Genomic DNA, 144,179 nt, shown 5'->3' on the forward strand with positions numbered 1-144,179 from the left:
ATTAGCTGTCCCTGCAAACTTGAAAGTACTGACAATTGAACCAAGCTGGCACAAGTTAAGAGACAGAGTGGCAAACAGGTGACGAGGGTGCTCAGTAGATGCATACCCCCACCACACCGTGTTGACATTATTAAAATTGTACAACTCTTTGTTGAAGCTTTATCCTGCTTGGTTATACTTTGTAACTACGAAGCTGAAAAAAAGGAAATCTTTTTAATAAAAGCTTCCTTCTCACAATGGTACAACACCAATCCACACAACCTGCTCTGAAACCATTTTGTGGCAAATTGTACAACAGCAGTTGAGGCAATCCACAACATTCTATGAAAAAAATCAATGTGAGGTGACCGTCCCTTTAAGGGTCACATGACCTGGGAAGGTTGGGGGTTTACACGGTAAGCAGGGGTTTCTGTTCCAGAGCCATCTTGAGAGCTGGCTGCACCTAAGAGGCTGCAAGCCTTGGTATAGCCTTTACCTGTAAATAAACATGTTGTTTTCTTCTTAACTCGTGAACAAGAATCATTGCTTTAGCAATGAGGGTAAAAGTAAGCCTCAAGCTGTAAGCAGTTTACATTGAAGTTGAGACAAAGAACAGTAATTGCAAAATGCTCCTATTTGAACGGATAGTTTCTGTTGACGCCTCCATGGAAGACTGAACACCATTCACAGAGCATTTTGGCCAATACTTTCAGGCTAACAAAATAGAGAAGGTGAAGAGAAAGGTGATTCTCCTGAGTGAGTGTTAGTTTACAATTTGATTTGCAGTTTCACAATCCCAAACATACACAACTCTAAGTCATTCAGTGAGATCACTGAATTGGTAAATTCACATTTTCATCCAAAATTATTGGTCATATTGCACAGAGTTAAGTTTAATTCAAGAGGCAAACTACTGTGATGTACATAACCAAGTTGAAACAAATCCCGGACCACTGCAACTTTGAATGATGTGCTGTGGGACAGATTGGTTTGTGGGATGAATAATGAGGCTATTCAATTAAGTTACTAGCAGAGACAGATATAAATTTTAAGTGAGCACTGGAGATAGTGCTGGCAATGGAGAATGCTGAAATGAGTGCATAAGAGTTACAAAACATGTAAAATGGCGGCACTCACCAGTTAGGGCAGGAGCCTGCAGTCAGTATTGGCACCAACAATGAAGATATAGTAGTAAAGTGGGAGTGAATTCTGCCACAAATGAAACAAGATTGAGAAGACAAGTCAAATGGCAAAAATTGAAGCAGAATATTATTGTTGTTGGAGGCATCACTCCCCTGAATCCTGCAGGTATAAAGAGGCTGAATGTCACAGGAAAGGCCATTTAATGCATCAGTACAAAAGAAAGTCTACCCATTAGTCAATTACGTAGAGCATCACAAGTATATAATGTGGAAGAAGCTAGCACCAGCAATTTAGATTTCACTCCCTGTTTAATGTGAAACTGGACAAGATAGCCCCCATTACTGTAATGCTCTTGGTAAATGGAAAAGCTTTTACGATGCAAGTTGACACCAGGGCATCTGCTACTGTGACAGGTCAACATGTGAGAGGAGCCTTGCTATTGAATTTAAAGAGTAGCATAGCAGAGTTAACAACTTACAAATAAGTAACAGATATAAAAATAATGGGCACAAGAACAGTACCTGTAATCTATGGGCACTTGTCTGCTCAATTCTCAGAAACAACAATACACGTGAAGGTAAAAGCCTTCTGGGTCACAATTGACTTCAGGAAATAAAGTTAACTTGGACCAAGATTTTCCAAGTCTGGGAAGGAGGCCTGCTTGAACTAATGAAGGATGGGGAAGTATTTTCAGTGATGAGTTAGACAAGATAAAAGGCCTGGTAAAGATCTATATGAACCCAAAGGAAAGATCTGGATGATCCTTCATCGAAGCTCTGATGAAGGGTCATCCAGACTTGAAACGTTAGCTCTATTCTCGCTCCACAAATGCTGTCAGACCTGCTGAGATTTTCCAGCATTTTCTGTTTTGGTAATGTTCTGGGGGTCTTGGTTCGTAAGTCACCACAGCAGATGGTGGAATCTGAATTCAATAAAAAATATCTGGAACTAAGAATCTACTGATAACCATGAAACTATTGTCGATGATCAGACAAACACATCTGGTTCACTAATGTCCTTTAGGGAAGGAAATCTGCTGTCCTTACCTGGTCTGCCTACATGTGACTCCAGAGCCACAGTAATGTAGTTGACTCTCAAATGCCCCCTGAAATGGACTAGCAAGCCACTCATTTATTTGTTTCAGTGTTTCAAGAAGGCAGCTCACCACTACCTTTTCAAGGGCAACAAGTGATGGGCAATAAATGCTGGCTAGCCAGCGACACTCATGTCCCATGAATGTGCCTAGAAAGATCATTACAGATAACAGTCCACAACTTCAAGCCATTTCAGAAATGGGTATTGATCAAACCACTTCTTCTACTCATTATGCTCAATCTAACTGAATGAATGATTTAAATAATTGCAATGTATATTGAGGTTTGGGGTGTGGACTGCCTCTTTAAGAATGTGGGCAGGTGACTCCTAGCAATTAGCTCCTCCCAGTGTGGGACCCTACTGTTAGTATATTTTGATCCATTTAGAAAATTGGTGTGAACCTGTAATGCCTCTCCATATGGTTTTGGTGCAGTGTTGTCCCATGAGATGGATGACAGATCTAAAAGGCCAAAAGGGGAATCCTCTCAGAACCATCTCAGGAGCTGGCTGCAGTCACAAGGTTGCAAGTTCCTGTATAGCCTTTACCTGTAAATAAATGTTTTTCCTTTAACTGATGGAAAAGCATTATTATACCCAGTCTCCCAAAGTTAAGGAATCCTATAAAAAAATTCCAGGATTTGAAAGCAGATCCACATCTTCATCAAAATCTAACCAGTGCCGCTTTGGGCCATATCCTGTGTACCAAGTTTCGTTGAAATCCATCCATTAGATTTTGGCACATATTGTTTACAGCCAAACAAACTAAGAAACAGGGCAGAATATTATGTTGAATTTGACTGTTTCTGACAGGGTAATGCAGGCGGAATGGGAAGCATATGGTCCACTTGTCACTATTTCCACATGTCAAATAAAGCACAGGCTGGCTGGTGGGAATACTTGCAATGTAGTCTTATAGGGCAGGGATGCTCCATGTCCAATCGAGCATCTAGGGCAGGAGATGGGTTGGGCTGTGAACCAGAAGTCAGTTCCAGGCACCAATTCTTTCTCTCGCTCCTTAATTATGGCATGCAGCTATGGTCCTATCTGGAAGATTCTTCATCAGCCCTTGTGTCGTTTCCTGATACCTGTCGCAAATAATTCCCAATGTTGATTTCTCTCATGCTGCTAGCAAAAAAAAATGGACTGGGCAATGAAAAACGGCTGTCAAATGGCTTTTTCAAAAAGCTTGAATGCCTTCCTTGAAGTATAGCTCCTCTCTCCAGAGATTTATTAATGTTATTACTTTTTGTTGCAATCTCTCAGCTCACATACTCCCTTCTTTCAGTTCTGACAAAGAGCCAAAGCACTCAAAACATGAACTCTGCTTTCTCTCCTTACAGATGCTGACAAACCTGCTGTGTTTTTCCGGCATTCTGTTCTTGTTTCAGATTCCAGCTTCCACAGTATTTTGCTTATTTTCGTGTTTAATTCACTGCCATTTTTCTTCCAGGCGTGCCTTCTTGAAAAAATACTACTCCTTTCTCTGAAGGGATTTCCTAAAAGTTATATTTTATGTTACATTTATCCAGTATCCTCTAATCTCGCTTCAATAGCTTGTTAATTGTTTTTCTCAGAAGGGCGGGCAGGTGGGCTTCTTCAGGCACCCACTCACTTTCTGTCCTTCTCAAGCAGTCATATTGGACTCAAAACATTGAGCAGGATTTTCCAGCTGCCCTCGCTCCAAACCGGATCAACGGATCTTTGCATGGTCTGCCTCTGCCCACTACAATTCCCATGGCAGATGATGGGAAAATTCACCCATTTGTTTCTCTCTCCACAGATGCTGCCAGACCTGTTGGGTTTTTCTAGCATTTTGTTTTTTATTCTGTTCTTTGGGAGACTGGCAGAATGATGTTGGATTGCTGACCCAATGTCACTGCGCCATAAGAAAGCAAGGAGGTGGAGGCTGCCACAGGGTGACCATTTCTAATGAAATAAGGGACACTTCAATTAGAGATGGTATCACCATAAGATGTGGAGATAACTCCCGCTCATCTTATGAAGAAGCAGCGCTCCGAAAGCTAGTGGCGTTTGCTACCAAATAAACCTGTTGGGCTTTAGCCTGGTGTTGAGACTTCTTACTATGATCACCATAAGAAGTCGTCTCACAACACCTGGTGATTGTCGATCACCAGTCAAAACTGTTCCTTTCCTGTTGGCGAGCACTTCAGCGGTCACGGGCATTCGGCCTCTGATCTTTGGGTAAACGTTCTCCAAAGCATCCTTCACTACATGACAGTGCAGAGTCGCTGAGCAGAAACTGACAGCCAAGTTTCGTACACGAGGATGGTCTCAACTGGGATCTTGGGTTCATGTCACACTATCTGCAACTCCATGACTTGCTGGGCTTGCAACATCTCACTTACTGTCCTCTCTGGAGACAATGCACATCCCTTTAACCTATGCTTAATACTATCTCCACTCACATTGTCTGCACCTTTAAGAATTGTTTAGCTGTAAAGACTCACATTCTAATCAGTATTCGGTAAACCATGTGTGCCTTTAGATGCTGTTTGAGACCAGAACTCTCCACTCACCTGACGAAAGGGCAGAGCCCTGAAAGCTTGTGGGTTTACTATCAAATAAACTTGTTGGATTTTAACCTGTTGTGAGACTTCTTACTGTGTTTACCCCAGTCCAACGCCAGCATCTCCACATCATGAGCACCATAAGAGCCAGAGGAGATGGTTCCTCGGGTCAGTGGAGACGCCCAGAGTCAGAATCCCACAGATTGTCCTCGCACCCCGACAAAGGACATCCCTTAAGGGGCTAACAGGCAAAATAAGAGAGACTAGGCCCTAAAATTCAGCCCATTCCCTCTGCCCACCAGTAAAGTGGCGGAGGGAGACATGAAGGAAAGGCCTTTGACGATAAGTCCAACTTTTTAACAAAGACACACAAATCATCTGGCAAAATGCCAAATACTTCTAAAAGTGTCCGGCTGCCTACCGCACATGCGTATTAACCTCGTCGATAAATTGTGCGCATGTGCTGTAGACAGGAGCACCCCCTGGCGGTTGGTGCTGGTGAAGCGGTTAGGGAGCGGGTTTTGTGAGAGCGGAGCTTGCGCGCGGGATTTCTGGGGGCGTGGCGAGCATGTGGGCAGGGTTTAAGCAGCATCAGTGTTAGGGAGGGGCCTGATTGTTATCTGTGGGGACGGGTCTGAGTGTAGTAGCGGGTGTGCGAGGACGGGATTTGACTAGAATTTACTGGGGCGGGGTCTGAATGTGGTAGCAGCGTTTGAGCGGGCTTTAAGGGGACAGTTTTGTGGGGAGTAGTGTTCGAGAGACTTCTGTGGGGGCGGGGTCAATGTGGGGGTGGGGTTTGACTGGCATTCACGGGGGCGTGGCCTATGCATAAGGGAGCGGGGTCAGTGTGGGGGCGTGGTCTGTAGAGGCGGGGTTTGACTGGCATTGAGAGGTCGGGTTCAGCGCGTTTGGGGGCGGGGTTAGCGTGGGGGGAAGGGTTTGACTGGCATTCACAAGGCGGGGTCTGCACGTCTGGGGGCGGGGTCAGTGTGGAGTCAGGGTTTTTCACGGGGCGGGGTTTGCTCGTTTGAGGGCGGGGTCAGCGTGGGGAAGGATTCGACTGGTATTCACGGGGACGGGATCAGCACGTTTGGAGGTGGGGCTGTCACTCGCGAGATGCTGGCTGTTTCCCGAGTGCGGCATTGTAGGCAGGCCGGAGCGCCGGTGGCGGTTCGCGGTGACGTGGGCCGCTGGCGGGCTGGTTGCTAGGGGCGGAGACGCTGGAGCTAGGCCCCGCCTCTGGGCCGGGGGCTGAGGTGAGGTTGCCCGCCTGGTTACGCTGCCCAAAGAGCAATTCGTAGCGAGCCGCTCGCAGCTCCAAGGATGAGGAGCCGAAGTAATTCCGGGGTGAGGTTGGACTATTACGGGCGGTTGGTGAATAGCACTATCTTGTGTCACCAGGTGGGTATGGGTATCAGATATACCATTCATTCACCTTGTCTTACCTGTTGGAACTACCACAAGCCGAATAATCAATATTGACATATGAAAAGGTCGCATTCTTCATGGAAACACTTGGTGCAACTCAGTTAACTGGCTTTTGAGCACTCCCATGATATTGTCAGTCGCGATTGTGGTTAACGAGCTTTTAGTTTGCAATTGAAGACAGAGACTGTTTTAGAACATCTAGTATGACATTTCGAAACTCCAGTCACGCTGTCTGTCGCAACAGGTGGTTAAATCGTTAGTGATATGAATCTTTGCTGCCTTTATCTGTCTTATTTCCTTTTCCCCATTGGGGTTGGGGAGGGAAAAGTACGGTGACTTGCAATGTAGGCAAACTCACAGCAAGATTGTTCCCACGTTTTGGATGGCATTGGAAATGCTGCATTCATTGCCTGCCCGCGGGGCATTAAAGCCAACCATGTAAAGTGGGACTGGAGTCACACATGGGCCAGTCTGGTTCGCGATGACAGGTTGGGTTTTTATGACAATCCAGCATATTCTTGATATTTTATCTGCTGCCAGCCACAAATCCTAACAGAATTACCATGAATCAATACTATGGTCTCTATCTTCTTGCACACATAGCCCAGTTGCTCTGGCTAGGGCAAATTAAAAATATAATCTCTTTTGTTAATGTTGATTGATGCAGGGAAAATTGGTGGGAGGTAAGTATACCCCTTTATGTAGTATAGTGGGATGTTTAACTTGCATCTGAACCAGTGAAACAAGGCAATATTGGTTTCCATGTAATCTAAAGATGTGGCGATCCTGGCATTGGACTGGGGTACATAAGAAATAGGAGCAGGAGAAGTCTTACAACACCAGTTAAAGTCCAACAGGTTTATTTGATAGCACAAGCTATCAGGTGAGTGGCCATTTCGTCACATGGTGTTGTGAGACTTCTTACTGTGTAATTTAAAGGAAAGCACACATTATTACTTCACTGTTGGACCCTACCATGACATATTGGTCTTGAAAGTTTCACAAAACTCTTTAAGAAAACACCTGCAAAGGCATGCATCATTCTTTTTCAATTGTTTCCAATCATATGTAAACAAAATATTAAAATTACAAGTTTCTAGCAGTATAATAGCACCCTTACTCAGTTGTTTCAATCTCTTTTTTCTTCATCCTCTTTAATGTTTTGATTTATTACCTCTATTGCTTTACTTGTGCTCTCCTTTTCCTAATCTACTAAAGATGAAGTAAGATCAGGCACTATAATGGCAATGAAAATGACTTCAAACAGTGTCCATAAATTACATAACCAACATTCCACCTATCTTTGTATTAATTTATATTAGCCATTGGAAGAACCTCAGCCACTCGTACTTAAACTGTTCCAGTGAACCTTCAATTGCCATGCGAGCCTCTAACTTATTCCAACTATTGATAACTGCTCTGCATTATGAAAAAACCCCTAACATAGAACTTTGTTCTATGCTTAAAAATATTAGATGCATGACCCAATTTCTCTAAGCCTAGCTGATTGAAGTAGCTTGTCCACATGAATGTAGTCTAAGTCTTCATAACTTAAATTTGTCACATTAAATTTCCCCTTCAAGAATAAAAAGCTTTTAACCCTTCTTGTAGCTTACATGCAGCAAGACCCAGAACATATTCAGGCTTGGGCTGGTATGTGGCAAGTAACATATGTGTTGCAAGTGCCAGGCAATGACCATATCCAACAAGAGAGAATTCTAACCATTTCCCCTAGACATTGAACTGATTATGATCAATGGGCTCCCCATTATTAATTGCCTGGGAGTCACCATTGATCAGAAACTGAACTGGACGAGTCATATAAATACTGTGGCTGTGGGAATTCTGTGGTGAGTTACCTATTCACCATCTATAAGGCAAAAGTCAGGATTGCAATGGAATGCTCTCCACTTGTTTGAATGAGTGCACCTCCAACAACATGATAGATTCCCACCAACCAGGGCAAAGCTTAATTGGCACTCTATTGACCATCTTAAACATTCAGTCCCTCTGCCGCCATGCACAGTGGCAACAATGTGTATCATCTGCATGATGCACTGCAGCAACTCACCAGGGCTCCTTAGGCAGCACCTTCAACCTACAATCTCTACAGTACAATGTAATTGTTCTTGGTAGCAATGGTGGAGAATCCCAGGCAGAAACTCTACATCTCAGTTAGCATCATCAGAAGCAGCTGTCTGCCTTAGCCTATCTGTGCTGCAAATACTATGTAACTCAATGTGATTGACTGCTAGTAAAAGAAAGACGTGTTAGTGTTATGTACATGTTTATGTATGAATGATATCTGATTTAGTACATCTCCAGAATATATAAATGCAATGTTGGGTTCAAATGATGTTAGTGAATTGAAGCTTTGTTACACATTCATTCTGCTTTGATGGTCCTGCTTAATGCACCATTTAATCTGTATGTAAATGCAAATCCATGTAAAATTCATTTTTAATTTTAAGAAACAAAATATTGAATTAGAAGAAACAGATTTGTCAACACTTAAAAGGGTTTTCCAGGTGTGATACTAGAGGGAAACACTATATGAGAAACTGTTGGAATAATCAGACTATATGCTCCTTAAGGAGGAACAGCCACATTGATCATATAGCATTTACAAGAATGTTTCCATATTGGAACTCAGACTGCCTGCTGGTCTGCAGTCTAGAAGTGATCATTTTTGCTTCCATTCCCATAACATCCCTGACTTTATAGTTTTGCAAAAGTTGAGCCATCCAGCATTTTGATGTTGCAATATCATAAGATACACATTTTAAATTTTAAAAGATGCATTCTAATGAATTGAATCAAAATAGCATGACAACAGTGTAAAGTAACTTTAGAAAGTCCAACTGACTTCTCTAATGACTGTGTTTAAAGTTTATTTTTAGTGCCATAAGTAGGCTTACATTAACATGGCAATGAAGTTATTGTGAAAATCCCCTAGTTGCCACATTCTGGCACCTGTTCAGGTACAATGAAAGAGAATTTGGCATGGCTAATGCATGTAACCAGCACGTCTTTCAGGCTGTGGGAGAAAACTGGAGCACCTGGAGGAAAGTCATGCAGACATGAGGAGAACATGCAAGCTCCACACCAACAATGAACCAAACTAGGAATTAAACTCAGGCCCCTGGTACTCTGAGGCAGCAGTGCTAACCACTGTACCACCATGCCGCTGTAGTATAGTCTTCAGTAGCAGTACAAAGGCACCAAATTTAGTCCCTGATACCTCCTGCAATCCTATGCTGATAGTGCTGTTATTTTTCACCACAGTTCATCTGAAGTTGGCCAAATGATTGAAAATAAAACTGTAGAATTTAAAATATGAATTGTGTCCTGCACATGTCCAATTTTTATAATCATCTGTGCTAGTTTGAATAACATTATACTACTATCTGATCCTCATAATAGACTGATGGATACTGCTAGATTGAATTAATCACCGTTATGAGTTTCTGTTAATTGTGCCTGTTTACTTCAAGCTGTTTCTTTAAGGTGCTAGGATACTAATAGGTATATGTCTAATTAAAAACTTTTGAATTTTTAGAAATATGCTAATAGTACAACTATTGGATGCCAATATGTTTATTGAATGATTTTCCTTGTAACATTATATCAGTGCTTAAAGGAGCATTGTCTGATATTTGGGAGGGGTTTGGCCTTAATCATACATTGAACTCAATAGAAGAAAAGTTAAGATTCTGCAGTTGCCACTCTCAATGAAGCCCTGGTAGAATAAAAGGTGAGAAAGGATAAATAGAAACCCATATAGGAAGAAAAAATGTAAGTTAATTATCTTGACCTGATCCTTTCCTAGCATGGTTGGATGTTGCTACCAGAAAATCAAAACGTCAAAGAGATAACTGTCTCAATAATCTTTAATTTTACTCTCAAAAGTTGTTTTTGGTTCAGTTATGATTTGTAAAGTTGTTTAAAAATCTTGACGATGAAAATTGCTATGCAGTACAATCACTGGACTAATACTGGGTGGATGTTTCCATTTGTTGGAGAGACTAGAACCAGGGGACACAGTTTGAAAATGTCTACTGTTTAGGACAGATGAGATTTTTTTTCTCTCAAAGGGTTTAGTAGTCTTGGTTCCCCAAAAAGTGTGGAGGCTGGGTCATTTACTTTAATCAAGATTTTGATAAATAAGGGAGTTGAGAGTAATGCAGCACACACAGCAAATTGAAGTTGAGACCACAACCAGATCAGTTATGATCTTACTGAATGACAGAGCAGTTTCTAAGTGCTAAATGGCATACTCACACTTTTATGTCCTATGTTCCTATCTCGCAATAATGCATTTAAAGGCAGCTAGGTAAGTACATGTTACAGAAAGGAATAGAAGAAGATACCAATGGGTTTTGTTGAAGTTAGGTGGAGGAGGTTGTTTGGAACATGAGAATTGGCATTGATCGGTTGGGTTCCATAGTTTGCATCTCTGCTATAAATTCTATGTAATATAACTGGCAAATGATTTTGCATAGATTTTTAAAGTGATTTTCAGTTATTTAACATTGAGTTACTTGCGAATGAAAGACTAGGCACTAATAGAAGATTCCTTATCTTTTGTGGTAAACCCATTTTCTGTATTAATATAACTTTACCAAGTTATGTACCACTCTTAAATATATCAAGGAATGTTTTTAAAGCAATTTTTTAAAAAAATCTCAAAACTCTGCCTTATTGTATCAGTGATATACAGTTCAGCCTGGTGGAAACTTGAAGCCAGCACAGTTTTACACCCAGTTTTCTCTTCATTGCCGTATTTACCCAAAATGAAAATTCCAGGCCTACATATCAGTGTTAGCAGTTGGAGGAAGGATTATAGTTAGACTCAGGGTCACTGTACAATGGAGTGAAAATAAAAGTGAACTTGTGTTCCTGCTGCTAACCAACAGCTAGCAACTTAGCTGTAAACTGCGTAGTTGTATGATGGGTTATTGATGCAGTAACCCACCCTGCAAAAATCAGGTGGTCTTTCAACATTACTTGCAAGGTATAGTTAAGGTAAGCAGGCTTGGACCGTTTTCAAGCAGGCAATATTCAAGGATGTGAGTATAAAATTCACAAGCTCAGAGTAAGATTGGCAATTAGGTCATGCGTTTTCAAAACCAAAATGCATATGTGGTTGGAATTATTTTATGTACCTTTGAAAAGCTATTCAATGAATAGCTGTCAAGAAAGGAAATTGAGCGTTCTAAGAATATATTTGTTTAATTGTTAGGACTCTAGTGAAGTGCATAGACAGTCTGATAGTAGTGTGACAAGGGGCCCATGTGTAGATTATGGAGGTAAAAGACATTTAGTTTGAAGCTGATGACTTTTCCTTATTGCCAGACTTTCCTGTATTCCTGTGTAGCCACTGACATATAAAAACAATTCACTTTGGTGAGTTACCAGAGGAGAGTGAGAATGAGCCATGTAATGATTAGCCCTTTCATTTTTACTCCTACTTTCAGCAAACTTGACAGCAGAATGTGACTCAATTATAAGTAAACATTTTATTACGTTAAAGGTTCTATATATTCGTAAGTTATTTACAATTGAGATTTGCTAATGCTTTCTGTTTTGCAACCTTGTGCTGTTCTATAATGATCTGGTTATTTATGTTTTGGTACATCATGTGCTTATGGAATTAGCATCAAGACAACAGTTTTTGAGGGTGGCAGAATATATTAGTACTATTCAATTGGTGTTAAAAGCAGCATGTAAACATCTGCAATATTTAACTGTTTAGGTAGAGAGTGACACTATGCTGCATTGTGTTACACTAAAAATTAAATACCTCTGTGTTATTAAAGTGCTATTAAACCAACAAATTATTTTATGCTGCTTATGTATATGTATAACCAGTCCCTTTTTGTTGTAGAATACTGTAACAGGATTACTGCCTGCTAGCTCTGAACAGCAGGATGCTTGGGTTCGTGATAATGTGTATAGCATCCTGGCAGTATGGGGCCTGGGAATGGCCTATCGCAAAAATGCTGATCGAGATGAGGATAAAGCAAAAGCTTATGAGCTTGAGCAGGTGAGTGACTGCACATAATTGATATTTCTTGTTATAAAGCGGGTGGGGTGGGAGGAGCAATGCTCTTACTAGCACCTATAAAGTTTAGTTCTTTTCAGGTTTTTGGTAATTATGAGCAGTCATCAAAAGAACATAAATGATGATTGATGGATCAGTAAATTGATCTCCCATGTACAAGGTTCACTTGGATTTTCATCTACCTCCTATCTTGGTGTTAAATATTCTTAATCTGTTAAATTAGAATCTATGCACTTTATTTTATTGCCTCAGCCAAAGCCTTGTTTACTGAAGTGAGTTGGTGTCTCTTTCAGAAGTTAACCATTCTTGAATGTGAGCTAGTTACGCCAAGCTATGTTCAGATGGAAGTTTCCTTGTCTTAATCTGGTTAGTCTTGTATGCTCCAGTTTACTTTTTGTTAAAATCCTGGCCTTCATGTCTTTCAGCCTTTGTGCTTGTATTGGCTGAGTTGTTTTAACCAGTGATCTGCCAGGTTGCCGTATGGATATTATGGTGCTGGGGTTTTCAGGAAGAGGCATCGTCATATAGGGAGAATCACAGTATGGGAAAGGTGACTGAAATATAGCTGTTTAATGGCTTGAGGAATGTCATAGTAGCATGAAACTGCACGTCAGACTGATATAGCCTGCTAAGTAAGGACATCAAGAACATCATGTTGTGCCTTGTGGGAGCCATGAATACATTTTATGGAACTGAATCCAACCGATCAGCAAGATCCTGAGTTCGTCATGGTCTGCGCTGAGTTAGTTGAATTCAGCTATGGTGATGATGAGGGCATTACATTTGTGCTTGGCTTCTCTCAGATAATGACAAGAAAAAATATTCAGGGTTCCTCAGGATGACAATCCAGTGACATCTGCTGGAAAGTGCATTTGTGTGAACACAAAGTGAGGGCCAGGTCTGAGTCAACTGTGGTGCACTGTGCCCAAATAGACTATTGTCAGTCTAGGTCCATGTACAGCTACCTGTACTGAATTTCTGAAAACTTTGTTAATGTACTCTGAACAGTACGCAGGAAATGGAAGAAGCAGATATATGTGCAACAATGTGTAATCCCCCACCATCACCACCAATCACACAATTTATTTTTATCAACCACACGATTTATTTTTACTAGATGCAGTAGCTTACATAAAATAATTTAATGAATAGCCATTGAGTAGGAACACACTATGTAAAATAGGGAAAATACATTTTAAAATGGAGCAAAGTAAGTTTTTTATGTGCTAGAATTTTCTGTGATTATTAAATTTTTTTGAATAATTCTGTCAGAAATCTTGATTATTTTTTTAATATGCTTTCAGTGCTAAACTTTCTCTATAATGGATCTGCTAAAGTAGTTGTAACTTAATCTCTGAACAGTGTCATCTCAGAACAGTTTGAAAATGTCATGTGAAAGCTGAGGTGGTTCCAGCAATGCCAGGAAAGGGCTGCTGGAGGGTCATGGCCTGATAGGAATTGCTGACTTCATGTAAACATGTACTGGTTTTTATTTCATTTTCCAGAGCGTGGTGAAACTGATGCGAGGGTTGCTGCACTGTATGATGAGACAGGTATGAAACCATTTCAGATGTCACATCAGATCCTTTGCTGATAAAGTAATTAGTCACGTTTATCACTTCAGTCTATTGAGTCCTGACATTGATCCTTGGAACGTAACTGGACTGCGTTGCTAACTATTAAACAAAGCACCATGTCATGAAATCTGCTGAGTTTTTGTGTTTGTTTGAAATTCATAGTGTAAAATGATTTAACTGGTAGAAATTTAACACTGAATCTTGATTGGGATTTATGAGCCTTTATGTTGAATTTGAAAGAAAACTTATGGAGTAGTAAGATTTAAGAAATATTGGAGTTACATCATGATCTGGAAAAGGAATAAGGTAGGCTGACTAGTTGGGCATCAGTCATAGAGTCATAGAGGTTTACAGCATGGAAACAGGCCCTTCGGCTCAACTTGTCCATGCCGCCCTTTTTTGCTAAACCCCCTAAGCGAATTCCAATTGCCCACATTTGGCTCATATCCCTCTATACTCATCATACCCATGTAACTATCTAAAAGCTTTTTAAAAGACAAAATTGTACCCGCCTCTACTACTACCTCTGGCAGCTTGTTCCAGACACTTACCACCCTTTGTGTGAAAAGATTGCCCCTCTGGACACTTTTGTATTTCCCCCCTCTCACCTTAAACCTATTTCCTCTAGTTTTAGACTCCCCTACCTTTGGGAAAAGATATTGACTATCTACCTTGTCAATGCCCTTCATTATTTTGTTGACCGCTATAAGACTGCACGCCCCCCCCCCCCCCCCCCGCCTCCTACGCTCCAGAGAGAAAAGTCCCAGTCTATTCAGCCTCTTCTTATAACTCAATCCATCAAATCTCAGTAGCATCCTAGTAAATCTTTTCTGCGCTGTTTCTACTTTAATAATATCCTTTTTATAATAGGGTGACCAGAATTGTACACAGTATTCTAAGTGTGGTCTTACCAATGTCGTGTACAACTTCAACAAGACATCCCAACTCCTGTATTCAATGTCCTGACTGATGAAACCAAACATGCCAAATGTCGTCTTCACCACTCTGTCCACCTGTGACTCCACTTTCAAAGACTTATGAACATGTACCCCCAGATCTCTCTGTTCTGTAACTCTCCCCAACCCCCTACCATTAAGTGAGTAAGTCCTGCCCTCGTTCAGTCTACCAAAATGCATTACCTCACATTTGTCTAAATTAAACTCCATCTGCCATTCGTCAGCCCACTGGCCCAATTGATCAAGATCCCGTTGCAATTAGAGATAACTTTCTTCACTGTCCACTATGCCACCAATCCTGGTGTCATCTGCAAACTTACTAACCATGCCCCCTATATTCTCATCCAAATCAATTTTCTTTCATCTTCTCCTGGAGATGTGCTGTGATATGTCTCTGTGAGCACTGAAGTATTTCATTTGTTCACTCAAGTAGTTACTCTTCATGTCTGAGGCTACTTAGAGGGTAAACAGACCTTTTGACAATAGGGAAACGCTGTTTGGTTCTTAACTGGCATTCGTGCACACATTTGTTTCAGAGTCATTGGGTAGTGATCAGGAGCAGGAAACTTTCTCAGTATTTTCCCCTTACCTAGACTTGAGGGGTAGCAGTCTGCTCCAGAACTTCAAGTGCAAAACCTGGGCAGTTGATTCATCTTGGCGGCTGTACCTGTCAGCTATGCAAATGGGAAACCTTGCCTTATAAAGTTTATGGGGGTCAGTGCAGGATATTAAGGTTGACCAATCTACAGTCTCTTACAGGTGACAATGCTATTATTTTATGTAAATAGATAAATAAAGTTGAAAATTTCAAGCACAGCCAGAGTACAAATGATGCCCTTCATGCAAAGTACAACACTGGAACATGTGCTACAGTGGTTCAAGATAATGAGTGGGGTCACCTGCAGATTGATGCTACTTCCATTTTCCTGCTTTTTCTTGCACAAATGACTGCTTCAGGTAAGGAGAACTAACCAAAATTGTCCGAAACACTAGACTGCTGGACAATTTCCAAATTATTGGCGGTGATCCTGGTTTACTACTTAAAAATTTCTGACTGTTGTAGTTCCTAATAATCTGTATAATTAATGGTTTGGCATTATAGTAGTTGACAAGTGTGAACTTGCATTCTTTTTATGGTTGTTTTTAATTAGTAATAAAAATAGAGTTTTCCAGCATTTTCTACCAGGTCTAGCAGCATCTATAGAGTTAACATTTTGAATAAATCTTCAAAGCTGAAAAGAGGTGAAATCTAAATGTAGATTGGGTGACCACCTCCGTTCAGTTTGCTAGCATGATCCTGACCTTCCTATTGCTTGCCATTTTAACTCACCGTTTAGTTCTCATGCTCTGCTCTTGGCCTGCTGCAATGTTCCAGGGAAACTCAATGCAAATTGGAGGTCATAGGCACTTAGGCACTTTACAGACTTTTGGACTTAACACCGAGTTCAACAACTTCAGACCAAGAAGTCTCTCCTCCATTTTGATTTTTTTTTTAACAATTTTTTCCCCCAACTTCCTCCTCCCACAGGGCAATGTTGTTACTTGTTCTTATGTTTTGCTTCAACTGAACAATGACTCTTGTTCTTCTTTTAACACATTGTGTTATCTTCCATTTATGCCACTATTAGCATTCTTGATATTTTTGTCAAAACTTTCCTGAGCTCTCATTTAACCCATGACCTATTTTGCTTCCCTGCTCTACCCCCCTCTTCAGCAATATAAAATCCACCAAATTTTTATCCCTCTTCAGCTCTGAAGGAAGGTCATACTGACCTTTCTCTCTCCACAGATGCTGCCAGACCTGTTGAATTTTTTTCAGAATCTTCTGTTTTCATTTCAGTTTTTCAGCATCTGCAGTATTTTGATTTTATTCATAGTTTTGATTAATGTTGAGTTCAATTCTAATTAATTCCAATTCTTCACATTGCATCATGCTTATTTCAGTTCACATTTGTGAGTATCAGGCAATGGTACAGTATCATAACGCCCTTTCTCGCTGCTGTATCTGTGTCATTTAATTAAAGAGATGATATTGCCAAATAGGCCTAATGAATGGTCATTAATATGATTGTCATCTGTGATTATTTTCAATCAAACTGGTCTAGAAATTGGTCCAAGCAGTGTTCCAGTTTTCAGGCATCATTCTGACTCCTTACTGAAGGAATGATGTATTTGCTGTAGAGAGCGTGCTGTAAAGATTCGCCTAGCTGATTCCTGGGATAGTGGGATTGCCCCATGAGGAGTGATTGAGGGGACTGGCCTGTAGTTTTTTTTTAGAGTTTAGAAGAATGAGAAGCATTTTATTGAAATTCAACAAAATTCTTACGGGAAGTCAACAGGGTCGATGCAGAAAGGATGTTTCCTTGGTTGGTAGGGGGAATTTCTAGAACCAGGGGACACAGCCTCAGAATAAGAGGAAGGCCATTTCGGTCTGGGATGAGGAGGAATTCCTTCGTTCAGAAGGTGATGAATCTTTGGAATTCTGTATCTCAGATTGCTCATCTAATTGGAAGCTCAATTATTGAGCACATTCAAAACAGAAATTGATAGATTTCAGGAGACTAATGACATGAAGGGAACCGGAAATAATGGTGTTGAGTTAAATGATCAGCCATAATCTTAATTGAATGGTGGAGAAGACTACAGAGGTTGAATGGCCTTTTCCTGTGTTTTCAGGGACAAGATGTGTGTGTTGCCTGTCATGCTAAGTAAGGACAAATAAAAAGCCTCCTCTACTCACACTTGTCCCTTACTGAAAGGCTCTAATGACTCAAATAGGTTGTAAGAGGAATTTTCTGACATGTCCCCTGGAGTGCCCTGTATTTGTTGACTTCACTCAGCCAATACATAGACTGCAAAAGACAGTACATAGTTAAAGAATGGAAAGGAATTTATTTGCTAATGCATGCCTCAGGAGGGAGACTCAGTCAGTGAGGATTGACTGTCCTCTCTGAGCTAATATTGCAAGGTAAAACTATTCTGCACATTTCAATATCTCACTGAGTTGCATCAATCAGACTGGAGAGTTCAATCAAAATATTACACTTTATTACCTTAGCCAATAACATTCTGCTTGTCAACAGGAATAGGAGGTTATTAGCTCCTGCCCATGTAAGTCACTCCCCCTTTATCTAGGAAACCTAACCCACATCATTACTAGTGACCAAGGCCACAGCTGACATCTGTGATTTTTAATTGGTGAAAGGAGTCCCTCTTTAGCTGGAACCAGAGCCTTGTTTATCAGCTTGAGAGCCTGCTCCAGCCTGGGTGCCCATGAACGAATTTACTCCCTTAAATTGCAGGCCTATTAAACTTGCCTTTTGCATATCCAAAATCAGATAAGAGAAATTGCCTTTCTGTGCTCCATTGTAATAAAACAAGTTGGTCTGTCTGCTGCTGTGTTTCCCAATATGGTGCATTCAGAATGAAGTTGGACAAGGCACACAATACATATATGTTTAAGCTTATTATACCTTGGTTAATTTGTGGCTATTCAGGTTAAAATGCCTTTGCATATTTTGTTCCAGGCACATTGTGAATTCTCACAAAAGGCATTTTATAATTACTTTAACCTAGTTATGGGCCTCATACTAAAAATTCTATACTATCCCCCATCATGGGTATTAGACCCTTTCGTTCAATGTATATGCAAAGGGTGTAATGCTTGGCTATCCCATTCCCCTCCCCCACACGGATCAACGCCTCCAGTAAGATTTTTTTGTTTTGCTTTACAACATTGCTTCTTTACATTGCATTGCATCTTGATCAATTGGGCCAATGGACTGACGAATGGTAGATGGAGTTTAATTTAGGTAAATGCAAAGTGATGCATTTTGGTAGATTGAACCAGGGCAGGACTTACTCAATTAATGGTAGGGTGTTGGGGAAAGTTACAGAAAGAGATGTGGGAGTACATATTCATATATCCTTGATAGTGGAGTCACAGGTGGACAGAGTGGTGAAGAAGGCATTCAGCATGCTTGGTTTTATTTGCCAGAACATTGACTACAGGAATTGGGATGTCTTGTTGGAGTTGAACAAGACATTAGTAAGGCCACATTTGGAATGCTGTGTACAGTTCCGGTCACCTTATTAGCAAAAGGATATTATTAAACTAGAAACAGTGCAGAAAAGATTCACTAGGATGCTACCAAGACTTGATGGTTTGAGTTATAAGGTGAGGTTGAATAGACTGGGACTTTTTTCTCTGGAGCATAGAAGGCTGAGGGGTGATCTTATAGTGGTTTATAAAATAATGAGGGGCATAGACAAGGTAGATAGTCAATATCTTTTCCGAAAGATAGGGGAACCTAAAACTGGAAGGCATAGGTTTAAGGTGAGAGGGAAGAGATATAAAAGGGTCCAGAGGTGCAAATTTTTCACACACAGGATGGTGAGTGTCTGGAACAAGCTGCCAGAGGTAGTAGTAGAGGCGGGTACAAATTTATCTTTTAAAAAGCATTAAGATGGGTATGGAGGGATATGGGCCAAATGCGGGCAATTGGGACTAGCTTTGGGGTTTAAAAAAAAGGGCAGCATGGACAAGTTGGGCCAAAGGGCCTGTTTCCATGCTGTAAACCTCTATGACTCTATGCTTCCTTTTGTTCTGGCCTGATGCAGACATGGTGGTCAGTCAACAGTTGTGATTTTTTTCCCCCACAGTTTGAATCTCCAATGCACAGGAAAGATAGGAAGACCATGAATCTCTCTACAGAATGTTCTGGAAAACTGGAGCATGAATCACTATTGGTTCTAATTATTTGGTCTATTGAAACAGTCATTTTGGCAGAAACTTGGGAATTGTTATAATTCTTACAATGAGATTTGTGCCTGTGGACGAAAGAGTGGCAGAACTACTGTTTGAGTTTCATTCTGTCCATCCTCTCAGATGAGGTTGATTGATTGCAATTTCCAAGTCCTGTAGTCTAGGAATTACAGCACAGAAAGGGGAACTTCCTGATGGTGTTACTATTGTTGTAAGTTTTGTTTTGAACCTTAACTTAAGAAAAAACAACCTTTCTCATGGAAAATATTGTAATTGAGTGCACATTGAAAACTCCTATGCTGCAATTCAGATTTACTTGAAGTTACGGCTGACAGATTACAAACTTTTGCTCCAAAGTTGTTAAGAAATTTGCATTTTTTGTGTAATTTCTTGACTTTTGTTATTCTGTGAATGAATTGATGTGAATCTGTTCTGTTGAGTTATCAAGACTCCACAAATCATGTTACTTTCCAGTAAGCAGATATGAAAGTTTTCCTTTGTTTTGTATAGCTATTTTCTTTTGACACATTTCCCTCCTGTGGCTGAGAAAGCATGCCATTGTCACCCAGACTTCTGCTCGTGCTGTATTATTCAAGGCTTAAAACAGCAGCCTGTTGCCGACCTGCCTGTTTTAATTCCTTCCTGTACCTGAGATTGGGAATTCAATGGCATGGGGAATGGAACTTAAGTATTTCTACCTTAGTACACTGTCACAGCCCTAGCATTACAGAGCCAGCAGAAGCTCTGCTTACTTCATTCCAACTATCTGTGGTTTTGTTTAAATGTGTGGTTTTTAAATGTTTTTGACTGATTCAAATCCTTTGATATCTTTAAATGTTTTTCTTGGATGTGGAAATCTATTGATATCATTGATATCTAATTACAAAATTAATAAATTTCTCAGATGTCGCTGATCTATGTTTTTCATGGAAAATTGAAGGAATTAAGGAATTCAGTCTCAAATACTGGTTAAAAATTCTGTGTTTCATATGTAATCAAATTTGAATCAGTGTTATTTATTATTGTAAGCTGTTGTGCCTGACTGAATACATTAATAATAAAAGGCATTCGTTTTCTCCCCCAGGACTTCATATAATTTTTACTTTGGATGAAGTGAATTTTATACAAAATCTTGTGTTTTATACTGAAGTGGCCTACAAAGTTGCAGTGAGTATAACGTTAAAGTAAAAAGTTTATTTACTAGTCACAAGTAGGCCAACATTAAAACTGTAATGAAGTTACTGTGAAAATCCCCTCGTTGCCACATTCCAGCACCTGTTCGGGTACACTGAGGGAGAATTTAGCATGGTCAATGCACCTAAGCAGCATGTTTTTCGGACTGTGGAGGAAACCCTATGCAGACATGGGGAGAATGTGCAGACTCCCCATGGAGAATGACCCAAGCCAGGAATTGAACCCGGGCCCCTGTCACTGTGGGGCAACAGTGCTAACCACTGTGCTATGGTGCCATCCCAGAGTATCCAGGTATCCTGAGTCTTCCAATTTTAATTTACAATGACATTGGATAAGATCATTGTCGTTCTCCTAATCTAAATCATATGGTAGAGATTCAGGTAGAACGTTCTGGATAGCTAATCTCTGCCACTTTGATGTGCTCGCCTTTATATAGTTTTGTTACAAGATACATAGACTCACAGAAGTTGTGTACTGAATCATAATGTGGCAATGAAAGGTTCACCTCCACGATACCACATGTGTGTGCTGTTGTTTCAGAAATCAAGTGGAGTCAGGGCGTTTCCATAGCTTTGGAAATAGTGAAGAAAAAAATTCAACATTGTTGCAGTGCTTTTTTTTTAAACAAGCATAAAATAAGCCTCTGCTAGCTTTGTGGGGCTTTTTCTGTTGATCATTGATCCTTCTATCTCAGTTGTTTGCTGAAAATGTGCTATCTGTGAAACACCCAAAGATGAGCTAGAGTGAATTTAGCTTCCAATAATTTATGGTGGCTCTGGTGGTAACGTCAGCAAATGTACAGAAAAGAATTTAAAATTTCCACTTTCTTCCCTTACAAAATATGGGTGGGGGGTGGTCATTTTAAAAAAAATGTCAAAATAATCAACTTGGAGAATTCTTTTAATATAATCATTTAAGCAAACTGTAGCGATACTGTTGCATTATTATATCAGTTGGTAAGTGCATTGCTTTGGACTTGAGCTGTGCACTCTAGCCAGAGAGGATTAACCATCCTATTTGTTAGTATAAAGATGATTATGTTTGTGGAAGAAGTGCAAATCTAAGTTTGATCTCTGGTCTGTGAGCTAGCTGATCACAGCCAGGATAGGCATGAGCACAAAATGGCTTTTTTAAAAAATTTTCACTTCAGCTGTTGTATGATATGAATACTTGTAGTTTTGTTTTACTTTCTTTCATTATGTTATAGTGTCTTCTCTGCCTTTCACATCCCAGAGATAGAGATAATGAACATACATTCTCTTTTTCTTGCCACGTTTGTCTGGAGAGAGCCTTTGGCCTAGTGGGAGTATTGCTGCCTTTGAGTCAGATGGTTCAAGGTTGGACGCCTGCTCCGTACAAACAATTCTGGGTAGACAATCAGCAGGATATTCGCATCCGGTGGTTGTAGATGGAGCCCTCTTGCCAGATAGGAGTAGTCACCCTGTTTGATAGTATAAAGATGGCTATGGCTACAGAAGAAACTTCCATGTAATGAACAGGCTGTTAATCAGCTTGCAGTTCCTTCTGCTAATTTCCAATATTATTAAAGGAAGGAACACGATGATACAAAAATAGTTGTTGTTTTTGTATCTCTTCCTAATTGTCTCTATCTGCTTCTGGTATGTATGCATGGCCTTTCCTTCTCCTCTTAGACATACTTTTTCTGTCTTTAGTGTTTCTCCCACATGGTGATTATTAAACTTTATGCTGACGTTTATTGCTTTCTTTTTGTGCTAGGATTATGGCATGTGGGAACGTGGTGACAAGACAAACACGGGAATTCCAGAGCTCAATGCCAGTTCTGTAGGTATGGCTAAGGTAAATGATAACTTATATTTTAAGGCGCCTGTTGTGGGGGTGGAGGGGAAAAGCAATGGAACTGGACTGTGTGTGTTGGCATGCTTCTTTTTGACATTTTGAACCTGGACTTGAATCTGACTCAAGCTTGTGCTATGAAAGTCACATTTCTATGTCAACTGCAAAATCCTATTATGACACCGCAGTCCAATTCCCTGTGTGTAGAGATTCTCACAAGAATAGTGTTTCCATTATTCTTGTTCAGAAAAGCCAATTAATGGAGTGGGGGGCAGGAAGAAATACATTAATGCTATTCTTAAGTTTGGGACAAGTCAAAGTTGCTTTAATCTGCCAAAAACATGGAAGGGGGTTAAAATTATATAAACACAATATCCTCCTAGAATATCTTCTCAAAATTGCATTTTAAGCAAAGTCAGAAACTCAAACCATTTTTCCTTCCCACAGGCAGCTCTTGAGGCACTTGATGAATTGGACCTCTTTGGTTCTAAGGGGGGTCCCAAATCAGTTATTCACGTCCTGGCTGATGAAGTACAGCTCTGTCAAGTAAGATCTAAATGAAGATGTTGCAATTATATTTGTATTGTGGTGACACTGCATTCTTGTTTTAAAAAAACGTTCTCAGCCAAATTTGAATTATTTCAAGATTTGCAGATTTATCCATGTAATTCAAAATGTTGCCCTGGCATTTTTGAAGTGCACAAGTTATTTATGTTAACTTAAATTTTATAGCCATCCGTCCAATATACTCTTAAAAATTGTTTGTTTTCCTGTTTCAATGTACTTTGTGGTATAAAAGTCTGTTACACATAAATATCATACTGTTTGACTTTGTGCTACAGGAAATACTGTATATCATTAAAATATTGGAAAACAATTTATGCACAATTCTGCATGCATAAGTATAACTCAAGAGTTTTATATATTAAATTGAGTATGCGGACTGTGCATTTCACAGACTAGTAAGAACTCGTTTATGTGAATAAATCCATTACAGTCCCTGTAGTGTTAATTGTGCCACTAGGTGATACCATTAGGGGCTTTCAGTTTTCTTGTCAGATTTACACTTGCTGTCAGATACAGTAGGAACAATGTATGCCTTTTAAAAAAAACTAATTTTTTCAAAAAAAACTCAGCAGTTTCTGGTATAGGACTTGTAGTTTTGTTTTGTTACTTTTCCACTCACCTGATGAAGGAGCAGTGCTTCGAAAGCTCGTGATACCAAATAAACCTGTTGGACTTTAACCTGATGTTGTGAGACTCCTTACTGTTCCAACTTTTAGGCTTCCATTTTGGTAATTTGCCCACAATTCTCCCATCCATACAGCAGTTAACTGGGTTGCCATTCTCCTTCTCTCCATGATTCCTATAGCCTCCAATCTGAGATTGGAGCTCATCTCAGAGTCAACAAGGATGAAAAGGTTGTGAAGGGTCTGGTTCAGCCTCGTTCAATGAACAGGAAGAGGGACGTAATCAGTGACTAAGGAACTGAGATTCTGCAGGGGACCCAAGACTTCCTTCCCAAGACTTCAGTCTTCCTAATATTTAGTTGGGTGAAATCCCAACTGTTCAAGACCGATCGTCAGACAAACAGCACAACAAATCAGAGACAGTTATGAGAAGGATGGGTAGAGCAGAGTGTCGTCAATGTATGTGTGGAACATTCTGTCACATTTTCAGATGATGTTACTAGAGGCATCATGTTGACACAAGTAGAGGATGCTAAGGAATCTTTGGGAGAGACATTAAAAGTAATTGTGAAGGATTGGGAAGAGAAGCCATTGCAGGTCATTCCCTTAGATCTTAATGGACTTAATTGCAGGCGGTTCTACCCAGCTGAATGACCGAAAAGAGGCACTGGACAGAGAATGGTGTGATCAAACATGTTGAAGGATGAGAAGAGATAGTTTGCCAGGCTCACATCTTATAGGATATGATGTATGGCTTTGATCATAGAATCACAGAATGGTTATAGGAAGGAAGGAAGCCAGATGGCCTGTTATGTTTGTACCAGCTCTGTGCAGGAGCAATGCGTCTACTCCAACTCCTCTGACTATTCACAAAAGCAAAATACTACAGATGCCATACATCTGATATAAAAACAGAGTATTGGAAAGCTCAATGGTTCTGGTCGCGTTTGTGGCGAGAGAACGTTTCAAGTCCAATATGACTCGTTTTTGGAACTGAAGATTTTTCCTGAGGCTCTGCAAATTTCCTTTTTTCAAAAAGTTATCCAATTCCTTTGAGAGCCGCGATTTAATCTGCCAGCACCACACACTCAGGCAGTGCATTCCAATTCCTAATCACTCACTGCATACAAATCTTTTTTGTCATGTAACTGGCGCTTCCACATCCACATGATAGTCAGAGGTTTCCTGAGTTTAATGTCCCATTCAAAAGACAGGACCTTCAGCACTGCAGTCCTCCCTCAACATTGTACTGAAGTCTCAACTTAGATTATGTCCTCAGGTTTCTGGAGTGAGATTTGAACCCATAACCTTACTCCGAGATGAAAGTGCCATCACTGAACTAAGGGAAATAGCGTTACAAATATATCTTGAGGTGTATATATCAGTAAGATTTTAATTCTTTTTCCTTGACTCAAACGTGCTACATTACTTCAGTATGTTTTTCTTATTCATGACAATGAGTCAATGACTATTTGTTTTAGAATGCAGTAAAACCCAGATAGCGACCTCAAATTATGTTCCTGGTTGCCGTTTATAAGCAATGACATAGTTGTTATGTATTTCCTTGCGTAAACTTAATAATTATTTTGTTTCACTATTTTTGCTGATGAAATTATGTGTGCATTTTATTTCAGTTTATTCTACATTCAATGTTACCTAGGGCATCAACTTCCAAAGAGATTGATGCTGGTCTCCTCTCGGTCATCTCCTACCCAGCTTTTGCAGTTGAGAATAGTGAACTAGTAGAGTTAACTAAACAAGAGATCATTACAAAGCTTCAGGTAAGTTTTTTTTTTCCCTCACTTTGTTTTCCTCTTGCTTTAAGACTGATTGCAGTAAGATCCAATTCTAAACATATTAGCAGCTTTCTGATACCATTTTAGATATCAGAAGTAATACCACTAGATAATACCACTGGAACCTGGATGTAGAACCTGCCACGGCAGCTGGTGGAATTTGAAATCAATAAAAAAAATCTGGAATTAAAAATCTACTGATGACCAAGAAACCATTGTCAGAAAAACCAATTTGGTCCACTATTGTCCTTCAGGGAAGGAAATCTGCCATCCTTACCTGGTCTGGCCAAATGTGACTCCAGAGCCAGAGTAATGTGGTTAACTCTCAACTGCCCTCTGAAAAGGTCTAGCAAGCCATTCAGTTGAAGAGCAACTGGAGATGGGCAATAAATGCTGGACAGTCAGGGGCAATAAGAAATTCTCACCTGATGAATTCCACCCAGCGACGCCCACGTCCCACGAATGAATTTTTAAAAATTGGCTGTTCTATCATTGCTTTGGTAATCAGTGTCAATATACTGTTTGATGATGAGGCAGATTTTGGCTCACTATGATATTGTTATTCGTGATGGTATAAGTGGTTAACACTCAGGACTGCAGCTAATTTTTTTTTTGCCCCTTCTGACCTGGCAGATATTTGGGCAAGTTGTAGTAGCATGATCACTACGCTGTCTCAGATGACTAACTTATCGTATGGTCTCAGCATCTTGTATCGTGTTAATCAGTATCTTGTAAAACCACTGAACCAGTAGTGAATTTGAGTGAATGGAACTACAGTTTGAAAGAGTTTCTTCAGCATAAGGATTTGTCCACAATCTTCTGCCTACCTGCAGCAGATCGTTGTTGAAATTGGGACTTGTTGCATTATTGTCATTGCTATGTGCAGGGTGGTTGACCATAGATAATCTCTAGCGGCACATTGGGATATAATATTTTGCCCAGATTAATAAAAAATAGAAGTGCAGTCACTTGGTCTTTTCTGTTTTATGTATTATTTGTTTCATTTTGCTTGTATTACAACTCTTTATTTGTAATTTTTTATTTTGAAAGCCATCTCTTGAAGTGATTGAGTTAAAATGTTCTCCTCACCAAAATGCCTTCAGTTGATTCTCTGTTTTCCAATCCTGCGATCAGAACTGATACAAGAGCTAAGATTAGGAAGTCATGTAGAAAATTTTGGCTGTGAAAACATGCTTACTGATTCCGTGAAATTGAAGTCCAGCTATGAGAATACTGATTTGAGTTAAAGTTATTTGACTTATTCCATATCTGACTCACTTTAGGGCTCATGAACCCAATCGAATTGACTAAATTTGAATTGACTAAATTTCAAATTGACTAAATTTGATTGGGCTTAATTTCTGCTCTCAAAATAAACTTGCTCTCTCTGGTACCAGCTCATGGCTCCCAACCTTCGCATAAGCTGGCCTACCTCTGTCCCTGATGCCTGGCTTCTGCCTTCTCTGGCTACCCCCTGCATGTGCTTGACCCCTGCTCAATGTCCTGCGCAGGCTCTGCTGCCCTGCCCACCTGGCCCCATGCTGCTCTGACCTTCTGTTTCTCCCTCCCTCTAGTCCCAAGTTGCGCCCACTCTCGCCCATGCGTAGGTCCTGATTGGTCTTTTTCTCTGACTACCATTTCCACTTGCTCTGGATTTGCCTTTTTGTTTTTGCTCCTACTCCCCAGTCTGAGATCAATCAAGTCAACATAGAATGGGAATAGGTTTGAAATCTTCTGGTTCTTCATGACTTAATATACACTTGTTGCAGTTATCTTAATTCTTCATTGCTTTCTGCTCAAACTTCAAAACAAATTATTGCAAACTGCTATTATTAAAATTCCCAGTAAATCAACTGTATTAAGAAAGGGATGAATTTTAGACATGCTAAATGGACAGTTGAGTGATGCTGTTAATGATACAGACAGTTTGAATGTCAGTATTACTTATAATCACTTACCTAATTGTTGTTGCACTTGTCTGCATTACAACAGGGTCGTTATGGTTGCTGTCGGTTTCTTAGAGATGGTTACAAAACTCCAAAAGAGGTATAGTGGTTTTTCTTTGAGGTCTTTTATGCTATTCATTTTTCCAACATTCATGCATCGCCTGTAACATTAGCATAATTCATGTTGACATATTTACAAAAGATTGATCAGAATTTAGTGGTCAGCAGGGAAATGACAGCACTTGCCGCTAACCTCAAAGAAAGCTACCCACAAAGATCTAGTGATCCCTGTATCATGTATTTTCCCTCTCCTGGCACTCATTTGAATCTAACGCCAAGTCAAGGGGATTTCAGGCATTAAGCAACAGTGATGTCGTTAAACAGGGTAAACAACCAGTCACATTGAAGAATCCTCACAGGCAGAAAACCAGGAAGTACTCCTTCTCTGTTTATAAACATTACAAAGTGTGAAATAAAGATTGAGCCATACACAGCAGAAGTTTAAGTGTCATTTAAAAATTACATTAACAATGGAGTTTTTAATTGTACTCGAACATTTCATATGTATTAAATATATATTATGTAAAGTTACAGCGGGCATAGGATAGTTAAAGCAGGATAGATTTCTGTTATTGAGTCTTCATTTTAGATTTGTACATTTTGTCCTTATTTTTACGATCTTTCAATTTTTATATTTCTATGGTTGAATTACAAAATATGATTAGAGTTGTTTAGACATGCATGCCTCAGCTGTGTCAGATGAGAAGGTAGGAGCTATAAAATAGTGCCATCAATGACGGAATGATTCCATTATGTGACAGGTTTACATGGGAAGTTTCCATTACGAAGCTAAAAGTGCAATGTGCATTTTGATGGAAGATTTTTAACATGAATCAATTGATACATCTGTAATAAAAAGCAATTTGCGTTCATAGGTTGTTTCCCAAGTGGGCCAGTAACTATTCCAAACTCATTGACAATGCTCTTTATTGGCTACAAGGAGACAAGTACAAAGGGCCCAAGAAAATGTTGTCCTCCTGTAACAAGTTGAAATAACTAACTCCCATCCAACACTCTCCTTCCATAGTTCAGTTAAGATCAGGGGATTCTTATTCATGGAGTCACTGATGTGAACCTCCAATTTACCAATCTGATGCATTCCAGGGATTGCCCTGCCCAAGGCCACCTTGAAAAACAGCTGGCTCCCACTTGCTGATACAGCAGTTCGCCTCATTCATTGTGGATCATCACTATTTGGGTAGAATTATTTTGGTTTCACTAACTTAGCTGAAAGTATTTGCCTTGATTTGTTTTCAGGATCCTAACAGGCTTTATTATGAACCTGCAGAGCTGAAATTTTTTGAGAACCTAGAATGTGAATGGCCTTTGTTCTGGACATACATGATACTTGATGGCTTGTTCAGTAAGAATATGCAGCAGGTAAAACAAAATATGAAGTAAATTAACTTGAAATGTGTAAATCAAAATATGATGTACTCTAAGGTGGTAAGTTATATTTGCATTACCTAAACTGTTTTTATATTAATTCCAAGATATGTGGATGATTTGTCAGCTCATGTGGTGCAGAAAAAGTATTTTATAATTGGGATATCTTGTTTCCCAGAAACCGTCTGCCTTTATTCTGAGGTAGCACTCTCATCTTTGAGTCAGCATCCATTCCAGAATCTAGAATTCCAGAGTGCAGAATCTAGACTAACATACTAACATTCATTGGTGTATTGAGGTTTTGTTGTATTGTTAGAGGTGCATATCTTTCAAACAAGATTCAAATGGAGGTCCATCTACCTTCACAGTTGGACATAACATATCTTATGACAAGAAGTATCCTGGTATCTCAGCTGTAACATCTCCCTCCTCCAAAACAGAGTATCTCATTGTTGTTTGCTGCATGCATATTGGCAAGTGTGTTTTGTGATGTTACAACACTGTTCGTTCTTCAAAACAACTTTATTAGATGTGAAAATGTTTTAAAACACCCTGGGACCAAAAGTGGTGCTATACAAATGCAAGTTGTTTATCTATTTCTCGATGTACCTTACAAATCTTTAAGAAGCAACCCATTCAACAAAGGCATGGTTGCCAATGTTGCCAACTTGCCTGCAATAACTGAAGGTGGGCCCAAAACAGTTGATGTTAGCTTTGTCTTGGATAGATTGAAAAATTTAAAGGTACACTGTTAAAGTATTATCACAAGGTTTTTTTCTTGTTGAAGTTATTAAATGCAGTAAAACTACCAATTACTTGCATTGTCTAATTGGCATACATGTAACATTATTGTATGCTCGTGCTATTCATGAACCTATATTAAACATGTTAATGGGTTGACAATGCATTCAAACATTCGCTTAATTTCACATTTGTGTTAAGAACCTGGGCCAGCCCCGGCCATTCCCCACCCCTCCCCCTGATGAGAGGCAGGCTTGCCCCGATTGCTGGCCTGCCCCCCAGTCCTGAGTGATCCCCATGCAAAGTGGCTTTGGGGGTTTTGCCCATTAATAGACCCTGCCCCCTTGCCATTGCCTAATGCCTGGTGGACAGAGCCAAGGTGCCCCATTGGCATGGGTGTTTTGCCCTTGAGCAGTGCTGGGATACAAGCTGGCACTGCCACAGTGCCCATGTCTAGCGGGCACCACTTCCCCCACTTCCTAGCTCCCTTCGCTCTGGCGGGGTCTCCTGCTAGTTCCTCAAAGATGGTGAGCTCCTCTAAACCCCACTGAAGTGAAATACTCCTGGCAGGGTGGGAGATGCTATTGGACGTGGCAAGTTTTGTGCCGGGCTCAATAATGACATTTAAAATACATTTGAAACACGTTTTTAAAGAAAGGTTTAAATCACTTACCCCTCTTCCCACTGATTTCCAGCACAATCCTGACTGTGACCGTTTTCCAGCTGTGGGAAATGCACGTGTATCTGGAACGCAAGCACAAATCCCACAAAATGGCCGACATATGATTCTGCCATCCTGACACACCAAAAAACATGCATATCGAGATGGGAGAATCGCCCTCCATATCCCAATGCCCTTTCATGAGGAAATGGATTATTGTAGTATTAATTACAGGCAGTGAAACAGTGTGATATGTTGGTGGGGTGGGGGAGTTACTTAGGTTGTTATTATTTGTGAGGGATAGAAGCAGTTAAGTGGTTTGGGCAAATGAAAATTGTGTGTGTAGTGAACGTTGAGAATGAAATTTAAAATACAAGAATTATGCCATGAATGGAAATAAGCCTAATGCTGCAGATCAGCAGAGGGATTTGGAAACAGATTCATAAGACATCAAAAGAAGCACCCTAGTAAGATGAGATAAAACAAAAGGAATTAAATTCTGGATTTTACAAGATGTATAGAATATAAAAGCCAATATCAAATGATGAGTTGACATAAAAGTTTAGTAAGACCTCCTTTAGAGTACTGTATATAATATTGGACCCCACACTTAAAGGAGCGGTATTAGATTTAAGAGAGGGTGCAACACAGATTCGCTGTCATTCAGACTTCTGTGAGAAGATAGAAATAAAATGAAGACTAACTTGGAAATTTAATTTTTCCACCTTATTCTTTTGTTACTCTCTGATCTGATAATTAGTGCAATGCAGATTAGAGTGATAGTGAAATATTAACATTATAAATGGTGGATACAGCACTATAGTTAAAAACATAATTGATGATCAAGAACAAGGGGCAATCAATGTAAAAATACATGAAGACCAATTGAACAATTTTTGCAAATATTTATCATACAATCTCCTGTCAGTGAATATTTATGACTTGAAAAAGAATGAGACTTGTTCTTTGTGTCTTTTTTCCCATTGAAGGTTGAAGAATACAGGGAAGCCCTGGATGGAATTCTTGTTAAGCAAGAGGGTGGAATACGTTTATTACCTGAGCTTTATAGTGTTCCAGCTGATAAGGTAATTTAAAAATACTTCCTAATGGGGGAAGGATACCTAATTAGAAAATAGGAACAGGCGTAGGTCATTCAGCCTGTTGAGCCTCAATACCAGCCTCTACCTCAACACCATTTTCCTGTGCTATCTTCATGTCCCTTCGTGTCATTAGTCACTGGAAATCTATTGATCTCTCTTTTGAATATACCCAATGATTGAGCTACCACAGCTTTCTGAGGTAGAGAATTCCAAAGGTTCACCAACTCAGTGAAGAAATTCCTCCTCATTTCAACTAAGGTATGGATTTAGTTTGAGTGGAGCTAAGAAACAGCAAGAAGAAGCAAACATTGGTGGAGTTGTTTATGGCCACAAAATTGTAGTGTTAATATTGGGCATGGTATAAATCAGGAAATTAAAAATGCATGTAATGTGGGTAATAGAGTAATAATGGTCAACTCCAGCAATGTTTGCTTCTTCTTGCTGTTTCTTAGCTCCACTCAAACTGATTTCACATCTTGATCCTTCGAACTAAGATCCTCTCTTCCTAATGTACTTATCTTGTCCTGGGGATTGGGAGCAATTTAGAACCTGACAAAAGAGATATAATGCAACCTAACTTTTCCTGTTAAACATGGTTGATTTACCTTTGGGTGTTTTTGTCTTAGATGAATGTATATTTGTTGTAGACTGGGTAGTATTTCTTTAAATACCAGCCACTTCCTGTATACCATTACCTTTTTTAGTGTATTTTCCAATCCACCATAGCCAGCTAGCCCCTCATACCATCATAATTTCTTTTCTTCAGATTTAAGACCCTACTTTCAGATTGAAAGCATTAAAATTTGATACAAAATTCTGTCATATTATGGTCTCTATTTCCCAAAGGCTTCTTTACAAGAGTGTTGTTAGATCTTTTTCATTGCACAATACTAAATCCAAAACAGCTAGATCCCTAGTTGAATGTACTCTTCCAGAAATCCATCTCATACGCACTCCAGAAGTTTCTCCTCCAGAGCATCAATGTCTGTTTATATTGAAGTTGACAATTATTACTCTATTACCCACATTACATGCATTTCTAATTTCCTGATTTATACCTTATCCAACATTAGCACTACAACACCACCAATGTTTGCTTCCTTTTGCTGTATCTTAGCTCCACTCAAACTGATTCCACATGTTGATCCTTTGAACCAAGATCTTCTTACAAATGTACTTATCCCCTATTAAGAGTATTACTCCACCCCCTTTTCATTTTCCTTGTCCTCCTTAAATGCCAAATATCCTTGGATATTTGGTTTCCAATCTTGGTCACCCTCTTGCCTTATCTCTAACCGTAATTAAATCATATTACATTAAACTTTACATTAGTTTGTCCATTCAAATCGACATTTTTGCAAATGTTACATCTATTTAGATAGAGTGCCTTTAATTCTGCTTTTTTAACATTCTCTATTCTGCTCTTATTTGGTGCTTGCCTATGCTTCATCTGTCTTCTGATTTTGCTTTTTCCTTTTCTATTTCCTTTCACCAGTTTTGCTTCCCTCGAATCTGAGTGCCCTCTCGGGTTTTCACCCCTCTGAAAATCAAGTTTAATCACTTCTAAAAAATGAGATTACATTAAATCAGGCAATGTTAAGAATGTCTTTGTTCCCAAGTAACTTTTAGAAGTATGTTTGTCACCAATTACTTACCTACTGTCACAATGTTGTTGACTAGAGTAGCCATCTAATGTACATTCTTTTCTTGTTGTTAATATGCCAAGCCCCTGAAAGCACATTAACTAGGTGTTGGAAATGCAATGTAGAAATACCAGTCCAATCCCTTGCATTGTGCATTGGACATTTGTTTTGTCTAATTATTACATGCTTTCATTGGCTCGTCTATCTGTAATGTATAACTGTCTTTTGTCTGTCTCATGCTAGAAATAAACCCTACTCTTATTGGTGACTTTGTAACACTGCAGTTCTGTCTTTCCCAACTATTCGGTCTGTACTGCAGAGAAATTCTTCTGTTCCAACAAACTGTTTCGCTAGCAATGGCCAATTTAAGCATTTTGAGAGACAGATTAATTTGGCACACCTCTTGTAGATGAATAGAACATTGTGAGCTCAGAGTCTTGGTCAGTCAATGTTCTGTCTCCTTTCAATAAACTCTTAATAGTCTAAGATCCTTGTTCCACACAGCTAACCATACGATCCTAATCTAGAGTGATTGCATCCAGCATACCGTTTTCCCATCGTCCTACCAGAAAACCAAACACCAAGCAATTCTCATATACAATATTACATTGAATATTTTGATACTTCTGTTGTATCAAAAATAAATTGTAATAACAAAAACATTTTATTTTGTTACTGTGCATGCTACTTCTGACCACACAAGTTTGTACATGCACTTTTTAGAAGTTTCTATTGGCACCCAGGACTAAGAGTTTAAGGTGTAGAAAGCTGGAACTTGATTTACTTGAGTGAAGCTGATTTTTTTTTTTAACTCCTTCATATCAGCCTCTAATGTGCATGTCCCAACCTTTTATTCCGTTCTCTGTAAAATGGTTAGAAAGATAATCAACATGCATTTTATTTTGGTTTGCCATATGTGATAATGCTTCAATGTGATTGTCTGCTTATCTTGCATGCTGATATCGCTATTGTTGGATGCCTGGAGATAACCTTCAGTGGCAACAGACTAAAATTAATGTCAGGAAAAGGATAGGGCAGTCCACATCCCAGAGATTGAGAAATCATTTTGGGCAGTTTCACTGAGGCCAGCAGATAGACTGACTGCGAAATCTGGATCCATGTTTGTTATCTATTGTATAGTGCATACAGTTTTATAATGGGAACTGTCATTTTCTTATCTCAATGTTACATTCACCTACATGTAAATTACTTTGAACAGACGTGTACGCTTCTTAGTTTTACATTTCCTTACCTTGAGAATTTTATTTTATATTTCTGACTATTTGATATATTTTACTGTCTTGCTTCTTGCTCTTTCTGCCACTGAAATGTCCTATGCTCTCAATGTTTCCGCACAGATACAAACATTATGGTACTCACAGGTAATTGAGAACATTAACCATAGAATGAAGCAATTGGGAAACAAATCATGTGAGTTAGGGGTATGGCAAAGTCATTTAATGGACTTTGTTTTAGAGGAAATGAAGTCCCATGTGTTTCATGTATCTATTGTTTCTTGGACTTTGAAAGTAAGTTAGTCAATAAACTATTATATCTTGATTCCAATGGATTTTCTAACAATGTGGCCAATAGTTGCCAGGCCAATGGATTCTAGTCTTTCTATTTCAATCTGATGTTGTTTGAATTATATTTTGAGATTAATGTTTTCTTTACAAAGCTGTACCACCATGGCAATTTCTATAAAGTTAGTGGATAATGCAAAAGTGGTAACTGTCACATTCATTTTGTTTTCCAGACGGATGAAGAGTGCAAAAATCCACATACTGTCAATAGAATTCCGATGGGCAAGCTACCACATATGTGGGGGCAATCCTTATACATCCTAGGATGCCTAGTGGCAGAGGTAATTATCACAATCTAAAAGAATGCTTTATTTAAAAGCAATCATTTCTTGACTTTGGGGATAATTTTCCTGTTCCGCCTGCTGCGGGAATTGTAGCGGGCAAGGGCTGAACCATGGGAAGGTCTGTTGACCTTGGGCAGGATTTTCAGATTTCGGGGCAAGCGTGGCCAGGAAATCCCACCTTTTGTGTTGTAAGGTTATTATGGGGTCAATCTTACCAAAATGCCAAACGAGTGTGAAAATAGGAGAAATTTGCATTTTTTTTAGACAACTTTAAAGTCAAATCTTACCATACTTTGGCAAACAAATCTTGGCAAACTTGAAATGTGGGGGCCAGTTTCACCACCACATTTGTGGTCTGTTGGATCATTATATTAGGGTGAACCAATTGGATCCAGACAATTGATTCCACAAAAACAAATGCCAGTGTTGGGAGAATTTTTATGCACGCTGAACTGTTCTGGTGTTTTGCAAATATAGATTTGTAAGTTTCACTCTTTTAGATTTTAATTTATTTTCTCTAGTCAACCTGCTATAGGTAAGTTTCTTTTTCCTTTTATCATCATTTTAATTTTAAATCATCCATTTCACTTCAGTTGCTGATAATTGTGTTCTAGTTAGATTGCTCTCGCACACAAGCTGCTCTCTCATACTTACAATTCCTGTTCCTTTAATCTCCTAGCCTTTCTGACTTTGGTTTCTACTCCTATTAGTTTACCTTCTACTTTTGTTTTCCTTCCCTGAAACAAAGTCCATTAAATTACTTTATTGTTCCCCATCCTCTCACACTTGATTTGTTGCCCAATTGCTCCACTCCCTGGCTCATTTCCCCAATTATCTGTGAGTACCATTACATTTGAAGCTATTTCAAAACATCGAGCCTCTGGTTAGTTTATTCTTAGCCACACAATTTGGACTGGGAGCTCTCGAATTACGTAATTGCATGCATGATCCTTTTTATTACGACCTTGTGATGAGACATGAATACTTAATCTGGATGTGTGTTTGTATTGTATGCTAAAGATGACCTGGGACAAATCCAATTGCATAGGTTGGGGGTGTGTAGAGTACTTTTAAGCAGAATGTAATGGAAAATACCAGTTCTGATAAGATTTTGAGTAAATGAACAAGTAATGTTTCTTGAAATTTAGCGATGTGAAGTTGTTAGCTGCATAGTTGTATATTATTTAAGGTGTCTACAGTAAAAAAAATTTCTTAACTATTAGGCCAATTTTGTCACCCCAACTACTGGCTCACCTGTGATCAACAAGTCAACACAGATTGAAGGTCATGATTAAAGACTTTCAAAATTGTACACCTTAGCTACACACTACCTGTACCTTTAAAAAAAGAGAGAAGAATGTTGCCCTTGACTGAAATTTTCAACCTATGTTTTACAACAAATCCAGGGATTCCTTGCTGCTGGTGAAATTGATCCATTGAACAGAAGATTTGCGACTGTTCCCAGACCAGATGTTGTAGTACAAGGTATATTTTTGAATTAGAATTAGATTCTGCTTTTATCATTGTTATAACAGTATTCTAATTTGGACTAAATGTTTGGGCAAGTTAATATGACCAAAAATACCAACAAACTGATTTAATCCAGTATAGGTTAATTAAATTATGCATTCATCAACAATGATGACCAATGCTTCTACTTCAAATACACATATGAAACATTTGTAGACAGATGAATTCTGAAATTTATTTTCCCAATTATATTGTGAACATTGTACATAACAGCGCTGGCTTGCAAGACACATGGGCTCTTTGACATTGAGTGTGGCAAATCCCTTGTGCTGTGAAACCATTACGTTGCACATTTGAGGGAGATAAATAGCCAGGTGCAGCTTTGGCCAGGAACAGCTTCCTTAGGAGAGAACTGGGGAGCATGCAGCAGAACTAGGGAGGGGAGGAGGGTTAAGATCAACTATTTATTTCAGCCTGTTGCAAAAATACTTTGGTATTTTCCTGCTAATCTTATGTAAGGTTGTGTGACCCCAAGCACCACTGCCTCTGGCTCCCTAACCCACCCTTTCACTGCTAACTTTCCAGCTTGTGGCCTCTGTCTGGAAAGGTAGGAAACAATTTAGTAGAGAACAGGAGTTTAAGAATCTACTGTAAGGTAATCTGAATCAAACTTGTTATTCAGTAGGCTTTTTTTAACCTCGTCTGATTTTCTATTTTGGAAACCAAGGCTGCCAAAGTTAATTCAGCAGTGAGTATGTGTTTGCTCTGATGTATGTCATTGTAGCAGATTTGCCACAATCTGAATTTTGTGGGAAGGAATTCTGGAAGAAAAGAGAGGTAAAATGTGTTTGTAAAGATTTTCTGTGTCTTGTGGCACTTGGGTGTCATGTGGCTCCAGATTCAAGAAGTTTGGCCACCCTTGGTAGATGAGTTTGCCCATGTTATTTCCAAAAATGATTTAAAAATAGGTCTGTACAAGTAAATGAAAAATTGAAGTGTACAGTGTTTGACATTTGGTATTTGCTAATACTTGATTGCAATGCAAGTGAAACTAGTTTGAGCAGATCTCTATCGCATTTCTTTAATTTTTTGATCTGGTTAGTGATGCAATGTGGAAGGCAGGTGGAAATAAGAGATACACACTAGTTAGGTTCACCCCATTTGACACTAAGGCTGGTATTTTACCATTTTTTGTCTAAGTGATGGGCAGGCTTGAAACTGTGAGAGCTTCAGGTCTGTCTTTGGGTGTATTTTATGCCCCTCCCCATACACACACTCCCTGCAAAATTCTGAGCGAGCTTGTTGCTCACTGCAGCTTTTGGGCACATTTAAGCCCTGCCCACAGACTTCTGCAGAGGGAGATAATGTGCATATGCAGCCCTCTAATGCTGCACATGCAGATTAGCTGTAGCAGGATTCTGACAGACAAAGAGAGCTATCAGACCCCTGCTACTGCAGGCAGCCTGAAGCAGATCCCCCTTCCTGCAATTGCTAGAGTCCATGGCCATAGATGTAGCTCCCTGCCACCCAGACTGATCGCGGAACCCTTCCCTTCCCCACCGATTACTGCAGTGTGGCAATGGGCCCCATTGGCCCTGCCCCCTCGCATTGCCTTTGGGCATTGCCCAAGTGTCAGGGTGGCACTGCCAGTCAAACACAGCCTAAGGGGCACCCCTCCTTGATGTTGAACTCTCCGGGGGCCTTCAGTGGCCTCGGGTTCCACTGGCGAGGGCGGGTCAACTGCTCCCAGTTCATGGAGAGCATGTCTGTTCCTCGCTGGCGAGAACATTTCCTGGTGCAGCCATAAAGGCAGGCGAGCCTGGACATTGGGTGCTGGGCTCATTAATGATATGTAAATACTTCTTTAAATAAATTTAAATACATTAACCTGCCTCTTGCCCATTTCTGGCAAGAGGCTGGCCACTCTGGAGTCTGGCACTCCTAAAGTGGCACCAGTTGCGAAAACCTGTGCTAATCGCTTTGCATCCTACTTTATGACCACGTTTCACCCGAAAATGGGCGCAACGCAATGGTAAAATCCCAGCCTAGGAAATGGGTAAGTCCATTGGACAAAGCAAAAGCTGACAACCCTGGCAAAATCCTGGCAATGTGTCAAATACTTGTGCACTAGAGCTAGTTGCTGTTCTAGTGAAGCTGTTTTTGTACAGCCAAGACAGTTTGGAAGATGGCAGAGGTACGTGCCATCCATAAAACCAGAACATGTTCGGCCCTGCCAACTACTGCACTATTTTCATCCTCTCGATCACTGGTAAAGTGGTATTAATAATCCAGTCAAGCAGTGCCTTTTCACAAATGTTCATTTTGGGTTTTGCCAGTACTAGTCTGTATTTTATCACAACTTTGATCCAAGTGTGAACCCAAAAACTGCGTGTTGAAGGGGAGATGAAAGTAACTGCGGTTAATACCATAATAAAAAGTCTGACAACACCAGGTTTTAGTCCAACCGATTTATTTGATAGTAAACTCACAAGCTTTCGAGGGGACTCCCTCTTCGTCAGGTGAATGGAGAGTTCTGGCCTCGGACAGAGCACATAAAGCACAGACAGTTTAGAGATTACTGATTAGAATGCAAATCTTTACACCTAACCTGCTGTTCAAGTCCTGAAGTGGCTGACAATGTGTGTGGAAGGAGCACACATCTCTTTAACCTGTGATCAGTGCTCCTTCCACACACATTGTCAGCCACTTTAGGACTTGAACAGCAGATTAGGTGTAAAGATTCGCATTCTAATCAGTAATCTCTAAACTGTCTGTGCTTTATGTGCTCTGTCCGAGGCCAGAACTCTCCATTCACCTGACGAAGAGGGAGTCCCCTCGAAAGCTTGTGAGTTTACTATCAAATAAATCGGTTGGACTAAAACCTGGTGTTGTCAGACTTTTTACTGTGTTTACCCCAGTCCAACGCCGGCACATCCACATCGTTAATACCATGACAGACTTTGAACGTGGTACACAGGAACCCTAGAAAAACTGAAGTCAATAGGCATCAAGAGGAAAACTGTCTAATGGCTGGAGTCATGGGTGGCACCATAGCACAGTGGTTAGCACTGCTGTCGCACAACGCCAGGGACCTGGGTTTGATTCCTGGCTTGGGATCACTGCCTGTGGGGAGTTTGCCTGTTCTCCCTGTGTCTGCATGCGGTTCCTCCGAGTGCGGTTTCCTCCCACATTCTGAAAGACGTGCTAGTTAATTGCATTGATCCGAACAGGTGGCGGACTGTGGCGACGAGAGGAATTTCACAGTAACTGCATTGTTAATGTAAGCCTTACCTGTGACTAATAAATAAGCTTTACTTTACTCATCCCTAACACAAACAAAGTTGGTAGTGATTATTGAAGATCAGTCAAGATGGCTGACTGTGCAGATGATCATTGGGGAAATTGATTTAATTTGATTTATTATTATCACATGTATTGGGATACAGTGAAAAGTATTGTTTCTTGTGTGCTATACAAACAAAACTCCCAGAGTACATAGGGGAGAAGGAAAAGAGAGAGTGCAGAATATAGTGTTACAGTCACAGCTAGGGAGCAGCAAAAGATCAGCTTAATATATGGTAGGTCCATTCAAAAGTCCGATAGCAACAGAGAAGCAGCTGTTCTTTAGACAGTTGGTTCGTGATCTCAGACTTTATCGTTTTCCTGATAGAAGAAGGTGGAAGAGAGTATGTCCAGGGTGTGTAGGGTCCTTGACTTTGCTGGCTGCTTTTCCCAGGCAGGAGGAAGCGCAGACAGAGTCAATGGATGGGATGCTGGTCTGTTTGATTACCTGTGCCCAACCATTTGCAGCTATGATATTAATGACTTTCCTTCTGTCTTTGGTTCAGGGGCACAAATGATGATTTCTCTAAAATTCGTAACTCCTCTAATAGTTAAGTAACCTGTATCAGGTTACATTAGGGACTGAATGATATATAGTTGGGCTGACAAGTGGCAGTTAAACTCATATGACGTAAGTGTCAAATAATATCCACCTGTGGACGAAGCTAAGCCCAATCAGCTTCCCTGAACCTTCATTGGCTACGCCATTAATTAAGTCCCTTGATACAAACTTGGCTCACAGGTGAAAAAAATTACTTTTTTTTCCCATTTCAAACATCTTTCTGTTTAATTTCAGTGGCAATATTGGCAGAAACAGTAGGAATAAAGGAAATTCTGAAGAAGCAAGGTATCAACGTACAAACTATAGCAGAGGTTTTTCCAATCAGAGTGCAGCCGGCTCGTATTCTTTCTCGTATCTATGCAAGACTTGGTGAGAAAATCTCTTCTTATTTAGTGTTACCATGAGATTATTTAATAGACTGAGGTGGAATTTTAGCTGTTTTCTGGACATTAATCTTTCCTGTACTGCACTAATGATGAATTAATGAGGAAAAATATTAATGGGCAATCCAATATTTTGCAATCATAAATGTTGATACTGAGTAAAGTACACGAGCCCATTTCAGTTGCAAAGTGTCAGAATTGAATCAACAAAGTATAGCACAGAAATTGCAAAACAAGACTGCTTATTCTTTGCCCAGTAACATGCCCTTGCACAAGGACCAGGAAAACAGCATGTATACTATAGACATTTTTTATTTTTGTATTTATTTACATATATCAAATATATATTTATTTAAATCCTAAAATTAATATAAAAGTACGACATGGGCAGAAAGAAAAGATCATCAGACCCAACCAATCAAACATTTTGCAACCACATATACCACCCAGGTATCCTCCGGCTATGTTGAGCCCAAGAATAACAGGCTGCTGTGGTCCCTGTGCACCCCACACTGGCAAGATGTCAGGGAGAGGGCCTGTTCTTGCTTTGAACAGATGCATCACAACTCGACACAGGACTTCTGCCCTTCAAGAGCAAACCTGGGCAGAATTCTTCCATTTTCAGGTTAAGTGCTGTGGTGGGGGCTGGAACATGGTCTGTTTCCCATTGTGGTACCTGGCAGGAAAACATACTAGATATCCAAGCCCTGACTTCGTTAATTATGCACCTGGATGTTTCATGCCAAATTCAGTGGCAGAACAGATCTGGATGGCACATCAACAGCCATTGTGAACAGGTACCACATGGAAGAAGTGTCCAACATCACTGACCCTCTATTGAAGAAAGAAGGTGGACTTCCTGAAAATGAGGATAGACCTCCGGGAGCACTCTTGTGGGCAGAGGGTGGACCTCTTGAGAACGAAGATAGATTTGCAGGAACATTCTGAGGCTGGAAGAGGGACCTCCTCCAGAACATCTAATCTGGATCTAGGGTGGCAAGCGGTCTCCCCCCTGAACCCTGGAGGCAGTTCCAGGTGTTGTTCAGATGATTCCTGACATCTGTATAACATGTAGTCTTTTACACCAAGGTGTTTTCTGTTGGTATCAAGGAGAATCTGGCATGGGCAGCCAGACCTTCATCTGCATCCCATTAAATGAAGTTCATGTTGGTCTCCGGCAGGTTTACCAACCCACCATGGCAGGCACCAGCGAAAGACCTTGCTATCAATTCAAACTGGTGTGAAACTGATTTTTGGGCTTTCTGCTATGTTCTCCCATCTACCTGTCATCAGACACACTGATGGGGCCTTAGGAGAATTCTGTCCCTGCCCCGTCTCAGGGAGCAGCCAGCCATTCAGAAGGTGCCATCTCTCCAGTACTGGCAAAGTCACTCAGAGTGGTGGCCATTGCTGTTTTGTAATAAGACTTGAAGGAAGGCACACTTTTATCTTGGAGCCAGGACTACAGGTAAGTCTGGGGTTCTCGTTGGGTTGTTGTCCTCTGCAGCTTCTCTGGAGCTTTTATATTCTTCATTTGGGGACATAACATCCTGGGTTTGAGGATTAGTCACTTTGTTCTTTATGACATAACTTACCCACAGATCCAATTCTGTCCACAGGTCGCAATAAGAGACTGAAGTTGAGCGGTCGTCCTTATCGGCACATGGGTATTCTTGGTACATCCAAATTGTATTTTGTTCGGGATGAAATCTTTGTTTTCACACCTCAGGTAAGGGCAGATTCACTTCTGAAAAAAAATTCCATTCAATTTCTTTTAATGAATAATATATTTCCTTCTTTAGGTTCACAGCATAGTACTTCATAGTCCAAAGTTCTCAGCACTTAGATGGCAGCAGATTACAAATTTAGTCAGAACATAGAAGTAGGAATAGACCATTTGGTCCCTGTTCTGCTGCTCAACGAGATTATGATGGATCGTTGCGTTTGTTTCACATCTCTTAATGCCTTCATTAAAAGAAATCTGGCAGTCTCAAATTTAAAATAACTGTTGGCCCAACGTTGACTGCTGTTTATGGAAGATAGTCCAAGACTTCTACCATGCCTTTTCAATGTAGAAGTATTTCCTAATTTCATCCTTGAAAGGGCTGACGCGAATGTTTAAGTTATGTCCCCTAGTTTTTGATTCCCAAAGAGCAGAAATAGTTTCCCTCCATCTACCCTATCTTGTCAGCTTAATACCTTAAAAACTTTGATAAATCGCCAGGATCTTCTCAATTCCAGCAAGTAGAATCTTAGTATGTGTAATCTTTTCTTGTGATTCAATTTACCCCACAGGTATCATTCTGGTAAATCTACGTTGCACTCCCTCCAAGGCCAGTATATTCTTCCTTGGGTATGTGGGGGGGTGGTGGGGGTGAGATTCTCCCCAAAAAATACTAAGTATCAAATTCATATAAAAACTGAAGTAAATCATGCTTTTTTTCAGCGGGAATTTCAAAATGATACTCCCACACTCTTGTGAATAGCAGAGTGCACTCGTGTAAATCACTCCACAAATCTGGGGTGGGACCTGCTCCCACTGGAGAGGCTGGCAGCATAACGCTGAGTGGGACGCTGCTCATATGCTGATCTGTCAGTGCCAAAATCAGCACGTGCAGTAGCCCCACGCTGCTGGCCTCCTGATTGCTGGCCAGCCCCGTGACCCCCACATCGCCAGCTATGTTAAACAACACCACCCCACCCCCACCGCCTGATTGCTGATGGCCCTGATCTCGCGATTTCCACTCCCCCACCCACCAGCATCTCCAAGCCTCTTCCCCTACCCTGATGGCCAGCCCGCTTTCTGGCCTTCCTCACTCTGTCACTAAGCCCTAGTGAAGAGTGAAGCAGGACTCCCCATTCCCACTGATTGCCCCACCCTCTTGGTACTACCTGATGCCTGGTGGTCAGTGCCAAGGTGGCCCTTAGGCATTGACAGTTTGGCCTTTGGGCAGTGCTGGGGCTCAGGCTGGCACTTCCAGACTGGCAGTGCCCAGGGGGCACCCTCCCAGCACCCAGCCCTCTGGGGATATTTGATGCCTCTCCCCCCACTCCCCCATGGGGGGGCTGCAGAGGGGTTTGGAACTGGGGAGGGAATCAAGACTTGGGGGATGGCTCACAACTGCTGGGGGTTGGGGGGGTGGCGGTTAGGGATAGATTTTGGCGGGCCATGGGGGGGGCTTGTGGGGGTGGGGACAAAGTTGGCCTGGACACATTCGGGGGTGCCCCTTCACTCGAGTGGGATTGGGCCACTAGCTCCTTGCTAGTGGGGGGCTAGAGTAAACCCTCTGGGGAACCACTCCTGGTGGTGAGAGGGAGATGCTTGCAGGCCTGGAGATTTCAGCTTCGGGTCTGCTAATGATATTTAAAATATATTAAAATTAGAATTTATTTGCCTATCTTTCCTGTTGCATCTTTCTCAATTAATGAAGCAACTCGTTCAATTTTCCACTCTGAAAGGGGATTCTTCAGATAGATTTCATACTTGTGTTTCTGCTGGAGAAAGACAGAATAGCCCACTGTAATATTTCAAATTTCACATAGCACGTTAAGTAAGTTGATCATTCTCATTCCTCTAATAAATTAGGATGCTACTCCTTATCCTACCTATCTCTGATCATTCTGTGATGTGGATTAACACAATAGCATGCTGTCCAAGCTGGAACTTGAGTACCCTTGCATGTTGTTTTCCTTTTGTATACGTCCAATCATTTTTAAAAAATCTGTTTACAGTTTATTGATAAGCAGCAATTCTACCTGGCCCTTGATAATCGAATGGTTGTTGACATGCTTCGAACGGAGTTGTCATTCTTGTGTCGTTGCTGGCGAAAGACTGGACGACCCACTGTGACATTTCCAATATCACAGAACATGCTCAGTAAGTCAAGTACTTTGATTTCTATAAAACAATGCAACTTATAATGTAACTTTTCTTTAAATCCCCAAATGTTTAATCTTGATAGCACTGAGCTCAGCTAGTATGAAGTTGCTCAGACATTAGCAGTGCTCTGGCATCTCACATGCACCAGCGGTTTGTACTTCATATTTCAAACAACCAATATGTGCTGACCAGCTATTCAAGTATGGATAGCATCCTAGCCAATCCTGTTTTGTTCAAATCTGCCATTTACATGCATGTACTTTCTAACAAAGATGCACTAGATCATGGTCAGAAGTAGGAAACAGGTTACTAATTTATAATATACTACGTATGCCTGTAATCTGTGTACTTAGTTGGCGTTTCCTGTGTTTCACCTTTCTTTGTCATAGTTCAAGTCTCTCATTCAAATTTTTGTGCGGCATTTCAAAATGTAAATGAAAAAAACAATCACGTATGATTCTCCCAGAACTATAAAAATCCATTGGGAGAATGTCTATAGCTTTTTAATTGACCACTTTATTAACTCATGAAATGGTTGCTTACTTAGAAATTGTAGTTCGTAAATTTTGAAGAGACACATACTTGTATAATCAGAAGAATAATGCATTTATTTGCTGGTATAATGTTACTGTGCTTGTAAAATGGCAAATTTTCTGACTTAATGGCCAGGACTCTCTGACCTCAACTGTGGCTGGGATTCTCTAGTCCCACTACTGTGAGTGAAGATTTGGTTGAGTGCCAAATTCTCTCTTCTGGCTGACGGGATTGGAGAATTCTGGCCAATGTAAGTAAGAACATGTATTTGTTTATTAAATGTAACATATCAAGGTCACATGATATGACAGATTAAGAGTTATCTTGTGCTGTATGCTTTTGAGCTTAACCTTAAATTGACAAATGACAATTAACCTTAAATTGACAATTTGTAATGATTCTTACTGAAAGAGCAAATTAACTCTGCAAATTGGAAAACTGGGACCTTCAGACTTCAGTTAGGTCAATTTGTAAAGTACAGAGTTGTTTGTAATACAAAGTTAACAGCAGTTAAGTTTTCTAAATTGTGAAATTCTGGGCTTGATGTTATCATTGCGTCATGTCCGTTTTCAGGCATAAAAACTGGGTAAAGTTGGGCATGAGGCCATTAGCATGATCCTCACCCATGTCCACGCAGATGCCCACTTTACCAAGGCCTGAAAATAGCCGCAATTTGAACTGGGTGCAATGGCGATTTAAATGAATTTGCATCCGTTTGAGAGGCCTGGTAATTCTCGGTGGTGGTGCTGGGGAAGGGGGGACCGCTGCCACTCTGTAGGCGACCAGTGGGCGGAGGGGCCGGTCAGGATTGGTCTGGGTACCAGGGTGGGTGGGCAAATAAGGGAGAGAAGTCCTGTTGTGAGGATGGGGCAGTGTCTGTGGGGGGCCATTGCTCTTGCCTTTTGCTCCCGGGCCAGTTTTACTGCTTTTTGAGGCCCTTGAGCGATGTGACAGGGGTGCGTTTTTCAAATTTTTTTGTTTCACTGCGCATGTGCAGTTCGAAGCTTCGATTGGAGCTGCAGCAATTTGGGCACGATAAGCCCTGTTCACAGTGCAATTGAGACTTGTGAATTTTTTTTCAGGCTAAGTGCCTGTGGGGACACCTGAGAGCAGGTTTCCAAGTCGGATCTGAATTGTGCTCAGATCCAGCACTTAGAATCAATATGGTAAAATCGGGCCCTCTATTTACTTAAGGTTCTACTTCGGGCTGTGAAAGAGATACATTCAACTAATTTCATTATTCATTAATGGATAGAAACACTGGGCAGTGTTTAATGTTCCGCAGAGACAGATGTTCTTGTTATCGAGCTGCAAGGTGGAAGGTGGTGATGCCATCACTTCCCTGACCCTCCAGGTTAAGTTCTGGACAGAAGGAGGTGAGGATGGTCTCCCTACTCAGAAACCAATTGACCTCATATGGTCACTTAAAGGCCTGTTTCCGACTGGGTTTGATTATCTTTCTAGATTCTGCATTGAGAAAATTTAAAGGCGTTGATGGCAATGATTGAGAAGGAAACCTGAAACATTCAAATGTGCATGTCCTAACATATACCAGGCATCACATACAAAACATAAACATCGATGGACAATATTTTCCTAAGTTAACAGCTGTTGGGTTGAATTTGTAAAATGCTGCCTGTAGCTTGTAGAGAGTCGAACAACAGGCAGATCTTGAGCTTCCAGGCCGGATGAGATAATGAGAGAGAGAGAATCCATTCTGGGTCATGTCTCTTCTGTTTCTGTCATTGGCCTGGAGAAAAGCAGTTTCTTAAGGCACCAGAAACGTTAGTTGGCTCATAACATGATCTCCTCTCACCAACTAACCAATTATCCAAACACGGACATTGAGATGATTCTGGGTCCATGGATTAAACATGATTAGTTCATGGCTGGAAAAGCTCTCCTGTCCACCTAGTGTTCGTTGTTCAAAGTACATCTGATGGCTTTTTCCTCATCCAGTTGTTTGGTCTTCATATTTCCAGACCTTTACGTTCAGTAACAATTGTGTAATAACCAATTTATTTTGAGCAATGCAGTTCTACTAGTTGAAAAATGAGATGGAATTTTGTTTTTGACAAAATTGAATGTAAAGTATAACTCTGATCCCATATATATGACTTTGTTGAATTTAACTTTGCAGTTGACTATGGAACCAATATTCATCCAAATATTTTATCAACATTAAAAAAACTTCAAGATGGATATTTTGGAGGAGCCAGGTACGCAATAAGACATCAATGTGTAGCTGAATCATTGCACATTCTCCAGCAGAAGCCATTGAATAATTGAGGAAGAGAGATATGACTAATCATTTATATACAATTACTAGAAAAAAATGTATTTGGTAATGGCTTGTCTTGATTGAGATCTGCCAATTTGACAGCGATTGAGAAGGAAAATGGAAACCTTCAAATGTGCACATCCTAACATATATCACACGTTGCATATAAAACATAGACATTGATAACATATGGGCTTTTTAATAATCATCCTTGTTCTGTAATGAGTGAGATCTTAAACAACAATTTACTGCAAACACTCCTGTGGTATAAAACAACTTTCTGTTGATTGTAATTTTTTTCTTCCAACTTTTCCCCCTCTTTGATTTGATTCTTGTTCAGATTCAGTTCCATGGACACTGATTTCCTTGCATACCTTAGCTAAGTGGGATTTGTACACTCGAGTTGACTTATGAGTGTTGACTGACCTTTCTACTATAATACAAGGGCTTCATAGCTGAGCTAGCTGCTGTCCTTTGATCTTGTTTGTGTCCATATTTTCTCCAGTGGCTACTAGAAATTTGGATTTTGGTTGATCTTTCTCTCTCTTAGTAGAGGATATTGAGCAATTATGCCCAATTCTTTGACAGATCAGCTAACTGGAAATTGAACTTCTTACCAACTGAGTTACTGGGGAAGTCTAGTTTCAATTTATAAAAGTGGTAAAATGTTCCCTCTTGATGTTGGACATATTTGATATTAATAATGGTATAGATGACACAATCCAATTTATAACTTGGTTGGCAAATTATACATTGCTGTAGATGGCAGATGAAGGTTGTGATTTAATTGATTGCATTCTCGGTCTTGTATTTCCTTTTTTGTCAAAGAACTGCAATTTTCTTTGGATCAGGAGATCAGTATCCCCCACTATTCAACTATTTTTGGCATTACACTTAATGTTTGGTATTTTTAATTTTTGTTAAATTTCCTATTAAAGAGCAGCCACAAAGCTGGATTTTTTTTACTCATTCGTGGGACATGGGCATCACTGGCTGGCCAGCATGTATTGCCCATTCCTAGTTGCCCTTGAGAAGGACGTGGTGAGCTGCCTTCTTGCATCGCTGCAGTCCATGTTCTGTGGATTGACCCACAATGTTGTAAAATCCCTCTAATTTGCTCTATCTTAAATGTTGAACTGCGAAGGTAGGAATTCTTTAGTGTTTAACGTAAATATTATTTCCTTTTCCATTGGCAAGACAGACAACAAGATCAGTCAGTCCAATCCATTCATCTTAACATTTCGGTTATTGCTCAGGAATTAGCAGATAATTTTCACCATCTACCAAAACCATAAACCAGGCTGAAACACTCTTTCCCCCTCATGATTTTAGGACCCTGTTGCAGATTACGAATCTGATTTGGCATTTAGTTCTCGAGGGGTGATTGTGCATTGATCGGGTGCTCCATTTGTTGATCTGCTGATCTGTACACCAAGCAAATGTTCTGCTACCTTCAATTTCCATATAGTTCAAAAGGAGGGCATTTGGCCTGCCGAGTTTGCACCGACACCCCAAAAGAGCAAATTGACCCTGGTGTGGCTGAAAGCACATAACGCAAATTTGTATTGTGCATGAATTTCCAACCACCACCTTTCATGGCATAGTTCAGAAAATTACTCCTATAAAATTTCCCCGAGCCCCATGATTAAGTGTACTTGTTGTAGGTCCTCTTGCTCAACTTGAATTAAGATTGCGGAAAACTACTTTTTTATTTGCAGAGTTCAGACAGGCAATTTGTCATCATTACTGGTAACTTCGTGCTGCACACATCTCAGTTTTATGGATTTAGGACCTGATGGTAAGACACTTGCTGAATGGCTTGCATCGCACACTACAGTAGAAACAATGGAGCATCTGCATGAATTTCAGCTTTTAGATCTCGGTAAGGATGAGGGTCTACACAATTGCCATTTATTTAACAATACAGATTTGAGCACAAACTGACATTGGTTTCTCAATAATTAGATGTTTGTAAGCGTTTTGTAATTAAGCTATTTTCAGTCAACCACAGTATTGTGACTGAGTGTGCTGCTGGATAATCCAATAAATTTTAGCCATGCTTTTAAAGTAAGAGCATTCGATTTCAAATACGTACAATTTTTACTTAAATTATAGAGTACTTCTATATTTGAAACTAATGTAAATGTAATGTCTTAAAGGAAGCATTAATTACTGTTTGACTGTAGGGTTGTTGCTTGTTTAGAGTATTGTTCCATTTAGTTGAACTATGCTCTTGATGTTTGCAATATTTTCATTTTGAAGGAAGATATGGAAGGGGGAATGAAAGGAAACTGCCTTTCCGTATTTCAGAGTGATATTATGATACAAAGGAAGGCGTTTGGACACTTTTTTGCATTGCACTGAAACATTATATTCTAGGAAAATATCAGTTTTGGCTGAATTGTGCCCACTTGCTACATTGTGCAGCTTTTCCCAAAATAATACTTAGACACTCTGTTTTTGCTTGCTTTTCAAATTTTATCTGTATTTCTTCAGCATCCAGTGACTCCAGCTGATACAGAACTTGAGAGCTGCTGAAACTCCTCTAATAATTTGCTCATTTAGCCATTCTCCATATGGAAATCAAGATTGTGACTATTTTCAGACAGATCTATCAGTGGAGCAGTGCAGCCTAGACTACCTAATGATCACACACAAACTTTCCATCTCTTCAGCCTATTGATGACAGTTGTACAGTCCTTGCTACTACCATGTCATTACAACACTGATTCTGTTTTCATGCAATTTTTATGCACGTTTAGCAAGGTTTTCTGTTTTCTGAACAGTGATCAGAAACAGGAAACATGGCCATTTTCCTTCCTAGCCCAGTTGCATCTAACTTCAGGTCAAACTTGAGATATTCCTGACCTGTCTGATTAAAATGGTTTGTATTTAACTGAAATTTAATTGTAGGAGAGAAGTGATTTAGTTAGCAATAGCACAAAGATGATAAGCTTCAAACATTTAACTGGTATTCAACTTTCTAGTGATATTTATGTATTAAACAAAAGTTTTGGAGAAAGCAGTTCTAAACTCCCAAAATGAGTAGATTTTATTTTAGTTGGAGGTTAAAGTATTAGAAATGTGAAACAAGAAACCAATTTACCTGCAGTTTCCCAACTCTGCTTTTAATTGAGGCAGAATGAAGGAGGGGAGTTGTGGTTGGACTAGGGGTGTGGTTGTGGTTGGAGTGGTAGGAGGTGGTGACCAAACGATTCACAGTTTGTAGAAACTGTCTTATGAAGGCAAAGTGCCTCCAGTTTTACAGGGTTTCTATTTCTAACCCTATAGCCCCTGCAAAACAAGGCAAGAAAGGCTGGATCTCTCAGGTAGGTACATTTGCAGCACTGCTTATGGGCAAGGAAGAGCAGGAGTGTTTTTTCCAGGCCTAATAAGCTTACCTGTAAGCCTCCTCCACCTTAATTCAGCACCACCTCTCCCCACCAACCCTGTCACGTCATTACTGATTTCTCCTATTCTAATCTTCTCACCACAACTCTCTTCTTATATGCATTCCCAATCCCTATTTCATCTCTTTCCCCCACTTCTCCATTTTCCCCCTTACCTCTCCAATAATATTCAAACAGCTAGTGATCAACCGTGATCCTTCAAACCACATGTTATGTTGCCCCCCACCACTTGCCTACATTCCAGAAAAGGAATCTTTATCCTAAAAAAAACACATGGTATAGTTAAAATTTGTTGTTGAAGAATGGGCAGAATATGAAAAGTACGATGGAAATTATTTTGAACTGAATGTCAGTCATTCCATTTTATATTGTGAAATGAACCACTCATTATCTCACTTACTATTGGGCCAGTTGGAATCAAGATTTATTTTGTGGTCTGTGAAAATCCTCATCATCATTACATTAAGGTGATTCTGGATTCTATTGGTGATTGGCATTCGCATTTCTGATTTTGCTTTATCGCCTATTACGTTATTCCAAATTTTTGGCTATGCTTTTAAAAAAGGGCATATGAAATGGAGAAAATCATTTTGCTTTCTGTTATATTAGAAGTTAAGTGCATGGATATATTGAGTCATTTAAGCTTGTCTTGCTCTTGGCTATTTACGCTATTAAGTTGTCCATTTTTAATAACATGAAAGTGATAAAGTTATAAATAACATACTACATCAATTTCATTTGCTGTGTTCCATTTTGATGGAATTTCTGTAGTTCAAGATGTTTCTGGCTTATTGAGAAACTGAAGAGCATGTCAAGCTGTCACTGTCTTGCAGTGTGAATTTTGCAGCTGCCTTCTGTCCTTTGCTGCCCCTCATTCTCTAGCACAAATGAATCAGGATACACTTAATTTCTGTTAAGATATGAATTTGATGTTGATATTTCCAACTGGATCTGCTGGTTTTAAAGGTTAACTTGTCAGCTATTTTGATGCTTTCAGTACTCTGAGCAGATTAACTTCTAGCTATCAGTATCAGAATTTGAGAATGCCAAGCTTGAAGCCTTTGTGATTTCCCCCTCTTGTCGTCCTTATCTAATACTTCATCTTTTGTAAATTCTACTATACGTGAACTTAAAAATTTTTGTATCTGTTTTTATCCGTGCATTGACTGGGGCAGAGGAGAGGTAGGTGGTGACACATTAGTTTGTCACATTTAATACCAGACAGCAACCTAGTGTTCAAAACATGTGTTGTGTTTTGTTTTGTTTTATTGTTTCCAGTATAGTACTCTCCTCAATTCTCCTGAAGGCATTGACTCATGCAATTCAATTCCCTAAGTATTAATATTTAGCTGGCCCTCACTTCAGTGGACGTTAGTCATTTGTCATCATTGGCAGATTAAGGGAAGCATCACAAATCCAAATCTGTACAGCCCTCACCTGACATCAATGCATTCCCACTTTCTAGAATGTGTTACTGCACAATTAATAAGCATGGGATCCCCTGCCTGCCATAGGAGCAGAGACATATTGTCATTCCTGTATTGCTGTCTAGCTTGAGATAAGTTTGTTTAATAGATCAGCATTTTTATTTAACTTTTTGCATTATAAGAAAATTTAATTATGATCAGAAAATTATTTTGTCTAATGAGCATTATTAGATTTGGAAACAAAGCCTATTGCTACATATGAGACATTCTAGGTAAACTTATTCAATTGACAGGCATTTACACAAGGCCACCTGCAACTGTATCAGTGTTACTAAGGAACGTGGACCTTTTGAACAGTGAATTCAGAGTTGGACCTCAGATGCACCTCACCAGTACTCATGTGATGATTAAATCTGGAGCTCCTGATCCTGTTTAAACTGAAGAAAGTCTTTGCCATCTTCCACAGCATGCAAGTTCATCTGGTTTGCATGAAACCATCGTAGAGATGTGCAGCTGTATACAGAATACAGTAAAACACCTTTAAGTCTACTCGAACTTAGATCCAAATCAATTTTATGCATTGACATAGGACCTCAGTAAACATTTGGGGTGCGATTTTCCAGCTGTGCTCGCCCCAAGACTGGAAAATGCTGCACAAGGTCAATAGACCTTTGCATGTTCCTGTCCTGCCAGCTACAGTTCCCATGGTGGGCAGGATGGGAAAATTCCACCCTTGGTTGAGAACAAGAGGCTAAATGGATGTAGACTGAGATGAAGCACTCATAGAAATAGTTGCTTCTGTGCTATAGGGCAGGAAGGCATTGTCATTGTTGCTACAACCTGTTGAAAAGGATATATAGTCTGTTTCTTTACCCGATTGTCTTTGGAAAGCAGGAAATCTTTATGTAAGTGATTTTCTTAGGTTAAATGGGTGAGATTAGAGTCCATTCTGAACAGTACATAATCTGTGCAAAGTGTAAATTGACAAACAGGTCTTATTCTTGTTTTTTTTCATTGGCTGATTCAACTTGGTAATACAACCGAAAATATAGCCAATGTGTTGACTGCAATGTGAACTTTTCATGGCTGCTGCAGAATGCTCATTTTATGTGCATGCATTTGCAAAGCTCAAAGCCTCTTTCTCACTGCCTGTATGGAAGTGCTTGTGTCTTGCTTGACATCGATCAGGATTTGTACCCATTAAGTACGAGTGTCTTCGTTGCCACAGTGGAAAGCCGGGATGAGTTAACCGTGTACTTAAACCAACTGCTGGAGAGCAAGCCGTCACAAACTGAATTGCTGCCGACTACACAGAAAAAGGGTCTGCAACGTTTCCGTGCTATTGCACATGCTACCCGGGACCTCCTGTCTCTGGCAAACAAAGCAAAAGGACTTGACGTTCAAAGTTAGTTTGATATCATTGATTTTTTTTTTCTGGAAAATTTGCTATGATTTTGAGCACTTTTAAGAGGTAATCCAACTTTAAATCTTTGGACAGATGAGTAGCATGCCCATTTGATGAGTCAAGTGATTGTTTCTTCCACAAACAAGGAGAAAGGATCCCATTTGTTTCCTCTCTTTAAAATAAAGACCTCTTTAAAAAATAATTATAACTTGTAACAACGTATTTTTGATGCTGTACGAATGATGATTTTCTCATTTTTACAATTGAGAAATTATTTTGTTGCCATCAATTAAGAAACTGATGAGGGGGAATTTTAAAATTGTGTGTTAATTCAATTGAAATTGCATATTTTGCAGAAGTACCCAGGACTATTGATGATCTGTATTAATGCTAAGACAACTCCATTGATTGGATTCCTGGTTCCTTTCTTCCTCTCCACCTTCTTTCCTTGGCTCATTTGCTGTTTGAACAAGAAAGAGATAATATGCTTTAAAGAAGTACTGATGTTTATTACTGTAGCTCACAACTTTACCCTTTACTTTTATTGTCAGTTTTAAAGCAATCCTTATCACTTTTTAAAAATAGAGGTTATGAGCTGTGTCTTGCAATTTTTATGAATAATATTTTTCATCTAACTATTTTTCAACTTTTTTTAGAAGTCTTCTGTCTGCCCTTGTCTGATTCATCTAACCCATCAATCTTGCAAAGGAATCCTCACCCTCTGCTACCTTTGCCTGCTTTTCTCTCTCTTGGCAAGGAAAATGAAAAAAAGTCAAAGCCAAAACATTCATACTAAATTCAATGAATTAATAGTGCAGATGAATATGAATATGTTTGATTTAATAACAGTTATGGAGTCATGGTTGCAATGATCAAAGTTGGGAATGAAATATTCCAGGATATAATGAATATATTATGGATATAATGAAATATTCTCTTTCAGAAGAGATAAGCAAAATGAGAAAAGGAGGAGAAGTAGCACGGGTAACAAAAGATGGGAGAAACAAAGTGAAGAGAAAAGATTTTAACTCACAAACAAAGTGGAATGTGTGGTGCTGTGAAACAGCAAAGAGCAGAAATGTTGGTGGTAGTCGTTTCGGGCTCCCTAACAATTGTAGCCTAGGGTAGAGTGTACATCAGGATATTAGAAGCGCACATATTTGGGGTAATGCAATTATCACAGGGAATTTAAATTCGTATTTAGACAAGGCATATTAAATTAGCAGTAAAAATTGTGGCAAAGTTGTTCATGGAATATATGCAAGATATCATTCAGAATCAGCATATTGAGTAATGAAGTAGGGAGCAGGTTATCTTGAATCTAATATTGTGCATTGAGACCCCTTTGATTGGGGTTCTGTCGTGATCCTTTTTAACTTTGCTGGCCTGGTTTCTGCCCCTTTTGGCTTGTGGCTTCTCCTGAACCGCTTCAGCCCTCATGGCTTTCAGTATTTGGGCTGATGGCAGTTTTTCTTAATATGACGTACTCAATCTTGTGCCCCATGTTCCCAGTGAAACTTATTGCTTAGCTTGTGAGGATGTAACTAATAAGACAGATAATGAAAAATCGGTGGACATGGTATATTTGAATTTCAGAAATTATTCAATGTGCTGTCATGCTTCCAAGGCCTTGCCCACCCAGTGTAAAATTGCTGTGTGGCTGGAGCAGGCAGAAACTTGGACAGAATTCTATACCTTCAATTTCACATTTTTCCCATCCCTGCCTAAGTACAAGCCAGAGGTGGTGCATCAAATTCTGGCCATATAAATTTATTAGGGGCTGGCAGGTTAGAAACTGATCATTTTTCCCATGGTTGGGGAATCTAGAACATGGGATTACACATTCAGAGTAAAGGTTTAGAACTGAGGTGAGGAAAAGGTTTTGTAAATCTGTACCTCGGAAAGTTGTGTATCCTCAGCCATTGAATATATTCAAAACATGTTGATAGATTTTTGGGTGATAAGGAAATTGAGGGAAATGGGGAAGATGGAGTTGAAGTAGAAGATCAGTTGTCTTGCTGAATAATGGAGTCAAAGGCCTATTCCAGCTACCATGTTCTTTGTCTTGCTCTCACTCACTCTGACTTGTTCTCAATCTCTTTCTATTCAAGTCTGTTTTGATCTCTCTCTCTCTCTCTCTCTCTCTCTCTCTTCCCCCCCGCCCCCATCTGTCTGTGTCCCTCGTGCTGCCCCCCCACACTGCTTCTGGCTCTTCACTCTGATTATCCTGCAGCTAAACTTATAACAATCAAATTTTTAAAAGTTAAGATACATAAATGTAAGTTGCTCAGTGAATGCCTCATCTCTTTGCCGCAGCACTTACTCAAGGCTACGTAAGTACCTGAGACTTTACTTCCAATCCAATCAGAGACCAGGAAGCCTGTCTCTCGTAAGTAAATGTAACAATAGCTGTGACCAGGGAAGCAACTAGAAAGGTGTGTGAATATATTCACCTACCCTCACTGGAGATGTGTCTCAGTTGAATAATTCACACCTTCTTCATGTTCCAATCAAAACTATTTTCTGGCTGGTTTTCATAGGATGAAGGGCAGTTATTTAGCCCCTTGCATCTTTTCTGCTTTTCAGTGGGTTGACCTGTGTCCTAATGATGTCCACAGACCTTAGGTCCATTTCTCTTGATGCATTTGGCTAGCAAAAGTTTATTGATTTCAGATTTCAAATTACCATTTGAGCTAGCACTACTTTTTATGGATGAGAGTGTTTCACACATCTATCACTCTTTGCAAATTGAACCTTTCTACTGAATGGTCTGATGCTGATTTTAAGGTTCAAGTTAGATTAGTCGCCAGGACTGGATGGGATGTACCCCAGGCTACTGTGGGAGGTCAGGGAGGAGATTGCTGAGCCTTTGGCGGTGATCTTTGCATCATCAGTGGAGATGGGAGAGGTTCCGGAGGATTGCTGATGTTGTTCCTTTATTCAAGAAAGGGAGTAGAGATAGCCCTGGAAATTATAGACCAGTGAGTCTAACCTCAGTGGTTGGTAAGTTGATGGAGAAGATCCTGAGAGGCAGGATTTATAAACATTTGGAGAGGTATAATATGATTATGAATAGTCAGCATGGCTTACAAGCCTGATGGAATTTTTTGAAGATGTGACTAAACACATTGATGAAGGAAGAGCACTGTAGTATATATGGATTTCAGCAAGACATTTGATAAGGTATCTCATGCAAGGTTTATTGAGAAAGTGAGGGGGCATGGGATCCAAGGGGACATTGCTTTGTGGATCCAGAACTGGCTTGCCCACAGAAGGCAAAGAGTGGTAAAGGTGGGTCACATTCTGCACGGAGGTCGATCACCAGTGGAGTGCCCCGGGGATCTGTTCTAGGACCCTTATTCTGTATGATTTTTATAAATGACCTAGATGAGGAAGTGGAGAGATGGGTTGGTAAGTTTGCTGATGACACAAAGGTTGGAGGTATTGTGGATAGTGTGGAGGGATGTCAGAAGTTGCAGCGAGACATTGATAGGATGCAAGACTGGGCAGAGAAGTGGCAGATGGACTTCAACCCAGAAAGGTGTGAAGTGGTTCATTTTGGCAGGTCAAATAGGATGGCAGAGTATAATATTAATGGTAGGACTCTTGGCAGCCTGGAAGATCAGAAGGATCTTGGGGTCCAAGTTCATAGGACGCTCAAAGCAGCTGCGCAGGTTGAAGCTGTGGTTAAGAAGGTGTACGGTGTACCGGCCTTCATCAGTCGAGGAATTGAGTTTAGGAGTCGAGAGATAATGTTGCAGCTATGTAGGACCCTGGTCAGACCTCACTTGGAGTACTGTGCTCAGTTCTGGTTGCTTCATTACAGGAAGGATGTGGAAGCCATAGAAAGGGTGCAGAGGAGATTTACAAGGATGTTGCCTGGATTGGGGAGCATGCCTTATGAGGATAGGTTGAGGGAGCTTGGCCTTTTCTCCTTGGAGAGACGAAGGATGAGGGGTGACCTGATATTTATAAGATGTTGAAAGGTATTGATTGAGTGGATAGTCAGAGGCTTTTTCCCAGGGCTGAAATGGTTGCCACAAGAGGACACAGGTTTAAGGTGCTGGGAAGTAGGTACAGAGGAGATGTCAGGGGTAAGTTTTTCACTGAGAATGGTGGGTGCGTGGAATGGGCTGCCAGCAACGGTGGTGGAGATGGATTCGAGAGGGTCTTTAAGAGACTTTTAGATAAGTACATGGAATTTAGTAAGATAGAGGGTTATAGGTAAGCCTAGTAATCTCTAAGTTCAGCACAACTTTGTGGGCTGAAGAGCCTGTATTGTGCTGTAGTTTTTCAATGTTTCTATGTTATCCCCTTGCCCTGTATTTCACTGTCAGTTGAAAATGCTTCCTTCTATTTACACAAACAATTTTCTCAAAATCCTAAATTAAGTTGTCCCTTAGCTTTCTATATTTAGGAAAAGCACGTCTATGTAATCTTTCCATGGAGTCCTGGTAACATTCTGGAGAATTCACATTCGTTCCTTCCAAGACTAATATATACTTGCTAAGTTGAGTTGCTCAGACTATATACAACTCTAGATGTATCTAGCCAAGGCTTTTTGACAGTAGAAGAACCTCCTCACATATATTTTCTAGACATTTATTACAACTAATATCCATTTACCTTTTAAGTATCTTATTGTACCTACTATCAATACTAAATGTATCAGGTCCAATTTGAAGTCCGAGTGTTACACACCTTCACTTAAATGGCTTATTTCTGATTTTCTGCTGTAAATCAGTGGATTATTTCAGTTAACGTTGAGTTGAGCAGGACATCTAGTGTATTACTGTTATTTTTGTTGGACTTTTGGACATGATTCAAAGGGTTCCAGTTGAAGAGTTGCAAATGCAAGAAATGTACAAGAAGGTGTGAAGTAAACATGCAGGGCTCTGGGGAAAGAACAGAGGAGTGGAATAATTGGACAGCTCTTTCAGAGAACTGACACAGGTGACGATGGGCAAATGATCTCCTATGTTGTAAGATTCTATATAAGCATATTCAGTGTAGTCTGGACAATAATGGTATGTTGCGTGTTAAAGCTGAAATCTAGGGCAATGGGTTCTTAATGACTAAATACTTGTTCTAACTAGTTCAAGTAATATTTTAAACGTAAAATAATTAATTTATTTATTTTCTATTGTAGATCTTTCTCTTTATCTACCCAGCAGCTTGTTAACTATCCCTCGTTCAGCAGTAGATCATTCAGACCTACCAAAAGTCGACCAAGAGGTAATAACTTTTTATTTTTACTTTTCATTTAATTGTTACATAGGCCAGGATTTTAAGGCCCTGCCATGATGGTTCCCCTAGCAGATGCGACAAGCCATTTAAATTGTGGTTGACTTTGCTAAGACAGCAATAGAACACTAGGTGGCTAGCGTCCCTGCTTCTGAACCAAAAGCTCCGGGTTCGAGTCCCACCAAAGGACTTGATGGCCAAGGAAGATGTGTTCATAATGTGGCCAATAGATTGGCTATCAACCTGCAAAATCATTCCAACACATGCAGGTGGCGATAGTGGGAGAGAATCCTGGTCAATTATGTTTGATACGGAACGGTTTGCCTCAAGCTATAAGCCTCTGGCAACAGGGTAGCAACCTGTTCCAAGAGAAGCTAGCCATGTAAACAGATTAAAGTTTGCCTTTTGCACCTTGAGGCATGAGCAAAGAAGCAACAGCGAACAAACATTGCTGTTTATCGGGGATGAAATTGTGAGAGGTTATAATGAGGCCCAACATGCTGATCAGCTGCAGAGCAAACCGGAAATGTTAGAATGTTGGATTAAAAAGTTGGAGATGTTGCTTAATGTAGAGGAATACAAAGTTGAATAAACCAGAGAAGGAAAATAATGCAAGTACAACATAAATGGGAACAACCTCTAAGAAATGTCACCAGACGGATCTGGGCATTTTACTAGAAAACACCTGCAAAACATCACAACATTGTGCAGCAGTAGTGATTACAAACAGGATGTATTCAGGAACAGAGTAAAAATCTCTATGGTAATTCGTTTGTACAAAGCATTGCTTCAACCCATCCTGTTCATGATGTACATTTCTGAATATTGTAGCACATAGAAGACATCCATGAGGGGAGTACAGAAAGTGGAGTTATGTCGATAAATGGAGTACTATACAGAACAGTATGAATATTGTGTATCTTCATATCAGAGGGTAACAATAAATAAACTAGATTCATGAGTAATATTTTGATATTATTTTAAGCTTTAAGGCAAGGGTAAATGGATTCAAGCTTAGTTGTTACAATAAAATATAATGAGGGCAATTCTCCCAGCCCGCTGCGCAGTTCTAGCAGGACTGAAGACTCCAGGCCTATTAATGTCTCCACATCCCCTCGCCAGAAGTGTTTCACTCTAGCGGGGTTTACAACAGCTCCCCACTAGCTGGCTTTGGCAGCTTAGCAAAACCAACCTTGCCCTCTGGCCCCCTGGCCCAACTGCCCATTGGACAGTGCTAAGGGGTTGGAGCTTTTACATTAACGTGTAATGGAACTTGACCTTGCAATATTTTCCACTGTCATCACTAAATGCACCTAACGTGAATGGGAGCAGTACCCATGATCCTGCTAACACTCTGTAGGGATTGCTCAGGAAAGGAGGGATGCTAGCTGGCTGGCTGGGTGCGGGGGGGGGAGGAGGGCAGTGGCCAGCTTACTTGAGGGATTGGGACTGCGAGGAGTGGGGGTGGGGTTGCTGGAGTTCAAGGTGCAGCTGGAAGAGTGTTTCGGGGCTGGCCCGGAAATGGTCGGGAGCCAATGATTGGGTCACGGGGAGGGTGGCACGAGAGCATGTGAGGATTGTAGGGCTGGCCAGCAATTGGGAGGCCATCAGTGCAGGGCCACTGTGCGTGCACTGATCTTGGCACTGACAGATTGGTGCATGTGCCGTGGCCCACGGATTGCGCTATTTCAACCTCCTCAGTGGGAATAGGCCCTGCCCTGAAATTTAATAATATTCACTCTGGTGGCTTCTGCATTGCACTGAGTGTGGGAGATTCTTCTCTAAATACCCACGGGAAAAAAACAGAGTGAATTACTCTAGTTTTTGTGCGAATTGGCAACTTAAATTTTTTTGGGAGAATTCTGCCCATTATACTGGATTTTGTGATTAACAGTGAAACAACAGCACTTGTCATTAACCTCGAAGAAACTGACCACAATGATACTTTGGTCTGTGACATAGATTTCTCTTTCCCGAAAGCAGTTTAAATTAGCATCAAGGTAAGGGAATCCCCATGAGTCCAGCAGCAGTGATGTCAATTACATTGAAGTGTTCTCACAGACAGCAAACCTGGAAGTTAAAGGCACTTGTTATCATCACCTTTTTAATTTACTTTTTTTCAGGTAGTGAAATAAAATATGATTGGATCAAGATTGAAGCCAAACTTTGATTTGACTTATTTTTGTCACATGTAGTGGAATACAGTGAAAAATGTTGTTTCTTGCGTGCTACAAAGACAAAGCGTCCCGGTCATAGTGTACGTAGGGGAGAAGGAAAAGAGAGGCTGTAGAATATAGTGTTGAAGTTACAACTAGGTTGTAGAGAATGATTAGCTTAATATATGGCAGGTCCATTCAAAAGTCTGAAGACAGCAGGGAAGAAGCTGTTCTTCAGTTGGTTAGTACATGATCTCAAACTTTTATATCTTTTTCCCAATGAAGATGGTGGAACAGAGTACATCCAGGGTGTGTGGTGTCCTTGATTGTGCTGGCTGCTTTTCTGAGGTAGCAGGAAGTATTGACAGAGTCAATGGTTGGGAGACTCATTTGCATGATGGATTGGACTACGTTCACAGCCCTTTGTAATTTCTTGCGGTCTTGGTCAGAGCAGGAGCCATACCAAGTTGTGATACATCCAGAAAGGCTGCTCTCAGTGTTGCATCTGTAGAAGTTTTGGTTTGATTTATTATTGTCACATGTTTTAGCATGCAGTGAAAAGTATTTTCTTGCGCACTGTATACAGCATACCATTCGTAGAGAAGGAAACAAGAGTGCAGAATGTAGTGTTACCGTTATAGCTATGGTGTAGAGAGAGATCAACTTAATGCAGAGTAGATCTATTCAAAAGTCTGATGGCAACAGGGAAGAAGCTGTTCTTGAATTGGTTGGTATGTGACCTCAGACTTTTTATCTTTTTCCCGATAGAAGAAGGTGGAAGAGAGAATGTCCAGGATGCGTGGGCTCCTTGATTATGCTGGCTGCTTTGCCGAGGCTGTAAGAAGTGTAGACAGAGTCAATGGATGGGAAGCTGGTTTGCATGATGGATTGGGCTACATTCACAACCTTTTGTAGTTTCTTGTGGTCTTGGGCAGAGCAGGAACCATACCAAGCTGTGATACAAGCAGAGAGAATGCTTTCTATGACATTTATCAACTACATTGATGAGAGTCATAGTTGACATTCAAATTTCCTTGGTCTTCTGAGAAAGCAGAGGTATTGAGGCTTTCTTAAGTATAGTGTCAGCATGGGGGTACCAGGACAGGTTGTTCTGGACACCAAAAGACTTGAAGCTCTTGACCATTTTGATTTTGGCCCTGTTGATGTAGACAGGGGCATGTCCTTTCTGAAGTCAATGACTATCTTCTTCATTTTACTGACATTGATTATTGTCATTGCACCATTCCACCATTTTGAAACACTTAAAAAAAAGTTTGAAAATGAGAATATTTTTAAATAATGGAGAAATTTGATATTTTACAAGAATAAAATTGGCTTTTCAAGTTCAGTGAGGATGCTTAGCAGGAATTATAAACATACTACATAATTTAAAAACCTACGGGCCAGTGAGGGTGTTTAGCTGTAATTATAACACATGTTCTATCATTTAAATCCTTGCGATGCCTCATCCATTAAGGTGTAATTTTTTTCCAGGGGTTTTGTAGTGAGATTAATATCATAAAAGTATAGATTTTTGTCAGTTTATTGATTGCTTAGGGATTGCACTTTGGAGGGAGTTCACCTCTGGACGATTTCAACAGCAAACCCTCTGGCGAAACACAATTGCTGATAACAACTTTTAAATTCCTAAAGTTGCTGTTAGTTTCAGTAAAGTCAGCAAATGCTGACTTTTACCTTCATTACTAACTTCACATTGTTGCTCACAAATAAGGAGAAAAATTAAATGTAATCTGATGTTCATGACCTAGAAAACTTGTGTAATTTATAAGACTATTACAAGAATGATGTAGACCAAGAACGCAATTTATATTAATGGGGTTTTTTAATCGATGTACACACCTGTCCGTTTTAAACGTGGGTGTTTTAAGTGGTGGAACTGTACTTTCATTATCAAAAGCATGACAAAAATGACCCAAGCAATTAAAGGCTAATGAGACCAGTAACAGATCAAATAACAATCAATTCTAACAGACCATCCTGTTGGAAGAGTACTTGCACTCGGTGTTCCCACTGACCTAAGTTTAGATAATTAAATCCTGTGCAAACAAAATACAAGATAAATAATTAAGTTGATAAATTTGTCTTGCAGTTATGGAATTGAGGTGGTGCATATCTTTATGAAATGAGGACGAGACCCATAACTCCGAACTGAGGAAGACTGTTGCATGGTTGTTGTAAAGATTGTGGGATAATTGCTGTAATGGGGATAGGAGAGCTGATTTAGGGTGAAATGCACTGGCAGATAGGAGCAATGGTGGTGGCTATCTCTGGTTGTCTTCTTCCTTCTACTCTTGCTGCTTCTCCTGTACTTATTGAATTTCAGGTGTTTATAAATTCCTGTACCCCAGAATTACTAAAATGAAAACACCTACAAGAAGCTACATCTATAGACAAGGACAGGAGACCTGGTCAAGCAGTGCAACATCTGCCAGGAAAAGCAGAAGGTTGCACAAACAGCCTCATTGACCTTTTGGAATGGCTGGCAAGTCCCTGAGTGCAAATATATGCAGACTTTGCAGGACCATTTATGGGTTCTATGTTCTTAATTCTGATTTGGAATTCTAATTCAAATGGATCCATGTGCACCAGATGGCCCCTATTACTTCTTGCAACACCACGGAAAGAGTCAGCAATCTTTCTACACACATGGTTATACCTGACATCCTCGTAATGGACAACAGGACTTTGTTTACCAAAAGGGAATTCCAAACTTCGTGAACATAAATTGAATGAGGCATATCCGCATGGCACAACATTCCCTGTTTTCAAATAGCCTGGCTGTGAGCAGTCCAGGTATTAAAAAAACAAGCTTGCGTGTTTCATACTCAATTACAGGACAGCACTGTACATGACAATGGGAATAACCCTGGCAGAGCTATTGATGGGCCGATGCCTTCAGACCAGGCTTAGCCTCGCTTTCCTGAACCTTGGCTGCAAAATTAAAGAAAAACAAGGAGCCCAAAAATGTGGCCATGATGGACACAAATATGACAGGACCTTCAAACCAGAAAACACGGGATTTTGGAGACAGCTCCCCACGGGATCCCAGGAGTTGGCTTGTCAAAAGTAGGACCAATGTCATACATGGTAAAGACTATAAAAGAACATGCCGATCACCTCCACCATTGGGAACTCTCCACAGGGGCAACTGCTGCACTGGAGACACTACCGTTAGCACCTTTATATGCTGGTATGCAGATAGAAACTCCACCCAAGAGAGGTATACGAGGATTCAGCCTAAGCGGAAGAGTTGCATTCGGAGATCATCACCGGGGACGATCCCCTATATTGACCCTTCGACACAAGAAGAGATGTTCTTCCACAAGGAAGAGACATTTGCCCACTAGGTATACGCCTCCCCGATCAGACCATGTGAACAACAGAAATGAGATCACGGACTAAATGATAAAAATGGCCCATCACCATAGGAGTGAGGGGGAACCCTTGAACTCTTTGGGGAGAGGAGTGATAACCCCCATGAGTTCCATGAAGAATTGCTAATTGATCTCCCTGCGGGGGCATTGAATACAAGTCCCTTTGGTAACAGGCAGTGGCCTGCCCAGGTGTAACTCATCACCTGACTGTAAGTAAACACCAGGAAGGGTCTGCAGAATTGTTGTCCCAGTTGGAAATTGTGTATGTCTGCCACAAAATAGTGGCTTTACTTTGTGTTTAAAAGTAAATACCATTCCTTTCCAGTTGGGCTTCCTGAGTCATAATACTTGTGTGATGTTAGTGTGTCTTTAAGAAGTTAAAAAAGAATGCACTCTGCAGCAAAGCCTCAGGTGATGCCATTGTGGGAAGAAAAGGAAAATGTGTACAAATCAGGTGACAAGGTTTTTTTTAGTTTTAGTTCTGGGCTGCTGTATTAGAAGCATAGCTGAAAGAAGTCTCCCTCTCCTGTTTTGATTTTGAAAATTTTACCAGTTGACTGAAAGCACAGCTTATTGCTATCCTGCAGTAAAGAATTGGTGTTTTGGAGAGCTGATATCACTACAAACTGCTCTGAGTTTTCAGGATAATTTGAAATCAGCATTCAACCCAGGGAACTGGATGCCAGTATCATGTGAGCTTTAGCTTGTGCAGTGATAAATCTGTGAAAGGGTTTTTAGGGTTTTGGTTTTAATTGGAACACATTAGAGATATTCATTAGGAGTTATACATTATAGTGATTGGTTTGTTTATTGCTTGTAATTGATGAGTGTTCTTGCTAATTTTCTTACGATACACGTTAACTATATTCGTAATTAAACTTGCTTTGATAAAAGCTCCTGAGTGGGTCTTTGGAATTACACCTGAAGTGAAACATCTCATGGTTATCCAAGGCAAATTCAAAATGCAAAACTTATAGTTCAGGCGGGCATCACAAAACACTTTAGACTTTCTGACCTGAACCATAACATTTGGCAGTTGCAATTGTAGGTGGTGGGGAAGAATTTCACGAGGGCATTCCAGAGGTAGGGGAAAAGTCAGAAGCAGAGGGTCTCTGTCCAGTACCTCATGGCTACACAGAGGATATCTTTTTCTGTATATGTATTATCACTTCATCCTTCCTACCATCTGCTTCACCCTGACAGGAAAGTCATGCCAATTTCCACACTCACATCCTAGTGGATGTAATTGATAGAATATGCTCTTGATTTGCCCAAACTTCATGAGGCTCCTTCCTGCTTTACACATGGTTCATGAACTTGTAGGGTAAAATCATGAATAGTGAGAAATGGTGAATTCCAGGCAAGTAAGTTACTAGTTTTCAAATTAAAGGCAAAATACTGTGGATGCTAGAATGTGAAACAAAAGCAGAAAATGGTGGGAAATCTCAATAGATGTGACAGCATCTATGGAGAGAGAATAGAGCCAATGTTTCAAGTCAGGATGACCCTTCAGACCACATTCATGTTTTCTTTGTTGCACTTTGCAAAAACTGGGAAATAACCAGAAAAATGCAATAAAGAAAATTTGAATATGCTCTGCTGAACAGTCATCCAAACTTAAAGTATTGGCTCTTTTCTCTCTCCACAAATTCTGTCAGACCTGCTGAGGTTTTCCGGCATTTTCTGTTTTTGTTTCATTTTAATTATCTACATATATTTAGCCCCTGTGATTTTTTTTTCTTGTATCTGAAATGACTTGTTTTTTTCTCAGTGGATGCTGACTGACCTGTTGAGTATGTGTCTCCAGTTTTTGGTCCATGGAGAGATGAAATGTGACCAAGCATCATTTGGTCTGATTGCAAAGCAGTTGCCTTGCTAGAAATGTGCAAATTTGTAGACATTGAAGACAGAGTTGAGCTTAGCTCTGAATGATTTAGTAGCCGTTGACACTGATTGTCCAGACTAAAACAAATATGGTCACAAGTGAGGTACTGAAAGATTTCCAGAACCTATGAAATAGCAGAAGACTGAAAACTGAATTTTCACAGAGAATTTTACATCTGAAGCTGTACCACCACAACAAACTGTAGAAATTTATAGCTATCAGTATCTAGCTTGTGCTGCATCTGACCCGAGATGCGCAGTAAGATGGTGTAAAAGAAGTTTTACTTGCATTGTGGTGCCTTCCTCTTGCATTTAATCTGTTATTGTTAGACTTGTGGTCAATGTCACTCTATTCTCCCTGATTCAAAGAACAATCGGTCTAAGTGTTCATTAAATATAAAGAGAGAAATTACTTTAGCCTTTACCTCACCTAAAATGGACTCTAGATAAAGAACATTTTCCCCCAAAGCTCTGTTTCCTCCATGAGTTCAAAAAATTATTTCAGTAGAATAAAGAATTCAGATTATACATTAAGATGAACTGAAAGTAATTTTGCTCAAACCATCTATTAAAGCCTGCGCTGAGTGACTGTATAGTTACTTTTCGAATAAGGTCCTAGTTGCACATATGCTTTCTTTTTATAACAGCTGGCATTAATTTATATTAAGTACGTGGATGGCACAATGCCACATGGGGAGGCTGAATACATTACCCATTCCTTTTTGCCTTTGATACCTCACAGTGAAATAAAAATCAGCCACGTAGTGACAAACAAAACAGATAGGGGTGCCGGTTCTCTTCGAACGGTATTTAAGAACTATTTGCATTTTTCTATGGTAAGCCATAATTTATAAGATTAACATTCATGCATTTTGACTGTACCTATGCTAATGGAAAGCTCAGCTGATGTTTTGTGACTTAAAAGTTCAGAAATATAATTTTGGACTTGTTCTTATCCTGTATCAGATTCCAACACACACTGCAAGAAAAGATTTGCCTCACACTGACTCTGATGAAATAGATTGCAAAGCCTTGATTGAACAGTTGAAGATGTGCTCAACCTTGCAAGAACAGTTTGAGCTAATCCACGTAATCTATATGGTGAAGTAAGATTTTTCTACATTTCAGTAGGTACATAGCTCAATATTATTGAGGTAATGATTGATATGTGGTTTGATTTTGTATTTTTCTGCTCCTCTTTCCAAACCTCCTCGTTCTATGTGTAGGGGTATAGATTGGGATACAGATATGTCTGAAAGTCCTCGCACTACCATTCGTCACCTCCTCATAGAGCTGTACACAAAAGTTGGGATTGCTCAGCAATGGGGACTAATTCGTTATATTTCTGGTATGCTCCGGAAAAAGATTGAAGAACTTGATGAGGTAGTTAATCTAATACTTCAACATTAAACTGCACAGTGCTTAACATGATGGTTCCATGTATCTTAATTTTAACATTTTTCCCAATCTGAAATCTGCTGGTGTCCTTGGCATTGGCATATTTTATTAACCTTATTGTTAGTGTGCTGAGTGTTTTGTATTTATTTTGTTTTGGAATGTCTGTGTACATTAACTAAAAGTGATAGAATTGGAGTACAGCCACTTGATGTACAATTCTGAGAATTTGTGAAGCTCCAATTTCATTACAACATGGAATTGAGCCTTTATGATTATTTAGGTAATGTTTTCAGCTGTTTCCAGTTGTGCTATATCTTACCACCTCTCCCTTTGAAAGTAATGATTGATTCTAGGCAGCAGTCTTCATTTATTAGCAATGCTTTGACATGTTGATACATGATGAAATGTCTCATGTATCAACCCGGACAATGAATATTAGCTAGTTATTTGATTGTGTACAGTATCGCATCTGAGCCTTATCCAAAGTGGATAAGGATAACAAATCACTGAATAATCAGGCATGGTATACTATGGTTGAGTTCCTGAACATATGAGAGTCCCACTGCTATCCCGGCTGAGATCAATTTAATACTGATCAGCGATTTATATGATCATGTCGTTTGTTATAAAGGATGAATAATGCAATATTTCACTGAACTGTTGAAACATTGTCTTCGTCAGTAACCGAAATATCTGCTTCTAACTGGTTACTGTGTTTTCTTAGTGTATAAAGTTACGTCCTAAAACTGCATTATGATGGTGTCTCTCACAGGCCTGCACAACACTCTTGTCAAATCAAAAGCATCTGACTGTTGGCCTTCCTCCTGAACCTCGCGAGAGAACAATTTCAGCGTGAGTACTTGACTGAAGATTGGTCGTCAGGTCACATTAGGTTGAAACAGTAATGACATTAATTTATGATTTTCCTTTCTCATTAGACCCTTGCCACTTAATGAACTTACAAAACTGATTGAAGAAGCTAGTGAACGGAATGAGAGTCTAGTCATCCTCACGCAGGTTGGTTCATAAAATCCTGTTAACAAGTTCAATTTAAAATGCTGTGCATATTTTAAGCTTTAATAGCCATTTAATGCTTCTCCACTGACAATTATCAGTGGATTATATCAGTCATTGTTTAGTTTGACAATATGTCCTGTTAACTGACACCAAAACATAATTCAAAAAGTTCAGATTGAATAGTACGCGAAGATGATACTATACAAATATGAAGATTGTTCTGCTGCTTAATGTTGACACCATCGGTGCATTTATTGCTAATGATGCCTCATCGGATACACTGGTGTTTGGAATCACTGATTAATTTTAAGCCTGTCTTGACATTGCAGATCTCATCAAATGGGGCCAGCTTGGAGTATTACCTTACAAGGGAGGGAAATTAGAAATGCCTCATTTGTGTTAGGGCAGGAAATTTGAGATGGGGGAGGGTGAGATTAACAATTTTCTAATTTTCTCATGTAATTAGTGGGTTATTGGGAGTTACTTTGTATAGATAGTACTAAGACCATGGAATCTTCAATATGTACACGATTAGCCAGAACTGGCAGACAGGACCTCTAGAGGGTAATATACATTTTATAATGCACAGTTTTTTTTTACTTCCTTGGTCCATTTGTGTGATTGTTGCCTCAATTTAAAAATTTTACAAATTGCTGTTCTATAGTGCAAAAAAAATGTTACTTTTTGGGTTGTATTCCATTACATAAAGTATTCACGTAGTAAGATGAGAGAAGTTTGGATTGCTCTCCTTTGAGCAGAAAAGGTTAAAGAGAGATTTAATATTAGTATTCAAAATCATGAAAGGTTTTGATAATATAAATAAGAATAAACTTTCCAATAACAACAGGACACAGATGCAAAATAATTTAGGCAGAAGATTCAAAGGTGACATGAGAATTTTTAAAAGATCTCAGTGAATTATATTGATCTGGAAGATATTGTTGGAATAGATGGCCACATTTTCAGAAGGGAATTAGATAATACTTGAAAGATAGAAGACTTCAGGATCATGAGGGAATGCAGAGGTGAGGGACTAATTGAATTGCTCTTTCAAAGATTCAGCACGAACATACTGGTTTGAGTGGCCTCCTATTCTGTAAGATTCTATGGATTCAGAATTTATTGTGTACATTGTATCAGTTGTTTCATTTTACATTTATGATCCTTTCTGTTTTTGGCAGGAAATTGTGGTTTACCTAGCAATGTACATAAAAACAGAACCCAGTTTGTTTGCTGAAATGTTCCGACTGCGCATTGGACTAATTATTCAGGTTATGGCAACTGAGTTGGCCAATTCTCTCATGTGTACAGGTAATGCATTTCAAAACCATCATCAAACTCTCTCTGTAAGGACGGCAAAACAAAATTATCTGAAAATATACACATTCAAATCCTGAATTGCTGTGTTCAGAACCAGTCTGAATAAAAATAACAGTGGAACAGAGTCTGGGATAAATTTGTGGATGTTTCATCAACTGTGGACAGCCTTCCTAATAGTCTAATTAAATAATGTTGTCTCATTGCTATATCAGGAAGGTTTGTGTGTTTATTTTTAAGCTCGCTCTCTTTATAGGAGTGGATGTATTTCTACAAATATTCCTCCTTCCTCCAAAATCAGATTGGACTAAGTCTTGAAAGGCACCTTCCTGTAGTATCACATTCTATATTTAAGGAAATGTTGTTCCTAGTATACACATTCTTGTTTCTGTATGGAATCCTGTCAATAATGGAGGACAATTGTCTTTTTTTTTATCTTCCCAGTCCACTTGTTGACAGCATAACTACCCTCGCACTGAGAACAGCTCGAAGCTGATTATCATTTGCAGAGGTTGCTCTGCATCTTGTTAGCCAACCCCAGACTTGATTGCCCAGGGTCGCTAAAGTTTCTGCCTCCACTGGTGGAGATCTACACCAGCGGGGATCATGCATGGTCCCCACCAATGGGGACCAGGTGTGATTGCCTCGCTGGTGGGACCAGAGGCCATTGAGGTCCTCCAAGAGATTGGGGGCAGGAGGTTGTCCCCTAGGCAGTGCCAACCTGGCACACTGGGCAGTGCCAAGAGGGCAGGGCCTAATGGGGACAGAGCCAGTCCAGGAGGCCAGGGAGGGAATGGGGGAATTCTATATGGGGTGGGGGTGCTGATGGGACTAGTGGTGGTGAGTTGGGGAACAGTAGGGGGGGGGGGGAGGGTGGTCGGAGATTGGAGGATGCCATCGGGTGGGGCTGATTGGGGTGGCACTTGTCAACTGATGTCGCAGTGTAATGGTGCATGTATGCTGGCCCCCTCTGCAGTCCGATGCTAGCCTCTTGGCTGGGGTTAGGCCCCGCTATTACTCCCAGTCCCCAAATGGCGTAGTTCCCCGACAGACCCTGTGATGCTCAGAATGCCGTAAATTCATTCAACTAAGCTAGCCCAAAAAATGGGTTGGAATATTCGCATATTCCTGCCGTTCCCATTGCTTTTCTAATCTTTCTGACAAGGCTGACAGGTTCACATTTCCCACATGTACCCATTCTGCTAAATTATTGCTTACTCACTTAATTGAACTAAATTCTGAACTAAAGAACTCTTTATGCCCTAATCACTATTTACTTTCCTACCTATGTTTGTGTCATCATCAAATTTAGCAACCATACATCTGGCCTCTTCATTCAAATCATTTATATATATTATAAATGTTGAGAACCTAGCACTTACCCCTGTGGAACTCTTATTGCCAAACCAAAATAATCTAGTTATCTCTACTCTGTGTTTCAAAGCAATCCTCTATTCATGGTAACATGTTAACCTCTACACCACAAAGTCTTATTTTGTGCAGTAGCCTTTGATGTGCCAGAACCCAGAGGGTGGTTGTAGAGGGTTGCCTTTCAAACTGGAGGCCTGTGACCAAAGGTGTGCCTCAGGGATCGGTGCTGGGTCCACTGTTATTTGTCATTTATGTTAATAATTTGGATGAGAATATACGAGGCATGGTTAGTAAGTTTGCAGATGACACTAAGACAGGTGGCATAGTGGACAGTGAAGAAGGTTATCTCCAATTGCAAAGGGATCTTGATCAATTGGACCAGTGGGTTAATGAATGACAGGTGGAGTTTAATTTAGACAAATGCCAGGTAATGCATTGTGGTAGATTGAACCAGGGCAGGACTGATTTAGTTAATGGTAGGATGTTGGGGAGAGTTACAGAACAAAGAGATCTAGGGATACATGCTCATAGCTCCTTGAAAGTGGAATCACAGGTGGACAGAGTGGTGAAGAAGGCATTGGCATGTTTGGTTTCATCAGTCAGAACACTGAATAGAGGAGTTGGGATGTTTTGTTGAAGTTGTACAAGACATTGGTAAGGCCACACTTGGAATACTGCGTACAGTTCTGTTCACCCTATTATAGAAAGAGTGCCGAAAAGATTTACTAGGACGCTACCGGGACTTGATTGTTTGAGTTATAAGGGGAGGGTGGGTTGACTGGGACTTTTTTCTCTGCAGCGTAGGAGGCTGAGGTTTATAAAAACAATAAGGGGCACAGATCAACTAGATAGTCAATATCTTTTCCCAAAGGTAGAGGAGTCTAAAACTCGAGGGCATAAGTTTAAGGTAAAAGGGGAGAGATATGAAAGTGCCCAGAGGGGCAATTCCTTCACACAGAGGGTGGTGAGTGTCTGGAACAAGCTGCCAGAGGTAGGAGTAGAGGTGGGTATAATTTTGTGTTTTAAAAAGCATTGAGAAAGTTACATGGGTAAGATGGGTATAGAGAGATATGAGCCAAATGCAGGCAATTGGGATTGGTTAGGGGCTTTAAAAAAAGGGCAACATGGACAAGTTGGAGCGAAGAGCCTGTTTCCATGCTGTAAACTTCTATGACTCTATGTAGCATCTTATTAAATGATTATTGAAAATCCAAGTATACAACATCTAGAGGTTTCTCTTTATCCACAATACTTGTTACTTCCTCAAAGAACTCTAATAAATTAGTCAAACATAATTCCCCTTTAACAAAACCATGTTGCCTGATTGCATCAAGATTTTCTAAATGCACAGCTGTAACTTCAAAATGTTACTGGACACATTTTGTCACCCTCACCTGAAATGCAAGTTTCATTTGTTTCAGTGCTGGAGGACCTACTATTGGCTCTCAGCTTCTTAAATGGATAACAAACCCACTTTCTGGCTGTTAATTTGACAATTCAGGAAATGTCACTGGCAAGTAACTGCTCTACACATGATACAGGGGTGATCCCTATTTGATGCTAACAGCAGGGATCTTGATCTAAAAGATAAAGTCCTGCCTTCAGTTTTTGCTATATATAGCTGTAACTTCTCTCTTTCTGACGTTCAAGAGTTTAAATTTCTCATAGTTTGTATTCTTTTATACTCAAGATTGATCGTAGCCTTTCTGTCTCTTGCCTTTTTTCTGCATATGTTTTTTGTGATATGATCAGAATCACATCTCCAATGTAGTGTGTTGTAAAGGCTCAACATTACCGCCAAAGTCTTGCGCTCGTATGTTTTTTCACGATTATAGCATTATGTTTGCTTTTCTAATTACATTAACCTTCAGTATATTTACTCCTTTAAACTTTGACTTTTTTAGGTGAAGCAGCAACTGAACACTTAATTTCTATGAGACCTTCTGATTTGAAGACACTTTTACACCATATTCTGAGCGGAAAGGAATTTCAAGTTGAGGAGATAAATGGTTGTGTTTTTAATCTCATTATTTTAAAGAACTATGTGCATGATTATAATGCTGAAGGCAGAAAGACAGACCAAAAGTGATATTTAATGCCTTGCAATATGATCTGTCAACATAGGATACTTTTAAAGTGGCTTATGGTCTGATTTGACTTTTCCTTCATTGCAAACATAGATTGAGTTATGAAGAGGACGAAGCATAAGTTTGATTTGGTTAAGTGTCAGAATTTTCTGTGCTCATCTACATCCAAATGTGAACAATATGTAAGCTCCATTGTTTGACATTTTAAAATATAAAAGTAGAAGTGCAATCGTTGCCTTTGTAAAGCCTTACTGAAGTTTTGTGTGAGACAATAGCTGGTTTTGATCCCCTCACATTGGATAAATATTGAGAATCTGAAATGGATTTCAGGGAGGGCCACATAGCAGGCTGGTAGAGATCTGGGCCATTTCATTGAGGAAAAGTACAGGTTTCCATGGAATATATTAAAGAATTCAGTACTATTAAGGGTTTACACTCTGTCTATTTGAATAAGTTACTTGAGCTAGAGGGCAAATTGCAATTTGTTTCTGCACACCGGTGTCACTTCATATTTATGAGGTCAGTGCTGGAGAAGCCCTTCAGTGAATTCTACCCTGCAGTAAAGTTTCAACAGGATAGAAATGGTGGAGGAATGGGGGCAGGATTGGTGAGGCTACCTTGGACAGTGGAATGGTGTCACCACTGACTAAGTCAGTGAGAAAAGATAGACCTACATTGATCATATTCTGAGATTACCTCACACGAGGATCCTAAGGCAGAAACAGAAGTGAAAGCCATGGGGAAACTTCTGGTGGTCAAACACAAGGACCTACAGATCACAGTAACAATAGGTGCAGATGAAAGCAGGAAGTAACTGCACAAGACAAAATTCAATGGTGTTGATTGATTACCTTCTTACACAGCTTTCCTTTCAGGAAAGCATTTTTTTATTGTTTCATGGGATATGAGTTTTGTAGGCTAGGCCAGCATTTTCAACGCCCATTCCTAATTGTCTTTGAGAAAGTGGTGCTGAGCTGCCGCCTTTTACAGCTGCAGTCCATTTGTAGGTACACACAGACTGTGATCAGGAAGGGTGTTCTAGGATTTTGACTCAGTCATTGTGAAAGAATGATGATATAGTTCCAAACCAGGATGGTGTTTGGCTTGGAGGGAACTTGTAGGTGGTTGTCTTCCCATGCATCTGATGCCCTTGGCCTTCTAAGTGGCGAGGTCATGCGTTTGGAAGATGTGTCAGAGGAACTTTGGTGAGTTACTGCAGCGTATCTTGTAGATGGTGCACACTGTGCATTGAAGTGAAGGGAGTGGATGTTGAAGCTGATGGTTGGAATGCCAGTCAAGCAGGCTGTTCTTTCCTGATGGTGTCGAGCTTTGTGTGTTATTGGATTCCAGGCAAGTGCGGTGTATTCCATCACACTCTTGACTTGTGCTCTGTAGATGGTGGGCAGGCTTTGGAGAGTTGGGTGTTATGTTACTCTCCACCGAATCCCAGCCTCTGACCTGCTTTTATAGCCACAGTATTTATATGGCTAGTCCAGTTCAGTCTTTGGTCAATGGTAACCCCCAAGATGTTGATAATGGTGGATTCATCAATGGTAATGCCAATGAATATCAAGGGAAGATGGTTGGATTCTCTCTTGTTGGAGGTGGTCATTACCTGACACTTATCTGGCACAAATGTTACTTACTATTTATCAGCCCAAATTAAAAATTCAATTCTAGATGGAATAGCAATCCCCACAGCTGGAATAGTTGGTTGTGATTTGATAGATGATAGGAGAAGCTGCATTTCAGTTTACATGATCACATCTACTGTTGATTCTTAAATTATGTGTGAAGATGAAAGGTTATAGGTGTTTGTAACCTAGTAGGAACCATTAAGAATATTCAACTACTTCCTCCTTGTATAAAATTATGAAGATAAGTAAATGTCCAGGCAATGAAAATAAATCTTGGAAGGTAGAGGGATCAGGTAGCTGGTATAACTTGTACATGATTTTGAGCTGAATGAGTTAAATTGTGTTCTTGTTCCTATTTTACATGTAGAATTAAATGTTGCAGTGCCACTAATATGGGGTATAATTTCCAGGGATATGATTCTGTCTGATGTATTTAGGAAGAATTACTTTGACCTAATTTGCATAATGTTAACCCAACAGGGCAGCACGGTGGCAGAGTGGTTAGCACTGCTGTCTCATAGTGCTAGGGATCCGGTTCTCATTCCTGGCTTGGGTCACTGTCTGTGCGGAGAGTGCATGTTCTCCCCGTGTCTGCGTGTGTTCCCTTGGCGTGCTCTAATTTCCTCTTTGTCTGAAAGACTTGCTGGTTAGTTGGATTAGCCATGTTAAATTCTCCCTCAGTGTACCCGAATAGGCACAGGAGTGTGACAACTAGGGAATTTTCACAGTAACTTCATTGTGGTGTTAATGTAAGTCTATCTGTGACACTAACAAATGAACTTTAAAACTTTAGTTAGATTAAAGGAAATTTAGAAATTACTGACTATGCCAGTACTTTGAGAATTTTAGGGCAATTTAAATTCTCTTAAATGTCTATCAATTATTTTGTTTCGAGGAGCAATTTCATTCGAGTCAAATCATCCTCTACTTTTCAACAGTCACCTTTACCTTGTATTGGAAATATAGTAAAATGCAAGCTATGTAGACAAATATTTTGTTCCATTGTTTGTGTTTCACCTTAAATATGCGTCAGTGAGACTCATGAAAACTTTTTCCAGCCTTACCCTTTTCACTACCATTCTGTTTGAAGTGATGTCGCAATCTCTTTTCGGGTGCATCTGCTATCCAATTTGTTCCATATATGTAGCTGTTCGAGCTGTAATCATCCTGCTTGTCTTTCCATAGATCGTCATTCTGCCATAAAATATATTTCTATTCAAGACTTGGATCACACTGGAGCAACAAAAAGTGAGAGAGCTGGAATTAGCAAATTGAAGACTGAAATGAAGCAGGTGAGTAGCCCTGCATATTTGTGGAAATATTTCTAATTGTTGTTAATGAATAAAGATGATATGTTGTCCAGTGTCAAATAAATCTGGTTTTGTCCTAGTATGTGTTCAATTAGCTGATGGCAATCGCAGTGTGCTGCATTGGCATCCTTGGGTTGAAAAAGGTTTACAACTTTGCCAGAAGCCGTTTTTGCCCATACTTCTTCAAACCAAGCAAGGAAAGCTTCCAATTTACTGCTGGTAATTACTGAGGCCAAGCAGAACCTGTGGAATCATACTTGGCATGGGTCATTGGCCCAGATTTTGTGGCCCAGCCTTCAGCACTCGCTGTTATTGTGGATGAAATTGGACAGCGACTTGTTGAGTTAAAAATGGAAATCGTTCTGCCAGGAAATACATTTCTGTTTGTGATGTGGATCACTCTGGAGTGACAAAAATCGTTCCTGTATTCTGCTAGTGTCTGTCACAAGTTTCACTACAATATTTTGCAGAGAAACTCAGTATTAAAATACATAGCGTTGCGCTGCTAGTTATCCACAAAACTTGCTAGAAAAATGTTACTACTTATTCATTCAAGTGTAAATGAACTTTTAACAGTGATTAAGTTGTATTTGCTCTCTGACACAAAGAACAGCACAGGAAACAGGCCCTTCGGCCCAACGAGCCTATGCCACCATTTTAACGTTATGAGTCCCCCCTCCACCCATGACCCTTGTCTATGCTTATGGACACCGAAAATTTATTTTAACAGGTTGGAGTCTTATTTTTCAGATTTTGTTTATTATTGGAGTTATAAAATTTCTTTTAAAACCATTTCAGTCTATTTTTAAATCTCTCTCTTTTAATCCCATTCTCCTTTATTTCATTTTTTTTTTACATTTCACTTGCTGTTCCCGATTTTATATTGACTCATCGGTGGAATTTTAACTTAGCAATGCGCTTGGAACAAGGTAACCCAGTAGGAGCATGAGGGGTATCCAGAAGTATCTGCAGCACATTTGTTAGTGGCTTTTTAAGCTGGCCATTGCTTTTGACGTCTGGATTTCCGAACAAATCAACTCGAGCAGGTGGAGTGATGGCCTGGATGAGTCTATTTCAGCTGAACTGCTTAAAGTGACAGTTGATGGATGAATGATGATGGAGGTTGTGAAACAGAGGAAGCAATTGAACAAATGGATTCCCAATGTGGCATGGGTGCATTGAGTTCATAAGTATCTCCCTAGATCTGATGCTGTGTTATGTAATGGCCTGCAGGCCATTACATAGCACAGCATCTCTGCTGGTCGGAGAAAGGAGCCACCTTAGAAAGCAAGAAGACATAAGTGTAGATTACTGAGATTAGAAGTTGAAGTGTGGTGCCAGCTTCTGGACACAGTGTTGAAATTGCTTTAATGACTAATGAAAGATGAGTACAGTTGCACAATCAACTATATCCTGATGCGCATATCACCCATCACTCTCACTCTGCCCTCCCAAGCCTACTCCTGTATTTCTGTTGCAACCATCTTTCTTTGCTCAGATACCACTTCACAGCCCCGTCTAATCCACCATTGACACACGCCCTCCTCTTGGTACATATTAAACCTATCCCTCATTGTGACCCTCCAGAAATGTTGCTCATCCACCTACTCAACACATTCTGATACTGAATGATGGGTCTGTTCTATTCTTCCTTGCAGAGAAAAAGAAAAAAAGAATATCAGAGAGGGGTGCTGGAGGTGAGCTGAGTCTTTGTGCCTGCCCATTTTAGATAGAGAGTTAAGGGCCTCCCACCTGTCCGGTGATTAAATTAAATATCACAACCACATACAACTCTCGCTCTTGAAGTCAGCAGCCAGTAAAATATGCAGATGATATCCCATGCAGAATTATCACTTAACACCTTCTTAACAGTTCTAATGTATATCATTAAGATCCCACAGGACCATCACTGATCTGCAGAAGGTGATGCAGGAGGAGGATGAAGACTCTTCAGAGAAGGTCACTCACTCTAAGGGCACACACCCTAGAAGCCATGAAGGTTATGCACCAGCTCAAATATACACACCTACATGGGACTGGATAGTTGGGTTTTCACCAGGCACCTCACACTAGTGAGCAAGAGTAGCTGATGCAGGTAGAGAGGGCAGTGGAGTCCATGTTGCAGGGCATAGGATGATCCAAGCTCTGCTCATGGAGTACAAATATTGTATCTTGGGGAACATTGAAGCAGAGGACAATTCTGGAGCAGTAGCAACAAAAATGTAAGGTAGCCTGGCAGAACAGAACCTTTCCAGCTGCATCGTGTGCGCTTGCAGAGAGATTGAAGTAATCTGTCATAAATAGGAGTGCTGCGACTTTGTGATGGTGTCTTTGTCTAGGAAAAGTCCAGGTGAAACAAATTTTAGCAGAGCTCTTGTGAGCTCAAAAACCTAGAGGAGATCCATCAAGCACATCTTTGCAGTGAGAGCAAGGATCTGAACAGCCTACATCTACTGCTGAAGCCAAATGCTGAGAGGAAAAAAAACAAGGATGCATAGCTGAACAACGTTCATTTTCTGTTTAATTCCTGAGTTATATAAAAGTGATTTATTAATGCATTTTCCCATCTTATTTTTTCGCTGCCTGCAAATGGCCGTGACTTTTGAGATGAATGGTAAGATTAGACTTTAATGAATAGCTGTGGTTTCAGCTGCAGAGGAGAATGGAGAGTTCAGGGGATTCAGCACGTGGCTGCCAGATGGGCACAATGGTGCATCCTGACTAGCCATTATGAGGCCATTCCAGGAGTAAAGCAGTTGGTACAGTGATCATATAATTGTATTTCTCCTCCTCTAAAGAGGCATTATGCAATGTGCCTTGTTTCTCCTGCAAGGGATATTTGCAGGGTTTTGTAGTTGGCAGCTCACAAATGCATCACGCAGGTCACCAGTGTCATGTTTGCCAAAGCAGGCACTTTGCCATGGATGAGGCCAGTCAGAATGAAAGGGCGCAGGCAGCTCTAATCCTCATTCTGCACTTCATGTGTAAAACATAGCACGTTGTGATCATTCTTGAGAGTATGCTAGTGCATATTGATGAACATCAGATCTGCCAGGCACATATTCAGTATCCCAGTTGTTTGCTCATTGCGTAATAATAATATTTGTTATCTGGCTTTGAATGTAGCAATCTTGGGCCTCATTGCTTGAAGTCCTCAAAGGTATATTCAACTATGTTTGAAGTAAAAAGCCTTAGGCGAGATACTTTGGCCTCGCCCTGGTATGTTCTTTAGCAGCGGAAGGTGACTCGCTGTTGGCGGCTGTAGGATCTTGTGGTCCCGCCACACTCAAGGGGATTTCCCATTGATTCCACACCGTGCTGCCAGGATACCCATAGCCATCAACGGGAGCAGAAAATCCTGCTGACTTGAAAAGCCAAAGATCTTGCCCCTTGTCTTACTGGAAATTAGTCAGTAAATCAGTTCTGAGATGTGAAGAACTCAGGGAATGTAATGGGAGGACACATATCATGACGGTTCGCTGGGCGTTTTGAACGTATAATATTTTTGTGGTTTTGACATGTTGCAGCTCAATGGAATGAAGCTCTTAAGGTTGATGAATATTCTTAAATGATCTGGCATTGCCAAATATGTGCATTTGCCCCTCACCCATGGGAAGCTAGTTCAAGTCTCAAATATGAACATTGGCATCATTGGTGGCAGAGTGTACACGAGTCTACCCAGGCCACACAAAATGAGTTATCTATGTAGACTATTGACAGAAAATTCCTGCAAATATTTCTTGCACATCACGAAGGAACCTGAAGTGGATCTTGTATATCACAGAATCGCAGAAAAAGGAGGCCGTTAACCCATTGTGTCTGCACTGGCTGTAAAATGGAAATCAGATGCACAAACCTCCAAAGTAATGAAAGCAATCTGCAATGTAGTGAAAATCAACTCAGAAGTAATATAACTCATCTCCAAAGTAGTGAATTCAATCTCAACATCAGCCTTGGTTGTGAACTCTGATCTCCAGGGCATTACTGGATTACTGGACCAATCATGATATCTGTGCACATTCCCCCCCAAAATTAATGTACTTGAAACTATGCCTGTAGGCTTTTAATATTGTTATACATACTTTTCTAAATCTGGAATACCTTGAATAAAACTTCCACAAAAGAAACTTAATTGAGAGAAGAAATTGCATGCAATTTTCCACATGTCATTTCTAACAGAGAAAGAATCGAGGTAATATGTAGGAAGAGAGTGATTTATGCAAGGGAAACAGAATACTGGGTACTTTATTTTTATTTACATGAAGGAGAGAGTAAGAGTACCACACATGGATGTACAAGCTAGAGAGCTACAGACCAGTGAGTCTCACATCTGTGATTGCGAAATTATTGGAGAAGATTCTGAAGGAGAGAATCTATCTCCATTTGGAGAGGCAAGGTTTGGTCAGGGAGAGCCAGCATGGTTTTGTAAGTAGGAGGTCATGCCCAACAAATTTTGAATTTTTTGAGCATGTAACGAAGTGTATGGATAAGGATAGTGTGGTTAATGTAGTTTACATGGATTTCAGCAAAACCTTTGACAAAGTCCCACATGGGAGACTTATTAAGAAGGCTAATGCACATGGGATTCAGGATGATCTGATAAGGTGGATTCATAATTGGCTTAGCAGTAGGAGACAGAGGGTGGGAGAGATTCCTGCTTTAGTGACTGGAAGCCAGTGACCAATGACATACCACAGGGATCTGTGCAGGGCCCCCTGTTATTCGTCGTTTATATAAATGAGATAAATGACTATAAACGGGAGGGCGGGGGTAGGATCAGTAAGTTTGCTGATGACTCAGAGATTGGCTGGGTGATTAACAGTGAGGTTGAGTGTCTTGGGTTACAGGAAGACATAGACAAGATGGTCAAATGGGTGGATAGAATGGTAGATGGAATTTAACCCTGAAAGTGTGAGGTGATGCACTGGAAGGAGTAATTTGAAAAGAAGAATACTAAGAAAGGTCTGACACTGGGAAGTTCTGAAGAACAAAGGGACATTGACGTGTTTGTTCATAGATCTCTGAAGGTGGAAAGGCAGGTAAAAGGGTGGTGAAAAATGCATATGGCATACTCGCCGTTATCAATCAGTGTTGATTACAAAAACAGAGGTCATGATGGAATTGTATAGAACTTTGGTGAGGCCACAGCTGGAGTACTGTGTGCAGTTCTGGTCGCCACATTATAGGAAGAACATGACACACTGGAGGGGGTGCAGAGGAGATTTACCAGGATGCTGCCTGGGATGGAACATTTAAATTATGAAGAGAGGTTGGATAGGCTTGGGTTTCGTTGGAGCAAAGACTGAGGGGTGACCAGATTGAGGTGCTCAAGATTGAGAGGCACGGACATGGCAGATTGGAAGCAGCTGTTCTCTTTTGAAGGGTCAGTTACGAGGGGACACAAGTTAAAAGTGAGAGGTGGGAGGTTTAGGGGTGACTTGAGGGAAAACTTTCTTAGAGGGTGGTGACGGTCTGGAATGCAGTGCCTGGGAGGATGGTGGTGGCGGGATGCCTCATGAGAAAATGGCTGAGGCATTGAACAGTATTTTGTGTCGGTCTTCACAGTGGAAGACACAAATAACATGTCATCAATTTTTGGCAGGAAGGCTATGGCAGGTGAGAACCTAGAAACTATCATTATCACGGAAGAGGTAGTGTTGGGCAAGTTAATGGGGCTAAAGGTAGACAAGTGTCCTGGTCCTGGCCCTGCATCCCAGGGTACTAAAAGAGATGGCGGGAGAAATAGCGAATGCATGAGAGGTAATTGTGGTTCCCGCAGATTGGAAAACAGCAAATGTGACACCATTGTTTAAAAAAGGAAGTAGACAAAAGGCCAGTTAGCTTAACTTCTATAGTAGGGAAAATGCTTGAATCTTGAATGCTTGAAAATACTTGCAAGGAAGAAATAGTGAGACATCTGTATATAAATTGTCTCATTGATAAGACGCAGCATGGGTTCATGAAGGGCAAGGCCCAAATTTGACTAATTTGGAGGAATTCTTTGAGAACATTACATGTGCAGTGGACAGTGGGGAACCTGTGAATGTGGTGTATCTGGATTTCTGAAAGCATTTGACAAGGTACTGCACCAAAGACTGCCACATGAGATAAAGGTGCAGTGTTATGGGTGATGTATTAGCATGAATAGAGGATTGGTTAACTAACAGAAAGCAAAGAGTGGGGGTAAATGGGTGTTTTTCTGATTGGCGATCAGTGACTAGTGGTGTGCCTCAGGGATCAGTGTTAGGACCATAATTGTTTATGATTTATATAGATGATTTGGAGTTGGAGACCAAGTGTAGTGTGTCAAAATTTGCAGATGACACTAAGATGGGTGGAAGAGCAAAGTGCGTTGGACGCTGAAAGTATGCAAAGTGATATAGGTAATCTAAATGAGTGGGCGAGTGTCTGGCAGATGGAGTATAATGTTGGTAAATGTGAGGTCATCCATTTTGGTAGGAATAACAGAAAAATGGACTATTATTTAAATGGTAAAAATTGTGGTATGCTGCTGTGCAGAGGGACCTGGGTTGCTTGTGCAGGAATCTCAAGGAGTTGTTTTACAGGTGCAGCAGGTACTTAAGAAGACAAATGGAATTTTGTCCTTCATTGCTAGAGAGATAGAGTTTAAAAACAGGGACATTATGTTGCAGCTGTATAGAGTGCTGGTGAGGCAACACCTGGAATACTGTGTACAGTTTTGGTTTCCTTACTTGAGAAAGGATATACTGGCACCGGAGATGGTGCAGAGCAGATTCACTAGATTGATTCAGGAGTTGAGAGGTTTGGCTTCTGAAGAGAGACTGAGTAGACTGGGGCTATACTTATTGGAATTCAGAAGAACAAGGGGAGATCTTATAAAAACATACAAGATTTATGAAGGGAATAGATAAGCTAGAAGCAGGGAAGTTGTTTCCACTGGCGGTGAAACTAGAACTAGGAGGCATAGCCTCAAAATAAGGGGAAGCAGATTTAGGACTGAGATGAGGAGGAACTTCTTCACATAAAGGGTTGTGAATCTGTGGAATTCCCTGCCCAATGAAGCAGTTGAGGCTACCTCATTGAATGCTTTTAAGGAAAGGATAGATAAATTTTTGAACAGTGAAGGAATTAAGGGTTATGGTGAGCGGGCGTGTAAGTGGAGCTAAGTCCACAAAAAGAGCAGCCATGATCTTATTGAATAGCAGAGCAGGCTAGAGGAGCCAGATGGCCTACTTCTGCTCCTAGTTCTTATGTTCCTATATCCTTTTAAAAAGTACCTAGATGAGTACTTGGCAGGCTATTACATTCAAGGCTGTGGGCCAAGTGCTGGCAAGTGGGATTAAGTGAGCAGGCCAGGGCATTTCATGCGTCAGTGAAGACTGGATGGGCCGAAGGATCTCTTCTGCACTGCAGTATTCTGTGATTCTATTACACTTTATAGTAAGTTGCAATAGGGGAGCATATCCCATATATATGATTTGGAGTTGGAGACCGAGTGTCGTATGTCAAAATTCACAGATGACACTAAAATGGATGGAAGAGCAAAATGCAGCGGATGCTGAAAATATGCAAAGTGATACAAATAATCTAAATGAGTAGGCGAGTGTCTGGCAGATGGAGTACAATGTTGGTAAATGTGAGGTCATCCATTTTGGTAGGAATAATAAGTCTGCCATTTTATAGATGTCACCATAGAGATATTGTGTCTTTAAAGTGTCTCACTCAAATGTTTTCATTTAATGTCACTAATACATCTGGTATTTTTTTCCCTGTTTGTAGATGGATTCACGCAGATCTTCTGCTGGTGTAACCAATAAGGAGGTGACGTCTGTAGCTGGAACTTTCACAATTTTTCATCTGTTCTTTATTTTCCTAAATACCTAATTACTTCTCCACAGAGCATTAAACACTGTGCATTGCTTTGAAGGTGCAAATTAACCTCAATGTTTTCAATTTAAACAACATTGCATCACAAATACATTGTACTCTTACAGATGTGTAATTGTTGTTGCATGCTATGATGAATTGCAGTTTTATCTGATGATTGCACGTATGCCGAAAAGATACGTTTAATCTTTCTCCCTCCTTTTTAACTTAATTTTCTTCCTTCTCCTTAAGTATCACTATTTGTTTGACAAAAGAACAAGCAAATCATTTACTTTTACATCTTTCCCAAACTTCTCCATCATCCTTAAATTCTTTCTTTGTGAGAGGATAGCTGGTCTTTTCTCAGCACCTTTTCACAGATCCACATTTAAGCACAGTGAGGAATGGAATCTGAGCCTAACTACAGTTCCTTAAACTGTATTATTTTTAGTGTGCTTCTAGTGATGTTGAAAAGCATTGACCAAACTACTTTTGATTTGTACACAATTGCGAACTTTTAATTGAAGTTTATTTTTGGCAGTATTGGTTTGATGGTACTATTTTCATCTCTGAAGCAACAGTATTTTATGGATTCAAACCTACTGTAAAGATTTAAGTACTGGCGCAATGTTAGAGATGCTGTATTTTGGAACCAGTAATTTGAGACACAGTCTTCCTGTTTATGTTGATGTAAAAGATCCATAGCGCCACTTGAAGAGCAGGGGAGTTTTCCTGACGTCCTGCCCAACATTTATCCCTCAACTGGCAGCACAAAACAAAATTTTCCCATTCCACCCACCACAGGAATCGTAGTAAGTGGGACATGGACTATGCAAAGATCTGGTTGGATTTTCTGGCTTTGGACTGAGCTGGCTGGAAAATCCAGCCTATTAACTGGGACAGAGTTTCCCCCAGTTGTTTAAGAACTCCAAAGTCAGGTTCAAAAGGTTAAAAGCCCACATAGAAGCAAACTGTTGCCAAGCGGAGCTCATCCCGGAATTAGTCAATTGTGGTTAGAGGGAGGGCTTGTGTAGTTAGAGGGCCAATAAAAGGCCCTCCAGCACAGAAGAAGCATCAAGCTGCTTTGTTAGGTTTCTGAGAGAGCTCTTAGCAGTTGTGGAAGGGGGTGTTCTTCCAGAGGGTGGCCAGCAACTGCATTTGAAGCCAGGCAGGTGAAGAGGACCCCATAATCTGCCTGGACTGCTGCCCCAACCTGGTCAGCCTCTAACAATAGGCTTTTATAGGCCTTTAAAGTGCCTCAGTTGGCTACTCACTGCTTGTGAGCAGGTAACTGCCAGATTTCCTACTGATCTTATCACGGGAAAATGTTCCAGAGACAGAATGGTGCTGGCAAATCAGCACACAGTCCAAAGGCACGGATTTCTGTCCCTGTCCACTTTGGTGCTTGCCCCATCGCACCTCAAAGATCCAGGCCCCCCGGTCTTTTAATTTATTGCTATTTATGGAACTTTGGTGTGTATAACTTGGCTGCTGTGTTTACCTATATTTAAAAAGTACTTTCAGAAGTACTACATTTCAAAACTAACTAAATTGGCTGTGAAGTGTTTTGGATTACCTCAAAGATGCAAAAAGGTGCTTTATGAATGTAAGCTAATTTTCCTATTTTTTGTCTCGGTAAGCTCAGTAAATTAATCCATCAAAGTCTCTTTTCACAACTTGATCCTTGAGGTAAACTGTTTCCATCGAAGGATACGAAAATAGTGTTGAAAATCTGAAATAGAAAATACTAAATATGGAGAAAAGATTGTTTAGCCTTTAAAAAAGAAAATAAAGGTTAATGTTTCAAATGGAGCCTTACGTAAGAATTCGGGTAGAAACCCACTCAGTAGGAGGTTTACAGGGATATCTGTTCTAATAGCACGTTTAACCATGATTATTAATATTGCATCATGATTCAAAAATAACTGACCACTTTCCTCACGTTTCATACCTTCAATATTTGAAATCACTAGCTTTCAATTTGCTTTGACAGGCCAGAAAACAACAAAATTGTATTATGTCTTGTGGCATTTTCTTTAATCTAACCATGTATTATTTCCCACTCTTGTAGACGGGAACCCTGTTGGCACAGCAGGAGCTGGATGAAACACACGAGGTGATGACTAGTTAGCAAAATTGCATAAAATATATTTGTACTTTTGGTAATTGATTTGTCACTCATTTGTGTCTTCCTAATTTATGTCAGAATCATTGTGTATTAACCAAACTGAGTTAGCCTTCAATATCTTCATGACTTTCCTCAATAAAAAGAAAAGGAATAGACGAGATGCCATGATAGAATTTGGGGCTGAAATTAGCCAGTTAAACAAATGAGGTCTGCTGCCCATAAGCATTCCAATGCAAAGTGAGTTTATATGGTTTCTATAGAGTAGATCTTAATTCTACTGGAGTAAGTGGGCTGTATGTTATACTGGGAGAGATTCAAGTTATGCCAACACAGCATATGCTTTTGTAGGAACAGAGTTAGATGTTATCTTTCTTCAATCAAGCTTGTTTGCCCTCAGCCACTGGAAAAACTAATCCATCTGAGGCCCAGGTTATTTCCACATCCTGGACTTCATGAATATTTATTCCTGCAATGACAATTGATTTTCTATTTTATCTCCATTATTATGAGAAATTACGGATGGCACAGTGGTTAGCACTACTGTCTCAGCGCCAGGAACCCGGGTTCAGTTCCAGCCTCGGGTCATTGTCTGTGTGGAGTTTGCTCATTCTCCGTGTCCACATGGGTTTCCTCCGGGTACTCCAGTTTCCTCCCACAGTCCAAAGATACGTGGATTGGCTATGCTAAATTGACCCTAATGACAGGGAGTTGAGCAGGGTAAAGGTGTGGGGTTATGGGAACCGGGCCTAGGTGGGATTGTGATCAGTACAGACTCTAAGTGCCAAATAGTCTCCTCCTGTACTCTAAAGATTCTATGGACCATTTTATCTTATCTAGATCTGAACACTGTAGCTTTTTTCCAATGTGTGGTGAATACACAGAGCAGTGGTTATGATCAGAATCACTAGGTTCAATTTGATTTAAGATGAAAAAATGAATAGGCTATGCTAGCCATTTTGGTGGTTTAGTTTGCTTTGCTTGATTTTTAAACAGGTTACCTACCCTTAAACAGCAGGGCACCCTTCTAAAGTCCAAAAGCAGGACTTTACTGCAGCTCCCTCTGCTTTTTTGAGCTTCTTGCAGTACTTTTGCATGCCTTTTTTTGTGTCTGTCCTTTTTTAACAGATATGTTGCATCTCAAAAGTGTGCTCTCATTCCAATTCCCTTCTCACAGTTTGACTGAAAGGAAGGATTTTCCATCACCCAGGCAAGCAAGCAAATTGCTAATTGCTTTATCTTTGGAAGATTCGACTTCCACTATTTGAAGCGTGGCACGATGCTGTCGAAAATCATTAAGAATGCACATTGTTTTTACAATCCTATCATTACAAAACAGGTCTCCAAATTATTTCTGTAGATAAATTAACCCTTAAACATCCAAAGATTTGGTTCGGCGTCAATGCTTTTTGTCCACAGCTACTTCCTGGGCTTCTTTTAGTTAAGTTCCTATTGTGTTTGTAAGTGACTATATGGATTATGCTTTGAGTGTTTAAATTTTATCAGCACCTCTTGGATATCATTTAACAACAAAATTAGACATCCTAGCTAGCACTGAACTAAAAGTAAAAACTGCAGATGCTGGAATCTGAAAGAAAAACAGAAAATACTGTGAAATGTCAGCAGGTTTGACCTAATCTGTGGGGAGAGAGATTGGAGCCAATGTTTCGAGTCTAGATGACACTTTGCATAAAATATTCATATGACTTATTAATAGATTAATGTACAGGGATTGTAATGCATAATAAAACCTGCCATTAATAAACTTAATTGCCATAGGTGGTGACTGACATCATGATCCAGTTAGATTTGCCTTCTGCTTGTGGTTATGGAGCACAGTCTAACTTATGTGTGATGATCAAAACTTGAAACTAAGCAATTTAGTTAAGAAATTATGCTTTGCTATGTCTTAAAGTACATTGGAACATTCACTGTAAGCTGATAAATGACTTGTATATTACAGCTAGCAAGTAACCAATTCCCTCATCTGACTGAGCGTTTGACACAAATTCCAATGGAAGATAGTGATGTTGTTGACTCACGCCATGGACAGTGGTTGCGGCGCAGGCGCATTGATGGGGCACTCAACAGAGTCCCTGTTGGCTTTTATCAGCGAGTTTGGAACATTTTACAAAAGGTCAGTACGCTAAGCAGTGCTTCAGTAAAACACTTTTTTGAATTAATCTTTGAAATATGGAAATCTATTATAAAGAATCTGGTCTGTGCTTTGCAGTGTCAAGGATTGTCTTTTGAAAATAACATTCTCCGATCATCTACAACTGAAGAGGTAAACCACATCTATCTTTTTTGACCTTTAGTAGTTTAGTTTGCCTCACAACAACCTGTTCTAGTGCCAAGTTTACTGTATTATAATTGTAACTGAGATCACCTATCTAAGACTAACTAAATTTGCCAATTTAATATAAAAACAAACAGACCCAGCAGACTAATGGGGAAGAGAAAGGCATTGTTAGTGTTTCAAGATGATGAATTTCATCAGAATTGGAATAAGTTTGAGATGTTAGTGTTTTTTACTCCACAAAATCAAATCATGATAAGGAAAGCTGGAGGCAATCTTTACATACTTTTGTGAATATTTATACACACACTTACAAATTACACCAAGCGCCTCCTAACTGTGCAACCAGTTTAAATGCCTACTTAGAAGGGCACAAATTAATCCCCAGTTAATACTTGCCACTTGCATACAATTAACCACAATTAATATGAAAGTAATAATAGGCTTTAAACAAGTACAGAGGCAGGGAAATAAGGAAAAAAAGAAAGGAAAGGAAGGATAGAAAGATAGGAGAGCTTAAACGATAAGGGATGATGTTGGGAGACAAAAGGAGATTAGACCACATCAAGCATTATTTTGCTGAATGCTCCCTCAGGACAAGCCAATCCTCAAACAGGCTTTGGGGCCAGAAATTTCTCCTCCCCTCAGTTCTAAAAGGTTTATTCCTTATCCTCGAACTATAACACCGAGCTCTGGATTCCCCCACCATTTGGAACATTCTTTTTGAATCTACACTGTCTAACCCTGTTAGAATTTTATAAGCTTCCATGAGATCCCCTCATTCTTCTAAACTCTACTAAATATAATCCTAACCAACTTAGCCTCTCCTCGTATGACAGACCTACCATTCCTAGGAATCCGCCTGATAAATCTTCGCTGTACTCCCTCTATAGCAAGGACATACTTCTTCAGATAAGGACACCAAACTGCACACACTACTCCTGTATGGTCTCACCAATGCCCTATACAATTGCAGCAACATCCCTATTGCTATTCTTAAATCTTCCTGCTATTAAGGCCAATATACCATTTGCCTTCCTTATCGTTTGCTGTACCTGCGCGCTTACTTTCAGCGACTAATGCACAAGGACTCCAAACTCTCGTTGAATATCCACCTCTGTCAATTTTCACCCGTTCAAATAATAATCCATTGTCTTATTATTGCCATCAAAGTATGCTACTTTTGTTACCTACAGCAATATGGGGACTGGCATATTTCTGAATTGTAATGAGTATGTACTTCCTGTACGTCACAATGGAGGCTTAAACATTTTATTTAGTGCCTGAAAAAGAGGGGCTGCACAAGCAAATCAACCTATCTATGTAGAAAAGTCATCACAATGTCAACAAAGTCACTGGGAAGCAGCATACCTCATTATGACTCTCTCTTCATTCAACATCCATGTGCACTTCCAGCAGCTGTCACTAGACAAGAATTTGATTTTTTCCCCTCCTTGGCCTAATCACACCAAAGCCAGTTGTTAATGTTTATAATTACAGTAACTGAAAGCTAATAGCAAATTGGGATTGCAATCAGGGCTTTGTTGTTTGTATCATTTAGTTAAACATTTCATTTGTCAATTGAAATGTCCATTATAGAATTATAAGATGTTACAGCACAAAATGAGGCCATTCAGCCCCTCATTAGTTCTGTTCACTTTCCCATTCATTCTCTGTTTAATTTTGTTTTGTAATTTGTAATAAAATCTATTTTTTTAAACCATGAGATGGGGGTAATATTAAGACTCAATTTTAAGTACTTTCCAAGTCCCACTATCGATTTGGGATTTCCAGTATCAAAGTAGAAACCATATATTAGAGGCCAAGTTATCATTCCCAGTGCTATAGCACTCTTATCTCATCTGTAAAGTTAACTTTCACTTAACATTTTCAGTGTGACTGTGACAAAGGTAAACTATTCCTCCTGGTCTTTCTTGATCTTTTTGCACCTCCAACGCCTCTCCATTGTTGATCAGCTAGATGGGACTGCCCCTCATCTGGTTTCATTCTTATCTATCAAATAGTAGCCAGAGTATTACTGACAATGGCTTCTCTTCCTGTTCCCACACCATTACCTCTGATATCTTCCAAGGATATATTCCTGGCCCCACCTACTTCTCATCTGCATGATACCTCCTGGCATCAACATCCGAAAATAACACTTTCACTCTCGTGCAAATGACACCCAGATGTAGTTCACCACTACCTTTCTTGCCTCCTTCACTGTTGCTAAATAATCAGACTGCTTAGTTGCCTTTGTCCTTGTTTCAAACTGTATTCCTTAGCTACTGAGCCCATCTCTCATCTTGGTAACAGTCTGAGACCAAACCAGTCTATTCGAAACTTGCTGTCATGTTTGAGCTCGAGATGAATTTCTGTTCATGGGGAAAAGGCAGGGAAGTGAAGTTAGAATGAGATGGAGATCAGCTGTGATCATATAGAATGGTGGAGCAGGCTTGAAGGGTTGAGTTGCCTGCTCTTGCTCCTAATTCCTATGTTCCAACATTTAAGATGGCCTACTTCCACCTCCATAACATCACCCAACTTTACCTGTCACAGCTCATCTGCTGCTGAAACCCTGATTCATGTTTCATTATCTCTAGATTTGACTCCAGTGTACTCTTGACTAGTTTCCTTATTCCACACTCTAAACCTGAGGACATCCAGAATTCTACTGTCAGTGTCCTAACACTGATATTTATGCCAGCTGTGTGTTGTTGCACACAGCTCTGAAACTAAATTGTAGTCTATGAAACTAAACTATATTCAGTCAAGGTAGATATTTGGCCTTCTCCATTCAAATTGCTTGTGCAGATGAGAGTCAATTTAAAGTAAAAACCATTAACATACATGTTTGCTTTCAAACTAGATAGCCATGCATAGAATTATTGATTGTCCATTAAAATTATCCTTAAATTCATTTTGTTACATTTAAACTCTTTTTTTTAACCAATTTTCTCCTATTCTACTTCAGTTGTTTTATATTTGAAATGTCTATGCATTTTCAGGAACTTACAAGTGCATTGGTGGTGTGTGGATGTGATTGGGTGGGTGGGCATGTGGTTGTGCTTGTGGGCATGTGGTTAGATGGTAGGTGTGTTGAGCTGAGCAAAGGGACAACATGATTGAGTTGTAATACTGTTCTTAATTGACATTCATTTGGAGATTAAGCCATTCCTTATTTTTGCCCTCTGTGCCTCTATTCAGGGATCCTGAATGCCTTTTAACCACTTTCTGAATCTGCCCTGCCACTTTTATAATTTGTGTACTTATACCCCAAATTTCTGTTGCTGCACCAATTATATTTCTTTAGCTTATATTGCCTCTCCTCATTCTACCTAACTAAAATGTGGCTCTGCATTAAACTTCATGTGACATATATCTGTTCATTCCATAAATCTGTCTGTGACCTCTTGAAGTAGATCATTGTCCTTTCCACAGTACACAATTCATCCAGGTTTTGTTGCTCGCAGTTGTTAAATTGTGTACTGTACACACAAGGTTATGACTATATATCAAGAAAAGCAGTGGTCCTAGTAAGGACCACTGCAGAACGCCACTATATACCTTCCTCTAGTCTGAAAAACAACCATTACTACTACTCATAGAATCCCTACTGCGCAGAAGGAGGCCATTCGGCCCCTCGAGTCTGCACTGACCACAATCCTACCCAAGGCCTATTCCCGTAACACCATATATTTACCCTGTTAATCCCCTGACACTAGGGTCAATTTAGCATGGCCAATCAACCTACCCCACACATCTTTGGACTGTGAGAGGAAGCCAGAGCACCCGGAGGAAACCTGCACAGACACAGGACGAATGCGCAAATTCCAGACAGACAGCAATTGGGGGCAATCGAACCTGGCCCCTGGTGCTGTGAGACAGCACTGCTAACCACTGTGCCACCATATTGCCCCAAAGTTATTGGCAAAGGGATACTCAGCCAACTGCATATTTATGCTGCTACTATCCTTTCTATTCCATGGACTTTAACTTTGCTGATAAGCCCATTGTGTGACACTTGATCAAATCCACAGCATATCAATCACATTACCCTCCATTGCCTCATCAAAAACAAACTGACATTTCTCGATGCTAGATACTGAGAGTGACATCTTGATTTACTTGATCTGCAATTCTTTTTTTCTTTCTAAACAGATGACCCCTGGTGAAATAAAATTTGCTGTTCAGGTGGAGACTTTCCTGAACAGTGTGCCACAGCCAGAGTATCGGCAGCTTCTTGTAGAAACGATTCTCGTCCTCACCATGCTGGCTGATACAGATGTACAAATTATTGGTGAAATAATTCGCGTTGATTACATTGCACACATGGCAAATAACTTATTTTATGAGGAGCAGGTGATTATTTTTTCATGCATGAGAATTTTTATTTATTTTTGTCTAGTTCCTCTATCTTCTTCCCTGGCTAGAAAATTTGGAGGTAACCTACAAAAGCCAGTCTATATTCAATTATTGGAATCACCTTACGTTGCCTGTTCTTTCTGTGTGTGCTTTTTTTTCTGTTCCCCATTAATCCCCAAACACTACAGCTTCAAAAATTTGTCAACACAAAAATTTGGAGAACCTCTGTTCAAAGCTTGCCATTGGGTGACCTGACTGTCAGTGGAACAACTAAAGCCCTGAAACGAGCAATTAATTCATACTTAAGACATTCATCCCACCACCACCCAGGATTTAAATGGCAGCACACAGGTCTGCAGCAAGTGGACAAGTGGTTTCCCTGTATGGGTTGGTGAAGGTCAGCAGGATCCCTTCTTAACAAGCACCCTTGGCTCATAAAAAGGTCCCTTTAAGATGTAACCTACCCAACCCCACAGGTTCTTCCATCTTGCTGGCAACCCCCGCCACCCATCCTACCCACACTTATTCCTTTCCAGGGATCCAGTGGTCGTCCCAGAACTGGCCATCATATTGGATTGGCTGGCAGATCTTTGAGGTAGGACTTCTGTTCCTGACACGCAGAAGTTTCACCTGACCATTAAATGCTGCAGGGCAGATTTTCTTCTCCTGGGCAGGTTCCCTTCTGACATTTTAGCTGATAGAGGTGAAGATTCCAGATTACCGTTTATAAAGATGTGGCACTAATTGGATTTTCCATTCTTTTCAATAGATAGCCCTGGGTGCTAATGATATGATGCTGGAGAAGGATCATGCCAGTGGGATTTGCAAGTTATTATATGACAGTGCCCCAAGCGGTCGCTTTGGCTCCATGACCTATCTTTTAAAGGCTGTAGCCATATATGTGGATGAATTCTTACCAGCCACTGGGTGTGCTATGCAGTAAACTAATCATCAAGTTTATTGATGTAATCTAAACCTAAACACGACAGTGGTGTTGCTATGTGCAACATTGAAATTGGACATTACCGTGCACTAATGATCCAAAAACTGTGAAGTCCATGTTGAATCATTTTTTAGTTGCCAAGGAGAAATGACTAAATGAAATCCTTAAATCAATTAAATTTTCACATAAAGGGAAGCATGACCTAGTGTACATTTTTATACGCTGCTGTTAAGTATGGACCTATTTTCTTTCAGTAGGAATTGGAGAAGATCTGGAATGTTTTTATATAAATCATTTTAATATACCAGCAAATACAGCAAAATTGTATAATTAAACAAGGCAAAATGTTACACATGGCTAAAAGCATGTTATTTATTGTAGGCTCTTGAGCAAGAAAGCCATTTATTGCAGTTCATGGTTTAAGTACATAACCCTGTATAAACTCCTTAAAAGAAAACACCAATTCTAAACATATTGTGAAACTTTTAGAGAAATTTGTATTTTGTATACAAACAATATTAACTTATATTAACAATATTAACCTATAAAAGTAAAATAATAGGTTCAATGATGCACTATTCCCACTATTCTAATGTCTCCTATGTTGCATGACATCTAACACACACATTAATATTACGCAATTTGTATAGGTTTGCCAAAGCTAACTTCAGGATTCAATTTTTTAAAAATTCTTTCATCCCTTAGCAAAATTGTGGAGATCAGGTGTTCAGTTTGTGTTTCCTTTCATATATTTTTTAAAAAATTTACACTTTGACAATAATGACCAGGGTAATGTTGCTGCCTTATCTTGACTAATAATCTAAAAGAAACTTAGTTTTAGAAGTTAAGTACATTTTTAAAAAATCATAAAGCAGAGAAGAAATATTTATCTAATTTGACAATATGCTTGTTATTTTGGCAACCTGCTTAACGATTTTAGTTGAGCTGTTTAACATACTAATATGCCTTTATCGTTTGAACACAAGGATAGTCAAGCCTGATGAATTTTAGAATGATTTGTGATTGCAATCATTATGCTGCTCGATTATAGAAAAGTTGTATGTATAATGCAACAAAGTATAGAGACTGGTACTTTAAGGCTTAAATGAACATTGGGAAAAGGATGTAAAATAGCTGGGAAACAGAGTCTGTTTTAAATGATGCTTATGAAGATGACATCAGATTATTATTATTATTGCCTTCAAAACTGTATCAGATACAAGTTAGAAGAGATCAATTATTCTTCACTTGGTATACTTTAATACTTTTCCCAGCTTCATCAAAAATCTGACTGTTTGGTTCATAAAAACTTATTAAAACTAGGAATTCAATATGAAGTTGTTTAGAAATTTGTTTGTTATGCTAACATGTTCTATTTTATCTGAAAAATTGTGTGTGCACTTACACAGAAGGCGGTTTTGTTGCTCTTTCATAATTTTTAGTTGCTTTTCTTTAAAAAGCATATCCAACTTTCCCACATTTCCAAGTTTGAACCTCTCTAATCATTGTTCTGCCATGACCTCAGCACTGAAAGTCACAATATGAATTTTGTGACTATTGTACACTCTCTTTACCTGTTTATCTAGATGAACCTTTTACACGGTCACATCATCTGCCTCCAAAGTATCACTTCTGTAGTTTATAGCTGCGTGGGACTGTCTTCATCTAGTTTTGGTCTTGTCTCTCATTATATTCCAAAAATCCCTGGTAATTGTTTTTTTTTCTGGTTGTGGACCATTACTTCTAGAGTCCCTAAAGTTCTACCTTTCACCTTCACCAACTTCTCATCCACGTAATGCTGCTGAACAACATCTTGCTGTTATGACCCTTGACCTGGTCCCTGGGTTTTTGGTAAGATTTGGCAAGGAACCAAGTTATGCTTTGTTTAAAGTTGACCAAGTCTGACATTCAAGGCAATTAGTAATATAATAAAGCTACAAAGGTTTTGAACAAGAAAAAATAAACTTTACTATACAAGGTCAGAAAAATGAAGCAATTTACAATATCTATCTTATATTCTAGATAAAGGGGGGGCCGTTTAGAACGGCGTTGAGGAGGAACTTCTTCACTCAAAGGGTGGTGAATCTCTGGCATTCTCTGCCCGTTGAAGTGGTGGAGGCTGCCTTGCTAAATATATTTAAGACGCGGGTTGATAGGTTTTTGATAGGCAAGGGGATTAAGGGTTATGGGGAGAGGGCGGGAATGTGGAACTGAGACACGACAGATCAGCCATGATCTTATTGAATGGTGGGTCAGGCTCGAAGGGCTGGATGGCCTCCTCCTGCTCCTATTTCTTATGTTCTAACATTCAGGGTTTTTATGATATACATGTGAATGAACAGACAAACTGGTTAAACACTCCACACTGACAAACGTGACCAAGACAGAGCCCAAGGATTTCATACTAACACATGCAGATGTCAGTAACAGAGTCAATGGTGGAATTTTACCAGCATGCCAGCCCCGATTCCAGGGGCATGCTTGGCTCAGAGAACGGCATTCTCCGTAGGCCTCGGCGGCATCGTGTAAAACTTGGACAAACGTGCCAGTAAAATTCTGCCCCATGAATCTCACTAAAAATCTGTCTTTCAAATGAGGAATTCCAGTCTTCACCTTCAAAGATCTAAGCTCAGAATTATCTCCAAAAGAACATTACTGCTCCAAAAGGGGTAGTTTTGCCCTCGTGAGCAAACCTTTGGTTGTCGTCTTCACTTAAAATCTGCTTCCAGTAGCCCTTTTCCTGATTGGAACCCATTCCTCTGCTTCCCTCCTTTTAAGAGAACTGGGACTTCTTCCTGTCCCTGTCCCCTCGTGGGGATTCTTCTTTTGGGACTTCTCTCTGCCCCTCTCCATTTCAGACATCTCCCTTTCCCTATCTGAGACTCTCCTAATGGATCGCTGCTCCTGGTTACTTCATCCTGATCTTTGTAATCTCTTTTACCCCTTCTTATGTGCAGGCAAGCTGACTTGTCCTGGGCCTGAAGAACTTAAACTGCATAACTGGGCATGCACAAAGCTTGATGCGTTCAAGTTGAAGTTCCAGACTTCCACTCTCAATTCTAAGTATAGTTTTCATAACAATCTGAAAACTTAGGATTAGGTGTTGCTTTCTGTACATCTCAGTAAGGATATATTGGCCTTGTGGGGTATGCAGATCTACCAGAATGATAAGTAAATTAAATAATGCGGACAGATAACATAGACTAGGCTTAGGTTCCCTTGTGTCTGGAAGATTAAAGGTGTGATTGTTATATTTAAAGTGAATAAAGGAACCAAAAGGATAGCCAGAGAGAAACAATTTTCTCAGGTGTGGGAATCCAAAACCAAGGACAAACCTTAAAATTAGACCTAGACTGTTCAGGGCTGATGTCAGGAAGCAATTCTTTGCATAAAGGAGAGTGGAAATCTGAAAATGATTCCTTCTAAAAGCTAAAGGATAGGTTCTTTGAACATGTGAAAACTAAGATCATTCAAGCTCAGTCATTTTCATCATTCTCTGAATCTTTTCCAAGTCCACTATTCATCCATGAGGGAGCTAAAACTGGGTATGGTATTCCAGATGCAGTCAGACCAGTGATTGAAAGTGGAAGATAATTTTCTATTTTTTAGTATGGTTGCTATTCCAGCTGATGTTACTACTGATGGGTGGAACTCAGTTTGATAGATCCTAACTTTTCTTTGTTTAGAAACTTGAAAGCTGGGCAACACGACAGCTCAGTGACTATCACTGTTTGCTATGCAGACACATGGATTTGGGTTAGTGTCTGTGGGAGTTTGCGCATTCTCCCCGTGCTTGCGTGGGTTTTCTCCAGGTGCTCTGCTTTCCTCCCACACCCCAAAGATGTGCTATTAGGCTGATTTGGAGGTAATAAATTGTCCCTAAATTAGTTTTCCCTCAATGTGGAATGCCATAAGCATAGATAAGGGTCATGGATGGAGGGGGGACTGGTAATGTTAAAATGGCGGTGCGGGCTCGTTGGGCCGAAGGACCTGTTTCCCGGGCTTTTTTTCTTGTTCTTTGAAAGATGGTTTTGAACAGAGTCACAGGAGGCAGCTGATTTAGCAAAAGAAAAAAATTATTAAACAAGAATTGATGGACTATGATACACTGCACACAAATTTGTAAGGATAACACAAGTTACAAAATCTATCTTATGTTCTAATACTCTGAGCAAGTATACAGTCCTTTTAAACCAATAGATCAAATGTGGTCAGACACCCCACACACTGAAACCAAGTGGCAGATGACACCAGCACAGTTCCAAAGATTTCTCAGCAACTCCCCCCAGGTGCTTGTCACACTGAGCCAACTTGACTCACTGGAACTCTGAGATTAGAAGTTGGAAAGCCTTCTGTGAAAAACAAAGATATGCCTTGGAATGAAACTTTCTCTCAATGTCTTCACCAAGGATCCACCTCCAAGGTTTCAACTTCTTATTCCAGTATTCCTGGATTGCCATGTGCATTTAAGTTTGCACACAATCTCTCATGACTTTGTAGCGGTTTGATACAACTGAGTGTCTTGTTAGGCCATTTCAGAGGGCAGTTAAAAGTCAAACACAATGTTGTGGGTGCATGTGGACCAGATCAGATAAATTCCACAATAAGTGACAAAGTTGTCACCTTCCTTGGATTAGGATGAAGCTTCAGCTGGTGGTTTCCCATGTTAAGCCTAATCTTGCTTGTAGCCAACTCTTGAAAGACTTCATCCTCAGCAGCAATTGGATGATTTTCTCTCACTATCACTTCATTAACCTGTTACACATCACTTCAGAGTCTGATGTCACCGTTTGATTTAGGCATGACCACAACAGGGCCCACACAGTGTTGGCCATTCCATGGGCTCTGTGATGTTCTGGTCTGTCAGTTTCTGAATCTTTGCCTGAACTTTCCTTCACAGACCAAAAGTGTTTCCATATGCAGGCTCAGCTGCAGGCTTCACATTCTCGCCAGTGGTTAATCTCACTCAGCAGTTGTGTAACTTCCCAACTGCTTGAAACTCTAATCAAATCTCCTCCTCAAACTTTGCATAAAAGTTCACAGAATTCACTCTCAATCCCATTGTAGCAGCCCCAAGGCTTGGCCAGTTCCTCTGCTCAGAAAAAGCTCACCATAGTTCTCAATCACTACAAGCTCTTGCCTCTACATTCCAATCCCCTGTTCTCTCATCCACAAAGAAGCACCCAACAATTCAAAATGGGATTTCAGATGTTTAACAGTACAGCTTTTAATTCAGATGTGCACTTGATTCTTTTTGTCTTCAGTTCCTCCCACAGTGCCCTGTCAATGACGTTACTGTCGGTGCCTGAACCTACAATAACGCTGACTTTGACATCACCGACAATCACTGGAACTTTTTCGATGGACAGATCGTGATTGATATTCATGTCCCCACTCTCTCCATCTTCTTCAGTTTGTTTCACAGGTGTTCTACTTTCATCTTTATATTGTTTTTCATGCTTCTCTCTCTCTTCAGTTTTGCTTATAGAGTCATAGAGGTTTACATCATGGTAGCGGGCCCTTTGGCCCAACTTGTCCATACCACCCTTTGTTTTTAAACCCCTAAACTAGTCCCAACTGCTTGCATTTGGCCTGTATCCCTCTGCACCCATCTTACCTATATAACTGTCTAAATACTTTTTAAAAGACAAAATTATACTCACCTCAACTACAACCTCTGGCAACTTGTTCCAGACACCATTCTCTGTGTGGAAAAAATTGCCCCTCTGGACCCTTTTGTATCTCTCCCCTCTCACCTTAAACCTGTGACCTCTAGTTTTAGACTTCCTGACCTTTGGGGAAAAAATATTGACTATCTAGCTGGTCTATGCCCCTCATTACTTTATAGGCCCCTATAAGATAATCCCTCAGCCTTCTATGCTCCAGAGAAAAAAATCCCAGTCTATCCAACCTCTCTTTATCACTCAAGCCATCAAGCAGCATCCTAGTAAATCTTTTCTGCACTCTTTCTAGTTTGATGATAATCTTTCTATAATAGGGTGACCAGAACTGTACAGTTTTCCAAGTGTGGCCTTACCAATGTCTTGTACAAATTCAACAAGGTGTCCCAACTCCTGTGTTCAGTGTTCTGACCAATAAAACCGAATGGTTTCTTCACACTCGGTCGACTTGTGACTCCACTTTCAAGGAGGTATGAATCTGTGCCCCTAGATCTCTTTGATCTGTAACTTTCCCCAACGCCCTACCATTAACTAAGTAAGTCCTGCCCTGGTTCAATCTACCAAAATGCATCTAAACTAAACTCCTCCTGCCATTCGTCAGCCCGCTGGTCCAATTGATCAAGATCCCGTTGCAATCCGAGATAACCGCCTTCACTGCCCACTATGTCATTAATCTTGGTGTCATTTGCAAACTTACTAACCATGCCTTCTTTATTCTCATCCAAATCATTAATATAAATGACAAATAACAGTGGACCCAGCACTGATCCTGTAGATACACTGCTTGTCACAGACCTCCGGTTTGAAAAACAACTTTTAGCAACCACCCTCTGGCTTCTGCACTTTTTGGCAAAATGGTCTTTGCCCCCACATTTTCTACATTTCGTTGTCAGTACAGTAAGCTCTTTTCCATAGTGCCCCAAGTTGCCACATCAAAAACACTGGGTGTGATTCTCCCATCCCACTGCACTAATTTTTTGGTGGGTCAGGCCAGGAGAATTGTGTGTTGGCCAATTTGCAGGATTCGCTCAGATGTTCCAGATGCGCACATATTTCCCTATGCCAGATATCCGGCACAGTCGGGACTATGCTGGAAACCAACTGGAACAGCGGGTAAGTCATTTGAATGTGTTTTAAATCTTATTTAAATGTGATTATTGGGCCCGGGATTAAATTCCCCAGACACGATAGCATTTCCTGCCACGCCAGTACAATTTCATCCTAGCAGGGTTCAGACTAGCTCCCAATCTTTGGGGAACTAGCGACCCAACTCTGCTGGTGTGAAGGGGGGACAGTTGGGGCCTCCCAGAGAGTTGGGTGGTGGGTGGGTGAGTTTTTTTCAATGATGCCCTCAGCTTGGAGAAATGAGAGAAACTGTCTGCAAGTGGAGAGCTCCAAGTATGTAACAACTTTTCAGAACAATGCCTAGCCATGTACAAAAAACTCCTGTCCAACAGAAAACTCCTGGAGATGGCAAGTAAAGGGCAGAAATATAAAAAATAGACATCCATACCTGGCAGTCTATGGTAGGCCTAAGTAGGCTACTTCCTTTAGTTAGTGCACTAAGTTAATTCAGTTAGCATATCTGCTTCAGCAGGAGTGAAAATGAATATTCATTTCTTTTAGTTCTTTATTTATACTGTATTTCACATGTATGTAATATGCAGAATGATGAATCATTGAATAGGAAAAAGGGCTCTGGCAGAAAATAACTGATTAATGAATAAATAGCTAGGTTTTTGCTGGATTTATACAAGCAAAAAAAGTTAGATTTATTATTAAATAAAATAACTAAAGTGATCATCTGTTTGCATTTGTTTTTGCTTTGTTTAAATTTTATTTAAAAAATAATTTTTTATGAAAAATTTTTTAAATAATAGATACCCTATTGCAAACTGTGATTAAGTGTATTCCTGGAAGTTTCATGTAATCCTGTAGGATTCTATGACTTGTCCCACGCTGCAGCTATCAATTGGCCAACACATCCATCCCTGTGAGACACTGCTCACCTACACCAATAAGAAAGCAAAAAGCTTCATTATTCAATTGGATGATGACATTTAGACAAAGAACCTTATTTCCATTTCGATTTTTTTTATGTCTGGGAGCGAGAAAAGTTCAAAGAAACCGACGTTTCAATGTCCTCCTGATATTCCTCCAGGGCTGCGCACAACCATGGCCTGGAGATTGGTCTTCAACTCCTAGAGACTCCAGGCCAACAGCTAACTGAAACAGAGGCGAATAATAAATAGGACTTTCGGGCTTCCGGATACGTATAATCCACTGATCTTGCGGTAACTTCTTCTATACCTATTGAAGTTATTTCTCCTTCAAACTACTTTATTAATTGATGTTGTTGAAGGTGAAGGTGTGCTACATCAGTCACAGAGATCCACCCGGATCCTTTTGCAGATTGCACGATGCCGGGTGGTCGGAGGACGGATTTCTGGGTTGTACGGTGCCGTGTGGTCGGGGGACGGATTTCTGGGTTGCACGGTGCCGGGTGGTCGGGGGACGGGTTTTTGTGTTGCACGGTGCCGGGTTGGTTGGGGGACGGATTTTTGTGTTGCACGGTGCCGGGTTGGTCGGGGGACGGATTCTTGTGTTGCACGGTGCCGGGTGGTCGGGGGACGGATTTTTGTGTTGCACGGTGCCGGGTGGTCGGAGGACGGATTTTTTGGGTTGCACGGTGCCGGGTGGTCGGGGGACGGATTTTTGTGTTGCACGGTGCCGGGTGGTCGGAGGACGGATTTTTTGGGTTGCACGGTGCCGGGTGGTCGGGGGTAGGTTTTTGTGTTGGACATGGAGCCTGAGGGGGACACTGTCAGTAAAGTATCGTACATCTACACTCCCGGCTACATCGAGACATGTGACTCCCTTGCCAAGATCACTAGCCGGGTAAGGCGGAAAGCTGCAGCCTCGTTGAAAGAATCAGTAGAAACCAACTCCTGGAGGCGCGATCCTCATTGCCGCCCTTCATCACCCCCACCCCCACCCATAACGACACCAGTGTCGCGGTTTTAAACACTGCAGACATTTTTACTCAGTAATGGGATGTGGGCATCGATGGCTACACAGTAAAAAGCCTGACAACACCAGGTTTAAGTCCAACCGACTTATTTGATAGTAAACTCACAAGCTTTCGAGGTTAAGCTCTCCATTCACCTGAAGAATAGTTTAACCTCGAAAGCTTGTGAGTTTACTATCAAATAAATCGGTTGGACTTAAACCAGGTGTTGTCAGACATTTTACTATGTTTACCCCAGTCCAATGCTGGCATATCCACATCATCGATGGCTAACCAGCATTTGTTGTCCATCACTGCCCTCCAGAAGGTGCTGGTGAGTTGCCTTCTTGAACCACTGCAGTCCTTGAGGGGTAGGTACACCCACATGTTGTTAGAGAGGGAGGTCTAGGATTTCACCCAGTGACAGTGAAGAAACAGCGATATATTTCCAAGTCAGGAAGGTTTGGAGTGGAACTTGCAGGTTGTAGTGTGTCAGCTGTCCTTGTTCTTCTGGACGGCAGTGGTTGTGGGTTTAGAAAGTGTTGTCTAAAGAACCTTGCTGAGTTGCTGCAGTGCATCTTGTAGATGGTACACATCGTTGCCACAGTTTGTTTTGCAGTAAAGGGATTGAATATTTGTGGAAGGGGTAGCAATCAAATGGGCTGTCTTGTCCTGGATGGTGTTAATCTTCCTGAGTATTGTTGAAGCTGCACATATCCAGGCAATGGAAAGTATTCCATTATGCTCTTGACTGAGGCTTGTAGATGGTAGACAGACATTTGGGGAATAAGGAGATGAGATTCTCGCTGCAGGATTCTTGGTGTTTAACCTGCTCTGGTGACCACGGTATTTATCTGACTAGTTCAGTTTCTGGTCAATGGTAACCCCAGGATGTTGATGTGTGACCTGAGAGGGAGATCTGTGGTTTGTGCTTCCACTGCACCAAAGGGAAGTGAAATGTCACAGTAGGTTGGAGGTATGGCACAAGGCAGGACAACTTTAACTCACTGATGTAGACCTGTTCAGCAGCATCTCTTTGTGCCTCCAAATTTTTCTCCTCTCTTGGCACATGCTTATGCTCTTCTCCCAGTGAACTATTTCCTTTCGGGGCCTTACCATTTTCAAGGTCCACCCCTCTCCCAGTAAGACTATTTCGTGGAGAACATTGCAGACCACCACAATACGAGACCATACTAGGGGACATGACCAAACTAGTCCAGGCACAGGAATCACATTTTCTAGCACTTGATGACTTGTTGAGAAGTGGTCCTGTTGAGCAGGTGGCTTTGGTTGATTCATACCTGTACTTCTGTCCTGGGCTCCTATAGAGCCTATCTCTGCAATGGATTTCCCTTGTTCTCGAGGAGTCACAGTGTTTGGGGTGATGCAATAAAGATCTGAGGCAGTCTGGACTTGAAGAGGGTGAAGCAATCATGCAGCTGCCAGGAAAGTGAACATCCACGTGCGGCAAGCTCACAAAACAGTTCAACACTGAGAGGGTGAAAACCTTTCCTGTTGTTGAATTTGATGGCCACAGAGGTGGCGTCAGTGGAATCCTGCACCTGTTGAAATCCAGCAATGGAGGCAAAACCCAATGCCCTTTATTTGTACATGGCCATGCTTGCAATAATTGAATGTGCTGTCCAGCTCTGGTAAAGAAGGCATCGGTGAGAGGTGGTGATGTACTTCTGTTTTTGAACTAACACTGATCTTAGGAAAGAACCAGAAGTAAAGGAATTCAAGGCCATAATGGCTTTGACAGCCACTGGCATGTTGACCAGTGCTGTGAGGGCACCGATGTCTGTGACCATCTGCCTGGCAAGCCACAGTGTTGGATCCTTTGTTAAGGGTTTGGTTTCATTGCTTTCCTGTCCTTTATTTGTCTCCTGTGCACTCTTAATGCCTGTGTTTCTGCCCATCCAGCAATGGCACTGTGCCTGAAATCTTACTATTGTGTCCTCCTCGTTGCAAGTTGGATCCTCCCTCTGGACTAGTGGTTGTCCAAGTGTTTTTGACAGCCTCACTCCTGCTCTTCTGTTGGGGGTCAATGGGAATGTAGAACTTGAAACACAAACCGATCAACCATGATCTTTTCAAATGTTGGAGCAGGCTCAAGGGGCCAAATGGCCTAATTGTCCTATTTTGTATATTGGTAAATGTTTGAGACACCTTACACTTCCAAGGTAACCTGAGGTAGACTGGACACTTTACGGGATTGAAAATGGTAGCCTTAAGTCCATGCATGAGTTTGCATGATATACAGTGAGCAATGATCTGATCCAGATAGCCACTGTCTGTAGGGTGGCTTTGATGTGTATTATTTCACCATTTAGCTTGCAAGGTGAGTAAATGGTTCGGGCCCTTTTTGTTTTACAAGGTTGCCTATCAAGCTAATTGGAAATTTCCAAGGTTAGCCCACTCAAGGTACAGTTTCGTTAGCCCTTTTGTAGTGTATTGTTGATCTTCAGTTCATGTCCCCTAACTAATCCCTATGTTTTTACTTCTAGGCCAGTATGGTTCATTCTTTGATTGCCTCTTATGGATTGCTGAAATACATGAGGTACAGCTATTTTGTTTATCAGAATTAACTGTTTAGGTATGAAGTTCATGCTTACCTTTGCTGCCGCTGAGCAGAAACGGTTGCATGTACCCACTCTATCAGTCATCGTAGATGCAGTTTCTCCCACTGCTGACAATACTGTGTGCCTGTTACCGCCTCTGCTTGCCACTCCTTTACTGCCTCTTTCTCTCACTGCTCACTGCACCTCTCCCAAGCTCATCACCTCACGCAGCACCCCCTTCTGAACCCTGACTACCCATTTTCCAGCTCTTGCTTACCAACTGTTCTGGGTGCTCACCAGCAAGGGCTCAGGATAAGGCAGTGAGGGGTTGAGAGAGGGGCAGTGAGTTGAGGTGGACAACTGATGCAAAACGCCAATGTCAGTGATGGGAGAAACTGCATGTGCCCCAGCAGATGGAGTGATTGCTGAGTGGAAAAATGTTCCTGTTTGGTAGGAGGAGGTACAGAGTTAAAATATTCCCAGCTCCATCCACTTGCCTTTTCTTCATATTGTTTAATACACTTGGCAAGCAAAAATCTATCACTCTCCATTTTAAAAATATTAATTGAGCCAGCATCTTTGTTCCAAACCATCACCCTTTGAGTAGAGAAGCTCTAGAACAGCCTAATATTGTTTTTTGACATTATCTAGACTGCCCAGTGTTTCTCTGTATCTACCCTAAGAATTTCTTTCAAAACTCTAATCAAGTCACTCCTTAACTTTCTATATTCCAGGAATTATAAACCTGGTTTATGTAATATTGCGTAATTTAACCCATGGGGTCTTGATACATTTCTCTTTCCAAGAACTGTACGTAATACTAAATGTAATCTAACCAGGACATTGTTTGCTGGATATTTTGTGCAGTAATCCAAAATCACAGATGTGGCAAAACTTTGCTCCATTATCCCCATCTGAACTCTACTTCCAGGGTGGTCTTTTGTGCTGATTTTAAAATTTAAATATGTGAAAAGAGAAGAAATGTACATATTCCTTTGAAGTTAACAAAAATTGCTTATTCATTTTAGTGGAAGTTTTGTTACTATGAAGAGGAAATTGACATAAATCAAAGCTTATTTTTCACTTCACTCAAATCAGATCAAGTTGAGATCGGGCACTGACTTGTTATTCAGCTTCCCGGTTCCTCAGTTTTCTGTAAGGCAGTGACAGAAGCTGTGTTGTGTTTCCTAGATGCTGGTTGTTCTCTGTTATACAAATTGTGATGGACACAAGAAGACCCTGTGGTCCATCCAGTCTGCCCCACATAATTATGACACTTTGCATAATACAATAAATATACTCTTCACTCCAACCAAAGCCATGTGATCTCTTGAGAGAGGAAAACAAATAAATAAAAACACAAGCCAATTGCGGATGAGTGGGTGTAAAATCCTGGGGGATTTCCCTTCGTCCTCTCCACTTCCCTCAAAGTGATTAAAACTAGACCAGGCAAATCCTTTGGTTCTGATAATTCCTTGCAGTCTGGCTTTTTGAGGAGACTTTTACCCCAGCTACTGTTTGAATGAAGACAGTGAATCAGTGTTCATCACACAAGCCTCTTCCAGATGTCCTCTATCCTCTAGGAAAAGTATGGCCTTCTGACATATAGATCTGACCACTTAAAATTAAAATCATGACCCCCCTCGTCCTCCCAAATCAATTTAATTAGAACAAATCATCAGCTGTAATGCAGTGTAGTCCCTTCATCACCTGTTTAACATGGATTAGGTCACCCCTAAGTCTACCCTTCTCTAACTTAGCATCCAAATTTTTAAAATCTAACTTGATAACTTCTAAATTGAGAATTAGTCCTACAGTTTTCCTTTGTATGCTTTCCGATATGACCCACCATGGGAGGAGACCAAACTGGACAGGACATGCCAACTGATGCCTGCTCAAAGTTTGCTTTATCTTGTAATCACTTGTCTTATCAATAAGCTGCAACACCCTATTTGCTCTCCCCATTGTTTTGCAGTGTTGCTTCTGAACCTTCAGAGATCAAAAGCAAAACACTGCAAATCTGAAATAAACCAATGGGTCTGGCAGCATTTGTGGAGACAGAAATAGAGGTTACATTTCAGGTCTGTGATTTTTCATCTGAACCTTTAGAAGCCTGTGTATAAAAACAGCCGGGTCTGTCTCTATCTCAATCTTCTTGAATGTTTTTCCCTGAAGGGTATAGGTCTGTTGAGCATTCACATGCAAGACATTACATTTATTCGCGTTAAATATAATTTGCCAAACATGAGCCCAATCTGAGATTTCAAAACTTTTCCAGGAAACTAAGAGGGAAATTGAGAAAGGAAACTGAACCTACCAGTTTCTAAGGAAACTGAAATTGATATTAGGAACCAAAATTTCACTGGACACAGCCATCAGAGCTCAGAAGGTGATTCCAATGGTGCAGTGCAGGGCAGGCTGAATAAGATAGAGGCCAGATCCAGAAGGGGCAAATGTGCAGTTGCTGTTACTGAAGATAACATTGATGAATCAACACCATCCAGAACCCTGAGGAGGTTGTGTAGGTGAGTACCATTTTTTGGTGGAGACCATATCCATGGAATTTGGGTTGGTTGCATGCAGTTGTCAGCTGGGGACCAATCAGAGAAGAAATGGAACTGAAATTCTTCTTGCGAAAGACAGAGGGTGGGATTCTCCCAAAAAAAAATTCTAAATGTTGAATTCGCATAAAAACTGGAGTAACTCCTGCTGTTTTTTAGTGGGATTTTCAAAATGAATTTTCTACACTCTGTGCACTGCAGAGTGCGCTAGCGTGAATATCATTAAAAATCAGTGGACGAGGCCTATTCCCGCAGGAGAGGTCGGCAGCGTAATGCCGAGTGGGCCACTGCTCAAGCACCAGTCTGTCACAGCGGAGATTGGCACATGTGCAGCAGCCCCCACTGCCGATCTCCCGATCACTGGCCAGCTCGATTGTCAGCCAACCCTGCCCCAATTGCTGGCCATGCGATCCTTGGGCATTGCTAAGTGGCCAGGTTGGCAGTGTCAAGCTGGCAATGCTGGAGGCACCCACCGTACCCCTATCTCCTGGAGGGCAGTCGTCTCGATGGCTCCCCCTTCATTCCAGCAGGATCGGGCTAATGAGGAGCTGTTTCAAACTTCGCTGGAATCTACAGGCCTGAAGACTTCAGTCCCAAGTTCCCTATTAATATTTAAATCATTTATGCAGCTTCTTGCTGATTTCTGACGTGGAGCTAATGATGTCAGAGACGCGCAGAGGCCGTGCTGCATAGCGAGAAGCCCGCTACGTGACCTCCGCTTGAGTCTCCTGGCCCCTAAAGCAGTGCAATGCGCTGGGAGAATTATCCCTACGATTTTGAAGGACTTTATGCCAGGAATTGATGACATGGGTTGAGTGGAATACAGAACCAATTTGCAAGATCTGTCTTAGTTGTATCTATCATTTAACATGTAAATTAAAATCAATTGCAATTTCTCAATTCATGCTTAACTTCTGATAATTTTGGTTTTTGGAATGTATATGTAGATACCTAAAATAGTATTTAGTGCTTGGTTTGTTTGACTTGTGTATAGCAAAAGTTCATTAGATTTAAGCTGCGGAGTCTTATTGTTTCATCCTTTCATTAGATAACTGGGATTTTGTATTTCTTCAAAAAAATTCCTAGTCTCAACTAAGATTCTAACAATTCCCCAACACCTCAAGATCCACTTAAAGCATCATCTGTAGTCCTGACACTCAGATCTTAGTTTCTTCTGCAGATTTGTAGATCATGCTCTCAACACTTACATTTACATCATTAATAGTAATTGGCAACAGTGCCAATGCCAACCCCTGCAAGACACTATTGGTATCCAGTTTCCAAACAACTCTATCTATAACTACTTCCTGCCAATTTCCTTGCAGTCAGTTCTCCATCCAGGATGATATATTGTCACTAATACCTCAATCTTATGAGAAACTTCTTGTTTGGAACGTTGTCAAATGATTTCTTGAAATCTGAGCATCCCTCATCCAACATCTTAGTGACTTCTTCAAATAATAGAGGTTGAGAGACATGACCTTTTTTGAAAATTTAATAATAACAAATTTACTGGAGTTCTGTGAGGATGTGTCTAGGGCAGTGGATAGAGGAGAGCCGGTGGATGTGGTCTTTCTAGATTTTCAGAAAGCGTTTGACAAAGTGCCTCACAAGAGGTTATTGCAGAAGGTCGAGGGACATGGAGTTGGGGGTAAGGTGTTAGCGTGGATAGAAGATTGGTTGTCAAATAGGAGGCAGAGAGTGGGGGTCAACGGGTGCTATTCGGATTGGCGGATGGTGACTAGTGGAGTGCCCCAGGGGTCGGTGCTGGGGCCTCAGCTTTTTACCATTTATATAGATGATCTGGAGGAGGGAACGGAGTGTAGAGTGTCGAAATTTGCTGATGACACCAAGATTGGGGGAACGGCAAATTGTGCGGAGGGTGTGGAGAGTCTGCAGAAGGATCTAGATAGGCTGGGCGAATGGGCCAGGAAATGGCAAATGGAATTTAATGTTGGCAAGTGTGAGGTGGTCCACTTTGGTAGGAAAAATGGTAGGAAGGACTATTACTTACGAGGCGAAAAACTGCAGCAGGCGACGGTGCAGAGGGACCTCGGGGTCCTTGTGCATGAGTCGCAAAAACCCAGCTTGCAGGTGCAGCAGGTGGTCAGGAAGGCGAATGGGATGCTGGCCTTCATAGCGAAGGGGATTGAATATAAAAGTAGGGAGGTCTTGCTGCAGCTGTATAGGGCATTGGTGAGGCCGCAACTGGAGTACTGTGTGCATTTTTGGGCGCCGCACCTGCGCAAAGATATTTTGGCCTTGGAGGGAGTGCAGAGGAGGTTTACTAGGCTGATACCGGAGTTGAGGGGGTTGAGCTATGAGGAGAGGCTGAATAAACTGGGCTTGTACTCGTTAGAGTTTAGAAGAATGAGAGGAGATCTCATTGAGACGTATAAGATGATGAATGGGATGGATAGGATAGAGGTGGAAAGACTCTTCCCGCTCAAAAAAGACAATAGGACTAGGGGGCACAGCCTCAAGATAAAAGGGGGGCGGTTTAGAACAGAGTTGAGGAGGAACTTCTTCACTCAAAGGGTGGTGAATCTCTGGAATTCTCTGCCCGTTGAAGTGGTGGAGGCTGCCTCGCTAAATATTTTTAAGACACGGGTTGATGGGTTTTTGATAGGAGAGGGGATTAAGGGTTATGGGGAGAGGGCGGGAAAGTGGAACTGAGCCACGACAGATCAGCCATGATCTTATTGAATGGCGGGGCAGGCTCGAAGGGCCAGATGGCCTACTCCTGCTCCTATTTCTTATGTTCTTATGTTCTTATGAAAACATGTTGGATGTCTGTAATATGTTTCTCTCCAAGTAATTATATGTTGCATCCTGAATGATTCATTCAAACGTTATTCCTGTCAAAGTAATGGCCTTGTATTTTGCCTATTTCTACCTTTTCTCATTCTTTTAAAGATAACGTTAGCCTCTTTTCGTTCTTTGGGAAGCATTCCAGGATGCAGTGAGCTGGTATAAATATGGGCAGTGGGCTTACATAGCACTCATCCCATGTTGCTGTGGCTCCTCTGGTGGATACCAGCTGACTCAGCTGCTCTTATCCATTCTCAAGTTCTTAATCTAAAATAATATGCTTATCTAATCTTATAATACCAATTTTATTAGTGTTATCTTTTCATTTGAAGAGCAGAACATCATCTTAATGAGTGAAGACCGATGCAAGATACGCCATTTATATTTCCACTATACTCAGAGTATCAACTATCCTTGAGCATCCTTTGGTGGCTCGATAGTCTTTTGTGTAACTGAAAGGCTTTTCCCATTACTCCCACAATTGTCTACAATACATGCCCCAAGTATTTTCTTTAGCTGTTCCTTGTACTTTGTTTAGTTGAGTATTAGATGTCTTTAGTTTGAAGAACATTTTTGTTTGCATCTTATTTGTCCTTGTACTTAATAGTCAATCGTCTTGCTTTTTTCTTGTCACATTCCATTCTTTTGAGTTGATGTACATTTTGCCTTACATGTTTTTATCGTATTCTTAAAAACTTTCCAATTGGATTCAAAGTTAGTTTCATCTCCGCCCAGAAGAATTGGCCAATTAACTTCCTGCAAATAGTCTGCCATATTAACGAAGTTTGCCCTTCTGATACAAATTGTAGATTCTCATTTCATTTAATAATAGAATCAAAGGTATTGATATGTTTTTTCATGCATTGGTCTGTATTTCATGTGTAATTCTAGGCAGCAATCATTGACAGGGCATATACATTTGTTTCCAGCAGATTATTTAATGTATTCATTTGTAAGCCATGGGCGTCGTTGGCTGGACAGCATTTATTGCCCATCCCTAGTTGCCCTTAGGTCAGTTAAGAGTCAATCACATTGCTGTGGCTCTGGAGTCACATGTAGGCCAGACCAGGTAAGGACAGCAGATTTCCTTCCTGAAAGGACATTAGTGAACCAGATGGGTTTTTCCAACAATCGACAAGGGTTTCATGGTCATCAGATTCTTAATTCCAGATTTTTTTAATTGAATTTGAATTCCACCATCTGTTGTAGCAGGATTTGATCCTGGGTTCCCAGGACATTAGCTGAGTTTCTGGATTAATAATCTAGCAATGATACCACTAGGCCATCACCTCACCATAATCTAGGATCAGCAGTAAGAGCCTTAACTTTAGAACATAGAACATTAGAGCACAGTACAGGCCCTTTGGCCTTCGAAGTTGCGCTGACCAGTGAAACCAATCCAAAGCCCATCTAACCTACACTATTCCAATATCATCCATATGTTTATCTAATGACCATTTAAATGCCCTTACTGTTGGTGAGTTCACTACTGTTGCAGGCAGGGCATTCCATGCCCTTACTACTCTCTGAGTAAAGAACCTACCTCTGACATCTGTCCTGTATCTATCACCCCTCAATTTAAAGCTATGCCCCCTTGTGCTAGCCATCTCCATCTGAGTAAAAAGGCTCTCACTGTTCACCCTATCTAATCCTCTGATCATCTTGTATGCCTCTATTAAGTCACCTCTTAACCTTCTTCTCTCTAATGAAAACAGCCTCAAGTCCCTCAGCCTTTCCTCATAAGACCTTCCCACCATAGCAGCCAACATCCTGGTAAATCTCCTCTGCACCCTTTCCAATTCTTCCAAATCTTTCTTATAATGCGGCGACCAGAACTGTACACAATACTCCAAGTGCGTCCCCGGCTTGCGGGCACTGATACCAATTGCAGGCCTTATTGAGATCAACGGCTTGGGGGCATGGACCTTCCTGGTTTCTGTAGCTCTTTAGCCCACCAGTAATTGAGTTAAGTACAGGTACCTAGTACTGGTTAAGTACTAGGTACAGAGGAGATGTCAGGGGTAAGTTAGATACAGAGGGTGGTGAGTGAGTGGAATCGGCTGCTGTCGGTGGTGGTGGAAGCAAACTCTTTGGGGTCTTTTAAGATACTTCTGGATGAGTACATGGGATTTAATGGGATTGAGGGTTATAGATAGGCCTGGTAGGTAGGGATGTGATCGGTGTAACTTATGGGCCGAAGGGCCTGTTTGTGCTGCAGTGTTCTATGTTCTGTGTAGGTAGTTAGTTCAGTCTGGTAGCTAGCTTTAGTATTTACATATAGACTTTAATGGTCTGCGCTGATTTATTTGAAAAACATAAATAACTCAATAATTTATTAGGCATTTGGTTTTGTATCATCATCTAGCCAGTTGACTATTAATTATACTGCATCTTAAAAGTATTGAGTGTCTATTAAGGATGACACATGGGTGTAAGCAGTCCAGACAAACTTTGAGCTGAAGAATAAACCCCAGCAGCTACTTCATATTTAAGCAAAGAATTAGATTCTGGCATTTTATTTCCAGAGGGTATAAAATCCTAAAGTTGATGCTTTTATTGTTTGCAACAGAGTAGTCAAACCCCGAGTAGCTTCTATGGAAGAAATGGCAATGTTCCATACAGATGCCTACTTGGAACATTTACGGAAAGTGAGTGAGGATGGTGATGATGATGATCCTGAGTCTGCAGAGTATGGACTAGGTGAGCAGTCTGACTGTCTCTTTTGAATGTTTTTGCTTTTCCTTTATAATTTTAATCTTCTGACAGATTGTCACCATTAAGAACCTTGAGCTATAATAAGTCAGATGTAAAGTACTTTGCAGTCTGCTCTAATCCCAATGGTGCATCAATGTGACTTGTGCATTTTCGTCCTAGCCATATCTGTGGCCTCTTGAGTAATCCTGCTAACCAAACAAAAGAATAGTGCTGAATTAATGCACATGATGGTGATGATCAAGGAAAGTAAGATCAGGCTTGTGCTTTACCTTTATGATCGATTTGAGATTACTGAATTCCTGCCCTGGAAACTTGTCATTGGCAGAGAGGAAACATTTGATTGCCATGGTCCCAGTTGGATACTAAACCAGGACAAAAGAGCAAAATTAATGAAATATTGCATTGGTTTATGTTATAGCACCTCCACTTTTCCTGTGGGTTTCCTTGACTATTCTTCAATTTCCACAAAGTGCAGATTGAACAGTGTGACCTATCCCCAAAACTCCACCTAAGTTGTTCTGAAACGAATTTCTGTCGGATTCTTCTAACTGGTCTTCCTTCTCTTCATCGCTGCTTAGCAACTTCCCACTCAATGCAACTGAGCTCAGGAACTTGGGATGTTGGAAGAGTGATCACAGGGGTACAGTTTGTACCACATTGTGTTAGTATTCTGCTGTGCTTCTTGATTTATCAGTAATTCTGTTACTTTGATACTACAATCATTTGAGGTGTATAGCAGTGCAATTTTATGGTGGCACCAGTTATTTTAATACCCTGAATTTTCATTTGTTTCTTTAGATCTGTTTTGTCTCTGGTGATTATATGGCTGGTAGTAATGGAGAATTGGGGGTTATGTTGCTTAACATGGCTGAAAGGGACAGACTCAATGATTTTTTTTCAGCTTTTCTGATGTCTTATAAAGGTATTTCATGTTCTAGTTGCTCCACGGGTTTTTTTTCCTTCTGATTAAGTCCCTATGTTTTAAAAGCTGAATTCAGATAAATCCAAGCTTTCTGCCAAGGTATGTACTGCTTGTATCCAGCTTTCTGGAAACTGTAGATACGTTAAGAATAATTTCATTTCTTCATCCCACAATGCATAATTCAATCAAGAAAGTAAAACATGCTGATTGAAAATGCAATTCATACAAGTAATGGGATTTAAATATGGAGGTGTGTGAAATATGTTTAAAAGTGAATGGAAAGTAGTCTAATATGCAGCGTTTTTATCCATTGGGTATAAATAATTTTCATTCATTGGGCAGGTTGCAGGTAGAATCTGCATTTGATTCTTCATGTTGCTTTCTTAAATACTAGCGAATGGAGTTTTTGAATCAGCTCGATGTGCTAGGTCCACATAATGTTAATTTTTTTTTGTCACTTCCTAATATCTATATGTAATCTGTGTATGACTTTTACTTGGAAACAAATAGCTAACCAAACATTCATTTCCAAATCCTTCACGTTTCAGAAAATCTATTTATATGTTATTGCTCGGAATCTTATAGATAACATTGTTTCATTTTGCAATGATCATGGGTTTAAGGTTTATGCAATTTTTGTACATTGTTACTATCTGAATAATGGTTGATGGTGTACACTCCCAGTGGTTAACTGATTTAGGTAGACATTTGATATCAATGCATTCATCTGATCGGAACGAATTTAGGAGCTGGAGAAGACCATTTAAAATAACTTTTGAGAAACAACTCTGGCAAGCTGTCGTCAAACCGTTATATCATCCTCCTTAGTTGTGCACTGCTCGTTGCAATACTAATTAAAATTCCATATTATAATTGTAGATTTAGAAGATGTATGCATAGAATGGGAGAATATTCCTATCAGCTTGCCAGATACAAATGTGTTACTGCCACAGGCCACTAGATGGCATTAATTGCCAATCTTTGGAAAGAACCAGGTTGCATGCTTCATTGCTGTAAGTACTAGTTAAAGATAGTATTAATGGAGACAGTAGCTTCCAAGGTTATCTCATTTCAGGTGAATTTCAGAGCATAGATTTAAAGAAAAAAATTGGCAGAAAGAAATTCATTTATTTAAGCTTTGCGCCACTTCTGTGGAGAAACTATGACTAGGCTGACATTCATGATTCCAAGGCTGGCTTTATGATTGCTGGTCCAGAGTGACACAGATTCCTAATTGTTAGCTGATACGTCTCCGAGAAATAATGAATATCGTTGAGGAAGATTACTTGAAACACCCAATAACCTTAATGCCTTGTATTCTTCTTCATTAGAGTGGCACCTGACCTTCCTTGGTGTCTCTGTAAAGTTTTATGATTAAGATGCCTGTTGAGCATGAAACATGATGCTGCCTTGTCTAATGTAGTCGTATACCAAAGCATTTTATTGTTCGTTCACTGATTTTTTTTCTTATGTGTGAACTGCCAAAATTTATTCACATACTGGAAACTACATATATTAATACACAGCCCTGTTTTTTGCAGACAGAAAGAACCTGTACACACTTTGCATCTGTTTCAGCTAAACAAAATAAGAGAAGGTGATTTGCTGGTTCATTCAGGGCAATGCCTTGACTAATTAGGGTCAAGCTGCCTGATTTAAATTTCAAACAATGCTTGGCAGTTAGCTATCAGTTACTGTCAACTGCTGCATTTTTTATGGCAACAGCTCTATCAATCAAGGTCCACTGTTTATCAGTCAGCACATTCTCCTCTCACAGTGTAAATTTGTTGTCTCCCTTGGATTTATATTGTTGCAAAACATTCTGATGAGTAATTTGACAAAAAAAGTCCTTTCAACAATACTCAAGTTCTTTCCTACCAAATAACAATGCAATAAAGCTTTACAAAATACAATGGATGCGTTTGGGCGAGGGGTTGGTGGGGAAAGGGCAGAGGAATGGGACTAAATGCATAGTTGTTTCAGAGCACCACAGTCTGATGGGCTGAATGTTTTCTGTGCTGTACTATTAATGATTTAATGGGAATATTAGTAAAGAGTTTTCCCGTGAAAACACAATAGCCTCCGAACATTCTATATTCATTCTGTAATGTAAGTTGACTTTCTTCTTGAATGGTAAGTCAAAATGAAAAATAACTCTTTCAAAGTACTCACTCACACATTGCAATGTTTATTATAAAAGCACTAAAATAACAAACGAGTACATCCTACATAGTCATCTACAAAATGTAGCCTGGCTCTTTCATTCAGATTGCAACCAGACTAGCCCCTAGGTATGAAACATTGGAAGATGTTACTTCATCATAAATGTATTAAAATTTACACACAAGTGAAAGTACAGGCTTACAGTGTATGTTTTATATGGTCATGATCAATAAGTGAGCAAAGAACAGATTGCATTGGCAATCTTTGATGCAATTCAACCCCTCCCATTCTGGGCCACCACACTATTTTCAGTTTCTTTGGAGATTTGATACTCAAGGAGTTAATCTTGTTTTACAGCAATACCTGGGACCAGTCTGAGTCTCAGAAAAACACCTCTTCATGGTTTCCTCGTAGTAATGAATTTGTGAAAAGCTCTGATTCTCCTGTCTGCTTGTGTCATTGCTGGAGCTGCCAAGCTATTCCCTGTTGCTAGGTGTTACACAGCCTCTCACTGTGCCTTGCAATACTCTATAGATAAGGATTAGCGTCAGTCAGGTTGTCTGAAAGCTGGGACCATTCCAGCAAAGAGGAATTTGAGCTCACAGAACACTCATTATCTTTCACTTAAACCTGATCTAACAAAGGACCTTCTGTGGAACTGTTAGCAGCCAATATTGGAAAAAGACAAAAGCCAACCAGGCTGGTGTTTCCCACCCTAAAATCCCCCATTCTCTGGCTGCCAGTTGACTTTGGAAGAGGGGAACAAAAGCATTTCTGTTGCTTTTTATACAGCAGGATTCAGATCATCTGTAGAAACGAAGGCTTCATGCTCTGATGTTGAATGAAATACGCAAGGGATGGTACAAAGTTTGGTCTCTCTACTTGGATGTAAATTTGCAATTTGTTGAAATCCTTCCTATTTCAGAATATACAATTTAAACTGTAACGTTTCTTTGCTGTTCCATGATGATGTAAACCATTCTGTACTGAAATATGGTTAAGTGTCCTGCTGTGCAACTGTTAACAAAGAGATACCCACAGATAAAGTGACCCAATCTCCCCATCGCTTACTGTCTCTTTCTATGTACTGCCTGAGATTCATATGGGTTTTAAGAAGGACAATTTTTTTAAAAAGCTTAATCAGAACAACCTATAAATTATTTTGGTCCTCAGTATGTGGTGTGGACTGGCCCAAGTAAAGTCTTTAAAAGGAGGGAGGCTTGCATTTTGGCAAAATACTACATTGAAATTAAGGCTTATGTTTTGAAACTAAAGAAAGTCAATTATCTCAAGCTGAGCTGCATTTTGAGCTCTTTAATATAAAGTAACTTCGTGCACTCTGCATGACAACTGGAATTTACTCCAAAGTGATGTGGGTTTGACTTGTACTCTGATTTTTATTTCTTTCCCACGGGTTCCCCCTCAGGAGAGGGGAAATAGAAGGATTAGCTGCTTGAAGGAAAATTAGTTACGCTGGGATGGGAGGCTAAAGTGTTGTGATGTGTCATCAGTGGTTAAATGATGAGCAGGAGAATGTTGTATAAGGATGAACTGAAAATGGGAGTGGAGTTGATTTTATACAGTGAATAGCAAAACTATACAGAATATGGTTCAATTTATCAGACTGTGTTGGATTAGCTAATCTCAGCACCGGCAATGGTAGAGGTGCCATAGTTGGCTTCAGTTAGTTTCAACAACCATGGGTTATGAAAGGGAAAATAAATTAGAGCTCATTATCCTATTCTCCAGCCTTTTGGCTAAGATTGAGCATCAGATAAAGCCCAAGATCAAGGTCCATGCTGTTTCTTGTCAGCCTGTATGTCTCTCATGTGAGGACCATGAATTAAATTAATTTTGAATTAGTTTTTGGACCAAGCAAGGTGATGGATCAAGGGCTTGCCCTGTCCACTCTGCACATTAAGAAAGGAAAATGTGTGTATGTAGATGTTGGTTGAAGACCAGATTGAACTGAGTTGTGATTTGTCCTGTAGATAAACAGCCGAGCATTTTCAAAACTCATGCATGAGTACTGATTGTTTGACTGCAGTACTTTAGCACAAGCAGTACCTGTGGAGTCACATTCCAACAAGGACTCAGCACCCACCAGAAAGGAAGGAAATGGTGGCTGAATATCAGGGAAAATTAACTAAAAAGAAAATTAGAAAAATAACTTTGTTCCATGATGAGGCCCCAAATGTCTGGGTTGCCCATAGTTCAGGATTCTGTCTGCTCTTGGCTAGGCCTATCTGTTCTTTCAGTTTGATTATCTGTTTCCATTTCTGTAATTTTCAGGTTATGACTGCCCTACAGCAGAGGGAGTGTTTGATTATGCTGCGGCAGTAGCTGGGGCCACTCTTACAGCTGCACAGTGCCTGATGGACAAAAAATATCAGGTGGCAATAAATTGGCCTGGGGGATGGCATCATGCAAAGAAGTGAGTGTTTGGAAAATCATTTCTTTACCCAGCAAGATAAAATCAAAAAATTACGTATTTCAAAATAGCATTGTTCAATTTATTAGTTGAATTGTCTTTTGTGTCGTTTAATCTATCCATTAAGTTTTTAATTGAGAACTTAGCCTTTTCTTAAAGCCTGGGCATAGACTTGATAATTTGCTCAAAAGTTTTGCTGCTGTCTGTTGAATTTAGATTGTTCACTCTGAACATGTTCGGTGTACCTAATTTCCCAGGATTCATCAGTTTTCAGCTGTAATAATATTCCTTGCTGCCTGGTATTTTCTTCCCTGTAGCTTTTCGTGAAATAATCTTGAAACACACAGGCTGAATTTCAAAAGCTGTAATAAAATTTAAAAGCTCCTGCATGTGAAAGAGAAAATGACACTGATGACACGCACGTTTTAGGTTTGTGTTCTCTAAGCTTATATTAAATTAAAGGAGGTGGACATATAGATGAGGTGAAGAGATATGTGTTGTTAGGGTGCTGGACCTGAACCCCAATGTATTTTATGAAGCCAGATTAGACCCCAAAGTTTTTTCTGTTTGACATAAATGTGAGGAAAGGATGCTTTGCTCCAGAAGTAATTCCACTGACTAGTTTGGGGATCTTTCATAGTCAAAAAACTTTATTTAATACCATAGTTCAAATATAATTCTAACAAAGCTTAACTATTAACTGTTGAACAATATTTAAAAAGAAACTGAAACAACTTTAATTTCTAACATCACTGTTTCAGTGACAAATAAGCAACGTACAGTTCCACTTTAAATACAGTTATTGCCCATAAATATACTTGCTATAATGAGTGCAGATAGTCTTGAAGCTTTCAGAGAAAGAGAGAATGTTTCAGCAGCTTGCAGAAAACCTGTGTCTTCAAGGAATTCCCAGGCAGAACTGAAAAGCTGTTTTGTCAGCTACAGAGCTAGCTCCTCCCATTAACCACACAATCACATGACCTGCACACCTAAGCCTGCAAGGTTCTAGCAGAGAAATAGAAACAAGAGGTTTCTATGGTTTACCACGCAATAGTGTAGGTAAAAGCATGCATTCAGATTGAAGAGGAAAAAGAAGCATATGTAAGAATGAGAAAACAAGGTTCAGTTGGGTCATTTGAGGGTTACAAGGTAGCTAGGAATGAGTTAAAAGGGCTTGAGAGAGCTAGGAGGAGGCATGAGAAATCCTTGGTGGGTTGGATAAAGGAAAACCCCAAGGCTTTTTACTCTTATGTGAGAAATAAAAGAATGACCAGGATGAGGCTAGGGCCAGTCGAGGATAGTAGTGGGAACTTGTGCATGGAATCAGAAGAGATTGGTGAGGCGTTGAATGAATACTTTTCTTCAGTGTTCACTAAAGAGAGAGGCCATGTTTTTGAGGATGAGAGTGTGATACAGGCTGGTAGGATGGAGGAGGTAAATGTTCTGAGGGAACATGTATTAGCAATTTTGAAAAACCTGGGGGTTGATAAGTCCCTTGGGCCAGATGGGATACATCATAGGATACTTTGGGAGGTAAGGGATGAGATTGTGGAGCCTTTAGCTTTGATCTTTGGGTCCTCACTGTCCACGGGGATTGTGTCAGAGGACTGGAGAGTGGTGAATGTTGCTCCTCTCTTTGTATAAACAGTTATGGTTTAATATTCTTGAACTGGGGAAATGTTTGGAATTTTTTTTAGGTCTGTATGTTGAATTCTACTTTATAATACAGCCTTAAGAACATTTAATATAGATACCTTTGTACCATGGTTGATTGGTGTAGCATTGAACTGGATCACTGAGGGATGGGATCTGAATCTGGACCTGTGATTTTTCTCATTTAATAGAGGGAAAGTAGAAAATACATTGTGGTTTTTAGCTTGCTAAATAATTACACTGGCAGAAATTTGTGAGCAGGTAGTTTCCTACCCTGACTGGCAGTTTGTGCATGACACAAGAGCCCTAAAAAAAGAGAGAAAATAATGACAGGGATAGGAGAATAGAAGTAAACAAGTATTGAGATAAATATCACAGATCACAGAATTTGTTTTGCAACATAGAAGAAGTCTGTTCATCCCATTGTGCCTGCTCTGGCTGACAGGTTGGCATCTAGCCAAATCCCATTGTCCAACTCCTGGTCCATAGCCTTCTGTGTTATGGCACTTCATACCCAAGTATTTTTAAATGTTATTTTCCAGGGTTGAGGTTGGTAAAGTATTCAGTAATTATACTTTGGTAACTGTTCAAAAGCACTGTGATTATTGGGATATTGAGTTTTTCCAAATGTTAATCTTATTGTCAAGAATTATTATCCTTTGGTACAGCTGGACTGTATAGAGTGGCAGCTAATTTGGATTGTATTCAAAATCAGTCATATCAGAAGAACTTAAAATCAATATGATTATGTTTGATGATAGCAGTATTTCAAGTCACTTTGGTTTTCTTAAAATAAACTTCACTCTTCACTTCTCTGTAATAGGCTTGAAAATGTAAGTACCAGTCATTCTGAACTTGCCACCAACTGATTTATATATTTTTGTCAATCAATTAACCCTTGTCTCCACATAATGAAAAAAATAGAATTACAATTAAGCACGGCAATGCCTTCACACAGTACCAATATTTTAAAACTGTTCTATACAATCTTAATTTAACTACCTTCAGAACTAATCTCCCTCATATCTGTTCAGCAATTCCTTATGGATTTTAAAAGCTATAAAAGTCCAGTAATTCTTTTACCACACAGTGCCTTTAATTTCTCTTGAGATGTCTTCTGAGGGTAACAACAACTAGCTTTTCAGATCTGGCTGCTTTTGCACTGCTTACTGAGAATTGCCCAGCAATTCCTGCTGTCTGCTGAGATCTAATAGGTTTCTAATAGACTCATAAGCTTCAGTATATCCTTAAATACATTATTTTCCTTTAATCTCGCTACTGTCTCCTACAGTCTCATTAGAAATGCTGTCTCGCAGAATTGATTAACTTTATTTCTTTAGCTTTTAGAATTTTAAAAGAGAAGTAAACTCATTCTGTCAATACTTTACCTTTGACATCTTTCTTTTACACCCTGCATCTCTTCTCCTTTGAACCATTCAAACCTTCTATGCTGTAAATATCCTTATTAAATTACTTTATGGTAAACATCTGTTTGACATATTTCTAAACTTATTACCATATCAAAGCCACAATTTAGATTCTCACAATCACACTGCCCCTAGTTTAATCACCACTCTCATACCCCAGCAGTTAAAAAATGATAAGAATATTACCAAAAGAAAAATATTACAAGTTCTTGAATTTTTCTGATACTCGGCGCACTTGGGATTGTTCAATAATTGCTGTCCAGTTGCAGAATCACTATGTTATGTGTTTTTCAAGCATAGGGTGGTTGTGTAAGGTTGATAGTCTGCTGTTATGAGCAACCGAAGAGTTGGGACGTATGGCTACGAAGCTGGCATCATACCAGCACTGTAATCCATACACCACATTACTCATTTGTGTGGTAATCAAAAACATCTTTTTGGCTTGGCGTCACCATCCTGTTAATGGAAATTACCATTTGTGTTGCTATTGCAAAGAAGCAATGTAAAATGTCTAGCTTCACCTTTTGCTCAAAATTTTGAGACGTCTTGCCCTTCAGGGTAATTTGAGGTAGGTTGGGTACATTTCAGGACCGAGAATGGTGGCCTTGGGTCCATTTGCGATTTTGTGCAATATACAGAGAGCACTGATTTGATTGGGGCTGTCATTATCCCTATTTAGGTTTGCATAATGAGCAAATGTCTCAGGCCCAATTTGAGGTCGCCAATCAAGCCAGTCTTGTAGTGTGTGGAGCTATAGGGAATCCAAAGCATATATTGACCAGTGAAGGTAGGCATTGTTATAGGCCGGTTAGTTTAACATCTGTAGTTGGAAAAATGCTTGAATCCGTCATCAAAGAAATAGTGAGGCACCTAGAAAAGAATCGTTTGATAGAGCAGACGCAGCACAGATTCGTTAAGGGGAAGTCGTGTTTGACAAATTTATTGGATTTCTATGAGGATGTGACTAGTGCGGTAGACAGAGGGGAACCCGGTGGATGTGGTGTTTCTCGATTTTCAAAAGGCGTTTGATAAGGTGCCGCACAAAAGGTTGCTTCAGAAGGTTGGGGGTAAGGTGTTAGCGTGGATAGAGGATTGGTTGTCTAATAGGAGGCAGAGAGTTGGTATCAATGGGTGCTATTCTGATTGGCGGTTGGTGACTAGAGGAGTGCCGCAGGGATCGGTGCTGGGCCCTCATCTATTTACCATTTATATAGATGATCTGAAGGAGGGGGCTGAGTGTAGGGTAACAAAATTTGCTGATGACACGAAGATGAGTGGAAAAGCAACTTGTGCGGAGGGTGTGGAAAGTCTGCAGAGGATCTGGATAGGCTGAGCGAGTGGGCGAGGACCTGGCAGATGGAGTACAATGTTAGCAAGTGTGAGGTTATCCACTTTGGCAGGAATAATAGTAGGAGGGATTACTATTTAAAGGGCGAAAAGCTACATCATGCTACGGTGCAGAGGGACCTGGGGGTCCTTGTGCATGAGTCGCAAAAACCCAGTCTGCAGGTGCAGCAGGTGATCAAGAAGGCGAATGAGATGCTGGCCTTTATAGCGAGGGGGGTGGAATATAAAAGTAGGGAGGTCTTGCTGCAACTGTACAGGGCACTGGTGAGGCCGCAGCTGGAGTACTGTGTGCAGTTTTGGTTGCCGCACTTGCGCAAGGATATTTTGGCCTTAGAGGGAGTGCAGAGGAGGTTCACTAGGCTGATACCGGAGATGAGGGGGTTGGACTATGAAGAGAGACTGAATAGACTGGGTCTGTACTCGTTGGAGTTTAGAAGGATGAGGGGGGGATCTTATAGAGACGTATAAGATAATGAAAGGGATGGATAGGGTAGAGGTAGAGATTCTTCCCGCTCAGAAAGGACAGCAGGACTAGAGGGCACAGCCTCAAGCTAAGGGGGGGGTGCAGTTTAGAACGGAGTTGAGGAGGAACTTCTTCTCTCAAAGGTGGTGAATCTCTGGAGTTCTCTGCCTGTTGAAGTGGTGGAGGCTACCTCGCTAAATATATTTTAGTCACGGGTTGATAGGTTTTTGATAGGCAAGGGAATTAAGGGTTATGGGGAGAAATTGGGAAAGTGGAACTGATTCACTTCAGATCAGCCATGATCTTATTGAATGGTGGGGCAGGCTCGAAGGGTTAGATGGCCTACTCCTGCTCCTATTTCTTATGTTCTAATGGTAAATGCGATAGCAGAGTTCTCACCAACATATCAAGGAATGAGAGGTGGCCAGGCCACTCCATTTCAAAGGAGAATTTGAATGTGGACTGGAGCCCATTTAAGGTGTATCAGGAAATTCATACGTGCAGCTTTAAATACAGTAAACTTATCATCTACATCTCCAAAATCTTGCCATTGACACCTACAACCCATTAATAAATTTTAGTTTGAAGTTGGTTATTACCACCTGGAGAAAAACCATCTTGTTCTCATTATCTATTTGTTTTTTTCTTAAAGAGATGAAGCATCAGGGTTTTGTTATCTGAATGATGCTGTGCTTGGCATATTAAAACTGCGGAAGAAGTATGATCGAGTTTTATATATAGACCTGGATCTACACCATGGTGATGGTAAGATTTAATATTTCAATTCATCTTGGTTACAATATCATGACAAAAGTTATAAAGAAACCACATTACTGATGGTAAGTTAAAGGATATTCTGTGTTATAAGGGCACAAGCATTACTATACATGCATTCTGTTTGTCTGCTTTGAAACTGAAGCTTTGTGTAATCCCGTATGTTTTCGAAGGCTGGAGAATTTAATTCCTGTACCGTGCTGGGGTCAGTTAGAGGTGAATTGCTTTTCATCAGATATTGAGGCGAATTAAAGTGGCAGGAAATGAATGACTTGTAAGTATGGCAAAGCGTGATACGTGACACAAGACAGATATATCACAAAAACCTTTAGAGTAAGATCATATGAATAGGAGTGTAAGCATGCCATTTGATCCCTTAAAACTGCTCTGCCATTCAGTAAGATTATGGTTAATCTAATTGTGGCCTTAATTTGACTTCTGCTGACGACCCACACCCCACCCCACCCTTCTGAAAAATTCTAGAGTCATCAATAGATCAAAAAACTAATTTAGCCTCTGGGGAATTGATTTTCTAAGAATAACAACGCTCTGAAAGAAGAAATTCCTCTTCACCATCTTAATAAGGGAGACCCCTTATTTTGAAACTGTGCCTCTTAGTTCTAGATTTTGAGGGGAAACGTTTTCTCAGTACCTCCTCTCAACCCCTCTCAGAATCTTAAATGCCTCAAGAAGATTGCTTCTCATTCTTCTAAACTGTAATTATCTATTAGCTCTTGTACGCAAAACTTCTTGTCTGTAAAGTTTGACTTCCTCTTGCCTTGTATTCATCACATGTTCTGCATTAACATTTTCCTTTGCACTTTTCTATATTTACATTTGGAATAGATTTCTGTGTCTGTCACTGTGATTATATTATCTGATCACTAGGTTCCCATAAAATACACAGCACTTAAATCTCAAATTATTTCCTCAGTAACTGAAATTTCTAATATCTAAAATAAGAGTTTAAGTAATGTAAATTTAAAATATTTTTTATTTCATTATGACATTATTACATTATCTAATGAATTATCTTTTAATTTCTTTACATTATCTAATGAATTATCTTTTAATTTCTTTACTGAACTTTATACTTGCTTGCTCCAAATGTCTGGGTTTAGACTTATTGACCCGGACTTTGTCATTTCAATGCCCCAAGTGATTGAGTTGCTTACTGCTATTGAGGGCCGCAGTGATACTTCCAGTGCATCCACTTAACATTTTGAATCTGAAAGTTATGGTGCACCTGAATAGGCTCTGGGAGAGCTATGCTGATGACCCTGCTGGGACTAGTCAGCGTGTAAACTTGTACTGATTGCACTGAACTTAGCCCAGTATTTGTACTGATTTATTTACGGCTGCTCCTAGCAGGCGTAGAGCCTGCTCAGAAACTCAACTCTTTAAATAAACAGGAATGTTAAAACACACGAGCATTTCTGACACCACCCCTACCTCCCCATGTCAGTTGTTCACCACCCACCCCCTGCAAAACCCCTGCCCCCTCAGCTGCTCTCCATTCCTCTGCCGTGTACCCTATATCCAAGGTTCCTCTCCACTGCAGCTTTTCAGCCCCATCTGTGTCGGAGAAGATCCAGGAGTGCAGGGGCAGTTGGGTGTGGCAGTGGGGTTGGAGGGCAGCTACAAGTTATCCATTCTTGATTTGATCTATCATTTAAATCACATGGTTGTCACTCTGCTAGGATAAAGATAGCCCTCAAAGGTAAGCACATAGTTTTTATCACAGTTAGTAATGTATATCTCTGCTTTGCCGCTGACTGAGAGATCCAGGCCAATTATTTTGTTCATTGCTGTAACTGAGGTGAAATTGAGTTACGTGGTATGAATGTATACAGATTAATTAGAATCTGTACTACACTCAAATGTACTGATGAATATTTTCCTTTAGCTTATAGCATTTATTGATTATATATTTAATTTTTTTAATAATGTGACAGTGTTTTAGATAGACACCTGTAGATAGAGGTGTAGTTTCATTAGTTCCATGAGCTTAAATAGTATAGCAAACCGAGGGAGCAAAAAGACTAAACATTGTGGCCATTCTGAAAAATTGAGAATGTTGAGAGCATACATTATCTCACCTACGTTTTATTGGTGGTTAGCCAAGCCATCATTGATAGCTTGCCCCCGGGGAATATTGTGGGTAGATAGCGGCCGGAGAGAGCAGAGATAGACAGGGCAAGACAGGGAGAAGAGCAAAACCCACAAGTAGAGAGAGTGAGCTTCTTTCTCAAAACAAAGTGCAATCTTAAAGCTTGTTAAAAAGAAAATGTCTCAAACTGATGTGACATTTGAGGAGCAGTATTCTGGGTAGACTCCATTTGAATCTAATCTCCATTCCTAGAACCTTTGAATGTTTAGATTTAATGCCTTGTCAATTGCATTTAATTTAGTAGCATTTTAACAGAAATTAATCTAACAAGTTCTTCCAAGCCAAATATTAAAAAAAAGTGTAAATGTGGCAGTGATTATTACAAAGAATGAGAAAGAAGGGAGAAGCTTAAAATATGAATGGAGGGAGAGAGGTAGATATGCAAAATGAATTTATTCTTTGCTTTGAATGTGCAACGTAGACTATTGAGTTTAGACAGTCTGATTGAAACATTAGTTTAGTCAAGTAGAAGCATGACATGTTTAAAAATATAAATGTACTTGTAATGCATGCTGGAATTTTCGCAATAGACCCAATTGTATTGTTTTTTGTTCCAATTTCCCCATTACCCCATTCCTGACTCTAGTTTGATCCATGAAGACATCAGAAGAATTGTATTAGAAACCTGCAACGTTCGCTGTTGCATTTTCTCAAAAGATAACTTTAAAACTCACAGAGGAATTGAGATTTTTTTGAAGTGTACTGCCCGGCTTTCCAATGACCTGGGTGGACATCTGTCAGTTTGAAATAAGTTAGATGTTTTAATACTTTAGAGATAAAAATGAGATGGTGTCATAATTTATTGCAATTGGATACATTTATCATGAATTCTGAAATGTACCTGTTGAAATTAGTAGAACTGCTGCTCTTAATCCTGATAAATTGAATAACTAGTTTTAAACCAATGAGAAAGGGAGTTGAAGGATTCAGTTGAGGGGAAATGTATAAATTACAAGAGAAACATCAAGGCCATGGGCTAATGTGGCAATCTGGCTAAAGGTAAGTGTGTGAGAGGAAGCGACAAAAACGTTTATGTTGACAGTGATCAAGATTGAATCAAGTAAAATGCTAAAATTTAAAACTCCTTATTTAAATTCATGAAGTATCTGTAACCCAATAGATTAAATAGTGACACAAATAGAAATTAATGGGTTTGATCTAATAGCCATTACAGACACATTTATGGTTCTGTGGTGACCTCGGTTCGGAATTAAATGCTCTGGTGTGGTGAATATTTTGAAAAGCAGACAAATGGGAAAGAGGGAGGTAGGATAGTCATTTTAACAATGAATACATAGGGATATTAATGAGGAAATATCTTGGCTGGGAAGAGCAGGAAGTAGAATCAGTATTGGCAGAGATAAGAAATGAGGAGCAGTAAACAATAATTACAATAGCTTAGGGGTCCTGTAACAGTATGGACAAAGTATTAATGAAGAATTAACTTGTAGCAAAGCTAACATACTAATAGGGTGTGGATTTGAATCTTCAAATAAACTGGATAAATCAAACTGATGGAAGTAATTTGGAGGCTGAGTTCAGGGAATGCATTCGGGACATTTTGTAGAACAGAGGGTGGAACTATTCAAGTAGCTGTATTAGATCTAGTCTTATGCAATGAGACAGGTTTCATTAGTAACCTCATACTAAGGGATCTTCTGATGAAGAGTGATGATAATATGATTGAATTGCACTTTGCGTTTGAGAATGATGTGCACAAGAACAAGTCCAAAAATGGTGTTAAACTCAAGTAAAGTCAATTACATAGATATGAGGGACGATTTTGTTGGGTGGTTTGGAAAATTAGATTAAACTTTAGATAAGCAATGGTGAACATTTAAAGAAATAATTCATAATTCTCAACAAATATATATTCCATTGAGAAATATAAGTAATACATGAAAAATGACTGATCTGACAAACTAAAAAAGTGAAAATTGGTATTAGCTTGAAAAGAGCTTTATTGCCCAGAAGTGTAGTAAACCTGAAGATTGGGCAAGGACCAAAAAGCAATAACAGATAACACAGATTGATAAAGGAGAATATAGAAATGCGAGTAAGCTAGCAAGAACTATACAAACGAATCGTTAGAGCTTCTATATGTTGTTACAATTTTGAGATTTGTGGGATTATATTTTGGAACTGTAGCTTTAAATTTAGGGTAAATGAAAGGGGTTATGTGACTGGTTCTACAGTCTGCCAGGCATAATCTGGGTAGTTTGGATGTAAAAGATCAAAGAAAGGCTTAGATTGTTGAACTGAGGAGAAGGTGTGAGATATTTATGCTTAGAGACAATAGCAGCAATCTTGTTCACATAGAGTATAGTCTAGAGTATCTCAAAATCCACAAAGCTGTTGAATGCATTGGGTTACTACTCCATAATTATGGTGAGTGCTGATAGCTTTGTTTATTACTCTTATACAAAAACGTTGATTTGTCTGTTAATCTGCCCTTTAATCTGTGGTTTAAAAATAATGTTGTGAATTTTGCAAGACCCTGTCACAATCCATTAATACTCTGGACACAGTCATAAGCTAATACCAGTTGTACTACTTGGTGTATCTTGATATATGTCTTGAAACATTAGAAAATGTCCATGTGCAAAAACGGAACTATTGGGGCACAATGTGATATTTAAATGTTCTCCCTTTCTATGAAATTAATGTGATTATGTCCTTTATGGACAAATGGAATGTTTATAGTCCTTTGTTATAATACTTGATTTTGTTGGTTAAACTTCCTTTTTAATCTTGAAGAATTGTCTCTTCTTGTCTTTGTTTTGTTACACAGCACAAATTCTTGTGTAGGTTAGTAAGTCAGTGACTTTCCCCCAAATTTTCATGAATGCCAATTTTTAAATTGGCAATCAGGGGTGCTGGGCAATTCCCTGAAGTCACTACTGTGCTGATTGTTCTTCTCTGTCAGAGAAAGATCTGGCCTCCCTCAGCACATCCTCATTTGGCTACAATATGTAGGTTACTTTGATCAAAAGCCGGAAAGGATCCATAGGCCTACAACTCATTAGTGCTACACATTATGACAATATGTTAACAGTCATTTTTGAGACAGTTTGAAAAGGTTAGTCTGCATTTACGAAATTGAGCAGCCTTTTCTTAAAGTTGATGGGGCTTATTGACTTTATTGATCCAGTCAGTGGTGTTCTTTGTCTTTTTTTTGTCTGCAGGTGTAGAAGATGCATTCAGTTTTACATCAAAAGTAATGACTGTATCTTTTCACAAGTATTCACCTGGATTCTTCCCAGGTAGGTCTGCTGTCACTTCAGTCCTTCTTCTGGAATGCAGTATTGATACAGAATTTTCCTTTTTATGATTTCTTATGGTTATTTCCCAAGGGACAGGTGATGTGACAGATATTGGAATGGGAAAAGGAAGGTATTATGCTGTGAATGTCCCTTTACAAGATGGCATTCAAGATGAACTGTATTATCAAATATGTGAAAGGTAGGAACTGCTATAAAATTCAGTCAAGTCCTGATTAATGCAAAATTACTTTTTTATAAAACGTGCTTGAATTGGGGTTTCCCTATATTTCATCTACAGCATTTAAGTGGGTTTTCTGCCTGTAACTCACCCTACACACAAATGAATTCCTGATACCTTCTGCATTGATGCAGGGCACACATGAACTTTTAGGCTAGACGTCTTCTAGCAAGGGAAGAAGGTTCATAAGGCAATTTCCTTCAGCTGATATGCAATTTCCAGATAACTATCAGTGTAATTTAGGCAAAGGCAACCTATGACTTCTGAGGTTTTGTCAGTAGATGTTGATTTCTGAACAGTTGTGTGCTGCACACTCCTGATCACTTGAAACTGCATTGAAACTGCCCGGTCCCATTCGGTCTGTCATTATTATAGTCAGTTGACAGGGAAGACTTTAAAATGTTACTAATCTAAGCAGGATTTCAACTTTGTTGCAGAGGTATATAGACAATGTACTGACACTGCATGAACCTCTATCCCACTCATTAAGTCTTTATTACTTAATCAGTGCAATGATCAGGATCATTTCAAAGGCAGATCAATCAGATAATTTCTTCATTGACTTGAAATGAGTAGGTTTGTCATTGATTTAGCAAGACAAAATAGTTTATAACATCACATAGTATCCTAGCTACTTAGATTCATTAGTTCCCTACCTTTGACAAAATTCAGGTCTTGCTCTGGTCTGGAACTAAATCAGCTTTCTTTTATTCAAGTCCAGCTTTGCTAAAATATGATTGTGAAGACCAAGATATTGAATGATCAATTTTCAAATGTATGATGTGGTGACAGTGCAGGCAGGAGACTTCCATTGCAAGCACTCCTTTACATCAAAATATTGTTACATCCGGGATGGGAGGAGTGCACGGTTGATTGAGCCCCACCACTTCACAGGTTGTACCATTCACATAACTATTTAATTCACTCACCAAGATAGCCAGTCGTTTACCTTTGATATTATTAGACCCAGAATAAAAGAGATTTTAACCAGGCTTCTTTCAATAAACTCAATGATTGATTTATTATTAAACAAAACCACTTTTTAAACAAATTGCAAGAACTGCAACACACAATTTGTAATCTGGCAGTGTAACTATCATTTCTAAGATAGCACACACACAAACAAAGGACAGATCAATCTTTGGGTTCTCCCCCTCATCTCAGCCTCTCAGATTTCGAAATAGAAACAAGTTCCACTGAGATGAGGATTGCTACCTGGAAACAGATAAGCCATGCTATCTTTCAGGTATGGCATGGAGACTAGGAGTTAGGTATCTTTGCCCTTCTTGTTTTATTCCCAACTGAGATTATAAAAATAAGTTCAAAACATAAAATTAATTTCCAGTAAATCACCAGGGCCTTTATCTTTAAATTTTTTTTTCTCTCAAGCTGTTTAACTAATTACAGTTCAAAGAAGCAACTAGCACTCCACCTCAGGTGCCGCGCTGGTCATTTCCCTGAAGATATGTGTAATACCTTGGAAAAGGCATGCTTACTTACAGCCCAAGCTGAATTTATGACCATTTTAAAAAAAGCTCCAGGTCAGCTCACAAGTAAAATGAAGCAATCTTTCCAAGTTTAAAAAAAAGTTCTTGAAGATGTGGTTTCCCAATAATGAAGCTTGGTGAGGGGCGGGACCTAGTGCCTGTGACTGAATTTTACCACCCCTCCAGGAGCAGGCTGGGAAGCATGTGAAATGGTGAGGAAAGGCCAGGGGTGAACAGACCATTGTCTTCCTGCACCAAACCATTTCATATGGCTAGCTGGAGGATAGTAATTGTACCCAGGTGCTAATTAAGCCAGTCATATGGCACATTAAGGGTCTTTTCCAGCCACCACTGGAATTTTGCCAATGGCTAGTGTGCATTTTAACCATGGGGAGAAACAACATTGTGTGCCTTGACAGTCTCCTTGTGAGCTTGGTGGGTGGGGAAGGATACATCTTTTGGTGCACTGTGACCCATGGGGTGGTGTCCCCTATCCCCAGCGGTACTGCCTGTCGTGCGGCAACCATACATCACTTCCCCGACACCTTACCAAGTTGCCTGATTGACCTTGAGGCCCCCCCAGAGCCCACTTAACCTGGTTGGGAGGGGCAATGCTTCCATGGCATCCTCTGCTTCCAAATGCAGTTACAGTAGTAGTCAGCAGTCCTAGTACTGACAACTACTGCGCTGTTGACCTCCCGATTGGCCAGCAGCTCCTAGGGGCTTGGGCAGGGATGGAAGCTGCAGTGGCAATTAATTTGTTGCCTGACCCCTGTTGAACGCAACTGGTGTGTCTCAAAGGCTAAGGTGAGATCACTGCCAGTTTTCCGGACTGTCACTGGGACCCCCACTATGACGACAAAGCTCAGCCCAACTTGCATGTGACATGTTGGAACCAAAAAGACATTCGTTAGCGAACACTGTTTCTGATGGTCTCAGCACAAGTTGAGCATACTGATTATTATGCACTACATGGATGGATCCATTACCTACAATACCATTGCTCATTCCTTATCGTTGTACAGCCACTCTTTTTATAAGTGTTTTGATCCTGATATTGTGGGAGCTCCATAGGCTGACGGGAAAATTCCAGTTGGCCTTTGATCGATGTCCTTAATTGGCCTTTCAGTTACCTGATCAAACCATCTGCCACTTATCTTCCTGAAAGTGGGGATGGGAAGATGGCTGGCAGCATGAAATTAAGAACTCATCTGCCTGAGTTCTCACCCCATTGGCTTCCAAGTATGCTCTCCCTCATATCTGAAATATATATCAAGAAATTCCACCAAAATGTTGCATGCAATTTCAACCAAAATTTAGCTTTTTAACAATATTTTCCCCCTTCCTTCTCTTTGGATCTTTCTCTAGGTTACACCAAATCCAATAGTGAACTAGCAACTTTTTCTCAGGGCTTTACTGTGTACCGGCTGGATTTTTTAAAATTCATTCGTGGGGCATGGGCTTAGCTGGCTGGCCAGCATTTAGTGCCCATCCCAGTTATCCTTGAGAAGGTGGTGGTGAGCTGCCATCTTGAATTGCTGCAGTGCATGTGCTGTGGATTGACCTACAATGCCATTAGGGAGGGACTTCCAGGATTTTGATCCAGTGACTGTGAAGAAACGGCGATATATTTCCAAGTCAATCTAAGGAGGATGCTAAACAGAGTGCTTTGCTCTCACACTTTGACACTTTTCCTTCCAAATGTAGAAACTGTTTAACTTCTGCTTTGTAAATATTATTGGCAGAGTTGCGATCAGGAACTTGCTAAATGGGAACAAGAGTGTCCTGCCACTTAATGACATGGTATACTGATGCACCAGCAGTTAGTTGGTTTTTCCAATATTCAAATTCCACAAGGCAATTGTTTTTCTTCATTATCAAGTCTTGGTGAGTTAATTCAAATTCCAATCAACACTCTGCAAATGATTATCAAGATCTGACTGTGTTGCAGACAATGTCAAACCTCCAGCTGAAACTATTTCTTGTTTGTCATAGTAAAGCAAATGTACTAACCAAAAGCCCAGCACAAATAAACCAAATTGCTTTTTTCCATGTCAGTTTGTGGGATACAGATGTGTTCCATGGTATGTGACCTATATATAACTTGAAACATCACTGCTCAGAATTTGTGGCTGGAATGAATTATTGAATATCTTCTACACCCTTGCAAACTAATATCCTGTATCAATCATTTATTTATAAAACTGGAAATTTCAGACAACAGAATTGAGAATTCTTCTGCAAAATCTATATTGATGTTTCATTGTTAACTGTGTCCTCTTATAATTTTTAGTTGTCAATGTCTTACAGTTTCAAATAGTTAAGCCTCTGATGTAATTCTAAAATGTTGACAATTTATCAATGGCAACCAAAATCTACAAGGTGGACTTTGACTGAGTCATACCTGTTTCTGGGCATGACAAGGCCTCTTACCATTTCAAAGTGGCACTTGAATGCAGATGTATGCTTTTGAGGTAGTCAGGGCACATGACATCTGCCTGAATTATGCAGACGAGGAAGGATCATGATGTTAAATGGCATTATGGAACTCCATGCTCCAGCTGATGGCCTCTTTTAACCTCACACTGCTGAATATGAAGTATAAGGTTAATTCCCTCCCAGCCTTAAACTGCAACCTTCTTAGTTTATTGAACACACTTCTGTTACTTTTCATAGTTGTTTCAAGTGTTAGATGTCTACACGGTGTTCTGTGGCAGATAGTGAAGTACTTGCTGACTTCGGTGCTGGATTTTACAGTTCCTCCCAGGTTGGTAGGTGGGATGGGACTGAAAAATAGGTACCATGCCATTGATACCATGCCTGGCACCTACCTGTTCATAACACTGGAATTTCACTCATGGTGGGGGAGGCATTGGGAGTAGAGTTACCAGCTGTGATTAAATGTGTTCTTGGGTGTTTCATCACATGATTTGCCACCACACTCCAGCCATTAGTTGGCCAGCACATCCATCTCAGTTACACACTGCTTTCCTATATCAACTGGAAAGAAAAAAGACTCATTACCCAGTTGTATAAAGCCTGACTGTCAGCAAAATACCTTTTTTCAATATTTTTGTATCTGGTGAAGAGAAGTTCTAAGAAAATGACAAAAATAATGTCATGATCATTTTTCTCCAGGGCCGCACACAGCAGTATCCTGATGATTGATCTTCAATTACTGGGGACTCAATCCCAGAAGATGGGCATTCCCAGTCAGGAAACTCACCTGCCCAATCATTTGAAGCCCTTGAATGGCCAGTTAAAGCTGACTTGAGGACTTCCCCTGCTGCCTTTGAGATTTTATCTGCAGTGGTGGGAGGCATAAACAAAGCATCCAGGCTGACGTGTTTCACTGGGCCAGATTGGTGACCAGTTGGATTGGAGGGGTGGGGGCATATCTGTGCCCTCTGCGTCAATTGAGGATTCTGAGAGTAGCAGCTTGTGGAGGTGGAGCTTCCTCCTCAAGGGGAAATTACAAAATTGGCAATATTGTTTGGCAGTCTTTTTTTTACTTCAGTGGAGACATTGACCATTTGTGCTCCAACCTGCAACATACAGAACAGGTGAAAAATCCCGATAAGATGCTATCTGAATTAAATCATTCTAGTGCAACAGGAGTCAGAATGTTGAATTCCTTCATTGGATTTCAGAGGATTATAAATATCAAATATCCCGATGTGACTAAGAATTTGGTACTAAACTAAATGAAATTTCATCTACAATCCATCTCCAGAATTCTATCACAGAGAGCTTGGGTTTGAATCCCAATGTAAGTTGATATCTCATACACTACAAATTGAAGACAAAGAAATCATTTTAGTTATAGTTGATGTTTCACAATATTTACTGTGTTGCTGAGAGTACCAAAAACCCAGCAAATTTGTACTGGGATGTCAACATGTGTGAGTGGAGCACTTGTGCAACAGAAAATACTTCATAACAGCTGATGATCTGCTGAGGCAATGACTGGGGCAACCCTCTTGAAACTTGAGGCTGCAATGCAAACTGAAAAGATAAATTGCCACAAGGAGAAGGAGAGTGGAAAAGTACGTCTTGTTACTTTGAGTAATGCATTAGACATTAACAAATTAAATCACAGATCATTGCCATGTCTGTATATGGTGGATGAGTTGTCTCAGCTATGATATGATTTTTTAAATGTGGAGCAGAGGCCAGGGACAGCCACAGATGGAGTAAGGATTCATCTCCCATGTCAACCAGTGGTCTGTTTAAGTGAAATTAATGGCGACTATGGATGGTGTATAAAATGGTGGGACCAAGTAACAGAATTAATTTTAAAGTGACAGTGTTATCCTCACCAATCGAGAAAAGTAAGCAGTATTTCCAACATATTTTGTCCCACACCCAGAGCCTTGGAATGTACAGATAAAACTCTAGGTGCATTTCGCAATCAGTTCCATCCAACAAATGAACATAAACTGAGCATAAGCAATTAAAAAACATTACAGAAATCTGTAATGCTAAATCTCCGATAATTAGTGCCGAGTCAAATATTGAGACAGGATTTTTCATCGGCATAGCAGGAAAGTTCATATGATTCAAAATAAAATAACAAGTTACAACAATTAACCAAAAATACAAAGTCTGAGTTTGCATATTCCATTATCTGTGATCACAACTGTGTGCAGCATGCAGATTTGTGAAGGCAGAAATCTTTGAATTGAGCAAAGAAAGTGCTGAGTAGATTGAAAGATAGTGAGGTTAAAGTTTAAGGGCGCAGAAAGAACACTTGGCCTCTTCCCAGATGGTACTTGATGCTTTTCTTTATTCCATTTAAAAAAAAAAGTTTTCTAAGGACTTTTCAGTATCTGTTCAGAGTTGCCTGTGCTTTACAATTTAGTTTGTGGGACCCTCAAGCTGTGGAATTACGCACAAGACTGATTCTCCCCTATCTCCCAACTTGATCTCTCAATATCGCATGTTTTTGTTTTCAAAATTATTTCTGTCAGCTGGTGAAAAGTAAAATAACACATCATTGCAGAAAATACATCACTTTAGTCTATTGTAACAGAATGCCATTCTGCTGATTGTACAAATTTATAGAAAAATGCGATGAGAGGCAGTAACTTAACCTTTGTTATCCTCTGGGATTATCTCTGAAATCCTCATATGAGATTTTAACCTATCAAAATCCATTCACTCTAAGTAGAAAATTTTGATTTAATACTTGGGTGACTTAGGTGGCAATATGTTGTTAACCTCCAGCAGTATTCAATATTGTTAGACTTCTGGGAGTAATGTCTATCTCCAATACTGCCACTGTGTCCTCCTTGGGTATTTCACCATTATACTGTTGCTGACGAGTGAAATAGAGGTCTTCCTTTAGATGTTTCTCAATATTTCTTTGTAACCGAATGCTAGGAAATAAGTCAGAATACTAAGGAATAACTGGTCCCAGTTTTATCCTCCTTCCCTAGCCTAAGACAGACTCCCATCATAAAACAGAGTGAATACGTGGATCATTCATTCCGTTGCCAATCAACAACAGGAATCTATTCTGAAAATCAAATTTAATTGTAGAATCTAACAATAGTTTTAACTATATTTGCTTGGGGAGAGGGTAATATTTTTGTTAAATGATCAATGTTAATATTGTCATCAAGTAAGCTGGGTTAGAGGAATTACTGCATCAAATTAAAATGGTGTAATATGATTAATCTGCCTCCCTGCTTTAATTGCATTCCATTCCATTGCATTGCCATTCTAACATTGGATTGAATTTTGTTGGACTAGTCCTACCAGCTGGCTGGAAAGCTGGAAGCAACCGTACTTCAAAGTTTTTGGGAGCCCTGACCCAATTGTGCAGGCAGGCAATTAATTGCCTGGAGTTGCTGTTCCTGACCTTGAAATAGACAATATCTCACCAAGAGCTGCTGACAAATTGGAGGCCAGACAGCTCTTCACACTCAGTGGTTCTGCAGACAGCATTGGCAAATCCTGAAACTGCACCCAGCCCAGAGAAAATTCATAGATGCTGTCCTCGGATTGAGGTAAATGGGGTCACTGGAGATAGTTCAGAAGGTTCTGGCAAGATGGGTAGATATTCAACAGAGATGGCCTTGTTGCTGGGGAGGATTGCCCGATCATAATAGCCTCTCTGCAGGGAAGCTGCTAGTTTTTATTGGATGGTTGTCCCACATGGTAGAGGCCTTCTCTGTATTCCCCTCCTCCGCCATTTGATATCATGCCGGCAGTGAAGGAAAGATGCCTTTCAGGGTCTCAGTTGACTTCTGGGCAGGAACACTGTCCTCGACCCTGCAGCTGAGAGGATTCCAAGGCATTGGGAAAGCAGAGGATGCCTTCTCTGACCACGCTGCCTCCCAACCTGCACCTAAGGTCCTTGTTAAATTCCTTTCAGTGTGTTTGCATGTTTTATCAGTCAATCTTGTTAGTGGTGATATTTGCTGGGATCATGACAAGATCTCAACTTATGGTAATCCAGTTTTCCTGCATTTCTCAGCCAGAACCCTGTGTAGTTGACTGAATCTGTATTGATCTTAGTTCAGTTGCCTTGAGCTGTCAGACACAGTAATTATTTGCACTACTACCCTATGCTAATGACTTTGGTTTTTCTAATTTAACTGTCTCACGCTGTCAGCACAGGTAATTGCTTCACTTATTATGGTGCCGTTCAAGAATATGATGTGCACAATCAACAGACCCTTCAAAAATATTTTGGTTAATAGGATTTCCTGTTGACCAGACTGGTTCTTGCAGAATTTGAGTTGGTTATCGGGAATATTTAGGGTTAAACCTAAAAGATCATTTAGCTTTTGTTTTGAATTCGAAGAGCAATTGCTCCAAGAAGAGAATTCCTAACGAGAGATGTGTTGTGCTTATGTAATACTGTTTTAATTATAGTTGTGTAATGTTAATCTTGGAGATCCTTTACAAACAATATTTATGATGAAAAGATTATGTGGAAGCTGTAAGCCATTAGTTGTCACAGGAAGAATAGCATTGGTATTAAGGGGGACCGTGGTAACTCACTCCAGGTGCCAGCCAGGGATGGTAAGTTTATTCCAGTTAACTATTTAAAGAAAAAAATCTAACTCTCTAAAGCAGACGTAAACTTTTAACTTTGATTTTATTTAATTTCTATATATTTATTCATTGTGCAAATTTAAGAATACTGGTTTTGTGAAGATGTTTTTCTGTATTGGATAATTTAGCCATGAACAGATTTTTGGATTAATAAGGTGTACATGCAGCTATGTGATCAGGCAGTTAAACATTGAATTTTTTTTAAGGAAGTTAATTTCCCTGAAGGAAATGGCATGAGGGATAAAATCAGGTGGAAGATCATCTTAGCGTACTCTCATCAAATTTCCTATTAGTGAATTCAAAACCAGGTTTTCACACCTTTCGCTTGATCGCACTATATGAATTCTGTTCTATGAAGGATGGCAAATCTTGGATAAGTTGAGAGTCAATGAAGCATAGTTCTTGTATTAGACTGGCCTATTTTTTGCATTTTTGGATAGTGGGCATTGCTGACAAGATCAACATTTATTGCCCGTTCCTATTTGGGAATAGGATTGATGATGAGAAAACTATTGATTACAGTCATCCTGCATTGCCACATATAGCAAATGTCTGTTATCCAATAATATCTGTTCCCTTATTTTGTTTCCTCATTAGTGTGTTAAAAGAGGTATATGCATCATTCAATCCTGAAGCAGTGGTCTGCCAGCTCGGAGCAGATACTATTGCTGGAGACCCAATGTGCTCCTTTAATATGACACCAGTGGGAGTGGGAAAGTGCCTGCGTTACATTCTGAACTGGGAATTGCCAACTTTGATCTTGGGAGGAGGTGAGTCCATCTGTCTTTTGTTGCAACATGTTTAATAGTTGCAGAGGTGATTGAAAATTGCAAATAGAAAAGTAACCAGTTCACTGATAAGTTGCAATGTCGACCATAAGGAGGAGTCTATTGCTGTAAAATGCACTTTTCAAAGTGTATTTTATAAAGATAGAACTCTTTAGTAATTGTGCAGATACATACATCATATAGTGTGGTATGCAAGCAAACTGGCCAGGAAGGCCCAGGATCTACCCCAGGCCTGCGCAGAATGAACACATGTTAGCTGAAATGAAAGTGGAAGTTCTGCAAATTCCGTCACTTGAGTTGGCTAGTAAAGCATCTTGGGTTACCACTCCTTATTTATAACAGTGATTTGTCTAGAAGCCTGTGTGTTAAATTCAGGGAGGATTTGAATTCATCAATGATGCAATCACAGTTAAATAAGTGAGAGATTGTATAGAACGTGGGATTTGAGTTCAAATCAATCCCAGACTGATGGAATTAAACCTCTGTTTGCTGTAAGCATCCTGTACAAAATAAATTTGGAGCAGTTTTAGCTCAGATTATAATAGACATGTTCTTAAAGTACTGGGCCTGGGTAATATACTGTGTCAGTCGGCACAGATGTGATTAGCCGAATGGCCTCCATCTGCAGTGATTCTGTTATGTTCTAGGCCATGATCTGGGGTTCTAATGAGGCTGTCAATAACGTTAGTCACATTATTGTGGAAGATTTAAAAAGGTACAGATACTCCACGTACTGTGAATTAAATGCATTGATCAACTCAGAAAAACTGTTATTGGATAGTAGAGGAAGAAAGAAATATGAAATAATTGGAAATCTCCACAAGCCATTAGGCACCATGACTTCAACCAACTTTTAAAATGTAAACGTGGAAGGATTTTATTAAGGTCAGACAGTAACAGATAACATTGTCACTGAGCCTTCTACCAAATAAATTATTTCTGTGTGGTTTGCTTTTTTGGTGGAGACAGGGGGCTATAACCATGCTAACACAGCACGATGCTGGACATATCTGACTGCCGTTGTCCTTGGAAAAACCCTGTCCTCGGAGATTCCAGATCATGAGGTAAAGCTGCAACAGGCTTCCTTTTCTTGCTATCTGCTGAGTCACTCTGACTAATCAAACCTGGGACTTTTACTCTGAATACAGTTTTGTAGTCAAATGACAGCACAACAATAATGCACTGTCTCTTCATTTCCCCCAGAATGATGGGCTTGTTCTGGCTGAAGTAAGCTACAACTGTTTGATTCATAAACGAAGCATTTCGCCCTTCTTTAATCATTACTGAGAGGCCTCTCTGGGCATTCTGCTACCATTAGATTTTGAATTTTTTTTGGATATGGATAGTATTGTGCTGATTGTATAATTCTTTTCAAACATTTATGTATTTGCTGTTATACAAATACATTGATTCTATAAAAATATAATGTTTTGCTTATCTTACAAGTTCCTTTTGTTTTACCTGAATGACTGTTGCGTAGTGTACTGAACAGGGCTACTTATTGTGCAGAGCAAAAAGACTTAATTGCATGGATTGTAAGGGACAGATTACCGGGGGTAGAGTTGTAAGTGACCCCAGTACCATAGTTGGACACTCACAACTCATGATCTTGTATGCATTGACATTAGAGAAAATTATACCTTCCATCAATGTGGTAAATCTGGTCCAGTTGCATAATGTTTTTAATACAGTTGTTTAATTGTTCCTGCACTAAATGAACTTTCTGCCAATGCTCTGACCCACCTTTCAGCTATATATGAGTAGAGTTGTAGATCTTATGCTTTCATCAATATGAAAGATCATCCTGCCAACAACCACCTAAGTGTAGGATTGAAGATCATGTTTCAGGTTTCAAATACTGGGCCTAAGTATTTAGAAGGTGGAATTTAATCAAGGGCAGCATTGTGGCACAGTAGTTACCACTGCTGCCTCAACACCAGGGACCTGGGTTTGATTCCAGTCTTGTGCGATTGTCTGTGTGGAGTTTGCACTTTCTCCCTTTGTGCTCTGTTTTCTTCCCATGATACAAAGATGTGCAGGTTAGGTGGATTGGTCATGCTAAATTGTATCAAGGTGTGCAGGTTAGGGGGATTAGTGACGTAAATGTGTGGAGTTACGGGAATAGAGAAGGAGTTGGGCCTGAGTAAGATGCTGTGTCAGGAATCGGTTCAGACTTGATGGGCTGAAAGGCCTCCTTCTGCACTGTAGGGATTCCAGGACATTATGAAGTCCAGAATGGTGAAGATTGGAGTCAGCCTTCCTGCTTCTCAGCCAATTGAGGCCAATTTAGGGCCACTCCGACTGCCACAGGGCATCTACTAAGAGCAAGGGGACTTGGTACCCCAAGTAGGCATACCTGACAGCCTGCCTGTGGGCTCAGAGTTGAGGGTCCCTCTCGATTGGGCACACTGAGCCTCCTGGAGGGTTCTTCCAGTGGCAAGGGCTGTCCCTCTATAAAAGCACATCTGCGCTACACAACAATCTCACACTACAGTGGCAAGCAACTTTCTCTTCCAGGCACCTAGTGAATGGTTCTGGTCTAGCACCTGCCAGAGACTCAGGAGTGACCACTGTTTTTGGCGGCACTGCTGGGACTGAAGAGATTTAGATTTAGAATCCCTATATGAGACCATTCAGCCCATCGTGTGTACCGTCAACAATCCGACCCAGGCCCTGTTCCCATAACCCCACGTGTTTATCCTGCCAATCCCACTGACACTAAGGGGCAATTCAGCACGCCTAATTCAACCTTACCTGCATATCTTTAGACTGTGGGAGGAAACCAGAACACCCAGAGGAAGCCCACGCAGACACAGGGAAAACGTGCAAACTCCACAGAGACAGTCATCCGAGACCAGAATTGAACCTGGGTCCCTGGCGCTGTGAAGTAGCAGTGCTAACCACTATGCACTGTGCCGCCCAGCATGTTATGCTAACATGATATAGAATTAGATTGAGGCTGGAGGGAGTGTAAGATTCATCATGCCAGTCACTTAAAAATGTGAGATAGAACAACCTAGAGTAAAAGCAAAATACTGTGGGTGCTGGAAATCTAAAATAAAAACAGAAAATGCTGGATAAATTCAGCAGGTCTGGCAACATCAGTATATTGAGAGAGAGAAACAGAGTCCATATGACTAGACTCAAAACATTAATTTTGTTTGTTTCTCTCTCCGTAGATGCTGCCAGATCTGCTGACTCTATACAGCATTTTCTGTATTTAGAAAAATCTACAGTGCTGGCAGGTCTGTCTCATTTGTGTTAAAGGTTTTAGTTAGTTAATTCCAGGTATGGAACAGAGTTTAATATGCCAACAAAGAATGAAATGAGGATATATATTCTAACTATTAAAAAAAATTCTGTGCTGCAGGGACGCTACGATAATCTGTGGCTGCCATGCTTTATTTAAAAATACATACCTGGCCTTTTGTAGGGACTTTATGACCAAATTAACTGGACACCTTATTACGGAATCCTAATCTAGTTATATTGTATGTCAGGCCTTTGTATATTGAGATTGTTTACATCTGTGAGATCTTCTGTGTCTCAGAAACAGCTGCTTTGATTTGTTTGTGAAGGATATTTTTTGTCTGCAATTTGGACATCAAAGCAAAGGATGGAAGGCATCTGCCACATTTTTTATCTTTTCATAATTTGCTGTATTTGTATATGTTGAGGCTAATTTCTCCTAAAATGTTTCATTCACGTCTAAAACTTACTGAACAGAGCTGCAAATTTTTAGAACTTTTATTGTTTAAAGGAACAGATGAGATGAAGTTAAGTCTTTTACTTGTTGATATTTATCTGTTGATCGCTTTTGCCTCTGCATAATTTTACTTCCAATAAATCAAATTTAGCTGTTTAGTCTGAACTGCACAGTTTGATCATGTGATGTTCTTCCATAGCTATGATATCAGAAGTATGGGTAACTTTCTCCTGCTATTGCTTATCGCCTTGGCGTAAGAGTTCTTCACAGTAGAAGAAGCATTGATTTCAAATGCTGTCATTATCCTGTAGCAGAGTACATTAAGTACCATCCAGCATTGTACTGTACAGGTTATTAATTTGTATCTTGCTAATTGCAGGTTTCCATTCTGCTCTTTTAACACATTAATATAAACGTCATAGCAAATGTAATCCAAATTAGTCCACTGGAAACAGATTGAGAGCCGTAGTACAGGGTAGGGGGGGAAGCTATCTCTTGGCTCACTGAGCTGATGATGATCTTTTGTGAGTTATGCAGTGAATATAAGATTCCTTTGACCTCTGTCAGCAGGGAGGTACTCTGTTCTAGGCGAGACAATTCCTGGAATCTCAAACAGCCTGTTCGCTCTGAGTTGCTATGCCAACTGTCAAATGGTGATTTACACAACTTGTGCTTTTATTTCTTCTTGGTACAAGGTAGTTGTTCGTTTGAATCGGTAAATAGATTTTTTTATTTTTTTCTGTGTGGCACAACAACTGCAAGGACAGGAAAACATGTTGAGGGGTCTCAGAAGTGGAAATGTCACTGTAGTCCTGCAGTGATGGCTAGTGTTTGTTTCCATTATCAACATGCTGCGTTGGTGATGATCTTTGATATTTCATTATGGAAAGGTGCTAAGGTATTCAGGGTCTCCCAGTAGTGA

The 144,179-nt window shown here is 40.2% G+C and overlaps 2 protein-coding genes across 6 annotated transcripts in view; both read left to right on the forward strand.

Moving 5' to 3' along the window:
* The first annotated feature begins 5,818 nt into the window (after window positions 1-5,818).
* Window positions 5,819-95,355, forward strand: phka1a (phosphorylase kinase, alpha 1a (muscle)). 4 transcript variants are annotated; one of them, XM_080187699.1, is made up of 33 exons: window positions 5,819-6,146; window positions 12,061-12,219; window positions 13,743-13,790; window positions 15,559-15,727; window positions 20,620-20,702; window positions 22,467-22,547; window positions 22,992-23,090; window positions 25,369-25,515; window positions 27,523-27,576; window positions 28,794-28,916; window positions 31,314-31,409; window positions 34,824-34,931; window positions 36,341-36,419; window positions 40,543-40,677; window positions 42,311-42,420; window positions 44,424-44,568; window positions 47,246-47,324; window positions 49,105-49,268; window positions 53,452-53,628; window positions 58,778-58,863; window positions 67,274-67,413; window positions 67,534-67,690; window positions 68,478-68,557; window positions 68,644-68,722; window positions 69,904-70,033; window positions 73,315-73,419; window positions 76,320-76,426; window positions 84,206-84,247; window positions 86,364-86,408; window positions 88,381-88,554; window positions 88,651-88,704; window positions 92,878-93,078; window positions 93,851-95,355. In XM_080187699.1, the coding sequence occupies exons 1-33, from the start codon at window positions 6,069-6,071 to the stop codon at window positions 94,022-94,024; spliced, it is 3,708 nt and encodes a 1,235-aa protein (XP_080043825.1). In that variant the 5' UTR covers window positions 5,819-6,068; the 3' UTR covers window positions 94,025-95,355. The 4 variants fall into 4 exon arrangements, with proteins under 4 accessions (XP_080043825.1, XP_080043822.1, XP_080043824.1 ...); XM_080187696.1 differs by having other exon boundaries at window positions 5,820-6,146; window positions 49,105-49,184; XM_080187698.1 differs by lacking the exon at window positions 53,452-53,628 and having other exon boundaries at window positions 5,820-6,146.
* A 7,057-nt stretch (window positions 95,356-102,412) lies between these two features.
* Window positions 102,413-144,179, forward strand: part of hdac8 (histone deacetylase 8) — a 54,208-nt gene continuing 12,441 nt past the window's right edge. For both annotated transcript variants that reach the window (XM_080187700.1, XM_080187701.1), the window contains exons 1-9: window positions 102,413-102,603; window positions 105,220-105,272; window positions 113,215-113,345; window positions 118,738-118,879; window positions 124,419-124,531; window positions 129,896-129,973; window positions 130,064-130,172; window positions 139,361-139,533; window positions 140,521-140,615. In XM_080187700.1, the coding sequence (XP_080043826.1) occupies window positions 102,508-102,603; window positions 105,220-105,272; window positions 113,215-113,345; window positions 118,738-118,879; window positions 124,419-124,531; window positions 129,896-129,973; window positions 130,064-130,172; window positions 139,361-139,533; window positions 140,521-140,615 (990 nt within the window). In that variant the 5' untranslated portion in view covers window positions 102,413-102,507. The remainder of the gene's footprint in view (window positions 102,604-105,219; window positions 105,273-113,214; window positions 113,346-118,737; window positions 118,880-124,418; window positions 124,532-129,895; window positions 129,974-130,063; window positions 130,173-139,360; window positions 139,534-140,520; window positions 140,616-144,179) is intronic.

This window comes from Carcharhinus amblyrhynchos, chromosome 4, assembly GCF_965287045.1.
Source record: "Carcharhinus amblyrhynchos chromosome 4, sCarAmb.v2.hapA, whole genome shotgun sequence".
NCBI lineage: Eukaryota > Metazoa > Chordata > Chondrichthyes > Carcharhiniformes > Carcharhinidae > Carcharhinus > Carcharhinus amblyrhynchos.

Excerpts from the sequence above, each read along its gene's own strand:
- phka1a (XM_080187699.1), top strand. The coding sequence starts at position 6,069 with ATGAGGAGCCGAAGTAATTCCGGGGTGAGGTTGGACTATTACGGGCGG. Across the intron at positions 40,678-42,310 it reads TCGTATCTATGCAAGACTTG|GTCGCAATAAGAGACTGAAG; the intron begins GTGAGAAAATCT and ends TTCTGTCCACAG. Across the intron at positions 68,558-68,643 it reads CGCGAGAGAACAATTTCAGC|ACCCTTGCCACTTAATGAAC; the intron begins GTGAGTACTTGA and ends CTTTCTCATTAG.